The 144,179-nt window shown below is 43.4% G+C and overlaps 1 long non-coding RNA gene across 17 annotated transcripts; it reads right to left on the bottom strand.

Annotated features, from left to right (window-relative positions):
* Positions 1-30,743: 30,743 nt before the first annotated feature.
* LOC110556597 (uncharacterized) lies at positions 30,744-134,344 on the bottom strand. 17 transcript variants are annotated; one of them, XR_009590869.1, is made up of 12 exons: positions 134,021-134,344; positions 133,238-133,344; positions 121,595-121,883; positions 113,636-113,742; positions 111,034-111,214; positions 88,330-88,550; positions 73,245-73,405; positions 56,588-56,649; positions 56,143-56,358; positions 44,430-44,608; positions 34,016-34,230; positions 30,744-31,549 (listed from the first exon to the last, which is right to left on the bottom strand). It is a non-coding gene; the product is annotated as an uncharacterized LOC110556597 (long non-coding RNA). The 17 variants fall into 17 exon arrangements; XR_009590859.1 differs by having other exon boundaries at positions 133,288-133,344; XR_009590862.1 differs by lacking the exon at positions 133,238-133,344 and adding an exon at positions 85,216-85,310.
* Positions 134,345-144,179: the final 9,835 nt, after the last annotated feature.

Genomic DNA, 144,179 nt, shown 5'->3' with positions numbered 1-144,179 from the left:
ATTGCTTTTGGTAAGATGGCCATTTTTACTATAGTAATCCTGCCAAGCCATGAGCATGGGAGATCTTTCCATCTTCTGATATCTTCTTCTAATTCTTTCTTCGGAGACTGGAATTTTTTTCATACAAGTCTTTGACTTGCTTTGTTAAGTTCACACCAAGGTACTTTATGTCCTTTGTGGCTATTGTGAAGGGTGTTGATTCCCTAATTCCTTTCTTGTCCCTTTTGTCTTTTGTATACAGGAGGGCTAATGATGTTTTTTTTTTTTTTTTTTTTTTTAGTTAATTTTGTATCCAGCCACTTTGCTGAAGGTGTTAATCAGCTGTAGGAGTTCCCTGGTAGAATTTTTGGGGTCACTCAGGTATACTATAATATCATCTGCAAATAATGGTACTTTGACTTCTTCCTTTCCAATTTGTATCTCCTTGATCTCCTTCAATTGTCTTATTGCTCTAGCCAGGACTTCAAGAGCAATGTTGAAGAGATACAGAGAGAGTGGGCATCCTTGCCTTGTCCCTATTTCAGTGGGAATGATTTAAGTTTCTCTCCACTGAGTTTGATGTTGGCTATAGGCTTGCTGTATATTGCCTTTACTATGTTCAGGTATGTGCCTTGTATCCCTGATCTCTCCAAGACTTTAAACATGTATGGATGTTGGATTTTGTCAAATGCTTTTATAGCATCTAAGGAGATGATCATGTGGTTTTTCTCCTTCAGTTTCTTTATGTGGTGGATCACATTGCTGGATTACTGTATATTGAACCACCCCTGCATGCCTAGGATGAAGCCTACTTGGTCGTAGTGGATGATGTCTTTCATGTGTTCTTGGATTCAGTTTGGAAGTATTTTGTTGAGTATGTTTGCAATGATGTTCATGAGGGAGATTAGCCTGAAATTCTCTTTCTTTGTTGGGTCTTTGTGAGGTTTAGGTACCAAGGTGACTGTGGCTTCATAGAATGAGTTTGGTAGTGTTCCTTCTGTTTCTATCTTGTGGAATAGTTTGAAGAGTATTGGTGTTAGCTCTTCTTTGAAGGTCTGGTAGAATTCTGTGCTGAAACCATCTGGCCCTGGGCTTTTTTTGCATGGGAGATTTTTGATGACAGCTTCTATTTCCTTAGGGGATACAGGACTATTTAATTGATTTACCTGGTCTGGATTCAGATTTCGCATGTGGAATCGATCAAGAAAATTGTCCGTTTCATTTAGATTTTCAAATTTTGTGGCATATAGGCTTTTAAAGTAAGACCTAATTATTGTTTGGATTTCTTCAGTGTCTGTGGTTATATCCCCCTTTTCATTTCTGATTTTGTTGATTTGGATAGTGTCTCTCTGCCTTTTAGTTAGTTTGGCTAAGGATTTGTCTATCTTGTTGACTTTCTCAAAGAACCAGCTCTTGGTTTCATTGATTCTTTGAATTGTTTTATTTGTTTCTAATTGATTGATTTCAGCCCTGAGTTTGATTAGTTCCAGCTGTTTACTCCTCTTTGGTGTATCTGCTTCCATTTTTTCTAGGGCTTTTAAGTGAGCCATTAACTTGCTTGCATGAGATGTTTTGAATTTCTTGTTGAAGGCACTTAGTGCTATGAACTTTCCTCTTAGCACTGCTTTCATTGTGTCCCATAAGTTTGGGTATGTTGTGCCTTCATTTTCATTGACTTCTAGAAAGACTTTAATTTCTTTCTTTATTTCTTCTCTGACTCAGCTGTCATTTATTATCAAGTCATTCAGTTTCTATGCGTGTGTAGGCCTTTTGCTATTTTTGTCATTGAGGTCCAGCTTTAGTCCATGGTGATCAGATAGGAGGATACAAGGGATTATTTCAATCTTCTAGTATCTGTTGAGGCTTGCTTTTTGACCAACCATATGGTCTATTTTGGAGAATGTTCCATGAGGTGCTGAGAATGTAAATTCTTTTGTGTTTGAGTGAAAGGTTCTGTAGATGTCTGTGAGGTCCATTTGATTCATGACCTCTGTCAGAGTTATTGTTTCTTTGTTTAATTTCTGTTTTGTTGACCTGTCCTTTGTTGAGAGTGGGGTGTTGAAGTCTCCCATTATTAATGTGTTGGGGTCTATGTGTGGTTTAAGTTTTATTAAAGTTTCTTTTACAAATGTGGGTGCCCTTGCATTTGGGGCATAGATGTTCAGGATTGTGATATCTTCCTGATGGATTTTTTTCCCTTGATGAGTATGAAGTGTCCTTCTCTATCTCTTTTTATTAATTTTGGTCGAAAATCTATTTTATTAGATATCAGAATGGCTACTCCTGCTTGCTCCTTCACTCCATTTGATTGGAAAATCATCTTCCAGCCCTTTATTCTTAGGTAATGTCTATCTTTGTGATTTAGGTGTGTTTCTTGTATGCAACAGGTTGTTGGGTCTTGTTTAGACATTCTGTTAGTCTGTGTCTTTTTATTGGAGAATTGAGTCCATTGATGTTGAGAGAGATTAATGACCAGTGGCTGTAAGATCCTTTGATATTGATGTTGGCTACGGTAGCGTGTTTGTGTATTTGGCTGTTTTTTGTTTTGCTGTAGTGAGGTTATTTATTTTCTGTGTTTTCTTGAAAGTAGTTAGTTTTCTTGGGTTGTATTTTTCCTTCTATTATCTTCTGTAACACTGGATTTGTGTGTAGGTATGGTTGAAATTTTTTTTTTTTTTTTTTTTTTTTGTCGTTGAATATCTTGTTTTCTTCGTCTATAAGGACTGAAAGTTTTGTTGGGTACAGTAGCTTAGGCTGATATCTGTTTTCTCTTAGGGTCTGCATTATATCTGTCCAGGCTCTTCTGGCTTTCATAGTTTCTGTTGAGAAGTCAGGTGTGATTCTGATGTGTTTGTCATTATATGTTAAGGCCTTTTTCCCTTGCAGCTTTTAGTATTTTTTCTTTGTTCTGTATTCTTACTGTTTTGATTATTATGTGATGGGAGGATTTTCTTTTCTGGTCTAATTTATTAGGTGTTCTGTAGGCCTCTTGTATTCTTATAGGCCTCCCCTTTATGTTGGGGAAATTTTCTTCAATGATTTTGTTGAAAATATTTTCTGGGCCTTGGAGGAGGGAATCTTCTTTTTCCTCTATTTCTATTATTCTTAGGTTTAGTCTTTTTATGGTTGTCTTGGATTTCTTGGTTTGTGTCAAGTATTTTTTAGATTTATTATTTTCTTTGATGGATACATCGATTTCTTCTACTGTGTCTTCCACACCTGAGATTCTTTCTTCCATCTCTTGTAGTCTGTTGGTTATGCTTACCTCTGTATTTCCTGTTTTTTTTTCCTAGGTTCTCCCTCTCCATGATTTCCTCCATTTGTGTTTTCTTTAATTTTTCCAACTCTATCTTCAGATCTTGAACTGTTTTGTTTATTTCCTTCACCTGTCTGACTGTATTTTCCTGTTTTTCCTTCAATTCCTTAGCCTGTTTCTTTGAACATTCCTCTGTTTCTTTTATTTCTTTCAGTGATTTAATCATTTCCTCTCTGAAAGCCACAAACTGTTTGGCTGCTTCTTCCTGTATTTCTTTACGGATGGCCATAATTTGTTTTATTATATCTTCCCCTAATTCTTTACACATTTTATTTGCTTCCTCCATTAACCTCTTCATAAGCATAGATGTAAGGTCATCTTCTTGAATTTCACTTATGTTAGGGTGTTCAGGGCTACTTGCCCCTGGATAACTGGGTTCTGGGGATGTCATATTGCTTTGCCTTTTGTTGGTTGTGCTTTTTTGCTGGCCTCTACCCATCTCTGTCTCAGGTGTTGTCTGTTAATTTCTGGAGCCTGCTGGGTCCTGGGGTTGGGAGAATCCACTTGGTGGGGTTCTGAAGTTCTCTGCTTTTTGGTTATGGTCAACTGAATGGTGGTGCTTCTCAGTATTTGTCACAGTTCACTTCAGGCATATGGACCTGTGTGGTAACTGTCCTGTTCAGGAAGGCTCTCCTCTCATCATGAGAGGTCCTGGTGATGGCTGCCCTGCTGCTGGGTTTCTTGCTCTAAATTTAGTGAGCAGCAGCTATTGCTCTTAAGGTGTAATTGTTGGGGGCAGCCCTCTTGAAGAACCAGGGATTCCCACAGTTTTGTCAGTTTAGCTAGGGATAACTGGTTGAACCTTGGAGCAGTAATTGAGGGCTGCTGTAATGGAGCTCCGGCTTTTGTAGGTCTGAGGATGCAGCTGTGTGCCCCAGTGCCCTAGTGGTACTCAACAATGGCAGGTAAGCATGGCACTCATGCCTGCAGTAGAAGGCTAGAGCCTAGAGTCTACATGAATCCTGAATCCAGAAAGTCTTCTGGAGCTGGGTGTCCCAGCTGTGGGTTTTCCTCCTGACAGGGACACCCAGTCTTTGCTTTGGGGACAGCCATTCTGTCTGAGATAGCGAGTAGAACCCGCAGGCACAGATTTGCATGGCTCCACCTTTCTGGCAATTGGGTGCCTGGGTGTCTGCCGGAACTGGGTAACTTTTCCCGAGACCTTTTTGGGGTGGTGGTATCGGCTGAGTGCTCTGAGATCAGACCAGCCGTTCCCCTCCCTGTGGGTTTGCACCCGACAGAGAAATTCAGAAAATCAGGGGTAGCGAGTCAGGTGCGCAGGCAGGATTCTGTGCAGGCGCCTGGGTCCCCGGCTCTGCTCTAGGCTGGCTCCTGGGCGCCTGAGGAACCCGAGTCTTTTCCAGGGGATGTCTGGGTGACCTAAGGTCGGTCCCAATCATTTCCTGCACCATGGGGTTATCTCTCGACTGGAAATCCCAGTCTCTGATGTTGTGGGGCCCACAGTTCAGTCTGGGACAGTGATCAGAGCATGCCAGCATGTGGCCCTGGGCTGGCAGCCAAGCGCCTGATGGAACCGGGATCTCTTCTGCGTGGTTTAGCCAGGTGAGTTAAAGCTGATTGAATCCCCCACCATGGGGTATCCTCTCACCTGGGAAACACAATCACTTGTGTTTTAGGGCCACAAGTTCTGACTGCTGGTCACTGTGCCGATTCTGCTGTGCTGCTGGTCAGAATAAGTCATCCCAGTGCCACCATCTTCTTAGTCCGAGAGCATACAGAATTTAAGTCAGCTAAAACAGAGATCCAGACAGAACCAAGAAGTCCTGGGAGTTAACCATAATAATTCTTTTATCTCAATAAGTTTAACCTTGTTCTTTTAAAGACTGGGCAGCACTGACTCGGACTGTCCAGGGAGCCCAAGTGTGTTTCTGCACAGTGACTGATACTAGTCTGCCTTCCAGAGAGGCATAATTGAACCAACTCGTACAAAGCTGTCAGCAAAAAGCAAGATGAGCCAAAAGCTGTACATTAGAAGTTAGACATTTGAACTGGCTTTGCAAAGGTTTTTAAATTGAGCAATAATGGCTGTTCAATGTTTAGCATGCTCACATATTTTTTCATTTAAATATATTATTAAAATTTATAATAGTTATATGGTATTCAAATCTTCTAGAGAAATAACTAGTTCTATTCTAATAAGGTTAAATGTCTTTTAATGTCTCCCTCGTTGTGAATGAAATGTTTCTGTTTCCCCAAAATTCACAGGTTGCACTCTGACACAGGCTTTTGAGGTGAGTGGTTACATTTAGATGTTGCCATGACATGTTGTCACATGATGGGATTAGTGTCCTTATAAGATTAGCATGGTAACATGCATATACATGTATGTATACCACATATGCATGCTCACTTAAGCACACGAAAACACACACACACGTACACACACACACACACACACACACACACACACACACACACATATACATACAAAGAATAACAAGTTTAATGAAAACAGACTTAGGTATTCAGAGAGCAGCATTGGCTGTCCCTTACTCTCTTTGATCATCTATGTTGGGAAAAGTGGCCCTTTGCAAGCCAGAACTGGACCCTCATCACATTACAACAGAAGAACAAGTCCCAGGCTCCAGAGACCAGAAGGGTACGGGGGAAAAAAAAAATCAAAGGGAGATTTATCCTCTAAGCCAGAAGGAAATGAACTTTCCATCCTGAATCCAAGACTCTGGTGGCTCTAGGCCAGTAGCCATTTCCTAACTGAAGAGTCTTTGATATTAGCGAAGTTCTTTGCTGTGAGATAAAATGAAACAATGTAGAATGTGCATGTACCCTGTGAAGTATGAAGCCCTGTACAGATTTGTTAGTTATTAGCATGAATGTATAAGGTGTCTCCTCACTGAGATCAGATCGGGGTCTGTCATCTTTCATCTTGCTGTACCACAGATACGAAAAAGGCAATGGTCCCAGGCAGAAGAGAAAAGATAACCATCAATATTGAGAATGCCAGCTTGTGCTCTGAAATAAGAAGCAAGGGAAGCATCTTCAGAGGACCAGTAATTTACACAAAGTTCTCATTGACTGTGGGCTAGAAATCTAAATGCTTTATTTTGTTTCTCATTAAATTAGTTATGCAGTATTTACATAAACATATGTGGAAGGTGTACATGTGTTTCCCCAGGTACATATCAAAGGTGTGTTTTCACACATACACACACACACACACACACACACGAAGGACAGAGGTGCCTTCTTCAATTATCCTCTACTCTATGTACTGAGGCTGGGTCACTCAGCTGAACTAAGAGCATGGTGGTGGTTTTTGCTTATCCAGTACCCTCTTTGTTCCAGGATCCTGTCTCTCACTTCTGAGCCCTGGATTGTGGGTGGGCCACTCAGTCAACCAGGATTGTTGGTATCGAAAGCTCAGTCTTCATGCTTACACAGCAATACTTTACCCATGTTCCAATCTCCACATTCCCCAACTTTATCAATATTTTCTAAAGAATCATATTCGGCAAGTGCTTTTGCTCTAAGGCCCCTGGGAAGAACAGAAACATTATGACAGACAGGCATTCCATAGGTTGCTCTGATCTCATGGAGGCCAGGAAGCAGAGAAAACCAGAAATGGACCTAAGGCAAGACTCAGCCCCCGAGGAAATACCCCTAGAGACCAATTTCCCCCAACTATGCTCCATTTGAGAGGATACTTCAGATGCAAAGCCAACTGGGCCTTTTCAACTTGGAGCAGTAGTTAAGTTCCTGAGAGCAACTGGTCACAGCACCCATCCGTGACCATATAAGGAGCCACATGCAACATTATTCATGTGCATAGCAGCTGCCAGGACCATACCCAATAGAGCCAGTGGCACAGCTGCCCATCCTCTGCTCCCTGAATATTAAAAATATGTGAGTGGCCCGGAGATAGCATGCAGACTCCTCTCCCAGGAGGTAGTGGAGAGGAGAGGAAGGGAAGAGTGGTTCTGAGACGGTAACCTTGATGTGAACTTGAGTTGTCACAGCAGAGACTGTTACTATCAATTTGGTGAGTTTACATTGGCCAGAAGTCTCCAGAGAAGGATGAGTTTAAAAGGAGAGCATAAAGGAAGTTGCAGTTATTTTGTGTTTCAGAGACTTAATGCATGAATTTCAACCCAGTTGCCCTCCTTTTAAAGGTCACCTCTCTCCCAAGCTCTGAGAAACACTGTAACCTCTTTCTTTGCCAAGGCAGTTCAAGCTGCATCTCACAGACACTCCCCCATGCTTTGCAGCACGCATCAACCCAACTGGCTTCAGATCTTTGCCCCCCTTGCTTTAACCTCTGTGTTGGCATTGTTGCTGCCCCCTCAGGTCTTACCAGGCCTCAACCCCACCTTATCTCCAGCTAGGCCACCATGAATGCACCCAGTCTCCTCAAAACTCAAAACCACCTCTCTCTCTTTCTCTCTCTCTCTCTCTCTCCCTCCTTCCGTCCCTCCATTCCTCCCTCCACTAAGAATATAACTGCTGTTCATTGGTTCCACATTTAACCAGATTCTGTACTGTTAAACACTGAGAACTTGAGCCTTGTCCATGCTGTATAAAAGTGCGTATGTATGTGTGTGTGAGCCTGTGTGTGTGAGTGTGTTTGTATGGTTTTAGAGGTATTCATGTGCACATTCGTGCACACACACAGACACTTCTTGAGTTCCTCACTGGGCATTAAAACTGGGCCTGCATTTTAAGGTTTATTTCAATTATGTGTGTCTCTCTGTGGGGGGGGGGGGATGTGCACATGTGTCCAAATATTGCAGATGTCACATTCCTCTACAGATGGAGTTATAGTTGCTTGTGAGTTGCCATGTGTGTGCTAGGAACTGAACCCAGGTCCTCTGCAAGAACAGTAGGTGCTCTTACCCACTAAGCCACCTCTCCAGTCTCCCAAACTGAGCCTTCAAAAAAAAATAAGAAGACTTAAATATTACATATTTTCAGTCATATATATTATATTTATATTATAAGTAGATCTATACATATAGGTGTATGTATGCATACATGTGTGACATGAAAATAGAGGGCTGTAATGAAAGAAAAAGTATGGAAGGAGACAGTGGAGGGATATAAGAGAGGGTAAAGGGAGGAAAAAAAATACCACATCAGCAAAATCTAGATTGTGTGTGTGTATTAAGCAGGCTCTAGGTAGCAGCCAGTTAGCAAATGGATTCAGAATTTCTCACTGCCTGAATCTTATTTTCTTCAATTTCACAAGATTTGGGTACAAATGAAATCATAGTCATTTTTGTTCCCATGTAAAACAATTGATTTCATTACAATATTTCTATCCTCCACTGCTCACTCACTCTAAATTTATTTTACAGGGAAAAAAATCCTAAATATTCCTGAGATAGCCCAGGGCAGTCTGTATTAACTGACTAACATGTCTGGTCTGTTTCTTGGCTAGACTATTACTTCCTCCACACAGCACAGAGCCTACCAAATCCAGTGCCCATCTTCTTTGTGCACACAGTGAGTTCTTCCTTCATGGAAAGAGTTTACATGCTTCAGTTATCTGCTTTTCTTGCTTGCATCTCATTGTGGAAGCCTTACCGTAGGATCCAGGTAGCAGTCCAATGAACCACGCGTGAAACACATGAAGGCTTCTTCTTACTCCAGCAGAGCCTTTGCCTTTCAGTGCGGATTGATCAGAGTGAACACATTTACAACCACTGACTGGTCACTATAGTTCACTTGCAAGACCACAATGAGCAAAATCTTCAGCTGTGGCCCATGTGGAGCATCCTCTTCCCTCAGCTTACTGAAATGTTTGACTACCATTGATGCAAAGAAAAAAAAAAGAGCCCAAACTTGACGTTGAAAAATAAACACCAAAAATTGTTTCAATTAAAACCCAATAGGATACAATCTCAAACCCAATAGGATAGCTACTTAACTTTAAGAAACCTCATGTCTAAAATTTATAAGAGAAAAGTCAGTGTTGACATAAATGTGAAGAAAATAAAGACATAGTCCATCATTGTTAGCAATACAGAAATATTAGAGCCATTGTAGAAAACACTACGGCAGTTCCTCAAAATGTTAAAAACATAAGTACAGTGTGGTTCAGGGTGTGCATTGAAAGGGTTGAAAACATAGGGTATGGCAAGTATTCACACACTCACAGAAGCTGCAACCAGGCAAAAGAGATGTGTAACCCACATGCTAATGAATCAACAAAATGTGGTATGCAGATACTATGCAATATTCTTCAGCAACCTTGCCTGGCCATGAGTCTCTGATGCTCACTAAGCTTCCCTGGCCAAGGTTGAAGGTGTTCCTAGTCTATGGGTATAAGTTTAGGAGGCAGTTTTACATGACCATGTAGCAGTATAGAAGCAGTAGCTTCACCTTAGGGTCTTTGACCTCCCCAGCTATGGGCCTTCAACCAGGCTTGCAGCACCAGGCCTCAGATCCAATCAGAGAACACTTGGTTGCCCCGATAACAGGCATGTCTCTGTGGCCTGTGGACAACCTGACCATTGCCTGTGCGAGTGGACACAAGCTGCCTGGCAGGTTGATACTGTAGTGTTCAAGGTCTGTAGTTAGGTAAGACCATTGATAACTCTTCTTCATTAGTTGCCCTCATAGCACCTTCCTACACCATGAAAACTAACCAGGAGGGAGCTGGCTTCCAGTTCAGTTCTAGCTTGATTGTTCTGCTTCTTACTTGCAAAGCATTTGGCATTTTCAATAGTAAGGACTTGCCATCTAGTTCTGATGAGCAATGAAGAGCAATGGCAATGACCTGTCCTGTTTTGAAAGCCTGTGGGCAGTCCTGGAACACGACTCAGAGGAAGGTAATCCATAACTGACACTGGAATTTTCATTGAATGATCCACAGCTTCTGGGATCAGCATGATTTGTCCCTATTGTATATCTCCATTCAAATTCTTTTTTAAATTACATTTTTATTTAGCTCATAAAATGTCAGGTTTCAATTATGACTTTGTTATTCACCATTAGTTTTGGTTTATCCCTCCCCAATCCTCTCCTCTCTCCCATCCCCTTTTGAGCCTTGTTATTTCCTGTATTCCATCTCTCTACTTTTGATTCTTACATGCTCTACTATGCTCACTTCCCTAAGGACTTTTCTCCCAGTGCCACTTGTCCTTTCCTAATTTCCAAGACTCTACAGACAATCTAAGCTTAAACACATAAATTCAAAACTATGATTCAAAGCTATAATCTACATCTGAGAAGGAACATGCACGGGTCATTTGACTCTCTGGCCTGTGTGACCTCACTTGATAAAATATTTTATAGTTGCATCAATTTTCCTGCAAATTTTAGAATTTCATTTTTATTTAGACCTGAATAAATGTCTGTTGTGTATATCCACCTTTTCACTACCCATTCGCCAGCTAATGGACTACCAGGCTGATTCTATACTTTGTCTTATGAAAAAGGTTAGGAAAAAAAGATTCAATCAGAATAGTTATTATCGAGGAGAAACAAACAAACAAACAAACAAACAACTAGAGCTTGGGAAGCACAGGGAGAAAGAGGAACACAGAGTGTGGGAATGTAAATTAGTGCCGACACTGGGGAGATCAGTATGGAGGTTCCTTTAAAAGCTAAGGTAGAGCTAGCATATGATGCAGTTGAAGGGATCAAAGGGAGCATACTAGGGGCATCTGCACATCCTGGTTCTCCCAGAACTGTGCCCTGGGAGGTCCTGCTGGAAACTGACCATCTCTTTGGCCACTTTACTTTTGTGTTTTCTTCTTTGTTTACACTAAAAGGATACTCATTTTTAAATGTTAAAAGTATGCAACTTGCTTTGTAAAACAAAATTTGTATAGGATTACTTAAATAAATGTTACACTAATAGTTACTGTGTAATTTAGAGGATAAGGACAGGCAAATTTCCAGTACAGTTCAAACCCAGTTTACCTTCAGGTGCCTTTTGCCCTGGCATGGTGGGGCTCTGAGAGTGTGTGGAAAGCAGGAAATTCTAAAATGGTCATAATAGCAAAGGCCTCCTATTCTGGGAATTGAAAGCCCCCCAGGAACCCTGTCTATCTATGATGTATCTCTCTTGATGAAGCTCTTCTTTGGACTCAGAGCCTCACTCCTCCCCTTCAAGTGAGTATGCCATCACAATCTGAATACAGCTCTTCTAAAGGATGTCAGCTCCCTGTCTCCTAACCTGAAGGCTCTTTACACTTAACACATGTAAAGAGACTCAGTGCCTAAACAGGGCTGCATAGATATTAGAGATTAAGATTATTTCTATAATACTACATTTATTCAGCAAATGTTTGTTGCCTTCCTAATATGTTTGGGATACTGAGATGAAAAGAAAAAAAAAAGGTAAAGAAAATAGAGAAAAAGGCCATGGTAGTAACGAACCAAGAGGAGGGCTGCTCAGGCTTCTACCGCTGCCCCCAGCCCTGAGGTCACAGCTGTAGCAGTGCTGCCCTGTGTGGCCAGTGAAGGCATCTGCAAGAAGCGGCACCTGTGCTGGGATCTGAGGAAGGACAAAGATGTGCAAGATGTGAGAAGGGACAAGGAAGAGTGTTCTTATCTGCTGGGACTGACTGTGTAGTGACTCATAACAGGACTTTTTGGTTACTTTATTGGGTTCTCTTATCTACCTTCCTGCTCCACCTCAACTCCTTCCATACCCACTGAACTCTAGGTAGGAGACAAAAAAGGATAGAGAGGAAAGAGGGTGTAGATATCTGTAGACTACTTCTTGCTCATTAGGGCACTGAGTTCCTTGGGGGCAAATATCTTTGTAGACAAGCTATCCAATTTCTTCTACTTTTCTCTTTGCACACGACTACTTGACAAGCCGCAGCAGCAGCAAAAACAATCGCTCCAAAGGGATTCTTTGGAACACCTTTGGCTCCTCTTGGGGCTCTGGCATTTATAATAGTCCCCAGGATTCCAAGTGAACTATCTGCGGCTGACAAAGTCACTCCCCTCCTAGAGCACAGGACAAATCATAGTCAGCTGCTGTGGACAATCTGAAGTAGCTCCATATCCCACACCTGGATTAAAACAAAAATATATTCCCATAACAGTTCTGTGTTTTTAAAGAAATCAAAATTCTCACTACATTTCCCCCTAGTAAGCCATTAATTGTACTGTGTTTAGTGAGAATTTATAAACAAAGACATCTTAAATAAACAAAAATGCTTTTTGAATCAGTGGGCAAGTTTTTTTTTTCTTTCTATAACCCACTGACTCTAGGCTGCTCTTGTCTGAAATAGCTCATACGTTTTGCTGTGGGGGGGTCTCAATCTGTGCTCCAAAACAATTTCCCAATGGCAAGAAATTGCCTTGGATGTCCTTCTTAGATCTGCACTCATTGGTCCAATGACATCTCTTACCACAACACCTACAAACCCTGGGAAGCCGAGGCATTCTTTCTGAAAACCCATTGCCACCAGAAAGCTTGATCATTTCTCCGGCAGAAAGTAGCATGTTTCTCACAATTATTATATCAGACATTTTTGAGATTTGAGGCTTTTAAGTGGCTTGGTCACAATTTCTTTGTAAATGGCCAAATTCACTGCAATTAAAACACCTGGCATTTTGATATCTTAGACCTCTAGCTATAGCTTCTCTTGTGAGGTTGGCATGATGCTCATGAGAGCTAATATCAGCCATGTCCCTTACCTACTCATCCACTGGCACTGCCTGAACTATTAATGGCCTAATGACTTTTTTGCATACAATATTCACATTCCCAAATGCCAAACTCTCTATCAACACCTGTCTTGCACCAGAATCTGATACAGCTTTGTTTTCAGTTGAAACTGATCTTTGTAAGAAATCTGTGAAGGTTCCCCCAGAACCTGCAATCTTTATGAATGAGGTGGATCTTTTCCCAGGCCCCTCAACTCTGTCCCAACCTTTTGAATTCACCAAGCAACATTTTTCTATAACTGCATCATCAACTCAAATCTGTTCTTATAGCTCAGAATTCTGCCCTGCATTAATCAATTGATCTTGAACAATATTCATTCCCCTTGCTCTGTTTCAATGTTCAATATTTATGGTTTCCTCCCTCCAGCACAGTAACCATTGTAACTGCTGACCTGCCTATAGTACAGCTGATACCAAACCTTTACAGTCTTGGGAAATAACTATATTTTGAGTTATTGTTTTACATAGGGGAAATGCATTCTGTAGGAAATATTAGCCTCTTTAAAATGCCTCAGATTGATCATTTCTATAAGACACCATGTTCTCATAATCATGATCAAAACCATTAGCAGACATGTGCTGCACAATTACTGGAAGAACAGACAGTGATTTTGTAATCCCAGTCCATCTCTCTTCTCGTTGGCTCAAGATTAACCCTTTCTCTCCAAACAGACTGTTTCAGCTTTCCTCTCCTTTCCTGGGCTGCACACCTGGCTACCCACCCTACCCAGGGCCTGCAGGAACTTGAATCTGAAAGTGAGGGTGCCAGGTGGAGCCAAAATTGGGCATGCCAGTGGGGCCACAGCCTACCTTCTAGCCTGGTTTACTTCCCTCTTTCATCCTGCAGAAAGCTCCCAGTTTCTTGCTCAGTCACCAAGCCTGAGTCCTTTATCCCTCCCTTTTTTGTTGCTCTTTGCTTTCCAAGTGTTTCCACTTCTACCTGCAACCTCTCTAATTGCACAAGCAATTCTGTACCCTTTCAGAAGTGAATGACACGTTGGCTTTCCCATTTCATCCTTTTCTTGTGTTGTTTCTCAGACCACTGCATATCCACTTGCAAGTTTTTGAACTGCTCCACCATTCTCCTAACCTTTTTTGAGACACACTATAAGAAAAAGAAGAGGAGGAAAAGGAAAAGGAGGAGAAAATAGAAAATCCATTCTGGGAGCAAAGTAGGGGAAAAGCCAGCATTGTCAGATGCAATAAACTTTTTTTTTTGCTGACATCCTGAAACAGAATATCCATTCCTCTGTACCCCAGTGTCTCCTTTATAGCATTATAAACCAAGATTTCTATTCTGCCTAGCCACATGTCTGGGAACAACTTGTAACCAGACTTTTGGGTTACTTTATTGGGTTCTTTTATTTACCTCCCAACTCCACCCCAGTTCCTTTGGTGTCCACTCAGCACTAGGTAGGAGAGAAAGAAGGATAGAGGGGAAAGGGGACATAGATCTCTTAGACTACTTCCTGCTGATTAGGGGCATCGAATTCCTTGTTGCAAGCCCAGTCTTCATCATCAGGATATCTTCAATCCGAAACCCAACTAGAACAAAAGCACCAGCAGGAATTACCAGCAGGTAGCAGCAAGGGGACAGCCACTGCCACAGGCCTCCCAGGGCTCTCTCATTTATACTCTCTCCAGAGCCCTTAGAATTCCAAACATAAACTATCTGAAGCTGGCAAAATCTATGCCCCTCCTAGAGCATGAGACAAATCATAGTCAGCTGCTCTGGACAGTCTGAAACAGCTCCACATCCCATACTTGGACCAAAACAAAAACATGTTCCCATCACATAACTGGGTTTTTTAAGAAACCATAATTCTCACTACAAAGGCTCAAAATCACAAGTTGCACTATTGTGAAAATGGGGGTGTAGGCAGGGCTCGATAATCACAGCACAGCTGAGTATCTTTGGACAGTACCCCCCAGGATATGCACTGTCCCTGTCCCCCATTCTCTACTCTTTACTGAACTTCATGTGGGAGACTTGCATCAGAGAGACTGTTAGTAGTAAATGGTGTCCTCGTGACTCCTTCCTATAACATCTGCTGTCACTCATCTACTGAGTTCATCTCTGAAAAGGTGAGGCTGCTCCGTTGAAGGGCCTGGCATTCTTCACTGTGCTGTTAGCCTGCAACAACTGTGGGACCCTTGAGTCTAGCTTGCCAACCACCCACATGTCCTCCCTGCGCTTTGCACTTCCTTTACCTCTCTCATCATGTTACTTGGGAAGACTGTCCTAATTTTCTTTCTGTTGCTATAATAATAACTGTGGGGAAAAACAGCTCAGGGAGGAAAGGAGTTATTTCATCTTCCAGATTAGAGTCCATCACTTAGGAAAGCCAGAAGCAGGAACTCAAGGCAGAAATTTGAAGGCAGGAACTAAATCAGGCTATGGAGGATCGCTGCTTACTGGCTTGTTCCCACAGCTTGCTCACCTTGGTTTCTTATACAACCCAGGCCCACCTTCCCATAAATTTGCCTAAAGGCCCATATGATAGAGGCAATTCCACAGCAAAAATTCCCTCTAGCTCATGAAGGACAGATGTGCTGCAAATTTGCTCATGTTCATATAAAAGATAGTGGTGGTGAATTGTGCTAGGTCATTGAGACTTGGGAGCTATTTATTACTGCAGCATTCCTTGGCCTATGCTGACCAATACATATGCTTGCTTACAAACTCAGAAACATAAGAGCATGTATTAAGTGTGTGTATGTGTGTTGGGGTAATGTGTGTTTGCATGCACACATGTTCATGTGTGTGTATGTTGTAGGTGTTTGTGCATGCATATGTCTGTGTTTGTGTAGGGGGTGCCTGTGTATATGTGCAGATGTGCTACGGAAGAAAGAAAGAAAGAAAGAAAGAAGACTGACATTAATGAGGATCTGATTTAACATAAGATACTGGTTCTTTAAATATTTAACTTTAGGCAGTTTTGGACTTTTAGGTATAAATTGTACCAGTGGGTATATAAATACATACACTATAAATAAGTATCCGTGCACACTATAAAGCATATTTACTTATGTTTGTTTCCCTCTGATATGTAAATAAATTATTGGCCAGATATGGTAGTGCACACCCACCAATAAATAAATTATTCTCATTTGAAATTATCTTCTGCAATCCACAGATAATATGAAAGAAAAACCTTAGTTACTGAGTCAATGAAATCCCCAAGGGAAGCTGCCTGAAGATGGACTCCAGTTACCTACTCAGTCATGGTGGTGTCCTCTTGGTGCCCAGGGGCACGGGCAAGGCCAGGGCCAGCCTTGCTTTTATTTTCCTGAGTTTTCTTGATTGCAGTCTGGTTCTTTATGTTCTTCCAACATAGAGTGATTTTTAAAGGAGAATTTAATTTACTATAAGTCTGCAATCCTTTGGAATGCTAGAGAACAGCATTACTGCAGCAGCTCTAATGAAAAACACACGTTCCGCGTGCCAGTTTGTGGTCAGGGCCAGCATTCCAGTCGTACTCTCTTGTGACTGCTAGTTCTCCATTACACTCTTTCTCTCAGCCCTACTCTACTCTGGTTAAAGATGTCAGGGGCTTCGGGCTCACACAGCATGCTAAATAGTCCAGTGCAGAGAGCATGTTCCTGCAGGTCAAGTGCAGAGGCTTTCAACTCATAAAGCATACCACCATCACTACCCCAACCCCACATCACAACTCCCATCACCCCCAGTTCCAACCCTATGACCATCTCTCCCAGCCTTACCACCCCCCAACCTTACCTCCACATTTCCCAACCCCATCCCACCTCCTTCAACCCCACCCACCTCCCCTTATCACCCTCCCAGCCCCACCACCACTACCACCAACAAAAAATGGGAAGCTCCAAGGATTTTCTATACTGTCCCATTATACAGAAAGACACTTATTTTTAAACACTGTACATGTGCATATCAATATATTCAAGACAAAGAGCCCAGCATCTCCCAGAACAAACCCCATGCTCTGGGCTAAGCCTGACTCACAGCATCTCCCAGAACAAACCCCATGCTCTGGGCTAAGCCTGACTCACAGCATCTCCCAGAACAAACCCCATGCTCTGGGCTAAGCCTGACTCACAGCATCTCCCAGAACAAACCCCATGCTCTGGGCTAAGCCTGACTCACAGCATCTCCCAGAACAAACCCCATGCTCTGGGCTAAGGCTGACTCACTCACATGTTTTATCACCAGGCTGGAGTTTCTAGTAACAAAAGCAATCATTTGCGACTCCACAGAAAACCAAGGTTTCACACCGGAAGGGGACTCTGCAATGAAATCCAATGTGGAGATTTGCTGTGTATTAGCTTATTTTATCTATATATTCTTGTTTTGCAGTTATATGGAGTTGTGGTTTAAAAGGAAAGCTCACACTGGACTGGTCAGGCTTTGTAGAAAAGTAGCATTTGGCATGAAATTTAATTTCATCCATCCAAAGCAAAATCCAAATTGAACTGTTAGATTCTTCAACTTACATAAAGCTTCTCCCTGTCCTCACGCGATAACAGAATTTCATGGTCACTATTATTCTTTCCTAAGTACTCCTATTCTTAGATAGAATGCCTGCTGTTTTGTTTGGAATTGGTTAAATATTAATCCGGAGAACCCTAAGATGAAACTAAAACTGATATACAAAGCTTAGTTAAATTGTATTCATGCATATTTACTGAGTGTATACTATGTTCCCATGACTACTGCCAGTAACGTGCAGGTAGAAGACAGGGGCAGAATATCTTCAAAATCCAAAATCCACTTCGGGAGAAGTAGTTCAGGCACATCTCTGTCACCTGGAGGGAGAAGAGTTGCCGACGGATGTCAAGCTGAAGATGCAGGCTCAGCAGAGTCTGGGTGTCATTAAGACTGGCGAGTCAGCTTCTAAGAAAACGATGGACACCACCAAACTACTCAGAAAAGCTACCAGGAGGTGGTGTGAGCCTTCATCTAAAGTTGATAAACCAGAGAAGAAGTTAAGGGTTTATGGGGCCTGCCTTCTGGAATGGGAAGCATTTATTGAGCACAATGACTCAGTGTATAAACTCTGTATTGTCCAACTATAATTTTCTATTATTGTAAACTCATAACTCATAAAAATTATATACAGGATATATATTTTATATACATTTCAAAGGTTTACCCAGTTCAGGAGGAGGAGTCAGTGGTGTTGGAAGCTAACTCAGCAGTGCAGTCCCTCTTCCTGGTAGAACAGGCTCTTTGCTACGCTCTTGCACAGAGTCATTTTCGATTCAACTATCTACCGTGGTAAAGCTGAAATAATTTCACAGGGTTGAGGTACTAAGCAACAGTCACCTACAGTCCCTCAAGCATACACCTCCCCTGAACATCAGTTATTCTCTGCTGAGGCCCATTTCTCAATTCTCCTGTATGACCTTGCAAATACACAATACCCTGTCATGTGTCTTTTTCTTTTGCACAGACTTTAGGAAGAAGGGAGTTCTGATCTTCACTGCTTTCCACTGTCCTGGCAACAGGCTTAGCTTCTTGGTTCATTGTTTTTCTTTTTTTTTGTGTGTGCTGAAGAATGACACTCCCAGGCTGTCTGACTTCCACAGGTACACACACACACACACACACACACACACACACACACACATTCAGCAACAGTAGCAGGTCATCTGGTACAAGGAGAGGAAACAATACTCTGACATTTTTGGTACCAAGCAGGAGAGCCATGCAGACAGGAGAAGCTGCTTATACCGGAGTCTCCCTCAGGTCTCACAGTGGAGGCCAGGACATGCACACTGAGTCTGGTTGCCTTCTCCTTCAGCAGAAGAAACTCTAGGCACAAATAATACAGACTGTTGGGACCAAGTCTACTCTAAAGTAGAATAACTCAACATGGGAGTATTTTCCAGCAGAGATGTATACCGGGAAGAAGGATTAAACCATGGGAGAAATTCAGGTAGGATGATGGGAGTAGGCAAAGGCTTGATATGTACCCAAAGCAGCCCTGACTTGAGAAAGCACTTTATTTAGGAAGTGATCCCAGGAAGAACCAAGAGAGGAAAAAACAGTGGCCCTGGGGGGGGGGGGGAGGGGCAGAGAGAAAAGTCAACACAGGCACATTCATTAACTAAACCTGCCATGGACAACTGAGGGCCCTTCCAGGGAGGACGCTGGAGGTCTGCGCCTGAGGGGTGGGTTGCTGGGATATCCACCCACCATGCCCATGCTGGTGGCTGAAACATCCCTAGATTTTAGTTCCCTGGGACTTAAGGTCTACTTGTGCTCATGAGCTGAGAAATCCTTCAGGAAAGGCTTGTCAGCATCCTGCAGTGAGAGCAGCTCACCCCAGCGTGAGTTTGTCTGGATTTACTGCTTGTGAGACTAGCTCTGGCCAGGGCTTCAGAAAGGTCCTGATGGCTGATTCTGTCTCAGTTTCGGTTTTCCAAAGGGAACACTAAAGTTTTAAAAAGTAAAGGCCTTGAATAGGGCTATCGGTGGGTTCCAGGGTGGGTGAGCAGCTATTGTCTTTAGTTTTGTACCAGCTAGTGAGCCCACCAGGCTGCAGTGGATGGTTCTAAACGTATGGCCAAACAGTGGTTAAACCCAGTGGCCATAAACCCAAACAAAAAAGACACTAATGTGGGAGATGGGACCTTGAGGAGGGTGGGAGAAAGGTAAGAGAGGGTAAGGAGGAAGAGTAACTGGAATGCACTATATACTTACATGGATTGCATAAGAGCAAAGTTAATTAATAAAAAACTATGAGTAAGCTCCAAATACAAAAAGGCCTCCACAGACTCTAGTTTAATTACTAGTAGCCATGTTTTGCCCTCTTGCTGTGCAGCTGGGGGTAAGGAAGGCAGGGTTTTATGCACCCCCTTACAATCTGCTGCCTCCTGTTCTCAGTGTGCCAAACTTAAGGACAGATCTATGAGCTTTGGCATGAAGGAACACAGGTTAGTTGGCAGACTTCTGGGCACTCATCTGCAAACATGAAAGATGATTAACTTTACTGACTTTGGAATCATCTAGAAGACACAGCCCTTGCTCTGTGTACTAAGGTTTTCCAGAGTGGGAAACCCACCCTGAATGTGGGTGGTACCTATGATGACCTGGGGCCTGGACAGGGGAGAAGCAGGAAGTCAGCAGAGCGCCAGCATCCATCTTCTGCTTCCTGCCTGAGGCCAGCGGCCTCATGCCGCTGCATCCGCTGGTAGAGCACCGCTCAAGCGTCACCTTCCCTGTCACTCGCAAACTGTGAGTCAAAACAAACTCTGTCTTCCTTGGATTGTTCTCATTGGGTGTGATGTCGTAACAACGAGAAAAGGAAACTGACACAGATACTGTCTCAGAATTGAACCCGGGATACTGCTAACCACGGGTTTGAGCTCACCCGACAGTCAAGAGCATGCATTGAACCCAGGAGACTCATGTGGCATTCTTTTCCCACCAGGAGGGTCCTGAAGACTTTAATCTTCCATCATCCTCTCTCCTTCTCCCCTCTACTTCCTCCCTGTCTTCGTTTCTGTCTTTCTGGTTTCCCTCCAAAATTCTGGCTAATTGAATAGTCACTAAACGTATCTCTGTGCTTAGGGAACCTGCTTGGAGTTGCTCCTACATGGATTCTGTGAAGCAGAGGGAAAAAGTTCCTGGTTGTGGTCAGGAGGTTTGAGGGTGAACCCTGGAGTGCTAATGAGCTACTGCTTTACTCAACAGAAATACACAGAGTACAGTCACAGGAAGTTACAAGATGGGGTCGGCTTTCCGGGAACTGGAGTCAGATCCAAACATTCTGTGGTTCAGCCATTCCAACTTCTATTTACGCATTAGCGTGTGGTTCTATCTCTGGTCCAGCCTGGAGCCACTGTGACTTGCACAAGAAATCCACAGCAAGCTACCAATTATTGCCTTCGCAAAACCCAAAGCGCAGGCAGGCGCTGAATTCCAAAGACGGCTTTTCTGCTCTCAAGGAATGGGAGAAAAGTGCTCCCTAACCTAGAGAATTCCTTCCAGAGTGGTCAGGCCCCAGCTCCTCCCTGAACTGACTTTGTCCTCCAGCCATGCTGCAGAACTGTGAAGGCTGAAGCTACAGAACAGGCAGGCTCATGGGGGAGTCACTCGAAATGGCTCTGATGTTTAAATGCTTACACACTGCCTGTGTGGGTGATTTCCACTCTGTAGCCCATACTGTTTCAGCAAAGCTTGGAAGCTGAGTCTTTCAGGTCCATGAAATGGGAAAGGTAGTGTTTTCAGTTCGCAGCACTTCTCACACTCTCAGGACCATGAACGTCCCCCACAGCTTTAGCTTACGTGGGTAGTACCTGCCAATGCTGTGTTAGAATTAAATCTAAGAATTATTTCTCATTTTCTGACCTATGACATGTTACCATGAAATCAGACTTTACCGAGCAATAAGTAAATTTGCCCAAGACAAAACTTTTGAAAAGGGTAGCATTGCTCTTCAGTTTTGCAAATCACCTGTTTAGCATTATAAAGTGCTTAGCTTCTCATCTCTGGTTCCGTGCTCCCTCTGGAGGGGTGCGGTCATTTCTTCCCTGCCACTGCGAGAGCAGCAGTACAAGTGTCCCTCCATGCCCTCAAGCTCCCAAACCTGCCATCTCTGAGCTGTTTTCTGCAGCAGCACTGGCTTCAACTGGAGACTAGATGTGGTGCTAGCAGCTTAAGAGACTCAACCTGTGGTCTAAGGATGATAAATAATTATGCTAATTAACAGGTTGGAGGGAAAATGTGAAGTGATTCCCACAGAATGCTCTGGAAAGCTGGAAACACTTAACAGCAAAAACTACCGTATGGTGAAGTGCCCCATAATTTACTTAAGAAAGCCACATCTAGCTAGCTGGCGCAAAGCAGGGCTCACTAGTCTTTTGAGGGCAGCCAGTGGTGGGAAGGGTCTCGGCAAAGGCCTTCATGGCAGAAATGTGGTTGCTTTACTTGCACAGGATTTATGTTGGCATCAAACCAGGGTGAAACATACAAGGAATTGTTTAGTTTCCCTCCCTCTTCTGTTCCTAGTGTGGTTCAAAAATCCCTTACTCATGTTCTGTACCCAAAGATGGGAAACAGTCAATGGAACAGTCAGGTGAGGATTATGAAATGCTCATTTTCTCCAAAGCCACCAAATCATACAGCAAACATGATGGTGAGGGATAGACATGTGTGTTCAAATTACAAATGTGCAATTGTTTGTACAAATGTGTTATCAGAACAGAAACTGATCCAACCCATGACTGGCTTGAGTATTTCCCTTGTACAAAGCCCAGACATGGTGTTACAACTTTTACCTAGGTGAGCCCCCCATTACCAGGAGAAAAGAGACTGGCACCACATCCAAATGTCAGTGTGACAAGTGTCATCAGAAAGAAAGTGATGTGTGAGCATAGGGTCAGAGAAGGGAGCATCTTATAGGTTTGGAGCAGTAAGTGCTCTCCTGTCAACATTGGCATTTCCTTTGAGGCATAAAAAAGGGAATAGGTTCCAATATATTGAAGTAAGTGATGCATGACATTGGGTGGCTTATATAAGTACCTCCACAGACAGAGGCAAGGAAGCAAGGTCAGAGAGTGGACCCCTCAATTCAAATATGCAATGTAGGTAAAGACTGTCAAGAGTTAGTCAGAAGAAGGCTGATCCTGAAAATACTCACTGGGGTGGCTGCCTGGCTGTATCATTAGTGTGTGTGTGATAACTTAGAACCAAACGTGTGAGAACCACAATGATGATCAGAAAGGCACCATCATGATCGCCCAGAAGGTCCTTCCAGGGGATTGCCTGTTACCCACTAGATATGATTAGGGGCTGATTAGATACGAGGGACAAGATAGGGGGAGAAAAGGAAGAGATTTTCATGGTTCCATCATCAGAGATTAAAAGGATGTGTTTAATATTCTATGACCACTAGACAGGTATACCAGTAGGTAGCTAAACATTAAAGTCTAGAGGGAAGTCTACAATTCAAAGTTGAGAAAAGAAAGAACATCAGTACACACACACAGAAGTGGCCTTTTCCCAGGACCTCTACAGGAGGAGCTTAGAGATGCAGGTTAGATCGTGGTAGCTCCTACCACACCTGCACTAAAGCATCCCAGGGGCTCCCAGGAGTTCTAAGGTTACATATCAAGTCCTGGTGTGGCCTATAAGGCACTGCAAGCTCCATGTGCTTGGGTCTCCTCTGACCTCTTACACACTGCTCCCCTCCCGTGCATTGGCCAATGTGGCTCCTCTTTCCACCTGTTGGGCCTGTTAAGCTCCTTCTTTCCCTGCCACACTCACTCTATGAGAATCTCTCCTAATATCTAGTGTGCACACACACACAGCCATGCCAGCTCAGTGGCTTCTCTTAAGGGCATCCCTACATCTTCTCCAGTTGGAAATCAAACGTTCCCATCATATCTCTTCTCCGTCTTGGGTTTTCCCTGTTCAGACTCACCACATTTGTAGCTGGGATTCCTGATGATATCTCCCTATGGAAGTTGTAGGTCCCAAAGGATGTCCTAGCATGTCTTTCTGTCACCACTATAGAGGCATGGGACCTGGGGAAATGGAGCCAATAAATGAGTCAGATTCAGGTCTCATGCAATAACCAACTTTATTCAGAGCCTCAGACAATTTATACTCTGAGTGCTAAAATGGTCTCATGAGTGGAGTTCTCATGAATTCAAGCTGTATACAATCACAGAGACAAGCCACACATAGCAAGAACATGCTTCTTCCATAAAGACACACACAGGATTGCTTAAAAATTTAGTTGTATCATATCAGCAAGCACTAATGAGTAACCTGACGCAAGCTCATACCTATCACTACACCTGGAAGGAGCATGAAAACACATTCTAAGAATAATTCTGTGTTTTCAAGAGATGGAGATCACAACACTATTGTCTTGATTTCATGGAGCTTTCTTATAGACACTCAGAAATCTTACACAGCTCCATTCCTGGGCCATGTTCCGACCATTTCCTATGTGTAACAGGGCTCTCATAATAGCTACTGAGTGGATGCTATACTATCCAGGCACAGTGGCTAACAACTACAATCCCAGCTAAGGCAGGAGGATTACCTTGAGCTTGGGCTACATGGAGAGTTCCAACCTGGGCTCTGGGTAAGAGAATCCTAGTAATTAAACAAATAAGTATAAAAGGATTGTTATAGCAGTGATCTCACACATGTCATCCTAGCATAGCAATAAACAAGGCAACCTCAACACTGAACACCTGCCTTGTCACCAAAGTTCACAGCAATCATGTGTGACTGGCCTCTATCCAATTGGTTACAGTCTGTCCTTGGAAACAGAATGAAGGCCATACAAGCCAAGACGGCAGACAGCTTCCACATGAGACAGAAAAAGCCACAGGAAGATGAAGATGGGGACATTGCACTGACTTGAGACATCTTGGAAATCAAACGTTCCCTCTTCAGAGCCATACAGAACAGTAAGGAGATACAACAGGAGACTGTGGTGCATGAGTGTGTGTGTGTGTGTGTGTGTGTGTGTTCATGTATACTGGACACATAAAAACTTTGCAAATGTAATGACTGCATTAAAGTATAACTAGCTTATAATAAATCTGCTTATATAAAAAATGGCCACATTGATTTTGCTTAGGAAAGATACATATGGAACTGAGAAAGGAATCTAAAACATCTGTATTCATAATGAGAAAAAATAATATATAAAATATTTCTGATTGGACAGAAAAATAAAGATACATTCTTTAAAACTGAAAAAAAAAAACTTTGCAAATGAGAGGAGGAATTCTGAGATGATTAGGTAAAAGGATATAGGTTGCCCAGGAAAAGGCTACAAAAGAGTAGTCGGAAACTAAGACCATTAACAACTTAGGGTAGAATCTTTTCCAAAATAAATGAAAATACAAACAGAATCACGTTTCAAAACCAAGGGAGGTGGAACACCATTGCAACAGCATTTATGAAAATATAAATTAAAATATGAGAGGTAATATTTCTTCCAGGAATTAAAGTTAGAATTGTAGGTGTTATCTTCACTTACCAAACTGGGAATTTTAAAATTTGTATTATTTTATTTTACATGTATGAGTGTTTGTGTTGCATGTGTGATTGAAGACAACTTTCACGTTCTAGTAGGTAGTCCCAGAGAACAGTGTTCTAAAATCCCAAGGGCCAGGGAGTCACACTTACGCCTAGCCAGTACCTGACAAGTCAGTTGCAGACCTGTCTTATTAGTTTTATGGGAAAATGACCCCATTCCAAATGGTATTCATTGACCGAAATTCTGAAGTAAAGGGAAAGTCACCGTAATGGAAAGACTGAGGAGTTAAAGGTTAGCTAATGACAACTAGGAACCCAGTTGAGACAGAAAGAACACAGAAGAGGAATAAAAATATTTACATTTATTTATTCATTCATCCATTTATTTATTTATCTATCTATCTATCTATCTATCTATCTATCTATCTATCTATCTATCTATTTATTTATTTAAGGGGGCAGGGATGCAGCTCAGTTATAGAAGATTTGCTTAACACATGTGAAGCCCTAGGTTCAATCTCTAACAACGGCATCAAGAAAAACCACAAAGCCACAAACTATTGGTTCAAGTTGCACAAAATATAAACTGTGCTATATCAACTATACTTGTAAGAGAGCTGCTAGAAGGAACAGAATAAAGTCCATGAATAACTTCAGAATCCATGGAGGTGCATGCCTTTAATAGCAGCAAAGGCAGATGGACCTCTGTGAGGTTCAGGTCAGCCTCATCTACATGTGAGAAAGCAAAGCAAAATAAAAGAAAGCCCATTGGCGATGTTAAAATCCACCTTCCAGGAACTCTGTGTGAGGCCGTTTCTAACTTCATTAAAATCTGTGCTGATACTGGGAAGTACAGAAATTAACACTCATGAGAGACTATATCTAGTGGGCGTGGCCTGTCCAGTTTTGTAGCTAAAATGTTAGCCCAGGTATTCCTCAATGGCCCTTTTAGGCTTTGTTCTTTGTTTTGTTGCTTCTTAACCTTGTTTTACCAAAGTTAGCATTTTTAGTGATTTGGACATATTATTTTAACAGCCTTGAATATTTTTTTTAATGTAGGAATAAAGCAGATAGTTCATCAGGAAATATCAGGAAGTGATTGCCTGTCAGCTGATGGCCATCCCTCTCTCATCCCCATCTCTGACTAGGAGACTTTGCAGAGCTGAGCAAGCCAGCCTGTTTCATAAAACCAGAGTCAGATCCCTGACACAGCAGTTCCTGGATCTTTAGCACGATCATCCAGCCTCATGTGCTTGTCTCTGTGGGCCTCCCCTTGTTGCTGTGTGCAGCCAGCTCCCACAGCACTTCTAAAAGCTACACCTCAGGGTGGGGGGACTTGAGTGGAAAGCCAAGTAATTGTTTCTGCAGAATTAAAGTCACTCAGGTAAGGCTGTTGAGCCAACTCAAACTGAAACTGATGTGAAGGAGGCTTAAGTCAAGACCTTTTGTAGAAGAAACAGTTTGACAAACCCATTACACCCAATGCAGTGAGTAAGCAGAGCCCTAAGTCAGAGCATAACTGACTACAATGTTTAGTTAAAAGAATGAGGTGTTTGTTCCTGTAAAATCCTTTCTTCAAGATTGACAGCAACCACAGTGATCTGTTATAGACTTAAAATTAAGACTTTTTTTTTTTTCTTTTTGTATGTAGTCAACACTTCCTCTAAAATCCATGTGGTTAGTTAGGGCACTTATTTCTTAAAAAAAAAAAAGAATAAAGATTTAAATATTTTCTTAAGTTAGCAAAATAAACAAGCTTTGTGGATTCTGACAAGCAGTCTCCTCCAGGGCCCATCACTGTGTCCCTGGGTTAGGCTGACTCCTTCTGCTCTTAGCTGCCAGGCCCCGAAGCTTCCCTGGAAATGGAAGCCCTGTGGTTAGCCCCAGTGTTTTAGCATGAGAGGTACCCAGCTAGGAGGGTCAAATGGGAGAGGGAGATGGAGACAGGAGAACTGCAGAGGCAGAGGCAGAGGCAGAGGCAGAGGCAGATACTGTGGCTTGCTTGGAGATACATGATCATCCCATGCCTTGGACATTCTCCCACCAAAAGTGGAGAGAAGGAAGAGGAAGAGGAAGAGGAAGAGGAGGAAGAAGTATTGGTGAAGTCCTCATGGGTTTTAAAGAAACCTGAGTAGTTTGTGTGTGTGTGTGTGTGTGTGTGTGTGTTGAGGGGGTCCACTCTTTTTGTAAGTTTACTAAAATTCATTAAACTTTACATTTAAAATATTTGCGTTTTCTGACAGGTGAAGTATATTACAATATAACTGGTTTTTAAAAACAAGGCACTTTAAACCACAGATTACAGACTGTCGGAATTAGAATTCAGATCCATAGAAACTATGAGTGGGTGAAGGCTGGGATGTGTCCCTGATCACCAGGTGGGCAGGGAGGCCTGCCTTCAGTTCTCTGAGGACTGCTGAAATGTGTTTGACAAGGCTGGGGAAGAGTGAGTCACAGAGATGGAGTCGCATGGGACTGCAGCTCTGGTAACCGCTGACCTCCAAAAGACCCGCCTTGCTGCCCTCACCTCCAGCAGCTGTAAAACTAACTGCTCCCCCAGTGTGTCTGGCACAGGGGAAGGCTAGGGAACTTCTTGTCTGGTGCGTGGAACCTAGTGAGGCCAGATTCTCCAGGGGCCTTGGAATGCCTGGACTCAGCAGGCAGCTAGCGGCTGAGGCTCCAGTGGCAGCCTCAGCGGGAGGGCCAGCTGTGTCCCAGACTGCTCTGTTCAGTCTCTTCCTTCATTGTGGGCACTGAGGAAATGCTCCCTGTCTGTGCCAACACAGGCCCTAAAGTTAGACACATTTTAAAAATCAGGAATATCCAATTAAATTATGAGAAATTTACATTGCTAATAAAATAGTGTGGAATTTATTTCTCTGAACAGGGCTCCAAGTTCATCTGAAGTAAAACACAAAAACTCATTAGTAGGTTTAAGAAGGAATACAATCAACTGTTTCTCCATTATATAGTTTTTCTAAAACTAATGACCTCAAATTCTTTAACTTATATTTAAGAAATGAAGAAAGAGGACTGGCTGCGTAGCTCAGTCGGCAGAGTGCTTTCCTGGAATGCACAACACCCTGGGTTCTATCTCAGCACTGACCCTGGTGCTGCAGGCTAGAAATCCTAGTACGGGAGATGTAGAGACTGCAGTCAGAAGTTCAAGGTCACCCTCAGCTACACTGAGATTTCAAGGCTAGTTTAGTATGACACCCTGCCTCAAATAAAATAGATAAAGATGGCAAGATGGATGCTAGACAGATGATTGATTGTAGATAAATAATACAAATTATCTAAATATTGTTTGGGCACCTATTGTTGTCAAAGTCAGAAAGCAGTGGTTTGACTCATGGTTTATGTTGGGAAGGGTTTTAACGATTGTGTATCCAGAGGGCCTCGCCGGCCTCCTTAGAGGCGCATAGCTGTAAGCCAGGGAAATAGCATCATGTCCTGCCTCCTTAAAAAGGTGTGGCTCTAAGCCAGGGAAACAGCATCAGGTCTCACACAGACCTGAATTTGAACCTGAAATCTGTAAAATAGTGAGAAAAAGCAAGACTGACAATCTTTGGACAGGTTTTAACTGCACAATATTTTTTTCAATTCCGCTTTTTTTTTCAAGTCCTTGTAAAATGGACCCCAAACCAAACTCCTACTCTTAGCTGGCTACAGTCCCAGTCTGTGCCTGGTATGACCAACACAGCTCTCTCAGAAAGGGAATACTCTAGACAAATATATCTCCATTGTTCTCTCCTTTTCTTGTTCTCCTGGTGACTCAGGATGGCCCTCTTATCAGAGGCTTGTCCATGATATCTCCTCAGTTTGAGCCAATAGGAAGGGCCATGACCAGCAGGGAGCAGTGTGGGGCATTAATCTCTCTCTTCTTGTTGGATAGTCTAGAGATGCAGATACCTTCAGAGATGAGATGTCCAACAGGAAGGGAGAGAGGAGCAAATCCCCTCTCCTCCCAGTGACTGCCTCCCCATTACCACCTCCACAGCTCTCCCTTTCTCTTGCTCATGTCCTTAACCTTGGGTGTCACTCTGTAGACAGCACCTTATCATTACCTCTTTACTTGAACCATCTAGGGAACCCTTTATTTTCTGCTTCAGCAACAATATGTTGACAAAATTCTAATTGTTCTACCAGTAGAGCTATGCCACCAGGAGTAGCAAAGATTGGACAAAAGCCCCCTCACACTTCTTTCCATATAATAACAGCATAGTGAGTTACTTTTACCGCCTTGATGGTATGCTCTCATTTAGAAAGCAATGGTTTCAGGAACCTTCTGGCAAAGCCATTTTTGTGGTTCAGGAATAACGTCATTCACAGTTTCCCAATTAGTAATGTTCAGTTTTGACACTACGTTAAGTGCTGACAAAAGTCATCTCTCTGCACGTTCTAAGAACTTCAGTGTTGCACACCATCCTCTTGGTCCTGACAGAGATTTCAGTCCTCATTTTGTGACTCCAGAACACTAAAGTGAAGCACTACACATCACACGCTTCAGGCCTGTGGCTGAGCTGTGCCCATTGTCTCATCGTGGTTGTCTTCCTGCCCTAGTGCCTTCCAGAAACTTCCTAAGTTACCAGAAGATATATCTGTAGCATAGTTTGGAATCACCAGGCTTCCTTGGAGAGCTGGGGGTGCTACAGAACTAGATGAAGGGCCAGAAAGGTGGCTCAGCGAGGGACAGCAGCATAGATGATCCAGTTACTCACACAGTGTGCCCTCTGTGGGCTGTGCCTCAAGTGGACTGTTGTCTACCTTTTCTCCACACAGGTGAAGGGACCTCCTACTTAAACTTATGATAGCAAGGCCTCAAGTCTTAACATGTGATAATTCTGTTATAAACCTCTGTGATTTTCCTTGTGATCAAATTTGGGGTGGCTCTCCATGATTTTTTTTTTTTTTTTAATAAATGAATGGACAGATTTTGTTATCTACTCATTTAATCCCAGGAAGGTGAAAGACTGTTCTCTGTGGGTCTTTCTGATCTGTGGAAAACTCTCTCAGGAAATATGGTGAGTGTTCAAGGCTCAAAATCCCCTGGCAGGCTTGCCTTGGGCCTTATCAGAAAATGCATTGCTGAAGTAGAAAAGTGGCAGCTCCCAACTGTCAAGCCAGGCCTTCACAGTGGTGAAAACATCTAAATTCCCAAAGACCTTGTCCACCTAGAATCTAGAAACAAACGAAAAGAGCCACATTGTTTCCCTAAACCCCTGCTCTATGTCTCAGGGGTTCTCCATCTCCTGAAGTGGCATGGCAACCACAGGGACATTCCTCTTCATCCCTCTATGTCCCTCTGTCTGACAGGAACAGAACTGTCACTGAGGGCACATAGCTGTGGTCATTAGCAGTTGCACCAGCAGCCACATTCTCAGGATCTGGCCTTGATAGGCGATATCAGGTGACAAATCAGGTGAAGATGCACCTGCCACTGTGCTGCTCCCCGGGCCAAAGGCAGGGGCCAGGCAGGGGCTGTACCCTTGCCTTCCTCCCCTAGGACAGTGCTGAGGACGGGAAGGCAAGAGAGGTCAGGCAATCACAAGAATCCTCAGAGCTTCCGTGTATAGTGTCAGCAATGGCTCAGTAACGTTTCAGGCCCACAGGGCTGCCTTTTGTTTACTGTGAGGTGGGGACCCTGTGTGCATGTGTACAACTGCCTTCAGGTAGGGAAGGGAGCTGGAGGGGGAAAAAGGGAAAAGCGAAAAGCAGATCCTTTGATGTGTATAGACTATACCTCAAAGTTGTTTTAAAATCACTAAACAGTATAGCATACAAAATAAAGCTGGCATATAAATTTTTATTAAAAATTATTTTTCACACAATATATTGTGATCACTGTTTCCCTTCCCTCATCTCCTTCTAGATCCTTCCCACCTCCCCAACCCACTTCATGCCTTCTCTTTCTCTCTCACTTTAGAGAAGAGGCAAAAAAAAAGCCAGAGAAACACACACATACACACAAACAGACACACAGACATACACACACCACACACACACACACACCATAAAAACACAAAACTAGAAACAATAATGTACAAACAAACTACCAGTAATGTAAAAGATGCCCAAACAAAGCAATATGAAATTTTAAAAATCTTCAAAAATTCTATTGAGTTTGCTTTGTGTTGGCAGTCTACTGCTGGGAATGGGGTCTGCCTTTCAGTGTGGTTTGCACACCTAGTGTGATTCCATAGGAACAACTAACTTTTGTGGGAAGTTGTCAGTTGGAGCTTACATCTGTGTTAGGGGTGAGAGAGCATATCACTTCCCCCTCTGAGTTCTGGGTCCCCATCCTGGTTAAATCCTGTGTATGCTGCCATGGTCTGTGAGTTCATGTGTGAAGTATTCCTGCTGTATCCAGAAGACACTCTTTTCTTGGTGTTCTTCATCCCTTCTGGCTCTTACAATCTTTATGCCTCCTTCTGCATATAGTTTTCTGATCCTCGAGTGGAGTTTAATTGATGGGGCATCCTATTGAGTACTGAGTGTTCCAAGTTCTCTCGCTCTGTATATGTTGTCCAGTTGTGGGTCTCTATTTCTTCCCATCTGCTGCAAGAGGAAGCTCTCTGATGACGGCTTAGTGAGGCGCAGATCTATGGGTACAGCAGAAAGTAATTAAGAGTCATTTTACTGCTTGGTTTCTTTAGCAGAACAATAGTATCTGGTTTTCCCTTAGGTCCATGGCCTATGCAGTCACAGGTTCTTGGCTACCTGAGTAGTATCAGGCATGCATTCTGTCCCATGAATTAGACCTTAGATCCAATCAAATAGTGGTTGGTTACTCTCTCAACATTTGTGCCACTATGACAGCACAGTGTATCATGCAGGCTGGTTATCACTGTATATTGTAGAGTTCATATTTCCTCTGGTAGTGTGGTGCAGAGGACCTTACAGAACCATGAATAGTAGTCTGCAGGGATGAAGGAAAGCACCAGCTTAACTTCTCTGGGCTTCCACTATTGGGGTAATGATGGAAATGGTTGCAATCTATCTCGGGGGTTTTATGTAGTAATTTTCTTAAGGTCAACAGTCTAGTGACAGAAATATCTAGAGACAGCTTGCTAATTAGCAACATTCATAACAATAAGGAAATTCAGGGTTTTTTTTAAACTATTGTGTAAAATACTCCAGGGAACAGTTTGTACCTACCTTCCACACACATGTGGCTGTGTCGATTTAGAGTCAACAACAAGAAATGATACTGTTGACTCATAAGCCATGCATACTTGATAAGTACCCTGAATAATAAGGAAGTGGAGAGGTCAAGCCAAACCATTAATTTAACTTATAGTTTCTCCCACATGACCTCATCAACATTTACATTATTAATTTTTAAATATTTCCCACTTTAATAAAACATAAAAGTTTATTTTAATTTGCATTTGGTTGATTTTGAACCCAATCATTTTAAGTTCTATTTACTGTCCCTTCCATTTGTGCTCCTGTAGAGTCCCAATCCATGGGCTGGGTTACCACATTCTCACCAGGCTATGGTCAGTCTGTTGGTACTCTCCATATATTCTATTCTTTTTCTACTACATGTTAAAAACTACTTTCCCTGTCTAATGACAGTTACTTATGTGATATATTGGATCTTCTACTAAAAAAAGACTTTCTTTTGTCTACATTAAAGTTTCTGTATGCACATATTCAGATAATATGTGCATTTATATAATTACTGTAGTTCAGGAGTGCTTTTAATGCAATCTTTTTTTTTTTCCTTTTATTTGGCTCAGTCTCTCTGTCTCTTACTCTCTGTCTTTCTTTTCTTTCTCTTTCACCCTTGCTTCCTCTCCTCTCCTCTGGCTTCTGACCTGTATTGCTTCTCATGCCCTAATCCTACAGTAATTATGGAAAATAAAATACATAAACAATTGAAAAAAAAATGGGAGTGAACATGATGGTTCCATGGGTTAAGGCACTCACTCACAAGCCTGCGGATCTGAGTTTGATTCCTGGATCCACACAGTGAAAGGAAAAAACTGACTCAAAAGTTATTCTACAACACACACACACACACACAAATAATAAACAATTGCAAATTTTATATAAAGTTACAGCAAATACTACAGTTGTAACCTAAAAGAAAACTTTTATAAATATGTTACTACCAAGCAACATTAGTTCTTTATGCATACTGAAGATGATCATCACATAATGTTTAGTCAATTCAGCAGGAAAGTGTTTTAAACCTGTAGGCAGCTAATAACAGAGCCTCATAGCACACAAAACACGTTACCAGGTTAGAAGATAGAACTGTTTTCTCTAGAACTGTTTGTTCCTTCCTGGTACCACAATGTTAATTACCAGAGCAACAGCACAAGTTCAGGTTCTAGGTTCAGGAGAAGAAAGCCAAGTGACTAGAAATATATGTCACAATAGAATAATTTGCCCATTTTTCTTGAGAGACAGTTGTTCTAAAGGATCAGAGATAATCAATTTGTTTTAAGAATAAGCACCACAATACAATATCTGGACTGAAACCAGAGAGTGGGGGAGAGAAATCAGCATTTGAATGAACAAAGGTAAGGTATATACATTTCAAAAGAACATTATACCAACATTTCCCCCTTTAAGTCCAATAAAAGGCTCCTTTTCTTTCAATACAATAATAATTATGAAATTATGAAAACTGTTTTGTAAAATCTACATGTGCAATGTCCAGTCCATGTGTATTTAGCAACTTAGGAGAAAGTATCTGATCATCCTATCTATCTTGACAAGTTTTAAGTTCTATACCTAAATTAACTTTTATCCTTATTGGTATTACCTAGAAGAAAGCATTTCTTAACTTCTAAACAATTTAAGCATAAATGTGGCACTATGACTATTTGGTCTTCAATCCCATCAGAGACTTGAGAAGGAATAAAATTAGTTATTAGAGTAAATAGGAAGTGCATGTTAGCAGCTTCCAAAAAATAAAAATTTGACAGAGACAGTTTGCTGCCTGAACAGTCACCCATAACTCTTTATAACACTGAAGCATCATCTTCAGCCTTCTGGCTGTGAATATTTGACAGACATATATGTGAAGCAGGAACTATTTAGGACTTGCTTACCCTGTCTTGGCAGAGTTCGGCAGTCGACTTGTCCTGCATTTAAGTTTGCCCATTTTTGGCATAATTTTTCTGTCGTGAAGCAAGGGTAATTTCTTTACCCGAGTGGCTTGTTTGCCACACTTGAAGCCGTCTCCATATGGAGGTTCTTGGATACTCATTATCTTCTTTGAGGTAGCCGGGGTACTGCCAGATGACTTGTCTCATTGTCAAGGAATCTTTAAAATAATAAAGACACTTTTAAGTGCCATATTCTATTTGTCTCTGAAGTTTTTGAAGACTACCTATCTTTGTATTGTAGCCAAACTTTAAACTCCCTTTTACCTTTAGCATTTAAGCATACCCTAGGCATCTTGTACCCTGGGCTTTACCTTGATAGTGGCTATATTTTGGCTTGCCCTCCCCCCTTTTTTATGCAGAGTGGACAGTTATGCCTTTATAGCTGAACTTTATATAAATTCTCTTTTACCCTTAGCGTTAAGTATATCCTAGGCATCTTGTACCTGGGTTTTTACATTTTTTTTTTGGCTTGTCCTCTTTTTGATATGGGATGGATGGTTTTGTCCTTTGAACATATGAATGTAATTTTTGAGTTTTTAGGACTAAACTAGGTTGGCATGTACTTTGCCATCTTTAAGCCGCTTGTGTCTTTTTTACATTAGCATGACCAACATTTTTCCCCTGTGAAAATGTCTCACATTTAAAAGGATAAGGCAGTTTCCAAAGCAGTGTGACATTATCTCTCTTAACATGAACCTAAAATATACGTGAATCCAACCTTTAGAGCAGTAAGGACATCTATTATTTAAAAAAAAAAAAAAAGGAATTTACATGGTAACCTTAAGAAAAATTTTGTTATTTTGAATCTTAGACTATCTCTGCAAATTGCTAAACAGCAGGAGTTGCCATCCTGGCTTTTATTATGTAAATAAGCTTGATCCAAAACTCAGAGATCTGCCTGTTTCTTTTTACTTTATGTTAGGAAGGAAGGCATGTGCCTTCACTGACTTGTTCAAATATATACATACACACACACACATATATATATATATATGTATGTATATATCTGTTATGTTAAGTCTCAGGTCTGCCCACAGTGTGCTGTCTTTTGCTCCTGGGCTGGTTTAAGAGTCTCTCTTAAAGACACAGTAATTGACCTGGAAGTTTTTAGGTTTTAAGTTTGGGTTTTACACTGGGAGCTTATTCACCCCACCAAATTATGATAAAGTACGATTTAAAGGGTGAGGATACTTAAGATTAGTTGGGCGCCATTTGTTGTAGGCAGTAATTATTATTTACTATTGATATATCTTCTGGTAATGCCCCTGTTAATCCTAAACAGCTGTATAACCAAATCACCACACAGAGACTATGATTACCCAGAACACAATGCTGGGCAATAGTTACTCCATCCTAAACCTCCAAGCCCTCATAGTTTCCTAACATTTAGATTTCCCCACATTATACTTGCTTTTAGTGAAATCTTAGGTCCAAACCATCTCTCCAAGTCGTTCCAAGATCTCTCTCCCACCCTCCAGCTCTCTCTTCTAGCTCTCTCCCGCCTTTTTTCCTCCCACTCTTTCCTGTCCTCCGGCTCCTTCCCTCTTTCCTGTCCTCTGGCTTCTCCCATCTCCCGCCTACTTCCTTTCCCTGCTCTGTTTGGAAGTTTACACAAAGATGAGACCACAATACAATATCTGGACTGAAACCAAAGAATGGGGGAGAGAAATCAGCATTTGAATGAACAAAGGTAAGTTATATTTATTTCTAAAGAACATTATACCAACAGGGAAGAATGGACATTAAGGTAGATTTAGAATGGTGAAACCTGAAGGAAGCAAAGAAACAAACTGTCAAGGAAATTTTCTGATTTTTTTTTCTGGGTTTGGCAAAGTGTATTTTGTGTTTTAATTACAAAGTGTGGCATTTCAACACTTGCTTGGGAAATCATTCATAATGGAGACCTTTCTGACCACAGCCAGCAAACCTTCTTTCACCTCCAGGAGGGTTGGCACATTAAAGCAAAGCCATCTGCCAGAGGGCTGTGGTCCTCATGAAATACAGCAGCCTGGAAAAAAACTGAGTTCATGCTCTGCTTCAGCCACCACAGCTGCTGAGGGCTGAAACGCATCTCCAGGCTGGTTGGAAAGTGGCTGAGTTCATGGTACAGAATCCAGCCTGTGTGAGAAACCTTCATTTGTAGCCAACAGTACGTGGCTTGTGGGAGGACAAGAAGTTCAGTTTTTTATTTCTTTCCTTCCCACATCACAGGCACAAAAACTTATAACTGAACATTTAGTCAGCCGGTCTTCAGCCTTTTTTGTTTCTGAAACATGATGTTGGGAAAAGTGACTGTTAAAGGTCATTACACCAAGATATCACCAAGGGAAGAAGAGGCCTGGGCTCTGAAAACTAGAAGACAAGGTTATTTGCCAGTGTTGCTACTATGGAACAGTTATATACCAAAGAAAAATTTTCAAAATCAATGTTTTATACTCATGAATGCCTGTACTTACAAACTGTAAGTCATTATAACTTTTATGATGTTATCACTCTTCATTATCATTAACTGAAATTTTATAAGCCATGTATATGTGTGTATATATATATATATATATATATATGTATATGTGCAAACCATTTAAAAACAGTCACATGTATTTTTTGACATACATGCAAATGCCCATTCTGGAAAGTTCCAATCTTCTTTAAAAGTTCATTTGTTCATTTTCATTCAGACATCAAATGATGTTTTCTGGTGAGAGTCTCAACATAAATACCACAAAGAAAAGAGATTGACTTGGAAAAGGAAAATGTGCACCCTGGGGGTAAGAGACATAATGATGATGATGATGATAATGATAATGAAGATGGTAGATGTTAGGCTGACATCTCTTGGCTCCTGAACCCACATGCCCTCTGTATTCAGGAGAACCTGCCCTGGCCAAGTGCAGAATGATCCCGTGCTCCAAATGTGAGAGGCTGAATTTTCTTGGACTTTTCTTTTGAGTTTTGATCATCATTTCCACCTCCTCCTTCTCTTCTTCCTATGCTTTCTTCTCCTTTTTCTTTTCCTCCTCTTCTTCCTCCTTGTCTTCCTTCCCTTATCTTCTTCTGTTTCCTCCTCTTCCTTTCTCTTTCTGCCTCTCCCTTCAGTAGTTATGCAGCCCAGGGCCTTGAGCACACTTAGCAGGTGTTTGCCTCAGCCCTATTCTCTTCTCTCCATTGCTGGGTTCCTGCTTCTAGTCAGAGGTAATTGTAAAATCCTTGGTTATTGGCTACTTACCTACATCTGATTTCTGATCTAGATTTAGAAATGACATCTCTGTTTTATTTGGAAGCATATTCTTCAGATTAATGATTATAAAATAAAAATATAGATTAAACTTGAAAACATTAAAGATGATCTATGTCTTGAACTAACAAGTATTCAGCCAAGGCATATTTTTTTTTTACATAAAACTAAACAACATATTCATGTTAGTATCTACATTTGGTTTTGTCTTTAAAGTAATGATATATATATATATATATATATATATATACACAGAATCATTTTAGAACACATTTCTTTAGGATTTATTATCTGTAAACATGTTATTTCTACACCCATTTTACAGCCTGGTTTCACAAATAAACTCTAGGAAGTAGGCTGGAGAAGTGGGTGGTTTCATAGTTAACAGTGAGAACTGCTCTTTAGAGGACCAATTGGTTCCCAAAGCCCACATCTGCCTATAGCTCCAGCTCTGAAATCCAGCACCCTCTTCTGGACTCTGTAGGCTCCTGCACTCATGTGCACATAGACAGACAGACAAACACACACACACACACACACACACACACTTTAAAATAATAAAAACAAATTCTTTTAAATTTTCTAGGGTGTAAAAGGGTCACAGGAAAAGTTTAAGAGACTCTGCTTTGTGTTTATTGCATGGTTTAACTTGTTAAGGAGAGAAGAGAACAATGACTCTGAGAAAACATAAATTTCACTGGTTTTCCAAAGATAGCACAAACCCAAGGACAGTTTTAGAGAAATTTGATTCCCTAATGTGGGAACTGAGAACCCACATCTATTGCACAATATGTAAAAAACGACAAGGACTTGAGACTAAGCTGTTGAGTAAAGGAAAAGGATTCATTTGGAAAAGCTGCGGAGCCACAGTAGCTGGGGGCTGTTGCCCACTCAGAAGCTAGATAACCTTGGTAATCTTGGAATCCTAAGGTTACCTAGAAATCTGTGCGGGAGAGCTCAGCAGGCCCCAAGCCTTGGTTGTTCCTTGTGCTTCTCTCTCCATGTCTTGTCACATCCTTCTCTTTCCTTGGGATCATCTTTCTTCTTTCAAAGTCTGTCCCTCTGTACCAGCTCAGCTCATATTCTCCCTCCAGTCCTTAACTGGCATCAGAACCAACTTCTCTGGGATTCCAGCATCTACTGAAGACCAACAGAGACGTCCAGCCTCAAAGATAGAACAACTACTGAAGTCTCAGACCTTCTGTTCAGAGCAAGCTATGTTGGACATGCTGGACCACAGTGCCTGTCAATCAGTCTAATAATGCCTTAAATTCTGTTACACTAGAGAACCCTGACTAATGCAAGATGATAGGTGGAATCTAAACCAAGAATTGTCTAAACTTAAACATGACAAAATTGCCTCAGAGTGTAGTTCAGCTGTGCAAAGTCTGCCCAGTTTGTTTGAGAGCCTGAGTCTGACATCTCATCTCAGAACAATGCTGTGAAAGGGTTCTAAGTACATCCAGCCACCCATTCCTATGGGAGAGTCCAGCTTCAGCACCAGACACTGGAGTGTCAGTTGTACTGTCTCAGTTTGAAAACTTTAGTAATTTCTTCATCCCTGAAGTCCCTACATGATCCCTGTCAACAATGAATCCTAGCTTTATGTATGTTAGTGTTACTTTACTGCCCTTTTTCTGCTTCTGTGGGGAAGGGAGCCAGTTGTCATGGTGACAAGACCCATTCAGCATGGTCTTTGATCATCTGGGGCACCTGTCATGGGTGGAGCAAGGCCCACCGTCGGTGCCAAAAAGCTCACTTCCTCTGTCCAGGAGGACTTCGTCATATGAGGAGGAAAGTGACCATGGCCACATGGTTTGGGTTGGAGTTGGGCTGAACATAGCAGCTTCGGTGACTTGAACTTGAGATATTTATCTACTGTGGATTCTGATTTCTGGCTGAGACGTCTGTGATCTAGTGAGGTGTTAATTACATAAATCCTTTAATATGGAGGAAAATGCTTTTAATTTATTTTAACTAATACTGTCTTACCAGAAATTACTCTGATTTTGGGAAATAGATGAGCAAAAGTTTGATTTGATAAATAGCTTTTTCTTAGGATGCTCAAACCTGAAGCATTCAACAACAGAAATCTCTCTGCTGGATTCTTTACATTAATAGATATTTTTGAGGACTCGAGTAGAATCTTGGTGAGTGTGCCAAGCATACACAGAACTCAGAGCTCAACCCCTATCACTGCCCAGCCCAAAGCTAGCATGGTGGCACATGCCTGTAATTTCAGGGAGAGAAAGAAGGATGTTCAAAATGTGAAGCCAACCTGGGAGGAGACAGAAGACAAACAAACAAACAACACCAAAAGAACCAAAACCACAGAAAAAGCTCATTTGAACATGACAAGCAACATGACTAAGGTCCAGTTGCCTGCAACATAGGACATCACAGGACTGACTGCAAGTGCACCAAGGAATGACACCATGACAAATCAGGTGACTCAGAAAGAGCAAATCATAACAGACTCCAAAAAGGATGAGGTCAAGATGGAGAAGCCTCGTTGCTATCATGGAGGACATTTACTGCTCAGTCTGAGACCCTTGATGGAAGAAGATGAGATAAGCCAAGACCCAGGGAATGTGGGGTGAGCTTTGCCCTCAGCTCAGCCTCTGCCCCAGCAGCCAGAGGCTGGCAGAAGGCTCCTCTCAACTACAGTAAAATGTGCCCTGAAAAGTAAAATTATATATTCATATGCATGTATAAGTAAATTCATGTTGTTTTTCATTGTAAGGAAAGGGTGTACACTATAAATTCATTTTCAAGTTCTCAGAACTGGCAAGAACATTTTACCCATGATACTTTAAAACCTAATACAGTTTTTCCTTTTTAATCAACCTGACATTACAAGTGACTATGAAACAATTTTTTAAAAAGCAGTACGGTTTATATGATACACACTCCCCCGAGGTTAAGTTTCTCTTGCACTTTTTGTCACTCACATTTATAGCCCACTGATTCTATCACAGGACTTGTCTCAACGGAGTCACTTTACTTTCCTTCAGATAAAAGCCTGGAAAGATGCCTAAACAGTTGGGCCAGGTCGTGGCTATCACATTTTATTTTTGTTACAGAGATGCCAATTCCATGTCTCTGCTGTGGCTTCTGATTTTCATCCCAGAGACCCAGTGTCTGAAGATGTTGGCTGCTGTGCGATAGTATCACACAGACATCAACTCCATCACCCCTGGCTTGCCAGAAGAAAAATGCACGTGTGTTTATGCCCACAAATGCTCAAGTTTGCAAACTGGTTTATAATTCTAGCAAATAAAGCTTCCAAAAGTTTCCCACAAGTCTAGTGTCTTATATTTGTTGGAGTGAGAGCAGCGGCAGCCTCCCACACTCTGAGAGGGGCTGCAGGAAAAAAAAATAAAACTGATTTTGTTTGTGTGTATTTATTAGGAGAGTTGGTTAAGAAAATTCCTCAGGCTGATTTCTGGGTAAGCAGGCTCACTTGTGAGAAGTCTACTATGAAGTTTTGGGGTGTCACTTTCTTCATTGCTAGGACAAAGTATTTGCTTATTCTCTAAGTAACTTCATATGCCAAGAGAAAAAGTCCCAGAGAAAGCAGGGGTGATGGATTTCAGAAACTTTCTACTAGGTGGAAGAAGCCAGATTTAAAACACACACACACACACACACACACACACACACACACATACACACACAGGCCAAGATTCCTGTTCCATAAAATGTCCAGAACATTGTGTCTGCTTAGATCTGTGCAGAGACCAGGAGTTTACTAAAACTTGGCCCAGGGCTGTCTCTGGGGGATGAAGACAGTTCAGAACTGAATTGTAGTGGTCAAAGAGCTCTGTATATTTAGTAAGCATAGCTGAACTTGAAACAAATGAGCCTTACAACAAAGCCATTCCACATATAATTATAGCAGATACTGTGTTCAGAAAAAAAAAAATCAGCGAAGTGGCCTGTAAGTGCCCACATACATGCAACAAAATAAATAAAGAAAAGAATTTGCTTAGTTTTATATTTCAGTAAGAGCTGTGAGTGAGCACACTGTCACACCAGATTCTAACTGGACAATAGTCTCTTTCAAAACCTGCAGGCTTCATATTGCTCAGGTTTGCAAATAAGGTCCAAGGAAATTTATTGTAATTGCCCATCTTAAACACTGTTTAAGAACGACATGCTTTCAATCACTTAATGCAATCATTTAAATTTTTACTCCAGACTTAAATTTAGAAGGATCTCAACACTGTACAAAAGCCTTACAGTGGTGCCACACACCTGGGGCAGGGGCATTGAGACTCTGTCTCTAAAAGATTTAAAGGGGTAGGGGAGGCGTCATCAGGAGAAGGAGGAAGAAAAGAAGAGAAGAGAATAACACATGCCATTAACTAGTTTCTTAACTAGTTAAGAATTGACTATTCTTACATTTATCTCACTGCCTTTTTCTTCATTTATTTATGTCGTATGTGTCTGTCTACTTGTTTTATGGACACCATGTGTGTGCAGTACCCCCAGGGTCCAGTAGAGGCTATCAGACCCCCTGGAACTGGAGTTACAGATGGTTGTGAGCTGTTATGTGTTGCTGGGAATTGAACCTGAGTCCTCTGCAAGAGCAGGCAGTGCTCTAAACTGCTGAGCCATCTCTCCAGCTCCCTGCCCCATTTTTAAATTCTCCTTTCCCCATAGGTATTTTTAAACCCTTTTCCTATATTGCATATGTTGTATGAATTGGGAAAATAAAATAATTAAGTTCCATGTAAAAATCCCTATGCCCTTACTCCTTAAAGAAAATCACTAACAATGTTTTAAAAAATATTTTCCATAATTTTTAGGAAAAATGAATGAAATATATTAACATGCTTTGCAAACAACAGGGTGTATATAGGTACTACCAAAGGTAAAATCAAGCAAGATAGAAACCAGTCAGTTCAGGCCTTCTCATCACCATCTTGAGCTCGGTTTCTCGCTTATTCTGCTATGACTGATTTGGGAGGTATCAACTGTGAAGGCTGCTGTGGTCAACAGTTCATCTGAAGAAAGACATAACAACAATGAACACATGATTTACTGTATGGTTCACATGAACTCAGAGATGAAGCAACCTGTGTGTCCACAGACCCACATAGCAAAAATGAGCTGACACTGCTTGGTACATTTAGTACATTTATCTTTTTTTTTTTTTTCTGGCTGTCCATTTCTCAGACATTGGCTGCCCACCAGTGACCTTGTGTGTTTGGAATCACAACAGACAGTGTGGCTGACGACATATACCAGACCTGCACTGAAACCCTGCTGACAGGGAATGGAGGAAAGCAAAGATACATTGATAAAGCATAGCTGTGAGCATCTCAAAGGGACCCCCACCCCAGCCTTCTCCAACTTGACAGATCATGTGTGGATACACACAGGTTTGGAGTCTGCAAAGTAGAGCTGTGAACACAAACAGCCTGGGAAGGAAGCTGAGGCCATTCTTCCTAAAGAGAAAATTTCCTCAAGTCCCACCCATACCAGTGTATGAGCACTTCTCTTACGTAATGTCTAAGCCATAGCTACAGTGCCAACCACCTGTTCAGTATTGGCATTGGCCGTGCTCCCTCGTGCACACCCAGCTCATACCATATTGGGTGGCTAACTTCCGTCATTGCTTTCCTTATTGCTGCTGCAATGTAGCTGACCAGAGCAATCTGGGGAAGGAGGGCCATCTCAGTCAGGGTTTCTATTGCTGCAGTGAAACACCATGGCCAAAAACGCAAACTGGGGAGGAAAGGGTTTATTTGGCTTACACTTCCAGCTCTTAGTCCATCGTAGAAGGAAGGCAGGACAGGAACTCAAATGGGGAAGGAACCTGGAGGCAGGAGCTCATGCAGAGATCATGGAGGGGTGCTGCTTACTGACTGGCTCCTCATGGTTTGTTCAGTCTGCTTTCTTATAGAACCCTGGACCACCAGCCTGGGGATGGCACCACCCACCATAGGCTGGGCCCTCCCACACTGATCACTAATTGAGAAAATGCCTTACAGCTGGATCTCAAGGAGGCATTTCCTCAAGTGAGGCTCCGTCCTCTCTGATGACTCTAGGCTTGTGTCAAGCTGACACAAAACCAGCCAGTACAAGGGCTACAATTATATTACTTGACAGTTTGAAGATAACATTCATCACAACAGCAGAACAGGAGGCATGAGGAGTGAGGTAGCTGGTCCCATTGTGTAACTGGGGTGTGGGTTGGGTCCCTGATGCCTCTGGCATCTATGGCACAAGCACGTGAATGCACACAGTGATTCTAAGTCTTGTCAATCTGGCAACCAAGGTTTACAGCCACAGCAACCTTCTGAGCTAGATCAGTACTTGGCACAATCAAGGAAAGTCATGAAAATCTGATTTTCTGAGATCTAACTAGAACCAAACACAGCCTCTGCCCACACCCCTTCAGTGGTGCCAATGTCCATCAGGGAACTGCCCATGGATGACAGCAGCATTGTGGCACCAGTGCTGAGCTCACCTCTTCTTCTTCCTTCACCAAAACCTCTATGTTACATGGAAGTACTTTATGTCCACGGGGTTTCAGTTGAGTTTGAAAATTACTGGCAATACAGGACACCTGCCAATTTCCTGTTAACTCTGCTTAGTCTAGATGACTTAGTGTAGCAGCTAAGAACAAAGACTAAGGACAAATGCAAGGTTCAGATCTAGCTCCTGGGGCTAGGACAAGCCTATGACTTCCCTTCTTTAAAAGAAGGGCCTGGGGCTGGAGAGACGGCTCAGCAGGGCCCAAGCATGCACTGCTGTGGTGAAGGACCCATGTTCAGTTTCCAGCAGCCAGACTGAGCAGCTCACAGCCACTTGTGACTCCAGGACCAGTCGACTCTGACACCTCTGGCCCCCTTAAGCACTGCCACACCTACCTATGCACACACCCACACAGACACATAATTCTCAATTAAATAATTTTTTTTTCAATGCAGTTTATTCAGGAACCTTGAATAATCATCTGACCCTGGGGAAAGCAAGCCCACAGCTTAAATAGCCTCTGGGTAGCCAGCCCCAGCATGCCACGTGGGCAATGCAGATAGGTCCACATATATGGAAGCAAGCCAGATCCTCAGCCTTAGCCAAATGTGGAGTTGTTCGTGACAGAGCACTCACCATCGGGAAGGTGGAAGGCGGAAACCAGCTCCATCTTTAAGGCGCGGCATTACGCAACTCTCTACAGTTCCCCCTTTTTGTTTTAGACGTATCAGGCAAGAGCAGCCATGAATCATCTGAAGGAATGGGCGGGCATGGGAGCATTAGCAGGCCTTCTGGTGTTGGTCTCCTTGGTTTGCCTGTGGTATATATGCAAGATTAGAGTCTCACAACAGCGTAATGCAGCCATGACCATTCAGGCCTTTACAGCCATTGAAGCAGGACAGTCTCCCCAAGCATGGTTGGCTACCATAAAAAGCCAAAATGTTACGCTCAGGATGCGAGGCTAAGCACTGCATTCAGGGTCAGCCGCTTTGGACCCAGAGAAGAGCATGTCTGATTGCATGCGGGTTGATGCCCCAGGTCCCGCCTCTGAGAAAAAGGTATCGGACGGGTTTGATGCTCTTTGGGTGGATGACACCTAAATGAACATCGGTACAAAGTCCCAATTTATTTCTAATATCAGAGATCAGACCACTACTCTTGCCTGATGCGTCTAAATAAATATTTTAAAATAGAAGAAATAAAAATCTAAAGTAGCTGCCTTGGGAGAAAGATATGGATTTATAACCATTTACTATCTGGCCTGGCATGATAGTACACACCTTTAATCCCACCACTAGGAGGCAGAGGCAAAGGGATGTCTACGAGTTCAAATTAGCCTGATCTGTAAGTGCTAGGGCCTCCATGGCTCCATGGTGAGTCCCTAGAAACCACTTCCACCATTGTTATTACAGTATATAATTTTTTAAAATCTTCCTCAGTTCCCTAGCTGAAATATTGTTGGGAAGAGCATTAAGCAGAGCTGTAAAGGGAATACAAAGGACCGAGGTGAGGTCTGTAGGTATGTAGGATGGAATAAGCAGGGCTAGATGGAATGGAATAAGTGAGTTGGGGGGTGGGGGGGTAAGGTAAATATGCCTTGCTAGAGTGGGTGGGACTGGATGGAGTGGGTGGGATGAGGTGAGGTAGGGGTGGGCTGGGGTGGCGAATGTGCAGGGTGGGATGGGATTTAAGGAGACGAGGTGGAAGTGGAGACATGGGTGGACATGCTCTTCCATGCCCACTCACGTTTTCAGTGTTTTTAGTTCACCTGGAATGTTGTTTGAAAATTGCCGGTCTGAGCCAGCGCAGTGGCCCACATGTGGAATCCCAGCGCTCAGGAGGCAGAGGCGGGCAGATCTCTGCGAGTTTGAGATCAGCCTGGTCTACAAAGCCAGTCACCAGTCTGACCATATAATTCCCTTAGTTTATAAAAGAAAAGGTCTCCTATCACCCTTGACTGAGGCTCAAGTTATGGATCTAGCCACAAACCTTGCAGAGACACGGCCTTGTCACTTTCCTACTGCCCCTTGCCTCCTCGCAGCCCTCTCGGCTTCACCTGCACTGGCTCTGTGCGCTTGGCCACAGAGTAACTTCTGATCTTGCTCCTCTCAGCTAAGATGACCTCCTCCACCCACTCTCATCTCTCAGCTTCCCCTCAACAGCGCTCCAGGTTACCTGCCTTCAGCAGACCGCACGAAGTATCTGCCTCACTACACAGGGGACTTTAGCTTTCAAACTGCCATCACTGCTATGATCCCAGAATTTATAAAGCACCTGAAAGGAGAAGCTGGAACCAAACTACATTTGATGGCTTAGGACAGAATTTTTTCATTAATTAATTTATTTAATCACTTTACAGCCTGGTTGTAGCTCATCCCTTCTCTCCTCCCAGTCCCACCCTCACCCCTCCAACCTCCACCAGCTGCCTCAGAGAAAGGGAGCCTCCACCCATAGGAACCAATTCGCCCTGGCACATCAAGTCACAGCAGGACTAAGTCTATGCCAGACATTTAATTGTTCTGTACGATCGCCACAGCTCATTTAAGAAGTCCCTTCCTATCTCTAAGGAAACATACATTCTTTCTCCTCCTCTAATAACTTTGATGGTTTGCATTGCACCTGTAAATCCCTGGCTGATGTGCCACTTATCTTTGACATAATACAAGATTAGGATTCACCTTCATTTTTTTTCTATATGCACATATTTTCCAAGACCAATTACCGAATAGTTCAGTTTTCCATGGTTGTCCAATGCTATCTCTGTCAAAAAATAAAATAAACTATTTATAGCTGTTGCAAAGGATCTGAGTTTGGGTCTTAGCACTCAAACTGGACAACTCGCCTTCAGCAACTCTCCTCTGGATTTAAGGATACCACAGTGATAAGCACATCCCCACACACAGACACACATACATACATGGTTACAAATAAAATGTCTTAAAAAAATAAAAATTCCATGTTTCTATGATTCTGCTTCTGGTTTACCTATTTCACTTGTCTTATTATTTTCAAATAACTCATTGTCTTGACTTCTATCACTCCACAGTGTCTCTACATCTCAGAAAGCCCAAAGTGTGTATTTTCATAAAGATTATATTGGCTGTTTCTAGCATTGTCTTGCATATACAATTAAAAAATAAACTGACATTAGTGAATAGACATTAAAATCTATCCAACATAGCACATATTATAGATGCCTGTAAACATTATGTTTATCCGTAACTATGTCCCTCAGGTGCCTTAGTATTAACCTCAAGTATCCCAGAATGTGGCCTTATTTGGAAATGGACCGCAGACATAATTATAATCATATCATTGAAGCATAGCAGACTCTAATCCAATCTAACTACTGCCTAAAAATATGAAGGTGAAGGCAAAGAAACGCATGGGAATCTGGAGGCAGAGATTGGAGCCGACCTGCCATGGCCAAAAACTAAGTTGACAGACCAGAAATCCCCTATAGGAGAAGACAAGATGATATTTAAAAGTAGAATTTCTGGAGGACCCTGGCTCTATGGCCACTTCAGGAGCCCGGCAACCAGAACTGTGGGGAGGAACTTCTGTGTACGGTGCTTGTTTCTAGCAGCTCTTGGGGAGGAAAACAACCCTGCACTGGGCAGTACTTCTTGATCGGATGTAATAATGATGTCTAGTTTTCTCTGTAAACGAGGCCCATGTTTTGTAGTGCACTTATTTTGACATGACTCTCACTGTGCTGCTGCTGCTTTATAGAAAAGAAATGATTTGTGTGTTAATCATGTATCAATAAAATTTGCTTAAATCTCTTTATTCTAATTATTTGTTATTTAGGGGGTCCCTCTAAGTAACAAGAAATCCCAATATGATTCTTTTTATGCAAATGTTGGTTTATTTCTTTCATGTTCACTTTCATACAGGCTCAAATGTGCAGAACCACTGAAGGACACAGGAAAGGGCATGTCTGCCCCTCTGTGTCATTGTAAAGGAAACAGTAGTGGGCATGGACACTGACAGGTATTTATAGGTAATATTCCTCTTCTCTTCATAAATAAATGCTGAGTATCAGCAAATACTTCTTCAGATACCAAAATTACAAGTCCTGGTCTGTAGACATGGCTCAGCAGTTAAGGACACCTGCAGCTCTTCCAGAGGACAGAGCTCAGTTCCCAGCACCCATGTTAGGCAGTCCACACTCCCCATAACTCAAGCTCCAGAAGACCTGATGGTCTCTTCTGGCCTCTACAAGCACGGCAATCAGCAATCACAGGCGGGAAGGTGTGTGTGCGTGTGCGCACAATCAAATTAAGTTTTTTGTAAAATGACAAATCCTTCTTCAATCTGTCTATACACATTCTTATAAATTTATTTCCTCTCCTTGACAATTTTTATTTTTAAAATAAACCAAGATTGCTCCTTGGAGGAGTTATTTCCTAGTATTTTGTGTAGGATTTCTGTCTGTTCTTGTCAGTTTGGCCTGTGATATCTAAACTTATTGGAGTATTGCTCCCTTCGTATTATCGTTACTGTTTGAAAAATATGGTGTCTTTGTTAGACTCTGGCGTCTTCGTGAGAGCAAGACTTCATGCCATTGACTCCCCCTTTCAAATGATTTTAGAATAATCAAGATTTTCAAAGTGATTTTTGGAAATGATCTCACAAGTTTCCACATGCCGTCCTTGATTTTGCACATCGAAGACTTTCCTGAACAATTTCTTTGATCCATAATATTTCTTTGATCTGCAAGAATTTCAAACTTTTCATAGCTCCTAAACACAAAAAGCTTTCAAATTCCCAGAGAGAGAAAACAGAGTGCACAGCTGTGCAGAAAGGACTTTAACCAGCCCTCCTCAGATACTGGCTCTCAGCTCTCCTGCCTCACATGAAATTTTCACATGAAACCCTTCATAAAAATTCTCCAAGCACTCACGAAGCACCTGTGCATCATCTGTTTGCCATCTGCCTTCCCTTTTGGGCTATGAATTTAGAATCTGAGGAAGCACCCTTCTCCTGCTCCTCCCCAGACCCTGTCTAGTACTGTCCCTACAGTGCAGGTTTTAGATGTGCTTGAAGGGAGGACTGATCAGCATAGTCACATATTTCTTCCCCTGCCTCACAAATGTCAGCCTTCACATCAGGGAAAGCATCCAAACATACACATTGTGGATAGTAACCACAAATGGAATAGCAGGCACTGCTATAAATACTTAGGTATGTTTTTCTCATTTTTGTGCATTTCTCTTACTTGTTTCTGATTACAGATGAGGAAATCTGAGGCAGCCAAACTGGAGCTCACTAAGGTCACAGGGATTGGATTCAGATCCAGAGCCACTTCCTTTTGCCATGTACTGACAGTCTTTCTCAGGAGAGTAAATTAAAGCTGAATACATAAGAATGCAAAGAGGAAGATGTTCACAAAGGCAGTAAGAAGGTCATTTTCACACAGCATATTGGGGCCAGTTCTAGCTGGTTTGTAGGGATACTTATGCATGCACCCTCAGTACTGTCTAAAAACAAACCCAGGGCTGGAGAGAGTCTCTGCCTGAGAAGAGACAAAGTAACACACCATCACGTGTTCAGCACAGCGTGTTCTAGATCATTCTAGATCATAAGCCAGTGCTGTCTGCGGATCACAGTGATCAAGGATGGCCATGTCCAGAGAAATGTTTGCCTTAGAAAGTGAGCTCTGTAAGTTCAAGGCCACACACCATCCTCCCAGATGAGAAGAGCACAGGACATGAAGCATGGGAGAGGCTAGAGGCTATATCCATCAAGCTTCCAGGCAGAGAAATACTGTGGGTTAGTTTAGGATTGATGAGGAAAGCTAACAGCTGCAGAAACAGAGGCTCTTGCCCTTTGCCATCCATTCCAGCTGGTCTCCTGTACTATGAAATGATAAATTTATTGCTGGAAAGCCATTCAATTTGCTACATCAGCAACAGAAGTCTAAAGCACTCCATAACTTTATCTACAACCAAAGTTCTATCACCTGGACACGACAATCCCTGCTTATTTCTGAAGGCTGAAGTTACTTTTTTTAAGTTTTAATTACTGTGCATAAGAGATTATAGAACAAAAATGCATCTAACCTGTAAACTCCACCTGTAAGCCCCACTTGTCCAAGGACAGAAAATTCCTAGAATGATGGGAACTGTTCATGTAAGCCAACAAACCATGTGTTTTCAGTTTAGTAAACAGAATTGGTTGCCCCAATTGCACAAGATGTACTTGATCACACATAGGCAGGAGGTATTTAGGCAGGAAGAACATTAGGATGTATGCTTTCCCTCAATTGGATGAAGGCAGAAAGTATGTGACCTTATGGGTTTTGCCTTTATAAACACCTGACTAATGCAATTTGGGGCCATTCTTTGAAATCCTGGGTATGGACCTGGCCAGTGTCCATTGTCCCAGCCAGTATTTAATGAAGTTCACGTCATATTTAGCTCAAATTGTGGTAGTGGTCTTATTCTCTCCCAGTGGGATTAATATTTTCTGCGGGCCCCAGCAAGATCAGACCACCTAGCCATATTCTAAAGCTGGACCTTCAGTTTGGGATTCTGGAGCTGCAGGGCTACCTCAGGAGGCATGCACATTGAGACTCCAAGGCTCTGCGGCATGTCTTTGGTTTCATGGACTATTGGAGTGAACTTCTGTGCTGAGAAAAGCGGCAAGCATCTACAGAAGCCTGCCCTGGTAAATTTAAAAGTGATGTCAACTGAAAACAGTGATACATATCATGTGAAAATTACTTTTTCTTCACCAACTTCAATGTTCTTGATTTTTAAAAAAAAAATCAGGTAAATATTTCTTGGTGTTTGTGTATGTGTATGCACATGTGTATACACATGACTGCCTCTGTCGTCATAGCTGCGGGACCCAGATTTTGGATGTGGAAAGGTTCAAAAGAACCCAAATACTCTCCCATTCAGGGCACAAATCTAGATGTCACCTGTCTGCCTAATTCTGGTTATTTGGAAAGTTTTGTTTGTCTAACTGCTGTGTGTGTGTGTGTGTGTGTGTGTGTGTGTGTGTGTGTGTGTGTGTGTAGGTCTGTTTTCTGGCATGTATGTAAGTTTCACTGCAAACATGGAACCAAGATTAGTGTGGGTCACTGTCAGTTGCATGTAATAATGATGGTGGCCTCTGCATATTTTGTTTCTGACTTGTCTCCTTTGTATGTGTAAGCTTTTTGTGTTCTGTATTTATTGGTTTGGGTTCTGCTACCTCTGACACTGCCAGCTGCCAGCTACCACTGCTAACACTTCTTGCCATGGCTGCCTTGATGGCCAGGGCTCAGAACTTATCTCTGAGCATTCTGGTCACTGCATTCTGCTTTTCAGGGATTCAAATGTCTTTTGAGTGTGGACAATATTAAAGTTGTTTTATGCTGTTCTGCTTTATTGAAAAGCTGGCCCTAGAGTTAGGTTATGGATCTCTCTCCTCTAGATTCAAGCATACTTATGTAAGTTTCCTCTGTGTCCTGTGTCAGGAAAGCTACTTGATCCTGTGACAGGAAAAAGAGAGCAAAGCAAATCAGCCACAGACAGACAGACAGACACTCATGTGCACACACACACACACACTCACACACATGACTATTAGTTTTGTCTAAAACTTTTGTTAAGATATAAACCTTATCTTAAGATTTGTAAGGCTGTAAGGTGAATTATGTGAACTTTCTGTATCCCAAGACTTGTAAGTTTAGTGGATATGGCTAAAAACCTGTAATATCTATGATAACAAAGTTAGCTTAAAACTCACAACATAGGATGTTGATAGCTAAAAAATCTATGCATAAGTCATCTTAAAGGAATCATGTGGCATGACACCATCTTGAGATGTAAGTAACATGTGGCTTGCCACCATCTTAGCTTCTGTCCCCCATCAGGATGGATGTCATATGACTTAACTGCCCTACTGATTAAAGGTGACCGACCACATGGTATTAACCAACCAACGGGACGACAACAGGTTTCCAGGACATTTTAGATTAGGATGGATTTTTGTATAATTCTTGTTCTGAAAACAAAGTCAGGAAAGCAAGGTTTATGAAAGATAAGATTTAAAAACAATACTTGATTAATAAGGTACCAAAGATGTACCTCCACATGTTCATATAGAATGCACCTTATACTGGCAGCTGGCCTTTTTAATGTAAGGGTCACCCTGGTGAGACTGGTTATAAAGGCATGAAGGGGTCATGAAAAGCAGCTGAAACTTGGCACTGTGTGGCTGGAGAAAAAAAAAAAAAAAAGAGCCCTGTTACAATGGTGACCCTAGCAGCTTTGGTGCCATGTTGTGAGAGCCACCAAAAACACCAGCTGCAACAAAATGGAGCTGGCTGGGGTCTAGAAGACAGGCTGTGTGTGCCCCTGTGGGCAAGGCCAAAGAGGTGACCTGAGCCCCTTGGAGAGGAAGCTCAGAGGGCTGTTGTGAATCCCAGATAGTGAGCATTGAACTGTTGGCACTGTTTAAGTTTGGTTTTACCTAGTCCAAATTGTGGTTGTGCCCTGTTTCTTCCTTCTTAAAATTAAAAAAAAATGGTACTTTATTTTTGATATTGCAGGATCCCACAGTTAAGAGATTTTAAATTTCTTTAAAAGAAAGTTTTGAAGTTTTACAGAAAAATTTAAATTAAAAAAAAAAAACAAATCTTTTTTTAAGGAACAGCTTTTAAAAGCATTTAAGCTTATAATGCTATGGGACATTTTAAGTTTATGAAGTGTTTTATATTGTGTCTTAATTAGTATGCAATCTTAAAAAAATAAATAAAAAGCTAAAGAGTTAGAGCTACATCTATGAGCACCAAACATTATATACAAGAAACTGGGATATTCTTATCTCATGATGCAACAAGACAGTGACCTAAGAAGTCAGCAAAGAGCCCTAGAATGTTTCATCTTCCCAAAGGTCCATTCCACCTAACAGGGACTACTAAAGAATAAATACCTACGCTCTGTCTTTGCTAACTTTGTTAAGCTTTAGCTATTTCGATACACTGACTCATACAAGGAACTGTGATATTCTGTAATGGTGCACTATGAAAGAACCAAAACATTAAAAGTTATGATTTAAAGTTTTATTTTGATACTAAGAGAACTTTGATTCAAATATAGTTATCGTTTTAGGACTCAAACCTAACAAAAATAAAGCTGCAAATCCTAATCTTATAAAAGATACGGTACGGACTTGTTATAAACTGTTGAGGATGGTTTAGACTTGTAAGTTAATGATCAGGCGCCTCATAAACGTGTTCAGAACTATACTTGTAGCCACGCTAAGTTAAAATGTAATTAATTACAGGAATAATCTTTATTTAGACTTCTATATGTGTTTTCAAAGTTAAGTCTGAAGCAAGTAACTGAATGCAAGAAAGATTTGTTTAAAACCAGGTATACTTAATATATTGCAGCCCTCAAACTCTTTAGAGATCTGCTAAATATGGCATTTAAAATGTTTAATAAAAAAAAAAACTTTCCATTATAGAGAGAACTGCCCCCTCCTAGCAGGAAGCCTAAGGTTTCCAAAGACGACAGATGGGGTACAGTGACTCCATCTAGAGCATGGTAACACTAACCACCTGTCTCCAGGGCTCTGCCAGAGGCGTGGACACTTTTGGGTTGATTGCCCTACCCTACCTGGTCAGAGTAAGATCAGTTTTTCCTACTTCCTTCACAAGAAAATGTCTCAGACCTGGGCCTGGCAGCTAACGGCCTACGCTGTTGCTTGTGGCACCTGAGGATCACATTCTGTCCTGTGTGATTAGCCCAAGCGGCCACGGGAGCCTAGGGCAACCGTCTAGATAGTGGATGAGTCTCTGTCACTTGATTGATACATAGGCCATCTGGGTTATACTTCCTGCTATGATTTATCCTTCTCAGATCTCTGATGGCAACTGGGCTAACAGCACCTTTGTCAGTTTAACAGCAGCAGGCAACTAGGTCCTTCCCCAAGGCGCAGCTAGTTCATTTGCTAGTTCATTTCATAGGTAAAACTCAGGCCCTGCTTGTCCTACAGCCACTAGGTCTCCTGCTGAGGAAGGCAGACAGGTTTGCCTGGATCACATGCTTCATATTAAAGGATAAGGAGGGTGTGACTTTATTCAAAAGAATTGGCTTTGCAATGACTGTTCTTGATAATAACTACTAGTGTCTCTGGAAAATGATTAGATGGAAAGATAGGTTTTATATAAAAAAAATTTAAGTTTAGGTAAGATTTTTAAGTTTTATGTAAGGTGTGATTTAAAAAGTTTTACATTTATGTAAGTTCTGGGGGTCTAAGAAAGTGTTCTAAAGTGCATAAAAGCCTGAGGATGTGAGCATTTAGATTTCTGACACTCTAAGACAGCATTTTAAAGTATGTAAGTGCGAGTTGGAAACATAAAAGGAAGTGATTTAAGTTAATAAAACATGATTCTGATTCTTTCCCCCCTCGATGCTACTGTTACACTAAGATTTCAAAAGTTCAGAATTTTAACATTGTTCAATGGGGCTCTGATAGGCCAGTAAAGCTCTGACGATTAGTATCAGTCCCAAGCTCAAGATTTTAAATTTCCTTTGGTTGTCTTCTAAGAATAGGCTTAAAGGTACTTCTCATCTTTGTCTAATTTATACATCCAGTTCTCTGGACAGGGGAAAAATATTCATGCTTTTTAACCCCAAATCAGAACTTTTGCTAGGACTCAAAGGTGTGAATCTATTCCATGTGTTTTACAGATACCTGTTAGCTGCTTTTTTCACAATGTGGATTTCAGTACAGATTACAAGCAGTGGTAATGCTAATACATCTAAAACTTTTATCTCTTTTGTAAAATAAAAATCCAGGTAAGCTTCAGGGAGTCAAGGAAATCATAAGACTTGGATCCATCTCCCACTGGCCAAACAGACTTCAGATAAGCACAACCTAAGTTTCCCTACCTGTCTATTTCTGAGCATGGGCTCTTTCTTCTGCTCTTGGGACTCCTCCCCTCTTCCAATTACTAGGACTGTGGACCTGAAAGCTTCAAATGTAAGAATTTCCTTTAAGTTCCTAAACTTTAACTCGGAAGATATCTCCTTGGTTGACACCATTCAGGAAACAGCTGCTGACTACAACCTGCTCCAAATGACTGTAAGCCCTGGACTTCTCAAAAGCTGGTCTGGACCAGTCCAGCAGATGTGATTGTTCCATGTTCAGGAGGGACAGCTAACCAGATGCTTCTGATGAATGCTTCATGACCCACGACTAGCATTCCAGCCTTCCTGGGCCCTGACAAGGGCATCTTAATTTCAGCAGAAAGTAGTTACAGAAGAGATTATATCACCCCTTATCCTCAATAGGCTGGACTGTTAAGTCAAAAGGAAACTCCCTGGCATAGGGGACAAAATGGCTACCTATAGACCTTCAAATAACAATTAAGCACAAACTTTTTCATAATCAGAAAATACAAATTTGTAGGTCACACCAACACATCTTAGGCCTCCTTTTTTTCTGCAATACTTTTTGAGTACAACTAATGAGTACAAAGTGGTTTTGTATAGAAACAACAATTTTCTCTTAAAGCCATCCAGTAATCTCCTTGTTTTCTATAAAGCAGATCAAGCATCCCGTAATATTGTAGAACTACTTCAAAAAATTGTGGTAGTGGTCTTATTCTAGCCTGGCTGGATTAACAATTCAAACAGGGGCCAAATGCATATGGTGGAAGCTCACAAACAGCTAGGCCAAAGCCCAGCTTGATTGGCATGGAGTATCAAGTCAGCAACAAGACCTAAAGTACCACAAAGGCCAGCAGCATGCCAGCAGATGATAAGTTTCTAATACTCTTTTCTTATGTGTGTGTGATAGAGAGGGAGAAAGAGAGAGAAGACAAAACCCTTATTGAAACTGCCTAGTTCATTTAACATTTAAACCATTTGTGTGATAGACATTGTTAGAAAACCTTTGTCCTGTGTCCTCTTCAACTATCTAGACCCTGCAGCCTTATCTTGATATCTATGGACTTCTAGGGAAACCTTAGCTCCAAGGTCCTTGCAATCCTGGCCAAACCAGTTAATCTTGCCTTACCTTCATTCCATCTTCGATCAAATGGGAATGATAAATATGAGCAAGCCATAGATGCAAGATAAAATATCAGGGGCATATCCAAGAAGCCCCTTGTAAGCTGTTACTTTCATTAATCATCTTTATCATACTACTCAAATCAAAAAAGTTCTATTAATCTGAATAGCCATCCCTTTCTTCCTCAGAGTTCTCTGTCTGAAATTCAGTCAACCTTATCATTACCAAAAATACCAAAAAAAAAAAAAAGCCTTCAAGTAATTTTATATGCCCTGAGCATGTACAGAGTTTTCCCTTGCTATTCCCTATGCAACACCGTGCAATTACTTACATGGAGTGTGATCTTTGAAAGCATATGAAGGATGGGAGGAGCTATATGCAAGTGTCACTCCATTTCTGTGAAAGACTTGGGTATGTGCAGATGTTGATTCTCTTGGAGCCTTCCCCAGGAATGCCAAGGGACCACTCTGCTTCTCCATGGCAGATGCCCGCACCAGGAGCATCAACTTCAGGGAATTAGTTCAAGCTCACTTTTCCCTTTGTTTTCCTGTGAAACAAAGGGATGTTTCCTTGGGTGTTATTTACTCAAATATATTTGTTGAGAACATAGATACTCTAAGATACTCCCAGTAAGTAGATGAAGAGAAGAAAATGTTCGATACATAAAGGAGAGAAGGAAGGACCTTTCCACTAGCACCTGTCTAGAGACAATCACAGATGCCATTGGACCAATGAGGGTAGTGCTCTCTCTCCCTCCCCAGCCTGGTACTGCCTACCTGAAGAGTCTCTGGCTTTAAGCCTTCTTCTGTTTCCTTGTTTGGCTTCCACCTAGTAAGTTCTGACAGAGGAGCAGTCATTAGAACATATCTTCTTTGTATTCAGACAGACAGGGGTTACAAAAGATGTCCCGGAGAACATTCCAGATGCCTGGGGAAAGTAGCTTTACCTTTTTATTCCAGTCAAGGATACACTTTATTACATAGAACAGAGCCATCTCTCACCTCCAAGTGCAGAACGAAAAAACAAAAGGTTTTGTACATGCACTGACAGTCTTGACCATGTTCAAAAGGTGCTTCTCTACTCTGATCCACTTTGGGGACAGACTAGCTCTGCCTCTGTCTTTGTCTCCATGCAGTGACAATCTGCTTTCATCTCAAATATTCATTCTCTGCTGTTTTGAACACTTGAAGCATGACCTTGCTTCTACATTGTGGCTTTTGGGGACTATATACCTCCAGTCTCAGATATGGGTCATCAGGGCATATAGTCCACAGCTCCAGCGAATGGGTGAGAGCAGGTACCTGACCCACTTTTGCTGGCCAGAATACATCCCAGGACTGAGTAGCTAAGTCCAGAAGGAAGCAGTCTGCTTTTTGTCATTTTATATGTGCTAGGAAATAGTGACCCTGTTTTACCCCCTACTGGGATGGGTACAAGAATGTACCTAAAAGAATAAGCAAACTCAGGGGCAGAGAGATCCGAGACACAGAAAAAGTTAACCTTGTTGATTACACTGGAGTTCCTGAATACACCTGGAGTTTCAGAGATAATGGATGCATTCCCTTCATCCAAGGAGCTTAGGGCCTGTGTGTACTATAAGTCCTTCCTTCCATACCACAATGGGGCAGAATTAATGCTTCACACAGAGAAGTGGAACCTGGCAGGGCTACAAACTTCTTTTTTTCCATTTGGGGAAAGAGAAGAAAGAGACTTGGGATGGTGAGGTTGTACAGGCAGGATGGCTAAGATGGCACAATTCAAGAAGTGCCAGCTTTGGCCAGGTGTGATGGTTTGAATAGGAATACCCCTCTTTGACTCATGTGTTTGAATGCTTGGCCCACAGGGAGGGGTACTATTTGGAGGTATGGCCTTGTTGGAGGAAGTGTGTCACTGTGGGGAGGGCCTTGAGGTCTCAGATGCTCAAGTTAGGCCTAGTGTGGCTCACTTGCTGCCTGCGGCTCCAGATGCAGAACTCTCAGCTTCTCCTCCAGCACCATGTCTGCCGGCACACCGCCATGCTTTCCGCTGATGATAATGGACTAAACCTCTGAACTGTAAGCCAGTCCCAATTAAATATTTCTCTTTATACGAGTTGCCTTGGTCATGGTGTCTCTTCACGTGTCTCTTCACAGCAATAAAACCCTAATTAAACACCAAGGAACAAGGGTATGGGAAGCCAGTGGGATACTTAACCAAGGGCTGTTAGTGAACAGAATTCAAGAAACAGGTGGGGTCCAGGCAGGAGGCAGAGTGAGTTAGACCAACAGCCCTCTTAAGGGCACCTTCAGAAAGGCCCACAGCAGGCTGTGTTCACTCCGTAAGTCCTCTGTGCCCCGCTTCTACTCTGAACAGTACCCAGAACTTTGGGGTCCTTTAGTCAAAAGCTTCAGGAAATTACTCATTCACTTGTCCATAGCAAAGTGAACAAAAACAATGTGGTTCTTGCAGAATCAAAACACAGTGTTTTCTGTTCTTTTGTTTTTGTTTTGTTTTGTGTTTTTGTTTTGTTTTGTTTTTTTCTGGAATTAGTTACAGCCAGCCCCTCTTATCCCTATTTTCCTCTAACTGCATGGTGGGGGAGGAGCCACAAAAGTCCCTGTTATAAATCCTTGGGCCCATCCCCAAAAGCCCCGCTCAGATACGAATCGTTTTTCATTTGGTCTCAAGTCATTTTTAAAGGCCTGTTTTTCATTAGGAAGGTAACTTGAGAGTCCCTGGGGGGATGGGGGAGTGAACGCTGGGCAGAGTGCTGGCTTTCCCTTCTGACTCAAGCTTACTCTTTCCCTGGGTCTCCTTCCTCTAAGGACGGCCAAGTCTTGCAACTTATTGAGACAAAAGAAAGAAAGTGGGGAAAAGGGAGGGAAGAAAGAAAGAAATCACACATAAAAAAATCTTAGATTCCATAACATTTTTTATCAAACGTTTTGGTGTGTGTCTGCTTGTACATTTTCATAAAACAGTCACATTAGAAAGGCATTAGCTGTTTGGCCACATGAGTGTCTGTCACGGGTTGAATGTGTCCCAGGTGTGGCTCCTTTGGCATTCCTTTTACACATGGTTCTCATCACACCATCCCCAAGGGCTTGGAAGCATGCTCTTGTACCTCCCCCACACGGCCACAGCCGACAGCCGGCGCATGCCAACTAGAAGGGCACTGTTAGAAGATCAGTGCTGGAGATGCAGCCTGCACAGGCCTGGGACCTACCAGTCATCCTACCCCACTGGGTCGTGCAGGTCACCTACAAAAGCCCTGCCATGGACCTACTGATTACTGGGCCCAGAGATGCTGGAGCTCAAGAGAGTCAAGCCCCAGGGAGCCTATGTCATAACTTCGGGTGCCCGCATCATTGTCTGTTTGCAAGTCCACACATGGACCCACTACTGTGATGAGATTATTTGGACTTTGAACATTTTTTCATTTGGTAATCTTTTTTTTTTAAGGCTATTTATAGTAAGCAGAGAGCTGAGGTTAAAGAGATAACTCCATGCTTAAGAGTGCTTGCTGTCTTCTGAAGGATGTGAGTTTGGTTGCCAGCACCAATATCAGATGTCTCACAGTTTCAGTTCCAGGGGACCCAGCACCCTCTTCTGGCATCTAGGTACTGTGTGCACCTGCACAAACCCCCACACACATATGCACACACACACAATTAAAAATAAAAAGACATCTTCATGGTTCCATCTCATACTGCACTAGTGAAGGGAAGATACACAGCTTGGAGATTGAGCAAGCAGGCAACCACAAGAAAGAGCCCTAATGAAGGACACTTAATGGTGACTTGGGGAAGATTCTCTTCTTGCTGATACTTTTGGCTTCTCCATTTGGAAAACTAAGGATTAAACCAGATGATTCCTTGGTAACCTCCACCACTGAAATATGGAGGTTCTTCTTATTGAATATGAGTCCTTAAGAAAAAAAGACTACAACCTTAAATGCAGGCTGACTACATATGCCTTATCCAAAAATGTGCAGGGACAGAACATACCTAATCCAAAATATCTAAAATCCAAACTGTTTCAAACTATACAGATACTGGAAGGTCATGTTGGTGTTCGGGGTTTGGAGCTGTTTCATTTTAGATCTTCATATCAGGGCTGTTCAGCTTTAGCATCCTAGTTATTACAAAGAGAAGCTAAAATCTCCCTTTAGTCATTGATCATTGATAAAGGCATGTCGCCATTAGAGTAGGGGTGTGTGTTCTAATGGTACAGCACAAGGAAAACAGATTGAAATTGATTTCTTCTTGGCCTTTCCAGAGAATCAATCATGTTCTCACAAAACACAAGGTTGTGGTAGCTGGTGACATCATTTCCCTTCTTAACTTTGGACTTAGAGGTCAGGCCTAGAAGGAGCAGCAGTCACAGGACTGAGGAGAAATGATGTTTGTTTGCATTTGTGATCAGAGGCCCAACTGTCCCATGTCTCTTCCCATCTACCAAGAATTTCAAAAGAGGCTTCTGATAAAGCCACCAACTTCCAGGGGAACCTTAGTGACCCCACAACCTTCAGTCTCCTCTCTAGCTGAGATATCTCCAAAGAAAAGAAAATAGGTTAGGATGTGGAGCCAGCATGGTCATCCGGTTATGGGAGCTCATAGATAAGCCCATCATTTTAATTTTTACCAAACCAGTATGAATATATTTGCAGTATGCAATGTGATGTTTTGGCATGTGTATACATAGTGGTATGATTAAATCAAGATAATTAACATATCACTGTCCTATACTTATGTGAGAACATTAAAATTAATCCACCGATTTCCATGTATATTATACACTATTATCAGCAGTTTTCATTGTGTTGTACAATAGACCCTTGGGACTTATTCCTAATGGAAACATTATACCCTTTAATCAGTGTACCCCTATACCCCATGCACCACACTCATTCTCAACCCAGCTGTAGTAACGACCTTGCTTCTCTGGGCTTGACATTTTTCGTCAATTCACACGAATCACAGCAGGCGGTACCTGTCCACACCTACTGTATTAGTTCTCTGTTGTTGTGATAAAACACCGTGGCCAAGGCAACTGGCAGAAGAAAGAGTTTATTTTCGCTTATGGTTCTAGAGGGCTAAGAGTCTGTCACCACAGGGACAGATGGAAACAAGTGGCAGGCATGGCAGCAGGAGCAGGAAGCTGAGGGCAGACAGCAAGCGCAAAGTACAGAGCAAACAGGAATGCCCTAAGTCTTCAAACTCTCCATGCCCATAGGGGCATACTTCTAGCAAGGCCACACAGCCTAAACTTTCCTACACAGGGCCACCAAATGGAGTCCGAGTGTTCAAACATCAGAACTGACCGGAGATATTCTCACTCAACCACATCTTAGTTCACTAGGCTCAAACATGTTGGAACAAATGGTAAGATTCCCTCCTTTGAGGCTGAGTACTCCATCGTATGAATGCTCCACTTTTTCTTCATCACCTATGAACACTTGGGCTGGTTCCTGTTTTGGCTATTGTGGGCCGTGCTGCTGTGAACTCAGTCTTCAGATATCCTCAGCACCTCAATTTCATTTCTGCTGATACCTGAGTTCACTCCACACCTCTGAGGTAGGTGCAGAAGGCCAGGTGAGATGACAAGGACCTAGAAGACATCAGGTTATATGCTGCAGTAGAGTTAGAAAGAAGCAGCTCTTCAGCCTAGGATGCCTTGGGGACAGGAGGAGATGGGATTTGAGGACTGGGTATGATGCTGGAGTCCTCAGTGTAGTTAAGAACAAGATTGCTGACTTTAGAACCTACCTACTCTCCACGAGGAGATGGCACAGGCCCTCCATCAAGGCTTCTGGGGCGTGACACTTGGAGTTACTAAAAAAGACTGAGCAGAGAGAACTCTGGCCCTGCTATGTACATGCCTCCAAGCCTCTCATTCCATGCCTGTTAGGCACTCAGCTTGTTTGCTGGACAGGTCATTCCCACTTGGGAACCTAGGCTCCTTTTTGGTCCCCTTACGAGGTGTATCACAGTATAGAGCTGAGGGCAGGCTGAAGAATCCTTGTCATATCTTAGTCTTGAGCCTTGCCTCCAACATCCAGCCTCTGTTAATCATATATAATGAGACCTATGTTGTCCAGGCAGGGTGGAGTATTCTCACATTGTGCAAACTCCAGAAATACTATCTTCGTTTTTGTCAGTTTCCAAACACATTTGACATTACCAATGGAGGCATGAGACTACTTCGTACACTGTTTCCATCAGGTACATCCTGACGAGAGTGTAACAAGGTGCTGGTAAATGCTTCACACTCTGAGGAAGCCCCTGGCCCACCATCAGATCCAAAGCAACCATCAGGATGTACAGCTTCCCCCCGCCCCACACACACATCAGGAAGTCTGACTTCTGATTCCAAATGCTAACAGCACACTAGCTCTGCCTCTGAGTGTTTAGAGACAGCCTCTCTTCTTCAAGCAGCCCAGACAGGTCAAGAGTTAAAGAACTTTCCAGGCAGATTCATGTTTTGAGACTTCACATTCACAGGAAGAAGTGAAGAAAAAGGGAGAAGAAGAGGAAGAAGAATATCAAAATAAGTTTAAAACTTAGAGTGAGGCACCAGAGATATGGCTCAAGTGTTAAAAACACTGGACCTTGGTCCAGTTCCCAGCACCTGCATGGTATCTGGCAGCCATCCGTAATTTTAGCCCAAGTGGATCTGGCGACCTGCCCTGGCCTCCTCCAGCACATTGTCTTAGTCTCCAGACAGGGAAATTAAGAAAGGCTACTCGTAAGGTGATAGCTTGGAAATGGAATACAAGTTTTAAATTGAGCAATAATCCACAACAGCTATTCTCTTTCAATCACATAGACTAATTACTTTGATACAAATTGGAGAGTTCTGTGGGAGGATGTTTGTGGCAATGAGGCCTAGTTAGAGTGACCCCCCTGGCTTCATCTGAGGCAGAGTTCAGTTCTTTTGTGCTCAGCTCTTTACGCGCAAACCTATAAGCCTGTAGACACGCAGGCATACCTTAACCCCGGTGATGCAAATCTCTAACAGAAATGATGATGCACAGTCAGTGTTAGCATCATTCCCCTTCCTCTCAGGATGGCCAAGACTCCAAGGAAGACTGAAAGTTTGGAGATCTTAAATGGAGAGGAAATCATGACATAAAGAAAAAGCCCAGGAAATGAGGTGCATTCCAGCTGCTAAGGGCACGAAGGAGACTTGGCCATGTTTTCTTTCTTCTTAATTTATTCTTGTGATACTAAGGATAGGATCTGGGGCCTCAGCAGGCTAAGCAAGCCCTCTTCCACTGAGCTACATCCTTACTTTTCTCCCTTCTCTTTCACATTCTTCTGGACCATTTGCTGAAGGCAGCCTCTAAAGACCAAAGTCAAGAAGCTGAACTCAAAGCAAAGCTGATCAGTGTGGCCTCCCTTCCGCCCAGCTTCATTCCAACACACTTGCACGCCACAGTAAAGGATGAAGGACGCCCCTTGTTACTGTTTTTATTTTTGTGTTTGTTTGGTCCCAGCTCAGTGGGAGGATGATACAGACTTCTCAGCTTGCCAACAGCACTCGGCGGATGAAATCTCTAATAGGTAAGTCTTTAGCTGAGTTGAGACCCCCGTCCACCTACTACCAAAGTTGAAGAATTCTTGCTGTTCTTTTTCCCAGCCTCCAAGCAGCAGAACATGTCCACATGGCTTATACGTGGTCACTCAGCAGAGCCCACCAAGCACTTCAGGTCACAGGAGGATGATACCCAGGCCAAAGTTCCGTTCTAGCTACTTACAGGGGCTTCAGAAAGACACACGGACAGATGGACGATGGGAGGGTCACAGTCACAGAGGCCATCGCTGCAGTGGGACGGTGTGTCCTCTGGCGTCTTGCTCTTTACCTTTCCTGTAGATTTGCACTGTCTTTGTATAAATCTTCCTAGTTTTACTGCAGTTTGCGTCTATTGTCACAGCGAAGAACGCACAATTGAAGGCACGCTTTTTTAGGCATCAAGTGGTGTTTTGCTTTAACTGGGAAAATATGAGCTGAAGCCACGTGTCCCTTCAGAGCAGCAGCTCTAAAAACCACCTTGTAGTCATTCTGCTATCCGAGTTCTGACAGCCCAGAGGTCGGCTAAGATACTATGTAAAGATTAGAGAGAGAAAAAAACCCACCAGTGCTATGGGCTGTACAGTCTCGGTTCCAGCTGCCTAATTCAGTTCTTGGAGACAAAGGGCCCTCCTGAATCATCATGCATACCTGTCAATAAAACTTTATTGACAAAAACAGGTGCCCAGACCATTTGTCCTGTTGTTTCTCACAGCTCAGAAAAAGGTAGCTCTGCCTTTAGGAGATAATGAGAGAAACACCATAACTTAAAAATTAGCATGTATCCTGAGAGACATAAAATACTGTTACTTTAATTTTTTTTAAATTCATTTTATGCTAATGAGTATTTTGCTTGCTGAATGTCTATGTACTATGTGTGTGCAGTGACTATGGGGGCCAGAGGAGGGCATCAGGTACCCTGAAACTGGAGTTAAAGTTGTAAGTCCCCTTGGGTGCTGAGAATCTAACAGTGGTCCTCTGTAAAAGCAGGCAATGCTCTTAACTGCTGAGCCATCTCTATAGCTCTAAAACCTTGTCTTTCCAAGACATTAAACTTTAGAGTCGTTTGTAATTCATCCTATACAGACTGATACACAGTACTTACAGATGATCTCCATCTGTAAGTACACCATAGTTGCTTTGGTATGATTCAGTAAAACTGGATAAACAAAATGAGATTAAAGACTCTTTATATCTCCATGCCAAAGAAAAACAACAAATTTCATCTGTAACACGGTGTTAAATCAAAAACTGGTAGCTAAAACTCCACCCCAGAGCACCAGCGCCCCTAGGACTGAAGACGATTAGAATGGAAGCCTAGGAGAGAAGTGGTCTCTAAGCTTTTCTCCTCACTTTGGAGTTGAGGCTCTGGATTGCTCAGCTCACTGTCTGGGTCCCAAGCTTTTTATGTGAAAACCAAAATGACCAGGGAGCCAAAAGTCTTCTTCCCCAGTTTGAGAGTACTGACACTCACAGGAGGTTCCAGAATGACATTGGGGGACTGAAAAGTTGCCTTTGAAATCAATCCTGTCCGTGGCCCTGGCATATGGAGCAAGGACATGGCTCTTAGGGAAGCAGCTGGCCAGAGCCAGCAGAACAAAGCTGGGGGCTGAAACATGCCTGTTACACCCTCACTGCTCTGCACCCCTACCGAAGCCCTCAGTCGCTCTTGGCCTTGGGAGTAGATTCCTTCATGTTCCTTTGCTGTTTCCAAAGTATACACTCATCTCAGATTCAGATGAAATATACAAAAGTGAGCCCAAAAGCAGAAAATGGGGGCCTGGAGTTTTTTCTTTACTCCTGTGCCCACAGGGCATGGAAGCCTCTGAGACAGCCACACAGCAACCTGGCCCAGCCCAGGGCCTGGTGCAAGCGGGATCTGTGGATATAAAATTCCAACTTAATCCCCTAGCCAGAGGCTTAATCCCTGAACTCTGAATCAGGTCTTGGCAGAAAGCAGTCTTCCCACCCTCTTGTAAATTTCCATTCTTCCAGCCCCTGGAACCAACCAGCTCCAAAGGAATGCTCCAGGGCTCCCTGGCTGGAGCCACGCAGCCGGGCCTGAGGAGCTAGGGTAGGACAGTCAGGACCCAAAGGTCAGGGCACCTAAATTTCAGTGGCTCTGAGACTCTGCCCTGGTCACCTCCACGGGGCTCAAGTACTTCTTCCACCCTTCTTCCATCCTTTTAACTATGGCTCAGGTTGACAAGTGACAGGCCCATGGGCAGAGGGGTCGCTGGACACTACAGGCCCCTTGACAGAAGTCCCATGTCCAGTTTTGCAAATGCCATTCTGTTGTGTCACAGCCAGGCTGGATCATTTCTGAATTGCCCCTAGGATCTTTTGTATCCTAACAGGCAGGTGGAGTTGCTGCCATGGGAACCGTGAGGCCCACCAAGCTCAAGATGCTAACAAACTGGCCCTTCACAGGAAGCTGGGAAAGCCCGGGGTCACACCTTCTCTACCCAGTGCAACCGGAACACACCACAGCTCTAGAAATACTGTCAGCCTGTTCCTCCAGATAGCCGAGGGGAACAAGACCCTAAAGATGGAGGGAGAGATGCCTGTGTATGGTGTGCGGGGTATCAGTGTGAGCATGGGTATGTATGTGTGGGTGTGGACACTTTTGGTCTGTGGTGTGTATGAGTGTGCTTGTGTGTGTGCACGCCGTGTAGAGTATGCGTCTGTGTGTCTGTATGTACACGGAAGCTTATACGCTGTGGAAAAGAGAAAACTGAAAAGCATAGGACACTTAGCAGATTTAAACAAAAACATTTGAAGGAAACACTCCAGAAATACAGTAGGGTACAGCAGAACTCGGAGCACCAGGAAATAAAAGAAGATGCTACCGTTGCTGTCACTACTGTTTCTCTTAGCATTGCTGAGTGTTTCCATACACAGCACCCATCCCTTTTCTCTCAGAGTCACAGTAGGTATAAGGATATGAAGCTCTGTTGAAGGGGCACAGCTGGAGGTGACGTCCATGGAGGCCCCATGCCAGGAAGTAGAGTCATTCCTTCTCTCATAGTCCAGTGCTCCCTCATGGTGCCATGTAGACCTATCTCAGTTTTTTGCCCTGAAAGTGGGTGTGGCTGTTGATACAGGGCAACCATAGACAGAGGCTGTGCACAGAGGGGATAGAGGCCAAGAGGGGCCATGTGGTCTATCACATCACCCCAAGCATCAATTAGCTCCAAACAGTGTGTCCTCCATCTTCCTTCCTTCCAAGGGAAGCAACATTCGAGATGTAAAGAAATAATTAAAACACAGCAAACACTGGCTGTGGGCAGACTGGTATAGACTCAGCTTGTATGCAGTCGGTATGACCCTAGAACTCTGTGAGGCTGACATCACTTTCTGTTTTTGTGAATAAGGACACTCAGACTCAGAGAGGTCAAGGAGCTTGGTTGAGACACACAGCTGAGAAAATGGGAAACCCAGTGCAGATCAGCACTCAGCACAGCCACAGAGAGACAGCAGCACCACCTGAGGCACTGTCTGGCACAGCATCCTAGAGGGAAAGAGAATGAACCTGAATCCTTACAGACAGAGGCTCCTGGCCCATTTGCTCCACCCAATTGCTCCTCTTTACTCTTGTCACACAATCTGTCTACAGTGGCTGTGGAATTTTAATTATTACCATAAACCATGTGGGCCATGCTGCAACAAAGGGGTTTGTATTGACTACGTTTGTGAAAAGGGGAAGTACCAGGGATGTGAAAGTCAAAGGTCAAAATCAAACGATAGGAGAGAAAGTTCTAAAAGAAGTCATACGGTATCATTTCCATACATTTACATTATGCACATGAGTGTATATATGTGTGTGCGTATACATGTATGTGCGAATGTGCGTGCATGCGTGCTTGTGTGCTTGTGTGTGTATGTATGTGTACACGTGTGTAAAGGCCAGTGAATCCTGAGTTCACTGACTTGGCTAGACTGTCTGGCCAGCAAACCCCTGACTCCACCTCTCTTGCAGGATTGCAGGCCTATGCTGCCTCTCCTGGCTTTTTTCAACATGGCTGTTGAGAATCGCAGCTCAGGTCCTCAGGCTTGCAAAGCGAGCACTTTACCCCAGCTAGCTTCCTCACCCAGTGATTCTCATATGTTTTCTTTAAGATTTATTTTCATTACTTTCAGTTTATTATTTTCTGCAGAGGCCAGAGGTGACGGATCTCTAGAGATGGAGTTACGGACAGTTGTGAGCTGCCTGACATGGGTACTAGAAACTGGACTTGGGACCTCTACAAGAGCAGAAAGTGCTCTTAACTGCTAAGCCATCTCTCCAGGCCCACTTCTCATAGCTTACAAAACCGGTTGTGACAAAGGAAAAAAAAAGGCAATTCTGAAAACTATATTTCAGGACTCACTTGATTTAGAGTCTAAGGAATATAGCAGCTCTCTTACAGGAGAATTGAAGACTCCAGAATAAAACTTCCAGTTTTATGTCTTTTAGATCATATGTTTTCTCACCCGTGGTCCTCATTATTAGATGTCATGTTTCTCCTAAGGCAAAGGCCCCCTCACTTCTTACATCTGGGGAGGACAGCAGGGCAAGCCTAGCCTGCAGATGGCCACCCTGGCCCCAGATATGAGGGCCACAAACATGAGGACAGAGACAGAAAGAAAAGGGCAGCCTGTGCCCTCTGCTGTTCTGCAAACTGGCTCAGCGTGGCGTGGCTGCACAGTTCCTGGCACCAGTTGGCAAGAAGGAAGATCTCAGACAAATAAAAGAGACTGAAACTAGGAACTCTGCCGTTTCTTTCTTAGCGGCATATTGCTAGGCACAGTGTACAATGGACACCCGGCTAGTGACCACGCATGACCCTCCTCACCACGAGCTTGCCCCTTGACAACACCGACCTGCTGTGTCCATTATCTCTGGTCTCTGTGACTCAGGGGGTCAGAACCCTGTTCTTGGATGAGACCCAGGATAGGAAGGAAGAGGAAACAAAAATGTTTTTTTTGTTTTGTTTTGTTTTGTTTTTTGCGATGAAGTGGCCTGGTTACATCTCTAAGCCACCCCATAATTGCTCCCTAAGATGGAGCAAGAATGCAAGCCACAGAAGCTCCCCAGTCCTCTCTGCTCCAGCTCCTCTCTGGCTAGTGTGACAAGCTGGGTTCTGTACTCCCTGCTATGGGCTGATCCTGGCTCATCAGCTGTGAGCTGCCTAACTTCAGAGTCTGCAGTCTAGGGGTTCTGATGCATAGACCGGGTGACTGGGGAAAGGTACCAGGATTGAAGCTGCTAATGTCCAAGCTTATCCACGTTTCTCAGAGCCTTTCCTGCCAAGCTGCTCCACTGTACTCACTGCAGTCTCCTGGCCACTCTTCTATTTCTCACACAGGATAAGAACTGTGCCCTCTGGAAGATCTGAGGACCTCTGAAATTGCTAACTCCCTACTAGCCATGTCCCCTGTTGGCCCTTGTAAAGCTGAACTCTTCAGAGCCCTCCTTTGTCCATCAGAGCCCCGACCCAAAGCATCTCCATCTCACCATCCTTAGAGTTTTCAACAAAGTAACTGACAGTTTCTGAGTCACTTGGTTCATCATTTGAAAACTCATTCATGCTCAGCATCTCTGACCTGGAAGTGACCATGTTATCTTACTTTGCAGGGACTTTCCCGGTATTAGCATAAATCCCCCATTCCAGCACAGTCCAGAATAAAGCATCATAGCATAACAGTCCTATAAGCTGGGAAGTAGCTGCTTTGTTCACTCCCATATCATTGCAAAAGTAAAAACGGGAGCCTAAAATTTTTGTGGAAGAAAGGAAGAGAGAGGGAAAATAGGGAAGAAGGAAGAGAAACAGGAAAAAATATGGAGAAAAGGAAGAATTATGGGAAAAAGGAAAAGGGGAAGAGAGGAAGGAATAACAGGATAAAGAGAGGGAGGAAATTTTATTTTTATTTTAGATTGCATTTATTTAATTGGTAAATAAATTAATATACTTTTCTGTTCAAAGAAGTACATTCACCAGTCACAAGAGACTTATAATACCTTTCATTTCTAAGCAACAGAAGCACAGAGAACAAAAGTGGACATTTCCAAAGGAATGTTGGAGCCAGAAATAGTTTTACAAGATGACTAGGGCCACCTTCTCAGGGGGAGATATAGGCTCTTGAGCACTGGTTGAGGCCAAGTCAGTCTAGTCTGTAGCAGGGGTAAGAGCCCAGCTGTAAGGTATACCCACCTTGACGTGGGAACCGTAAACAATGCCCAATCTTGTTCTTTAGGAACATCTGATCTTAGCAGGACTCTCAGAAGGTCTAAGCTTGACATGAGTAAATGAACTTTTATTAAAGATGCTTCCATTTTTAAAAGGACAAAACACCATCCCACCCAACTTCCTAACCATTCAAATTTCCCAAATGAATGACTTATTTTCCATTCCTTTTAGATAAATTCAGCTTTACCAGTTATTAAGAGTTGTTTGTTCCATATATGAGACCCAAGTAAAAGTAGCATGGATGGATTAAAATCCTCTACAAGCAAAAATCCTGGGTGGTCACAAGCAAGAAAGGTCTCAAGGGAAGTTCGGTGGTTGCGGAGAAAGACCAGAGACCACATGGAATGGTTTGTTCTCATCGGGGGCTTTTTGTCTGGGCCCCCGCTTGGCTGCCCCTCCGGTGGTAGACCTCACTCACACAGGAATTTCCAGTGATGATGCAAAGAAATTCAACCACATTCTGCTCACGTCAGCGGCAGAAAGCTATCTAGTGAAAAAAAATATTAACCTGCTGGAAAGGACAGCTCTTGCTGCCCTTCAAGGTATCTTTAATATATATTTAGACAATATTTCAAATCTTCAGAGGACTTCAGACACCTTCATGTTTGAACTCAGCACAACTCAGAAAACTATTCTTCTGTGTGTTATATTGCAATTTATAAAGAATATTTTGAGTGTGCTTTAGGGCTGAAGCAAAATGTGAATAAAAGCTCAAGGCAAAAAATGAAAGAAAATATTTGTAACTCTTGTATCTGAGAAGATACCTTCATCCATAATGTCCAAAGAACTGATAAGAACAACAGCAACAAAAGCCAAGCAAAAGACTAGATGTTTCCCTTAGTGTACACAAATGACCACAAGCCCATCAAAAGATGCTCATGTCACTAATTACTAGAGGGGTGAAGATTCCTCATGAAATACACCTGGACCATTTGGGTGACAAAGAGGTCAATTCTGGTGAGGATGTGGAGTAGGCACGTAAAATGTGCAGTCGCCACTGAAAATGGTATGGCCCTTTCTCAAGTGATTAAAATGTTAATTTGTATATTTGCATACACAATATAGTAATTCTTCTCCGGATATTTACCTAAAAGAACTAAAAATGTTTCCTCAAAATGAGACTGCATATCGTCGTCACAGAAGCATTACAGCTTCAGGAGAGAGGCCATCCAACCTCCACCAGCAACGAATGAGCACATTCAAAAACACTGTGAATACATACAATGGAATATTATGCAGCTTTAAAAATGGAGGAACTCATGACACATGATACAATGTGAACGGACTTCAAGGGCATTAAGCTAAATAAGCCAGTCAAAAAATAATACATTAAGAAAAAAATAAAATAAAAGCCCACCTCATCGGATGCATCAAAGTAAGGAATTTGTCCGACCCTAGGGTTTCTGATGCTGGGTCCCTCCTCTAGCAACATCTGTAAGTGATTGACATCTGCCACAGCTTATTGTTTGTTGTTATGATAAAACACTGACCAAAAGCAACTTGTGGAGAGAAGAGGTTCACTTCCATATCCCAATCATGGTCCATCATGGAGGGAGGGCAGGGCAGAACTCAAGCAGAAACCCAGAGGGAGGAACTGAGGTAAAACCATGGAGGAACACTGCTCACCTGCTTGCGCCCCATGGCTTGCTCAGCCTGCTTTCTTACACAGCCCAGAACCTGCCCCCAGGAGTGGCACCACCCACAGTGAGTGGCATCTTCCCACATCAGTCATTAATCAGGAAAGTGCCCAAAGACTTGTCCACAGGCCAATCTGATGAAGGCATCTTCTCAGTTGAGGCGCTCTGTTCTCAGCGACTCTAACTTGTGTCAAGGTGACAAAGAGAGTTCACTCTGTAGGTAGTTAATAATCACAGTCATAATATTGACATCAGCTGATTTTCTCAACTTTACCAGGCTGTGTGGGGAGCTGGAAGTCTGCCTCAGCTGCCTATCATATAGCGTACATATGTGTAATCCTCACAGCAGTTGACATCCCACATGTACAGTTTGTGTCTTACATTGTACTGTCAAGCGCTGATTTGGGAAGACAATAGAATTTTAAAAGGAGACCCTCAGACCAATGTATACTCTTCATTTTATTCTTTTTAAGACTATACACCCAATGCAAATTATACAGTGGAGCTAGCTGAGGGGTGTAATTTGTTACACAAATATACAAACACTATTGGGTTCCATCTGTGGCTACTGTAGTTATAATGAAAATCTAAAAACAACTGTAATGCTTCTAACCATAAAATTATAAGGCAAGAAAGTGGATTTAGATAACTGTGCGAGCTGTAATTGTGTGTTTGTAAACTCGCAGACAAGGCTTTCACACTAATTTAGCCCTGGCTCATTGCACACCCAAAGCATAGCTTTCCCCCTGCCCTTTCTTCTGCCACATGGGTCTGAGACCCCAGGCGTTAGGAAATTCCATCCTCACAAGAGAGTGTGTGCTGGGCGTGGCGAGCGGGAAAAGGGGAGCCGCAGTCTGTGTGGCAGGCAGCTGGAGACACAGGCTCTGCTGGAGACAGAAGCTCCGCGGCATCTGCAGGAGCAGAGCTGTAAGGGCCAGAGGGGCTCTGCGCTCATCCTTCACGGGTTCGGAGATGTGTCATTTCTCAAGATCACACAGAAGGTTATAACTCAAGCTCCCAGCTGCCGGGGCCAAATGCTCCTCCTGCCCTTCACCTCCGCCAGCTCATGGGGACTCATGTAGGATAAGCAGCCACATCTGGTCAGGGACGCCAGTTACGTCCCCTCCTCTGCCCACCCTGTTCTGCCCTCCATTGCTGTGGCCAAGCAGAGGCAGTAGGAAGAATTTGTCTTACTCCTCCTTTCCAGGGGTTTGTCAGGTACATCATGAGTGGCCAGAACACCATGGAGTCAGGAGTGTGTGGGAGGAGAGTAAGCAGACAGCAAGGACCAGACCAGGAGTCAGATGTAATCTGGGAAAGCACACGCATTCTTCCCCTATGCGCCATCTCCTGAAATTTCCAGATCCTCTCAAAATTGAGCCACTAGCCAAGGACGAAACTTCAACACTTTAAACCTGTGGGGAACATTTCATATTCTGACCTCAGCGCACTCAGCCCTGGAAACTGAGGACCTGTGGGGACAGGCATTCTCCTACCTGGGAAAAGCTGAAGTCTGAAGAGATGAGGAGCAAGACAGAAGAGGATGCTTTAGAAAGAGCACCAGCTGGAAGAATATGCCAAGCAAGGGATGAGAAGGAAGTGAGCCAATAGTGGTGGCTAAGAAACTTCTAGAGAAGACACAGAAGAATGCAAATGTGATCACAATCCACTGAATACATGTAAAAGAACAAAACTACCAAGCTGCGCACTTTTTATTACTGTTTTGAGAAAATATGGGTGTATTTGGTTCTTTGCACATTGTACGTCAGGCATGTAAGTCACGGGCGAACCGCCCACCTGATTATACATTTTAAATGGGTAAATTGCATGGTGCAATTACGTTTCAATAAAGAAAGCTCTTACCAAAATGGAAATGAAAAGCAATTTTTAAACAATAAGTCGAGATCTTGTGCTTTTTTCTGGCACTCATTTTCTTAAGCCCTGGGGACCACACAAAGGGTACTCATGGGACTGAGTGACCCAGGCTCTTCACACTCCTTTTTTTCTTGTCTTACCTGTTCTCTGGGCTAGGCTGAGAAGGGCTGATTCCAGGAAGGCCACCACAGCCACTGACTGGCATGGTCTGGTGCATCTGCCTCCCATTCCCCAAACTTGATTTGCATGTCCACAAATGCTTGGTGTCCCTCATCCACACTCACAGATACAGGTCCTGAAACTGGAGGACAAGAACACACACTGAAAAGTCAAACTGTTAAATGGCTTCTGTAGGCTAATTTCAATTCTGAAAAGCCACCTGCCACAGTTAAGGAAGCATGCTCTAAAGATTGGGGCTTCACTGTCCTAGCAAGCCAATAGGATAGAAGTGTTTGGGGTAACTTTTCTGTTCCCTTGAACCAAGCCATACAGATCACTGTGGACACATCTTATTTTCAACAGGGAGTGAAAGAGCTGTTTTCTAAGAGTTTTCTCCTAATACGTACCCATATTTCCAGGATCCAGAATAGGACTGCAGAACAATAAAAAAGACAAATGTGTATAAAACCTCTTAGAATGATGAAGGCAGATGTTGAGAAGTATGTAAAATAGAAGTAACAGCTGCTGTCGGTGGGGAGATACATTTTAACACACAAACAGGTGGCTCCAAGCATTCTGAGAAAACAATGGTGTGGGTTCTGTGAGCAGGCACAGCGATGCAGCACCGCGTGGCTCAGGTATGGACTCAAGCTGTTCCTTTCAGATTTGAGACCTCAGGTCTCTCTGACAGCCCTGGAGTGAAGTTCCTTTTCTCTAATTGCAGACCAGGTTTAAGATGTTGAACACCAAGGCTGCTGAAAGGGAAAAGCAAATGATTTCCATGCAAGAGAAACAAAAGCAGCATGGAGCCTGAACAAGTCAAGCCCTACAAAACATTAAGAAGCTGAGATTAGTAAACCTCACAGAATCACTGAGGGATGAGTTGACCACAGAAGAATTCAGGCAGCAGTCTGAGGCACCTATGAAATCGAAGGGAAGAAAAAAGAAATAAAAACCTTGAGGTTTCCTGTGTGTGTGTGTACACACACAAAAGAAAGGCCATCAGACACATCTATCAGGCCCTGGTAGTTTAGGGACAGCAGCTAAGAATAAAATGTCACCTTTTCTCTTGCTGCCAGGATAAATGGATGAGTAAAGAAACTATGTCAAAATTCAGGGTAAGATCTTAATGGGAGTACAGTCCACCAGCAATAGTGGCTCAACAGCTTGGCTGCCAGCACGAGCTTGTTGGCTGGTGGTGGCATTAGGTTGTGCAAATCGTAGGTTTCCATGCACCAGTTGAAGATAACTAATGATTGACCACAACTCATGCCTCAACAGGTCAGTGCACGTAGGTCAAAGGTGAGCAATGTTTCTCAAAAAAAGACAAGACCAAGTGGCCCCCCCAGGGCCAAGATAGTAACAATGGTACAATCTAAGTGGAGCCACAGAAACTTCCATAGCTTCGGCTATAAACCCCTACCTAACCCCTCAGAAGTCAGAACCAGGCTACATGCAGGTTGTTTAATATGCATAGCACAAATATAGAGTTAAAGTAACTGAGGAAAAACTACCAAAGAATGGGTCAATAGAGCATTTTAATGGCAAATAGTAGACCATTAAGGTTCCCTGTCTTTGCTACAGGTTTCCAGTGCTGTTCATACTGATATCTAAGTGTCCCCTTTCTCCTTCCTTCTCCCTTCTTCTATTTCTCGCTTCCTGCCTCCCTCCCTCCATCTGTTCCTCCCTCCCTCCCTTTCTTCATTGCTCTTGAGGCTGCCTTACTCTTTATGCCATTGTCTTTATTTCTAGCACCTTTTTGAGGCAATTACATAAAAATGTAAAGGTTGGCCACCATTCATTTTTATTGAATATTTTTATTTATTCTTTGACAATTTCATATATGCATATAAAGGGTTTTGATCATATTCATATCTACTTCTTTAGTCTGCATGCAGGGCTCATGGAGGCCAGAATAGGGCACTGGATGCTGTAGAACTGGAGTTAGATTGTGCTCTACTCTGTGATGCTAGGAACTAAACATGGCTACTAAACATGCTAGGAACTAAACTAAACTAAACATAGTAGCCAGTGCTCTTCACTCATGAGCCATCTCTGCAGAACCCACCTACCCACCCCCCCTTTTAAAACTGCCCTCTGAGTTTCCTTGGAATTGCTTTCATGAGTTTGTGTGTGTGTGTAGGGGGGGTCATTTACTAGAACATGGGCAACCTAACTAGTGGTTATACCCCTGAAGAGAGATGATTCCCTCTCCCCCAGCAGCCACTGACTTCCGGTAACTCCTCAGCTAAAGGTGAGTCCTCATGAGTCCCTCCATTACCCAGGTTAGAAGGGTAACAGGCTAAGTTCTATGCAGGTAACAGATCCTCTGTGAATTCATGAGTGCAAGATCATGCTGTGTCTAGAAGTCGCCCTCTCAGAGCCCTCCTGTCTCCTAGCTCTTCTGTTCTTTCTGAGGTATTCCTTTTAGAAAAATTGCATTTGCTTCTTGTCAGACATTTTCCTCTGGGCCCCTTAGAATTGTGAAATACAATGTGTTCTCAACAACTGAGATGCTGACTATGTCTCTCTTCCATGAAATGAGTAACAAATTTGCATATTTGCCATAAAGGCATTCTGCTAATCCAACTTCCATTCACATGTGTGCCTTGACTGTAAGGGCAACATGGGGCCGTGTTTGAAGTTTCTATCAGATGGCTACTTCTCAAGCTCTAACTACAGTGATCATAAAATTTAATCTCCATGCAAAGAGCTTGGAAAGTAAGAGGCTGTTGTCCTTGTTGACTTTTCTGTTATGGTAAAGTACCACAGGCTGAGAAATCTGAAAATTGTGAAGCTTATCTGGTTCATGGCTGGGCAGAGGTCACAGGCCACATCTGGCAAGGCATCTTTCTCTTTCTTCAGTTGACAACAGGAACCACATGGTGGGAGGGACATGGAGAAGGCAGAAGCTGCATTATAACAACCCCACTCCCACAGGCAACATTGACCCACTTAGGAAGCCGGGACTTGATCTCCACATTTTCTTAAACCTACCTCTGGATACTTTCAGGTTGAGAAGTAAATTACATGAACTTTTGGGGACATTCATGTTCCAACCACAGCATGGGACTATGAATAACTATTTATGAGTGACAGGAGTGTGAAGAGACTGTCACCTATAACCATTTTATGGCACAGTCTACTTGCTTATTTCTCCACCAAAAGTGATGTGGAAAGGATATTAGACTCCAGAGGGCTTCTCTACCCCAGCTAGTTCCCAAATAATCAAGACAGAGACCTTTTAGAATCATAAAAGCTTTAAGGCACAGTAGCTGGGCAGGTATCAACCCTCTAGGCTATTTTGCTATTTGCCACCTACACACCCAAAGTTACTTGCCATAATTGTTCATGCCTAGGCTGCTTCTGTTCCATCAGGCCAGCTGACATGGCCACGTTCTCATGGCCATACTGCCCCATAGTGACTTCCTTCTCTCTAGCTTCTTATCCTCCTGCTACATCTGTTTCCTCTCTCTTCTCCTGGCCTCATGGTCCCTCTCTGACCCCAAACCTCGGAACCTAAGCACCACTTGCTTCTCTTCTGCCCAGTTACAGGCTTCTAGTTATTTTATTAACCCAGGTTATACAACAAAGACTATTGTATGTGAGGATGTACTTGTCTCTACTGCAACCAGATCTCAGGGGCCAGTATTTAGCATTAGAATACTCAGCACCAGACCAACCCTCAACACAGAGGAGTCTTTTAGTCTTGTAGGAAAAAACCTATATTGAATATATTTTTTCACCCTATATATACTATTCCAAATGCAAACTATAATCTCAGCACTCAGAAGACAGAGGCAGGGGAATTCCTGTGATTTCAAGGTCAGATTACTCTATGTAGTGAGTTAAAGGCAACCAAAATTACATGGTGAGACCCTGTCTCATATTTACTACTACTATTACTCTATGTCTTACACTCAGAGAATCTTCAATTAAAGAATCTCCCACTGTATCTTCAGTTGCAAAATCATGGTGATAAAGATATGTTTGGTAACACACACCTGTAACTGCACCACTTGGGAGAGAAAGGCAGGAAAATCATGAGTTTGGAGACAGACTGGCCTACATAGAAAGTTCAAGACCAGCCTAACTTACATAGCAAAATCTTGTCTCAAAGCATGATAGGTAGGGATGTAATTCATTGGTAGAACAATTGCTTAGCATGCACAGGGCCCTCTGTTTGATTCCTAGCACCACAAGAAGAAAAGATAGGGGAGGACAGGAAAGTAAGGGAGGGGAGATAAAAGGAGAGAGATAGAGGGGAGGGTAGGGGAGAGGAGAAGAAATTAGAGGAGAAGAGGGTAGATGGGAGAGGAGGGGAAAGGGAGGAGAGGAGAAGACAGGAGGGGAGAGGGGAGGGGAGAGGAGAGGAGAGAAGAAGTTAGAAAAGGGGAGAGGGAAGAGGGAGGATAATCAACCATGTGCAGGCCTAGAACCCCATCAGAAGAGTGCTACAGCGCAGAGGAAAGGCATGTGTGATCTCTGTTCCAATGAGCAAGAAAGGCTCAGGGTAAAAGACCATTTTTTAAGCCAAGAGTTTAGTGGATTATTTCATCCCAAGAATAAAGTCTGAGTTGGGTCTACAAAACATTCTAAATATTTGAAAGGCTTCATTCAGTAAGTTCAATCAGTGAATCATCATCCTTCATCAATCCAATGTAATTACCACCTGGGACCACAACTTCAAGTGCTTGCTTATGTGGGGAAGTGAGTTCAGAGACAGCAGGTTAAAACAAAGTTTATATGATAGGAACAATATTTACACAATATCCTTAAGAAGAGATAAAAGGTCCAAAAGCCAATGGATCCTTGAACTGATCTTGTCTAAGACTGTCACTGAGTGCCTTGGAGTCACATGGATTTTGCTACATATTATATGTCCTGAAATAAAGTTCCCAGTCTGACTTGCTTCCAACAAAGGGAAGATGCATCTCGTGTATTAATATATTCAAGATATGTTATCCCAGCACATAGCCTCTCAAGACCCACAAAGGTTGTTGCTGTTCATTGAACAGAAAGCCAGAGGCAAGGGATGGAGAGATTTTGATGTCTGATAGGACGTCACTGTCCCAAGACAGTGAAGATGAGACCTGGAAGGTTCTCTGATGAGCATGGCTATGGGACGAGAGGATATCCATTTTGACCAAGGACAGCTTCGGAAGGGCGTGCTGCTGTGCTCTTTAACCTAAAGCAGTGATCAACAGGACTGCAGACTTGGAACTGACAGGTGTCAGCACTGCTTCCTTTCATGGCTTGTGACAAGGTCAGGAAGGGAAAGCCTCTCCAGCACCAGGTTTAGTTACCACGCTGTATACTCTGATTTCCTTGTGTGTCCTCTCAACAGCTCAAATGCAGGGGTAAAATCAGCCAGAACAACACAGTATCATCTTCCTTTGGCCTCAAATGGCCAAATTAAGAACCTTTGAAAGTCATTTCATAGTCCCAACCCTGGGAAGATTTTTCTTTCATTGTTCATGCCTTGCGGTCTGTTTGAACTTAAAATCAGTTTAAGCTCCAGGGGAATGCATTTCTCCTCAGTCGTTTCTCCATGGCTTCCAGGATGTGAAAACCACCATGGCTCCCCAACATGGCTGCTTTCTTTCCTCTCATAAACAAACTCAGCAGCAATCATGGCACTGTGGTCACCGCGGGACTTGGTATTGCTCAAGCATCCCTTTGGTCGTTTATTCTGTAGAGTCTGATTATAACATTCCATCCCAGATCTGGTGAGCAAGCACTCACTCATCTGATGGCCTTCTGCCTGCAAGCTTTTTCTTTACCCTCCTTAAGTATATGACACACGATGACCCTAGGGCTAGACAGTAACTGCCCTCAGGCCTGGGACCTTCCATAATGTAAAAGTGAGTTATTTGAAAACATGACAGTGTCTAAGATTATATGCAGGGAGGCCTTCCTGAATATCTTTAGTGGACCTAAATTGCAGCCATGTGCACCCTTAAAAGAGGGAAGCAAAGATTAATATGACACAAATGAGATACCAACAGGACCAAGGATGCAGAGTATAGTGTGCAAGCAAAAACCGGAAAATACTGGGTGCTAGAAGCAAAGAATTCATTCACTTCTAACTTCTTCAGGAAGGACCAATGTCCTTCCAACATCCTGACTTTAAATTTCTGTTTTCCAAAACTGTAAGAGAATAAAGTTATGGTGCTTTAAGATGCTTTGGTTGTTGTGGCAGCCAACAACAACTCATCCACTTGATCACACCTCTTAGTATGCCAGCTTGCTGCAGTCACTGCTACAGAACCAGGTTCATGCATCTCAGCATGGGAATCTCTGTGACATTCCTGAAAAAAGTCTGACCTGAGGAATCTTAGACGTTCTTGTGCCACCTTGACCTCTTCAAATCACACAAGAGGAAATGCAAAACCCACAGTGGACATTCAAACATGAATTCCTGTGTTCCAGGACAGACTTTCAGTGCTAAGCTCCACACTTCTCATCTAGGAAGCACACCACACAGGGTGTGTCCTCCCAGCACTTAATGAGGCCTTCGTCTGTTTTAACTGGGCGTAACTTAGTTCACTTTTCTGGACATCAATTTCTGCAAATGGAGTTCATGAACCACCTGCATCACTCAGAAGGGAAGGGGAAGACAGGAAGTCCTTCCACCGTGGTCTGCCTCAAAAGTTTTCCAGGAGATTTCTTTATACCCAGATAATTCCTTCCTAAGTTTTCAGTATCTTGTCATCATAATGACACAGACACATCTAGTTTCTCTCTCAGAATTGAATTATAAAACGAGCGGGGTTGGGGGAGCTGGATCGACAAGCAGCGGGAGATGGTTCAGTTGCTAAGGGCATCTGATGCTCTTGCAGAGGACCCGAGTTAAGCTCCCACCACCACACATCTCAACAGCAACCTGTAACCACAATTCTTGAGGATCTGACCCCTCTTCTGGCACCTGAGGGTACTGTACACACTCACACACACAAAAAAAATAAAATAAAATAAATCTTTAAAAATATAAAAATAAAAAGAGCTGGTGGGTCAAAGAATCTCCTAAGAACCTTTAATTATAATCTGAACAGCAGGTCTGCCTCAGTTTAGCCACACCATTTTCTTCTAGAAGGATTTTCAACTCCAGGAAACTGCATTCTAGGTTAAAATGTAATCAACAAAATTCAGTTATAAAAAATATTTTTATGCCTGTGTGTAGGGGGTCCAGGTCTATCCTATGCATGCTCTTTGGTTGGTGGTTCAGTCTCCCTGTGCCCTCACGGGCCCATGTTGGTTTACTCTGTAGGCCTTCTTGTGATGTTCTTACCTACTCCAGCTTCCTCTATCCTTCCTCTCTTCTACAAAACTCCCCAAGCTCAGCCTTTTGTTTGGCTATGGATCTCTGCACCTGTTTCTGCTTGATATGATTCTCCTAATAATGGGAGTAGGGGCTCTCTCTGACTCTGTTGCTTGCCTTTGGATCAATTTTCCCTAGCTGGGCTGCCTTATCTGACCTCAGTGGGAGAGGATGTGCTTGTCTTCCTGCGACTTGAGGTACCAGAGTGGATTAGTACCCCTTGGGGGCCTAACCCAAGAAGGAGAAGGAGAAGGAGGATAGGAGGAGAGAGTGTGATGGTCAGACTGGGAGAAGGAGGGGTCTGGGATCAGGCTGCAAAGTAATTAAATAAATAAGTAATCTATATTTTTATAAATTTAAATTAGAAATGTCATTATATTTTCAAAATTTAAGTAAACGAAGGAGAATCCTTTTCATATATATATGTATACATATATATTTTTTTCAATTGGGACTTTGTATTCATGCAACTCTATAAATGGAAAAATATTATTTGACAGTCTTAAATATGCTTCATAGCTTCAGGCATTTAAAAAATATCATTAATATAAGCCAGGTTGAAAAAAATGGCAGTTTCTAGAGTCTAAACTAAATTGGTTGCTGTCCAAGGCTTTTTGCATTAGGAGATGCCAGGAAATAAAATGGACCATTAATCATTTTTTTCTGCAGGTATTTGGAGTCTCTACAAACTGAGGAATGAAAGTGGTTAGGGACCAATGTGCAAGGACTCAGCACAAGTGCAAGAGCCAAGTACAGGGGGCAGGGAGGGGCTTGGAGTTCTGGAAACCTAGCCAGTCCTCTCTGGCCTGTGGATCATTGTCTGTAAAATAGAGTCAAACTAAAGCTTGTTCAAGTCCAGATGCTCAAGAAAGACACGAAGACCAAGAACAGGGGACAGAAGAACATTTACAGTTATCATGTCTGAGGACTAGATTGTGAAAGGCTCACTGGCAATGCACTTGGGTCTAGGTCAGACACAGCTTTAAGAGGCCTCCCCTGATGCCCAGTAGAATCCTAATATAAAAGCCCCATCGTTGCACTCACCACTATGGGAACTGGACCTTTCTCTCTCTATGTATGTTCCTGCTTAGAGTCTGTCTTCACTCACACTGAGGTCTCAGATGGCAGGAATATCTCTCTGCTATAGAGAGAATGCCAAGGCCTATGTTACATAAGAGACAGTAAGTGTTTGAATGAATCCATTCCAGTCTTCTGAGAAAAATCTGCTGTCTGCACTGGAACAGGAGGAATCCTTTTAAATGCAATGCCCATCAGGCCATTGCTCAGTGTAGTGCATGCCCTTGGCTCTGGGGATATAGAGGAGATCTCTCAGTCTAGCCTGCCATTCCTCCATTCTCCATCGCAGGCTCAGAACCACATCTCCCCCTACCTCCTGTGGCCTCTGCACACACCATCTCTCTCACAGCCCTTCCCTGGAAGGAACTTTGTGTGAACACTTGCACAACATACACTCCAGAACGTAGCCTTCCTCTCCTTTCATCTCCTCTCTCAGGATACAGAAGCCCACTTTTCGTTCTGAGTGTTAACACCTGTCGCTTCCGCTTTCTTGTCTGGTCTGAGGAAGCAGGGATCAGCCAGCTTTGCCTTTCCCTGAACCCTCAAACCTTTAAATGCTAACTTAGCTTCATATTTAAAAATGCAAGTCTCTAAAATACCTTAAGAAATTGTTTTTCAACCCTGCTATCATGGGTAATGAGGGAAGAGTTCCTTTAAAACTGACCTCATCTAACTATAAAACCATGCTCCTTTCAGACAATGAATCATATCAGAAACTGGCAAGGAAGTCTTCCCTGAGATGTAATCCTTCTGCACAAGGGAAGCTCCCTGCTGCCCTGTCTCTTTATACTCCCTCATTCCAACCAGAATGTTTTAATTTGGAGAAAATAATGAACCTCAAGAGAAAAAGAGGAAGGGGAAAGGAGCCACAGGGGCAGGGGAATTTAAGTTCATGTCTGGTTACCATTTAGGGCCTGAAAGGAAACAGCAAGAGCCAAAGATGATCTGGCTATTGCAAATGTTCTTTGTTCAGTTTTTTTTTTTTTTTTTTTTTTAAGAAAATTCCACAAAACAGTGTTCTGGGCTTGGAGCAGTAATGTTTTCTGTGTTATTAAGAATTTAAAGCCAGTGTTTCTTCAACCTTCTATAAACTCACAGTAAAACTTTTGTTATTAGAAGGGAAAAGATGAGCTCAGGGTTGAGAGATTTCATGATGAAAGTGTTATTATGAAGCGAGGGAGACCACAATACTTATCCTCAGTAAGTTAAACAATATGGTGGACTGGGACTTCATGAAACCGAAAAGCTTCTGTAAAGCAAAGGACACTGTTATCAGAACAAAATGACAGCCTTCAGTCTGGGAAAGAATCTTCACCAACCCTATGTCTGACAGAGAGCTAATATCCAGAATATATAAAGAACTTAAGAAGTTAAACAGTAGCAAACCAAGTAATCCAATTTTTAAAAATGGAGTACAGGGCTAAACAGAGAATTCTCAATAGAGGCATATCAAATGGCAGAGAAACACTTAAAGAAACGTTCATCATCCTTAGTCATCAGGGAGATGCAAATCAAAATGACCCTGAGATTTCACCTTACACCCGTCAGAATGGCTAAGATCAAAAACCCAGGTGACAACTTATGCTGGAGAGGATGTTGAAAAACAAGAACCCTCCACCATTGCTGGTGGGAATGTAAACTTATACAACCACTTTGGAAATCATTCTGGAGCTCTGTCAGAAAATTGGGAACGAAGGATATTTCCTCAGCTATGTTCATATCAACTTTATTCATAATAGCCAAATCTGGAAACAGCCTACATGTCCCTCAACTGAGGAATGAATACAGAAATTGTGGTACATTTACACAATGGAATACTACTCAGCAATTAAGAACAAGGAAAGCATGAAATTCGCAGGAAAATAGATGGAACTAGAAAAGATCATCCTGAGTGAGTTAACCCAGAAGTAGAAAACATGCACATGGTATATACTCACTTATAAGATATAGTAGACATGTAATACAGGTAAACATACTAAAATCCATAGTCCTAAAGAAGCTAAACAACAAGGAGAACCTTAGGGAAGATGCTTAATCCTCATTCAGAAGAGCAAACAGGATAGACATCAGAAGTAGGAGAAGACAGGGAATAGGACAGGAGCCTACCACAGAGGGCCTCTGAAAGACTCTACCTAGCAGGGTATTGAAGCAGATACTGAGACTCATAGCCAAACTTTGGGCAGAGTGCAGGAAATATGATGAAAGAAGGAGGATATAAAAAGACCTGGAGGGGATAGGAGCTCCACAAGGAGAACAAGAGAACCAAAAAACCTGGGCCGAGAGGGGCCTGCAGAGACTGATGCTCCAACCAAGGACCATGCATGGAGAGGACCTCAATCCCCTGCTCAGAAGTAGCCCATAGGCCACTCAGTGTCAATACTGGTTCCCTAGTAAGGGGAGCAGGGGCTGTCTCTGACATGAACTCAGTGGCCTGACTCTTTGATTCCCTCCCCCTGGGGGGTGCAGCCTAGCCAGGCCACAGAGAAGATGATGCAGTCTGCCTTGATGAGACCTGATAGGCTAGGGTCAGAGAGTCAGGGAGGAGGACCTTCCCTATTAGTGGGCTAGGGAAGGGACATAGGGGTAGAAGAGGGAGGGTGGGTGGAACTGGGAGGAGGCGAGGGAGGGGCTGCAGTAGGGATACAAAGTGAATAAATTGTAATAAATAATAAATAAATTAAAATTAAAAAAGAATGTGGTAGGCGTCTCATCACTACAGGAGGGATGGAGGAGGTGTCTCAGTGTTGACCATGATGGATGAAGGAGGACATCTCAGTGTTGAGCAGAAAGGAGGGAGGAGGCATCTCATCTCTACCAGGATGGATGGAGGAGGCATCTCAGTATTGAGCAGGAAGGAGAGTTAACGCAAACAGGCTTTTCAAGCACAACACATACATGTTACGGGAAAGAAAGTACAGAGGTGCAGGTCAGTCATATGGACCATGGGAAGAGTCAAAAGACATAGCTCATCCAACAGAACATACAGAGGCATGGAGACTAAAGAGGATGCCTGAGATAAGAGAAAAATGTAAACACACCCTTCACCAGCCTGTGTTCCAGCACAGGAAAAAACGTCTATAAACCATACAGGAATGTGATGCTGTGGGAGCTGGGGCGGGGGGCGGGCCACTTCTGATCTTATCCTTACTTGTGTTGTGAAACCAGAAAATGAAAAAATGAAGGGGAATGAGTCTGCTTTCTCCCCTCTGTGCACCTCCTATCACCTCCTCAGAGGAAGATACCAAGCCTGCAGTTCTCATGCCAGCCCAATCTGGGGCAACTGGCCCAGCCCCTCTGGTCTCTGATTTCTCATGTAGAGAGGGAATGATTCTAGCCCCATCTTAGCTCCAGGAGGCCCTGAGCATCTGGGCCACATGCATGTGGAAAGGCACAGAGTGCCGGACCCCACCCCCACTGTTCCCAAGCCCAGCTGTGCTGCATTACCACGAGGGCTCAGCTTCTTCCAAGCTCAATTTTCTCCTTATGAAAATGCCAGAAGCAGCGGGAAATCACCTCTCCGGTGGAGCGCCGCTCAGAGGTTCGTGCAGACTTACATGGCTGGGTGTCCAGCACAGTCCAAAGGCGTGCCATGGAAAGCTGTGCCATCACCCAGTCCCATGCTCCTGACGGGCATCTACGAACAGCGAGCCTGGAGGAGAATGATATAAAGCCCTCACAGCCTGAACATGTTCAGGAAATATGGGCTGCTATGATACCTTCTCTTTGTGGTGGCCAATCCTGACCCCAGAGACTTGATGCAAAAAGGAGTAAAGTGAGCAACTGACCTCCGTAGGAGGCAAAGTATCTATACCCGCCAGCCTCTCTGCTCAGTCTCATTTCTAAATTGTCTACATGTCACAGCCCACACGTACTACGGATTGAGCAATTTCAAAGCTGGTGGCATTTTGAGAGTCTGCACAGCTCACCAAGTTCCTAGAGGAGAACTGAGGAAAGACCTACTGCAGAGGCATAAGAGCAGTGTGTGCCTTCCTGTAGCTAATAGCCCTTCAGCTTTGAATGTTTTTAAGCACTTGGTCTCACATCTGTAGAACATATGAAACCAGTGGTGGGGTTCAAGTCACAAGGAAGCGAGCCCCGTTTCACTTCAGGTTTTAGGGTCTCAATGCACCATTCTGTTTCCTGGAAAAAGAAACAGCCTTTTCCAGGTGGATTTGGCTCTGGCTGCCAAACACAGCCTGTGTCTTCCAGATTCGTCGCTGGCCCTCACGTCTGGTTTTAGATGGAAATCGCCAACCTCACCAGGGCTCTAAGATTTCGGCGTGGTTTCTTAAGTGAAACCCTGAAATGAACTTCAGACTCACACCTCACAGTTACTTCAGTTGAACTAAATGGACCAAGCACCATCCTCCTCGCACTCTTCTGTAATGCACTAAGCATAATTCAGAGGGTCAAAGCACTGAGCCCACAGCACTGACTGGGTATACTGTATATGCTGGGGTCATAATCTGTTAAGTAAAGAAACAGAAGAGTGGAGCTAGAGAGATGACTCGGTAGTTGAGAGCGATGGCTGCTCTTCCAGAGGACTCAAGTTTGATTCCAAAGTCCACATGACAGCTTATAACTATCCATAACTCCAATTCCAAAGGGTATAATGCCTTCCTCCAGCCTGCATGGACACCAGGCACACAAACAGTGCACAGATGTACAGATATGCACAATATCCACCACAAAAAAATAAAAATTTAATTTTCATAAAAGACAAGGAAGAGCACGCAAATGCAAGAAATTGTACTATGTGGTATTGGATGCTTGGCTGTGTCTCTCTTTGGTAAGCTGGTTTGTAAACTTTCCTGTTTCAATCCAAGGCCTTGCTCATTTTAGAATTCCAAAACTCAATGCTGGGAAAGAATATAATGGATTCAGAATTACACTGCAACCCAGATTTGCCAGCCATCAGAACCCCTGTGCTTTGTAACAGGGGCCCTTTCCCTGGTGCATAGTCTATCACTTTTTACCTTGCCGATAAGAACCAAAACAAAGTGATTTTTCCTCTCAGATGAAACTGAACTTTAAAGAATGCTTCTTGTTAAGCTCAGCCTCATTGATACCCTAAAGAAACCATATAAAAGTAGGATATGTCCTATGTGCAATGTCTACTCAATTTTACCCAACTTATGTTCTGGCAGAGAGGAGACTTCTTTCTGAACATTCACACTCTAAGTCAAGCAGTCTGTGTGTGGAGGGTTTTATTAACTGGGAAGTGAGGATGGTACAACGTGGTAAACAAGACAAACTGCCGGGCTTAAATCAACTGAGCGAGGAGACAGAGGTGACTGGTATGACGTTTCTATAATGTCATCAGGATGTAGAGTCCTGTCCTTAGCATCCAGCTTTCAAACTTAAAAGGTTTACATTGTAGCCACTGAAACAGTCACAATGACTTTACAGGCAAACAGAAGATAAAGCACCCAAAACAAAAGGGAGTGTGCCAGTCAAAATAAGTGTTCAACACTCTTTCACCAAAGGCCCTACCTGGTCATTTTGCTAAAGTCTCCTTGACTGAAACTGCCATATAAGACCTGCCCATAGGAGGAACCATGGAGTGTGGATACCTGAGAGAGCAACAAGGCCAAGGAGAAAATGTGGTGAAACGGAAGAAGCATTGAATGTAGAATTACTATAGAATATAAAACGAGTGTAGAATATAGAACATTATAGAATATAGAATGAGATGGGATACATAATGAGTATAGAATGTAGAATGATTGTAAAATATAGAATGAGGTAGAATATAGAATGAGATAAAATATAGCATGAATGTAGAATATAGAATGACAATAGGACACAGTGAGTATAGAATATAGATTAAGTATAGAATATAGAATGAATGTAGACTATAAAATGAGATAGACTATAGAATGAGTGAGTTTAGAATATAAGATGAGGTAGAATAAGAACAAGTACAAAATAAAGAATGAGATAGAATACAGAGTAAGTATAGAATATAAAATGAGAACTGCCAAGCCTGACAGATGCCTTAAAGGATTTGGAACTGTATATTTATGACTGAAGCTATCTGTGTGTGTTTGCTGTTTTATGTCTTTTTGATTTTTAAATTTTTTATTTTATGTGCACGAGTGTACGCCTGAATGTGTAACACGTGTATGCAGTGTCTGCAGAGCCAGAAGAGGATGTTAGATCCCCTGAAACTGGAGTTACAGATTATCGTGACCTGCCATGTGGATGCCAGAAACCAAACCCAGGACATCTGGAACAACAGCTAATGCTCTTAACTATGTGTCCTTCTCTCTAGTACCTTCATTTGGGAGCAGCAGGGATACATGATAGTACCTGGCAAATCTTTGTCTGCTCTTCTAATTACAGGGAAAACACAGATGTCTAGAAGTATGGAGAGAAATGCACACAGAGAAGATTGTGGCAACCAAAACAGTTGACAGGTAGAGGAGCACTGTTCCTGCTGACGGCATCCTCTATGCTGATGTGCTTCAAAGCCTTGGAAATGCAGAATGTACAGGTCATTAGTTGTAAACACACAATTAGGAATCCCCCTGAAATCCTCATATTGCTTTTGTGTTCTTGATTGTTCTTACATGCTGTGTAAGCAATCATAACCAGAAAGGGGTGGAAGAGACTGGAAAAACTTCTTGCAAACTTAAACCAGACAGAGGGAATTGATTTTAACTCACCTCTTGTGAATATCCACACACAATAGTGTTAGTAACAGCCACAGCTAGTGCCTCACTTCGTCCTCGTGCGTATCTAAATCTAATAGCATCTCTGGACTCCTGGTAAAACTTCAGTCTTTCTTCTGGACTCCTGATAAAACTTCAGTCTTGACTTATTTCTAGGCCATCTTCTGACTTTGAGCTCTCCTGCATGTCCCTTGGTTCAGGGAGTTTTGCTCGACCTGAGAAGATTTAAAAGCACCCTTACGCCTTTGTGTGCAATGCAGCTCTGCGCATGGCAGAAGCTGAAGTGTGCTAGAGATGCCCCTGTTAGCAATAAAGGGGTGCTATTTGGAGTCCGTTTGCTGCATACTCCCAGTTCACAGGCAGCTGGAAGAGCCGATGTAGTGTAGATGGAGACGGAGCTGTGAGCTGTTCAGCTGGGTGTTTAGTGAATAGAGGGTTACCTTCCACCTCCCTTTAAAATTAGATGAACAAGGTCACAGATCACACTGGTGCAACTCATGTGGCACACAGAAAATAGAAACTTTCGTGGAGAGAAAGATCTAGAACAGATTGAATCCAGAGAGCCAGACTCGCACAGCTTGTGTTCTAAGCCATGGGAAGATAAATCAGCTTATCCCCTTCTGGAAGGAGATCATAGCATCCTTAAAAACAGGGATTCTACTTTATTTCCTGGGGTTGGGAGCTGTGTCCTCTCTGAAAGGGAGAGGGCATCTTCCCATTTAAATTCCACAGATGCCTGGCTCTGTTCTCCCCCCTGGATGCTAATCTACTGTCCTGGGAGGATCATTTTTATTTATTATGTGCCAAACCCAACACCCAGCACATAATTCAAGATAACCCCCTCATAAATTCTGGGATGGGATTTATATAATCCAGATGGGTAGACGTTTTGATCTTTAGAACAGCACAGGTTTTTATAATTCACACAGTGCCCCGCAATGCACGCAGCGCTGTTCCTGGGGCTTGCTGTGGAGCCCCTGCGTGCTGGCAGATTAGAGCAGACAGTGAATGACTGGGAAGCTGGAGGAATTTGTTCTAAGACCTTTCATGAACGTTTCTGGATGTGTGTCATTTATTCGTTAAGGTATGGGAGGACCTGGAGAGATGGCTCAGTGGTTAAAAGCCTGTACTACTTGCTCTTCCAGAGGATCCGAGTTCTGCCCCCGGCACCTATTTCAGGCAGTTCACAACTACTTGTAACTCCAGCTCCAGGGCCAGGGGTGAGGGCTAGCGGTGGGGTGCATCTTCTGACCTCTGTGGGTGCCTGCACACACATGCACACACCCACACAGACACAAAATAAAGAATGTAGACATAAAACAAAGAATGTCTGTGCCACGATTATCTTAGCACATCATGCTGGCAGGACAAATTGTAGGCTTTGTGGCTGGGTTGATGTAATATACGAGAGGATAAATTAATTTTAAAAAAAGAGTTATAAAATCCTTTAAAAAAATAATGTCCTCTCTGACTCTTTTCACGTGCAGTTTGGAAAGTTCTGTCTGTAGGATGCCTGGAAGTAAACAGAATGTGTGCCGCCCATCTTCTGCAGCCTTATCTGAGGAGAACTGGAGTACATGTCTGTCCAGGAGAGCTGACCCGTTGACACACTGCTTTAAAACATGAGGCACACTGAGGCTCCTGACAAGTTAGAAGTGCTCACAATTACAGGCTTTCAAGGAGTGTTTTTAGTGGTTTTAGTAGTCTGGGTAAATGAGATTAGTTGCTGGGGTAAACAGGTATAAATCTCAGGGGCTAACTTAGCACAATAAACATTTCTTTACAGCCCTCAGCCTCAGTCCAGCTGCATCAGAGCAGGGTTTACTCCTTGCTTGGGATCCGTCTGTGCGCTTTGCTCCCTCTGGGTCTGGGTCTCCTGAATACTTCAGACTCACCCAGAGTGTGGGAAAGGGAAGCAAGGACTGGGAGCTGGGATGCTTGGTGTGGTTTGGTTTTTGAAGGAAACCAAAATAAATAAAGTTCAATGTGACAGACATGTCAGTTATCCTGATTTGATAATTATATGTATGTTTGTTTTAATATGACACGTCACCCCACAAACACATGTGATTTTTAGATTTAATTACAATTTTTTTTCTTTTAGTATACAAAATACTGAAGAAAAAGAAAGAGACTGGTGCTCTGAAGCAAGCCTGTAATCTCAACACTCAGGGAGGCAGAGGCAGGAGGATCTTTGTGAGTACGAGTCCAGCCCAGTCTATTGAGTAAGTCCAGGAGGTTAAGGCTACACAGAGAAACCCTGTCTTTGAAAAAAAGGAAGGAAGGAAGAAAGAAAGGAAAGAAGGAAGGAGGGAGGGAGGGAGGGAGGGAGGGAGGGAGGGAGGGAAGGAAGAAAGGAAGGAAGGAAGGAAGAAGCAAACAAAGAAACAAAGAAGAGAAAGGAAGAGGAAAAGAAAGAAAAGAAAAAAAAGATACTGATAATCCTACGCTCCACATGAGCAAGGCCTAGAACTAACAGATATCCCACTTCTACCTGGAGCTCAGGCACATGTACCCTGAGGAGATGAGGAACAGAGTGGGCAGCACCCAGGATGCACAGGCCTGGGTCTCAGCAATTGTATACAATCTTTGGCCACAGGTGTTAAACACATCCAGAATCCCAGGAGACCAGGGATTACATCATTCAATGCTTACAAAAGTCCACAACAAGTTAATCTACAGTGACAGGAATACGTCTGCAGCTGCTTAGAGCTGGAAGGAGTTGGGAGAGAGGCAGTGACTACGTACTGCACAGTAGAAATGTGATGTAGAGACAGTTGTACATCTCTCATAGGGATAAACTAAGATACTGAATTCTGTAGTCAGTGGGTTATATGGCATACATAAATAAACATTTACTTTGAATAACACTATTGTTTATTTATTTGTTATAATGTTTTCATTTTGTATCCCATCTGTAGCCCCCTCCCTTGTCTCCTCCCAATCCTACCCTCCCTTTTCTCCTCCTATGCCCCTCTCCAAGTCCACTGATAGGGGAGGTCCTCCTCCCCTTCTATCTGACCCTAGCCTATCAGGCCTCATCAGGACTTGCTACATTGTCTTCCTCTGTAGCCTGGAAAGACTGCACCCCCCCTCCAGGGGGAGGAGATCAAAGAGCAGGCCACTGAGTTCATGTCAGGGACAGCCCCTCTACCCTTACTAGAGAACCCACATGGAGACTGAGTAGCCTATGAGCTGCTTCTGAGCAGGGGGTCTAGGTCCTCTCCATGCATGGTCCTTGGTTGATTCATCAGTCTCTGTAGGGACCCTGAGACCAGATTTTTGGCTCTGTTGTTCTCTTTGTGAAGCTCCTGTCCCCTCCAGGTCTTTCCGTCTGCCTCTTATTCCATAAGGTTTCCTGCACCCTGCCCAAAGTTTGGCTAAGAGTCTCAGTATCTCCTTCAATATCCTGATAGGTAGAGTCTTTCAGAGGCCCCTTATGGAAGGCTCTTGTCCTGTTCCTCGTCTTCTTCTACTTCTGATGTCTATCTGGTTTGCCCTTCTGACTGAGGTTTCAGCCTCTTCCCTAGGGTCCTCCTTATTGTTTAGCTTCTTTAGGAATAACATTATTTAAAGGCAGGATGAATTTCAAAGATATGGCATGTCTTCTTGCAGTAGTTTTCCTTCAGTGCGTTTGGGCTAACTTGACTCTATGATACTGCAACATCATAACACTACTTGAGTCCAAGAGAAATTAATGCATGAGCTTACTTACCACAAACCTCTGTATGTAAATCACCACTTTATTCACAGTAAGGAAAAAATGGCAACAGATCAAGTCTCTTTCTAGGAAAATGGGTAAATTGTGGTATATCCATGTGAAATGGAATAATATTGAACAATTAAAACAAAACAAAAAAAAAAAAACACTAGACTAGAGAGATGCTCAGTGGTTAAGATCAAGTACTGTTCTTTCAGAGAACCCACACTCAGTTCCCAGCACCCACATCAGGCAGTATACAATTGCCTATAACTCCAGCTTTAGAGGATCCTGTGGCCTCTTCTGGCCTCTACAGTCATCTGAGTTCATATGCACATACCACTCTCCAATACACACACACACACACACACACACTTAACTTTCATTGTAAAACAATAGGCTATAAATATACACAACATGACATGAACTTCAAAATATTCTGGATAAGCCAAAGTATAAGCGGAGAACACCCACACATGCTTTATCTTGAGTTAAGGTCTTAAACACCAATGACTAATTTACAAGGACAGAGAGCAGGTCAGCCACAGCCTCCAGTTGGGAGATTTGGGGTAGTAGCTCACTTGAAGAAGGTATGATGTCTGAAGTCAGAATTGTCTTTTGTATAAATCAGGACATATACATGTTAAAAGTCACTTGCTAACCACTCAGAATTTGTACATGTGGTAGAATACAATAAAATGGTATTGATGAAAAAAAAAGAGAGAAAGAAAAGAAATGGTGATAAAGGTAGAGTAGACATTGTTCCCTCCTTTTGCCTTGGAGATAAGAAGCTGGGGTGCACATGTCATCACCATCTGCCTCCCATTCTGTGCCATGATGCCAAGTCCCTGAGACACAGGATGCTGGGAAATTAGCTCTAGTCTGTGTCCCCTAAAGACAAACCCACCAACAACTATGCCTAGCATCCATTGAATAGATCAAATTATTCCATATTAGATGGAAAACATAAAAGTCAAGTGATTAACCTTTAACCCAGACATGCCTTAGATGGCAGCCTCCTGAGGATGCACAGGGCTTATGAGAACAGAAAATAGACCACATGCTGAGCATCACAGGGAAGAAGATCCAAAAGAGATGCAGACGCAAATGAAGCTATGAAAGAAAAATGTGGAATCTATATATTTTTAAGCTCCAAAATCAGGCAAAACTTGGGGGATGGGGAATGAGAGTCCCAGAATGCAAGGGCCATCAAGGCAATGAAAACAGGCATGTGAAGCAATATATGAAGACTAGGAGGAAGATGGCAAGCCTGTCTGGAAATTAACTTAGAGCTGAAGACTGGAAGATGGGAGTGTAAGACACCGGGGTTTCCATCTTATACATAAACAACGACAAACCAAGGCCAGATGAAAGAGAGCTCAGTTAAATTACTCCAGTGGATTTTATTTCCTCCACTCAGTTCCCAGCACCTACATGGCAGCTCACAACCACCTCAGGAAACCGACACCTTTTCCTAGTCTCCGTGGACACTGCACAAACACACAGAGGACAGACACTCAGTGTTTCTGACCACCGCCTTCTCTGGGACTCATCTTGACCTGCCCGTCCTTCCCCAGTCCCTCCAAGCAGCAGAACACAGGTGTTGCTTCTCTCCAGAGGCCATCGGTCCCCATCACTCTGTGAATACGCTCTCATCTCTGGCCTGACCTTCCATGATGTCAGTCTGCAAATCCTATCCTCATTCCAGCTGCTTTCACCTAAGCAGCTGCAGGCCGGGGACTTGGGTGGGTCCCTGGGCCAGCACTGACTTCAAGTACTCCTGGCCCACTACAGCTTTGGGTTTTCTCCTCCACGTTTCCCTGACACGTCAACTTTGTGCTAAACCATAATATTCCCAGAGTTTGCCCATGTTTCTAGAAGCCCTTTGGTGGTGGGACCTGCTCTTTTATCACAGGAATCTTTTCAGCAGCTTTTCCTATCACTTCAAGGACAAGAGGCAAAATAGAGGCATGTTCCAGTGGTCTCTCAGGCCAACTCTCCCATCTAAGTTACATGGTTAAAATCAGTGTACTCAGAAAAATAAAATGTTCTTTTGCTTTTGTGAAAGAGGCCCTGGCCAGCACCACACAGTCAGTCAAGGCTGAACCAGATAATGTGGGCTGGCTGGGGTACTGGCTTCATTTCACTGAGGCCCTTTGGGGACAGAACTAAAGAAAAGCCTGTCTAGAAAAGAAAGTCATCACAGATATTGCAGCTATCCCCCTGTGAACCAGTGTCCATTATAGAAAAAAGTACCCCACAGCTGCCAGGACGAGGAGGGAAGTAAGCCAGCCTCCACAGAAAAACTGCAGGAAAATACATCGCTGGCCCGCATCAAGAACGTCACTTTCTGATGATCAGTCCCTGGAAGAAACATTAAATTGGAGAGGGCTTGATCATTTACTGGATTTCACTGCCCCAAAACAGATCTGCTAAACAGATTTCCTGCATGTGTTTTTGCAGGCCTAATGGAATTTTTTTAGTTGAAACCCTTGTCCATTTTCAGTCCTTTCCTTGTAAAACGTCATGTCTATCAGAGCCCAGTGAACAGAGAGGGACATGAAAACTCCAGATATTTTGACAGCTGAGATGGAGAAAGCAGCAAAGCCCTCCTTCCATATAGTGATGGCCTGTGTTTTGCAACGTGGCTTCTAATTGGACCTAATTGAACAGAGAGCCGAGTAGGTTGAAGGCCTTTCAAATCTGCTTTTTAAATGCATGGTTCAGGACATCAAGCCCCAAACTCCCACCATTTTAGCAGCAAGAAATAAAGTCTTTCTACTTCCCAGTGGAATGGAGGGTCACCCCTCTGAAAGGCAGCTCCCTTCTCTTTGCAGAGACGGGCTGCTGTCAGGGTTTCTCCAGATCTGACAACCTTTGAGGGGCTGAGATATGATTGGCAAGATGGACATGGATCCAGGAATGCTGTGGAAATATGCAATGAGGTAAGACTCAAGCTCCATGTGTAGCCTCTCGCTTTATTTCCCATACAGAAGAGCCATAGGCTGGACAGAAATATGAAACAGGAAACAGGAATTAAAATCCAGATTTTCCCAAATCTGAAATGTGTGAGTGTTGGCAAGATGTCAAAAAGGTTCCCTTATCTGGGAACATTTGAAGTTGTAGATTTCAGCTGGTAAAATCTATGAAATACCTCAATATCTGAAAACTCTAAAGTCTAAAACAGTTCAACTGAAAGGTTCTCAACTAACATGCTACAATCAGCTTTGACTTGCATGTGTTCTGATATTGTTTACTTATTAGCCATGTGATGTTGGAAAAGACAGCTCATTTCTCTGAGGGTCAGTAAAATAAACTGTAGAGGTGACTTAGCAGTTAAGAACATGCACTGCTCTTGCAGAGAATCCAAGTTCCATTCCCAGTACCCAAATCAGGCATTTCACAACTTCCTGTAACTATGGCTCTGGGAGATCATACTCCCTCTTCTGGCTTCCACAGGTACTTGCACTCATGTGCACATACCCACACATGCATACACATAATTAAAAAGCAATAAATATAAATATTTTTTAAAAGTAGAGACAGCAGTGACATTGTTGAATGAAACACAAATAAAAGCCTCAGCACTTAATAAGTGAAAATAAATTGCACCCTCAGTAAGAAAGCACTAAATGCTGACAAAGTGACCTCTCCCAAGGATTTGCCCACATTTTCCTTTTTCCCGTTTATTTATTTACTTTACATCCTGATGACAGCCACCCCTCTCTCCTTTCCTCCAGTCCCACCCTCATACCCCTTTCTCCTACTTCTCAGAGAAGAGGAGACCCCCCCCACCTGACCATGGGTACCAATAGCAGGACTAAAGGTGTCCTCTCTCACTGAGACCACACAAGGCAGCCCAGCTAAGGAAAGGGGTCCAAAGACCTTCAACAGAGTCAGAGAGAGCTCTGACTCGAACTGTTAGGGGACCCACATGAAGACCAAGCTGCACATCTGCTACATGTGTTAGGAGCCTTGGTCCAGGCCATGCATGGTCTTTGGTTGGTGGTTTAGTCTCTGTGAGCCGCCATGGATTTGCTCACATTTCCTTGCCATAGCAGTCAGGGATGAGCATGCGCATCAAGCCTTGCACACAGTAGGTGCTCAGTGACTACTCTTAGCTTGATTCAGTCTCACTGTCCACTAACAAAGCTCCTACTTCCACCTCAAGTCGACACAGATCTCAGTTAGCTCACAAAGACCAAGCTCACCCAAAGCTAATCGAGATGCAGGGGATTAGTGCAGAAGGGGTCAGCCCAGAGCATTAATGCAAGAGTGTTGTGGTAAAGAGCAGAATCTCAGGCTCTTCAGCAAGGCCTCAGCTCTAGGAAACTGCCTGGAGCTCACTCATTTAGATGTCAAGTTTCTCCCAGAAGGCCCAAGGGTTCCTAAGATCATCCCAGGGACTATACTTAAACTTCACTCACCCCAATGGGTGGTGAAGCACCTGGGTCATCCTACCAGACTCCAGCCTCCTGACTTTCAGTGTCACATTTTGGTCAAACTTGGGAACAAATAGAACAGCCTGGGGAATGAACGATGTTCATGTATTTTGATTGACACTAGCAGAGATATGGCACAATAAAGGTCATAGTCATTCCATTGCCTAGCATGTCAATCCCATCAGTGTACACCATCGCTTAGGGATGAGGAGAAGCCCAGGTGACCCACCTCTGGGTTTTTGTTTTGTTTACCTCATCAGGTCAGCTGAGTTTCAGGTGTGTGAAAGCTAGAGCACTTGATTCTCACTGACCTCTGATTATGGAAGGCTGGGCAAGCCATGGGCCGTCTGTGGAGCCTTTTCTCTTTGCATGAAGCTCATGCCCCATTACACAAGTGTAGGCTGTGACTTGTGTGGAAATGAAGTGGAACATGACTCCTCATGTTTCCACTAACTCCCCATTAATGTGCTAAGAAATGTCCAAACATTCAGGCCAGGTGAGGCCTGCCTTGCCTGCCTTGCCTCCTGAGGTCTGCCCTTCCTGCTGAGGCCTGCCCTGCTTGCTGAGGCCTACCCTGCCTGCTGAGGCCTGCCCTGCCTGGTGGCAACAAAGCTGCAGGAGGTTCTCCAAGGGCTGCTTACACTCCAGGGATAGGGGTTAGCTCACAGGGGTTAGAAGTCACAAAGCAGGGATCACTCTAACTATTTTAGTTTATTTCCCATTGCTATAACAGAGTACTTGAGACTAGGCAATCAATAAAGAATAGGCATTTATTTTTATCATGGTTCTGGAGACCAGAAGATTCAAAGATACAATGCTGATGTTTGTTAGACTCTGCTAAGTGCATGGAAGGTGTCACACAGAAAGATGGAGCAAGCATGTCAGCTCAGGCAGGTAGCGCTCCTCCTGCCATGGTGGGACTCCATCCCCTGGGCCTCATCTAATTCTAACTACTTCCCAAAGGCTCCCATTCCCAGTACCATTTTATGTGTGTGTTTGAATGTGTTTCAAATGTATTTTGCTCAATACGTGTGTATGTGTTGTATGTGTGCTGTATATATCTGTGTGTATGTGTGATCTGAATATGTGTTCTGTGTGTATGTGTGCTCTCTGGGGAAGGGGACTATGTGCGTGTGTGGTGTATATATGTGTGTGTGTGTGTGTGTGTGTGTGTGTGTGTGTGTAGGTATGATCTCTATATGTGTACTTTGTATGTATGTGTGTTTGCTGTGTGTGTGTGTATTCTGTGTAGGTGGAGAGGGATAGGCTGGTTGTTCAATGACCTTCTGAGACCCTCTTGTCTCCATGCTCCCAGTACTAGGATTACAGATGCCTCCAAACCTGGCTTCTATGAGGATGCTAGAGACCTGAACTCAGGGTCCTAGAATTTCCATGATAAGCCCTTTTCAAACTGGGCCATTGCTCTGGCTCCCCAAACATTATTAATGTATAACTCTGGGGACTGACTTTTCAACACATAAATTTGTATGTGTGCCAGGGGGATATATTCAAACCCTATCACTAACTTACAAAGAAGAAACAACACAGGGCTCATTGATACAGTATGGATCCATGATGGCTCCCAAAATCCCTTGTGTTCAAAAGACATGTGCCTCAGCTTGCTGCTAGGGTACCAGCAGAACCTTTCAAATATGGGGCCTACAGGAGATTTTTGGTCATAGGGGAACACCTCCGACTAGGACTGTGGGGTGTTGATCTCTTCGTCTCTGGTATTTGCTTCCCAGCCACCATGAAGTAAGTGCATTGTTCTATCACAACTGAAGCCTTTGAAATTATGCCAAATCTTTTCTCTTTATAAATACATTACCTTGAATATTTGTTACAGCAATAAACAGCCAACACAGTCATGTTCCTCTTTCTTCCTGAATTAAAAGGGTAGCTTAGCAGTGGCCAGACAGCCATCAGTTTAAGGACCCTTGGCAACTTTCACTTCATATTGCCTCAGAATAAGGGAAGGTGGTAAAATAGAGCAGTGTGTGGGGCTAAACTTAGACTTAGACTTCAAAAGCCATCAGGATAGATATAAATGTCCTTATTTTTATGAGAACTGCTGGCATAGAGCAGCTGAGCTCTCAGTAACTATTTTGCTTTCCCCTTCTCTTTTATTCTCTTGCCAATCTTTGAGATAAATATGGGAATATCAGGAGAAGGGAGAACGTGGTGCCTGGGCTATGAACTCGCTGTGGGGGCTCAGGCAAAGAAAAGTCTGCTTCCCTGTTCTCTTATCATGAAATCAAGGAGCAAAGGCGGTTCGTGCAAAGCCTGGTGGTGTGAACCAGGACAGGCCTGCAGGAGAGGTCCCCTGTGTGTTACATATGTAAGAGATTTTTGATGGCAGAAATGAACGAGTTATAGTTCAGATATCCATGCCTTTCTATAAGTCTGGACAGATTTTTCATAATCTGCCAATATTTGCATTTTTCCCTAGTCATTTTTACATTTTTGTTTTTCAGCTGTGACTATAACTACCTTAATTTTGACCTTCATTTTCTTTTTTAAAAACTGGAAGTAGTTATATCAAGAAGATCTGCTGTCCCAAGGAGGGCCCTGTACTAACCTGGATGGCTTCTCTCACCCCAAGATTTCCTTGGGAGGGAGCTTGTGATTAATGGGGCCCAGCCCAGTAATTCGCAGAATGCTAGCCAACTCCCCTCAGCTCAAGCCGTAAATCTAATGAGGTCAAGGACTTAGGGTAGCCAAAAAGCCACTCTTTAAACGATCTAGGAGTGCCAAGGCAAGATCTCTTGGAATATTATGTACTAGATTGTGGGCTGTTTCTTGTTGCCATCAGTCAACCAGAGAGTCATAACCCAAGAGCGGTTTCTGAGAAAGGACTGGGTGCATGCCTCAGAATGCCTGCTTCCCCATCCCTAGAGATAGTTACTTGTGAAGTTAATATTCCTTGAACCCAAAGGCTGCAGACCCTTCAGACACAGTGAGGAAACAAGACACAAAAGGTTCAAGGTTCAAATTCTACCTCTGTTACTTACTAGCCATGTGACCCCTCTCCAGGTCAGAACACTCGTGAGAGTGAGAAAAGGCTTGGTGGGTACACTACCGTGTAGACACAAACACTTGAGAAAATACGTTGTTTTTTACCTAAGGGTTTGACTGTTACGCAAGTTTCCCAGCAATTATTTTTAATCTCAGAATTCCTTTACACTTTTCAACACTATTATCCTCAACTCTTTTGTTCATTAATAGCAATGGCCGCACATAGGTGTGTGCACTGTTTGTGTGTGCCTGGTACCCATGAAGGCCAGAAGAGAGCATCAGATCATCTAAAACTGGAGTTTCCGAGATCATGAGCTGCTGTGTGGGTGCTAGAAAGCAAATCCTGGTCCTCTGCCAGAGCAGCCATCATTCCACCCCTTCATGGTATCATTTTTATTAATTAAGATAACGTAAAAGCAGGGGATGAACTGTGAGCCCTCTATATTAGCATTCTTTCAAAACAAATTGTTTTTCATTATCAAATTTTCAGCTTTCTCACTTGAGGAAATAGACAAGATGTTTCCCAACTGCAGATGAGTGTAACAGATTCAGAATAATTGAAATTGTTACAAAAGAAAAGATCATAAATCCGAGGGATCACAGTTCTAAATTTCAGAACTTTCTATTCAATTACAGTAATCGAGACTGGGTGGTACTTGAGAAGGAAGAGGTGCTTGGTAGTTAGAGCACTGGCTTCTCACACAGGATTGGGATCTGGGTCCCAACACCCACACAACAGCTCACAACCATCTGTAATTCTAGTTCCAGGGGATCCAATACCCTCTTCTGGCCTCAGCAGGCACTGTACCCACATGGTACACAAAATACATGCAGGCAAACACTCACACATATAAAATTAAAATGAATAAATCTTAAAAAAAAAGAGAGTATGTGGTAGTGACATGACATAAAGACAGATACACTGGTGGATAGAATGGACTGAGAGTCTGTGCATGAACAAGGGTTTCAACACCAAGCATGCAGAAGAACAGCCTTTCACTTTCACAGCATACGCATAAGTTAACTGAAAATAAGTCAAAGACCCAAAATACGATTTAGGACTACAAAACCATCCAGGAAAAAAAAAAAAAAAAAAAACATCCAGGCATGGTGGAGCAAACCTTTAATCCCAGCACACAGGAAGCAAAGCCAGACAGATCTCTGTGAGCTTAAGGCTAGTTTGATCTGAAAGCAATCTCCAGGACAAGCCAGGGCTACGCAGAAAAAAACCTGTATCAAAAACAAACAGACAAACAAACAAAAACAAAAACAAAACAATAATAATAACCGCAACAAAGACTACAAAACCTTTAGCAGAGTAAATAGTGGCAACTTCAGTTTCTTGGATTTGATACTGAAAGTACAAGTGCTGGACTTGACTGAAATGAAGAGTGTTTGTGTTTTAAAGGATTCCACTGAGAACCCACAAGCAAGAGAGAATATTTGTGAGTCATATATAAAGAACTTATTCTGAAATATATAAGGAGCTTGCATAACTCAACAATATAAACAATATAAAGACAAATAGCCAGGGGTTTTTGTTGTTGTTTGTATGGTCATTTGCTCATTTGTTTAGACAGTCTCACTGTGTAGATTTCCTTGGCTTGGAATTCACTGTGTAGACAGGGACGGCGTTGAAAGTAACCGAGATTGACTTGCTTCTGCCTCCTGAGTGCTGGGATTAAAGGTAAGTGCTGCCATACATGGTAAGCCAGTTTTAAAATGAGTAAAGGAGCTGAATGAATATTTCTCTAAGAAAGACACACAGGTGGCTTAAAAGCCCACAAAAAAAAAAAAAAGATGCTCAATACACCTAATCATAAGAGATGTAAACCAAACCACAAAGGCAGCACTTCAAGCTCATGCAACAGCAAAAACAAGAAGGACAAGGGCCTATAAGAATGTCCAGAAATTAAGAATGCTTGCTTACTATCTTCAGGGACTGTTCATTCATGCAACAATTTTGGGAAACAATCAATCAGGCAGTTCTTCAAAATTACCATACGAATGATTACAGAGCACTGCCACTCCTCTGGGTGTGTTAAAAACACATGTACATACAAGCAGTTGTACAAATCCCAGAATGTCTGAATATCCAGCAACTAATAAATGAGTCAATGTACTGTCCCATGAAGTTGAACTGTCCCAGCAAAAGGAACAAAGTGCTGATTCGTACAACAGAGATCTGGCCACAAATGGCCAAGCATTATATGATTCTGTAGGAGCTGACTGCAGAAATAGATTAGTAGCTGACAAGGCCTGAAAGACGAGAGGTTTAAAGGGTTCATCTCAAAGGGATTAAATATTCAGAATTGGACAGCAATGATGGCTGCCCAACCTATGAACAAACCACAAAAACTGAACTGTGCGTTCTAAGCAGGGTTAGAAGTGTTACCATGTGTGAGCTCTATCTCCTTGGAGCTGTTGCTTTACACAACCAGATGGTGTTCTTAAATTGGATCTCATGAAAGTGCATTCCCCTTGCTTTTCTGACCTTCCGATCTACTCCAAGCAATGAACTTGGAAGCCAAAGAAGTTATTAACTTTATAAAGCTGAAGTAATCTGCATTGCTGAAGCTGAAGGAAACTCAGCATAAGCTCTGGGCAGAACATATAAATCAAAGCCAGAAAGGATATGTAGATAGAACCAGTCATGACAAAAGACATCAGCTTCTCACTGGATGTGTTTTCAGAGACGATATGTTCCACAAGTGAGGAAACCGGCCGGTTTTTAATGCATAGGATTTGAGCATTTTGAGCAGATTGTGAGTGTGGGTCCCCTTGTGCTTGCTTTCCTGGTTTGTTATGGTCTCCCCATCCAGACACTCACCTGAACCAGCTAGGATTGTGTGTAAGCGCTAGACAAGTTGGTGGGGGCAGCTGAAATCGCTGGAACCTTTCCTAGTACAGACAATGGCTGCCAGCCCAGCAGCTCCACAGGCCTCCGGACACCCGAGAAGAGTTTGAACCTGCCTAATTCCTGGATTCCTCGGTTACCAGCTGGCCTTGCATTGGCTCCCCACTGAACAACAGTGCCCAGCGCAGCACTCTGGGAACCAGACTGTCCTGAGTGTTATTGTAGTCACAGCTCCAGACAAACAGGGCAGCCTCCCTCAAGCAACAAGGAGTCAAGGGACGAGAAGACCTGTGGAGACACATAAGTCCAGCACTTTGATGCTGTCTCACAGCCGAGGCTCTCAGATCCTCCCCTGCCTTCCTGTAGTTTTCTTAGCCCATGAAGCATTTCTCAGATTCCTCTAACAGGTTTTCCTGGAGCCACGTCCCCTCAAAGGAGCTGGTCTCAGGAGCAGCCATGAGGTACTGCGAAGGCACGTGGGCCAGTAAGAACATGGATTTCTTCTTTGTTCTTGTCCTCGAGTTGTGACATATTCTATAGATAACCCTAGTACTTTAGGAATTACTGACCAAAGTGATTCGAGAAATAAAAAAGGTGGTGTGAGTCCCGAGCCCCAGCCAAGCTTCCATACAGCCCTGACTTCCATTCCTCTGGGGGAAACACATGTTGTTCTACCTAGGAATCTTGATAGGCTGCCAAAATGAGAGCCTTTCAAAATGCAAATATTTTACTGTCCACAAAAAGGTCATTCAGTAAACTAAAGCCAGAGAAAGGAAATGGGGGGAAAAATCATGAGGCTTAATGAAAATTAAAGTGATGAAAAAATAAATAAATAATTCCTCCCAAAGCTACTTTGCTGGATTATATGCAAATAATCAGAAACACATTGCACAGATGCAGCCACCCTTGAACTACACTTTAGATTCCTAAGTTAATCGAAAGATGCTCAGCAAAAGTTAAACCAAAAACAGCAAACATGTCTGGGGTTCTTCCAGACCTCAAAATGGCTTTAAAAATGCTTAAGATTTCATTCTTCCCAAAATATCTAGATGCCTGTAGGATAATTTCCCCTGCCAATGGTGACTAAGCTAGGAGGCATCAGAAGCCCTCCCCATATTTCAATCTGGATTCTATTACTGGGAAACTTCCCACCAGCTGTATTTAAGCCAAGCTTTTGCTTACAAGTTCAGTGCATTTATTTCTTTTTTTCAAAGAGAGAAGTGTTTCTACGAAGTGGTACTAAATATAAGTCCATTTAAAAAGTGGGCTAAGTGTCTCTTCCAGGAAAATGACACCGGAAGGGGGGGAAAAACAGCTTTTGTCAGTATTCGTTGTACCAGCACTTCTGAATTCCTCTGGGCTCCACCCTGGCGAGTTTATGCCTGAACATGAGTCCCACCTGTCAGCTGCTGCAATGCCTTCTCCTATAGCAAGCTATTTCATAAGTGATGGATAAATCATGGAGGACCTGAGGGTATAGCCAATGAATTCTTAAATTAGCATGTGGTTTGTCTCTGTGTGTTAAAGTCAAAGACAATCAGGCACCAGGCCACTGACAGAGCTCAGTGCTGCTCTATGCTGTCCTCATTTTCTATACCCAGAGAAGGACTAAAGTCCTGCAGAAGACAGAACAGGACAGAGATGTAGTGACACCATCTGTGTTGCAAGCCTCCTCCTGAGCAGCATCTTGAGCACTGATAATCTGGCATCTAGACCTTTAAGTGGGCTGAGGGTTTGCGCATGCTCCAACCTACAAGCGTAGTATCTGAATATGCCTTACGCACCACACCTGTGAGTGAGTGAGCTCCTCCATGCAAAGATAAACTGTCCTCACCACATCTTTGCGAAACTTACGGCCCACTGAAACCGTAAGCATCACGTGGTAGTTAACATTAGCTCTTGAGTGTTGATGTGATGTGGTAGGTAGCAGAAAACACTAGAAGATGCCAGCAAGATGGCGAAGCAGTTAAAGGCTTGTGCCGCCAAGCCTGACTACTAAGCTTGATCCCCAGGACCCATGTCGTGGACATAACTACTTTTCAGGAGTTGTCCTCTGATATACACATACACAGCATGGTATGTGCGTGTGCATGTTCTAGCTCTCGTCACAATCTCCTCATAGTTATCTTTGCTTTCAGATGCCCCATTTTTTCTACCTTCCCCACAACTCCTTTGCTGCTACACACTTGTGCCTATATATTCTTTCTCTGATGGAAAGGCTTCCTTTCCCACCTAAAGAATATACACAAAGCCTTACATTCAGGGAAAGGCTATCTGATCATCCCCACCCTCCTGTGGACTTCTGCACACTCTATGGGACTACCAGCCCTGCAGAAATGCCACCCTTTCTCCCACGGGAGATCTCGCTTCTGGCAGTCAGAGTGTGTGCACCTCGGTTTTCTTTGGGGTCTGATCTAGAAGCCTGTGGAAGGACTCGGCATCCCCACAGGTGTTAGACAGTAAGTACCTTCCTGTGCTTGCACTTACGTCCCCTGCCTGCCTTCCCTGTGGTCTGAGGTGCCCCACAGAAAACTATCAGTCTCATATACATGCACCCACATGTGTGTAGTTCTCATCAGTCAACACAGATGCATCCAAATAGCTCCTGGACCTTAATACATGAAATGGTCCCTAGAGGTGAGCGCCACTCTGCAGGACAGCCTCTCTAGGAGGGCTCAGAAAGCAAGCATCTGCTCTGCTGTAACTCACATTTCCACAACTGTCGAAGAAGCAGGGACAGGGACAGAAGCATCTGCCATGGATGAACAGACTCAACTCTGGGCAATGGCATATGTTTCATTGAGTTTCACAGGTCAAAGCAAGCCACGGCCACACCTAACTTCAAGGGGCCAAGGACACTGGTGTGGAGTGGCTGCATGAGCCACACAGTCAACAGCGACAAGCAGATCGGGGCTGAGATTCAAAGCAGACACAACTTGAGGTTAGCATTCCCTTAATCTGTAATCTTTCACTAATACAAGGAAACACCAAAAAAGTGATTACCATGGGTTTCTAGGCTTTAACCACCACTTAATTCTGACAATAACAGCAAGCCGTGTTCCTGTAACCACAATGAAAACCACAACCAGCATTTATAAAGTGCTTTGCAATTTGCATGACATTTTCATTTATGTCTTCACTCTATGAAACACAAAAACCTCCAAAAAAGAGTTTTTGAAATATCCACCTCCTTGAGCTTTGCAATATGTGATTAAATAAGATGGTGGGACCTGTCCAGGATTGGGAGCTGTGAGCTCTGTAACAAAGAGAACTAGTTGAAAGAACGGTCAGTGTAGGCCTGGTATCACAGAGAACTTCATGGGAGGATAGCATGAGCTCACACAATAGGGTGAGCTGGGCATCCCTCAAGGACTGTGTGTGGACATGGCTCACCTTCAGCCTGTTCTTCTTCTTCTCACTCTGGCTGTGTCTTTGTTTCTATAACAAAATACTTAAGACTAGGTTTTAGACATGCATAGATATGTATATATGTATTTATGTATGCATGTATTATATGTGGCTTTATATTATATATGAAGACATGTTTCTTGCAGCTCTGGAGAATGGGAAGTCAAAGAAGGGGTAGGCATCACATCTGCTTCTTGGGGTCTTATTGCTGGGCCTGTATAGAGCAGATGACATTGCTTAACAAGACAGAATCAGCATTCCAGGCACAGCTCACTTTTATAATACATCCACTCCCTTGATAACCTATTAATGGAGCAGTCTCCTGATATAATCAGCTCTCAAAGTGGGGCATAGGGAATCCAGTGTCCAACACATAAAATCCAATGGCCAAGACATCTCAGAGCATAGCAGCAGACTCTGGGCTTGGTATTATATTTTATCTCATAAAATAAAAGTTGAAAAGTGTTGGCTTGCCTACAAGGTGAATATAAACTCAAAATGTAGTTGGTTTGGCCAACATTTTAATAGATGAGTTGCCACTGGCATGTTAGAATTGAAAATAACAGAAAAATTATGGATTTCTAATACTGCTTTCAAAGCTGGCAAACCCAGCTGTCCAGGTCCCCACCCTGCAGAGCACCTAGGTCCATAGCTCCACATATGCTGTTCTTCAGGAGATAGCTCCCTGCTATCTCTGTCACTTCTAGTGACTTCACCCTGGCTCCATTTTACTGATATTTATTTAACCACGGGCTTTTGCACTCACAGGAACTGAGCCAGGATGACAATAGGAACATACCACAAACAGTTGGGAGTAGAGAGACAGCTCAGTCAGTAAAGTGCTTTTGCATAAGCATGAGGACCCTAGTTCAGACCACGATACCTGTGGGAAAAGCCATGTATGATAGCTGGAACCTGTTATCCAGCACTGGAGAGTGAGCCACAAGTTGATCCCTGGAATTCACTGGCTGGCCGGCCTAGTGAGAGAGGTGGGCTCCATATTGAGTGAGAATAACTGAGGAAAATACTGACACGGTATTCTCTGGCTTCCACGGTCATATGAATACACGTATCAAGACATGCATGTGCATGTAGGCTTGATGTACACACACAGCATGGGTATGTGTGTGCAGGCAAACACACTCAGATACACACACACATGCATATACACATGGGTTTTCCCCTGATAATTTTCTTTTCATTAGGACTTCAGCCAGTTGTAACTACAGCCTCTCTCAGGCTGTAGCCCTCTGCATACTCCCACAAGGCATTACCCCTCACTCCTGACTTCAGACCAAACATCGCCACCAGTGAGCTGACTGCCTTCAACACTCCACAGGGACTGAGAGAATGACCAAAGCCCCTCCCTCCTCTCCTGCTCTCTCCCTAGCAACTGACACGCAATGTCCTAACTGAAGCACTCTCTACTTTCATCCTTGCCATGTCTACTGTTTAAAATCTGACCCACCAACTGGACAAGTCCCACGAAGCCAAGGCCCCATGCCTACTTTATTCCTGATGGAACTCAGCAGTTTCTTAAAACCCTGGCATTCAGTAGGTGCCCAATCAATGTCACTGAATGAATGAGTGTCTCCAGTTTGACTAGCATGAGAACTCAGGTGATTTTGTCTTTAAGCCACTGTCTGTTTCGCTGTTATGTAAACTCTGCAGTTCAGAGATTGCCTTTATCACAATAATGATATATGAATATCCTAGCCAGCTATCATTAACATAATGCTTTCATGGAGCTGGAGAGTTGGCTCCAGTTAAGAGCTGCTACTGCAGATGATATGGCTGCTTACAACTATCCATAATTCCAGTTCCAGAGGATCTGACACCCTCTTTGGGCCTCTATTGGCACCAAGCATGCACTTGGTGCATATCCATATAAAAAAGACTCATACATATGAAATAAAAAATAAACAAGACTCTGAAGAAACAGAAAAATGTTTTCACATATGCTATATCCCTGGGGTGTCAAAATGAGCTCCTGTGGCAGGTGAGGGTGGTCCAAATAAGGATACCAGATACATTATGTCTTCACCCCTACGACCTGTAAGGTGTCACCTTCCTTGGCAAAGACTGTGGGTGTGCAGAATGGAGGGATCAGGAAGTAGAGAGATGGTCCCTAAACGCAGTCGGAGTCCTTATAAATAAGAGGGAGGAAGTAAGTGACTCGGTACACACAGATAAGGGGAAGACTGTGACACAGAGGCCGAGGTGGGGGCACAGCCACACACTAAGCGGCTCCCAGAAGCAAGGAGAGGTTCTGTCCTAGAGCCTGTAGGGGGAAGGCGGCTCTCAGTTCAGGCCAGAAAAGAATGGTCCTCTGAGAGAATATTCCAGAGAAAATTTTTTTCTTTGGAAATTTGAATCCGTATTTGTGGCCCTCTACCCCAGAAGCCATGTCAGAGACCAGTATGCCTCAAGCAAGGTCTCCTTTCACTAGATGTGGGGAAGATGAGCTTCCCTTAAAGCGTGAAGACACACGATAGGGAGCTAAGACTGGAAACAGGGGCAGCCAATGCCTAAGCCCTGAGTCTGTCCCTCCACCCAAGCACATCCAGGAAGAAATGGCAACAAAATGTTCCTCAGAAGACCCTGGGAAGTGACTCCCCACCACTAACAACGAGAAAGATAAACCAGGAAACTTCACTGTGGCAAATTATGGCTGAACAAGAAAGGTTGGGAAAGACACCGGAGACTGTCTTCTCCTGAGGAGACTCGGGGAATCTCCTCCACATGCCAGGCCTCAGTTTCCCTTGAGTAAAGGAAGGGGGTAGATCCACTGGTCTCAAAGATTCTTCTGAGGTCTTCAGGAGGGTCTAAGGACATGCTTAGAGATCATTGATCCCCTGGTCCCCTTGGATCTCCTTCCACTTCTACTTTGATTACTACATTTCTTTTAAACAAAAGGCCACCCTGCTGATGAGGTTTTAAAACCACTAAGCCCACTGTCCCTAAGGCCACACCATAGTAACCTAGAATCCCGAGGTTCTGAACCCAGGACACCATTGAGATTCTCAGTGCCTGTGCAGGGTTGAGATTCTCAGCAACTGGGTGAGAGGGGTCTCCCTAGAATCAGAGGCCCCTTTGCAGGAGTGAATCTTGGTGTCTGTGTCCTGCTGGGGAGTTCCTCTGTTCACAGGCCCTAAGTCACAGTAGCTTCTCACACAAGGGGCCTGAGCCAGCCCATGTCACCGCGCACTTAAGGACATCACAAGCAGTTCTGGAAACACTGAAGCCTGGTTCCTCAGAATTCTTCCTACACAGACCCATGAACAACTGCTCCAGCAAACATGAGCTAAAACTACAATGTGCACGGGCCCTGACAGGCCGCCTTTAAAGACCAGGCGTCTTTGGTAGAATACGCTTGAGTTTCCCTGTGGGTCGCACACTTTCATGCTCTGTTGGCTATTCTCCCCCATTCACTCTGGCACTTGGGAGAAAATTTATACTTAAAAGAAACCAATGCTTTGTGAAAGGGAACTGGGCCCTCTGTAATTTTATTTGCTCCAAGGCCAGATAATAAAAAGGCAGATGGACAGGTGTGCCTGCTAATGTTGCTGGATAATTGGCTAAGAAATCCCCTCTACTCAATCCATGCAGCTTAACTGCACAGAGAGAACAAATTTGCTCGCCTTTTCAGGCTCTCTATTAAAAATAAATTTAAGAGAAACTTGTTATATAACCTGTCCCAACTGGGCCATGATTAACCATTCGTTATTATTATAATAATGAGTCCATTGTTTTTACCTTAATAATTATATTAAAGTTACTGAAATTTTTGAGAGCTATTGTCATAATGAAACTGATGGCCAGGAAAGGAGAGAAACTTTGCCGAGATCACAGAAGACAAACATCCATGCTGGCACAACACTCATACATGAAATGGAATGAGTAAGTCTAAAAAGGATTGCTTTAAAGAATGCTCACAAGAGTCACAGAATTTATACTGCATGCTCTTCAGAGAAACAATTGACAGAATGCGAACACACAGAAAAAGACTTGTAAGGGACTAGCTCACACGATGGTGGATGTTTGTTGAGGACAAAATGAATAGAGAGGCCGCCAAACTCAAGGGAGAGCAGCTGGAGGCCAAAGGCCACCTGGAATTTCCTCTTCCTTGGCAGTGACAGGCTTGGGGCCAGTCTTTGCTTTATTAAAACTTTTCAGGATAGCTCAGCAGTTAAGAACTTGTAATACTCTTACAGAAGACCAGAGTTCAGTTCCCGGAGCCCACATCAAGCAGCTCATAACCTCCTCTAACTCCAGCTCCAGGCCCTTGTGCGCACATGCACAAACTTAGCCACAGACACACACGTTATACAAAATTAGAATTAACAGGAGGGTTACTGTAACCTGGAAGCCTGCATGACACTCACCAGCCTGCCTTTGTTGGGCACCTTATCTATAAAATGAGTGTGTGGTCTCAATAAGATAAAATGAATGAAAGCATACAGCCCACAGCCCAAGAATGACACCATGTCGACATGAGCAAGGCACATGCTTTAAGGCACAAGTCAGCAGAGCCTGCAGCCCAGCTGAAATCATGTCTAAGGTATCTATCTGCATGAGTCTTTTTAGAAATGAAAGCTCCATAATTCTCTTATTGGCTTTATTTGGCATAGGATTGTGTATGTGGTTTTGGGGTATATATAAATACATTGTGGAACAGTACAGTCAGACTAACAGTTGTGTCATCTCACATGGGTGTCACTGTGCAGTGACAGTGCTTAATGTGATGCCAGTTTCCCTGAGAAGCAAGAGTTCTGGATCATAAGCCAAGTATGACAGCACCCATCCATAAAGTCAGCATTTAGGAGGTAGTGGCAGGAGGGTCATCCCCAGTCACACAGCAAGCAAAGGCTAGCCTGAGCACCTGAGACTTTATCTGAAAAACAAACAAGCAAATGATTGGATTGGTGGAGGCTTCTCAGTGTCTCCAGGTATCAATCTTCCAAAGGGAAAAGCATTTGGTGACATGTTCTATCCTCGAATTACAGACTAGGTATTTGTGTGACAGCTATCCATATGAAACCATATGTATATCTCATGTGGCACATGCCTCCCATCAATAACTCAAGGGACAGAATTTATTCTGGCACATGGTCTCAAACCTTTCTCTGTGGAAGGGTATGAAAGAGCAAAACAGCTCATAGAACAACTGTGAAGGAAGAGAGAGGAAAAGGATAGGGAGGAGAAAGGGAAAAGGAGAAAGAGGGGGAGATAAAGGAGGAGAGGAGGGAAAGAGAGAGGGAGGAGGGAGAATCTACCTGTGCTTTCCAGGACACTCTCCTTTTCCCTTTGTTCCACTCCAGTCTGCAAGACAGCACTGCTTGGGTTTGGGGCTGGTCTCCTTCTTTAGTTAATTCTCTATGTAAACACCAGAGGCGCACTTTGCTAATTGCCTAGGTACATCTCAGTCCTATTCAGTCGATAACCAAGATTCACCAGCTACATAGAGAGAATGCATCATATGAAGTCGACAGGCATCTATCATACACATATTAGCTGTCCAGACTCACCCCACAGATACATTTGGGAACTCTCATGCACCCAGAGTACAAATTTATAGCATGCTCCTTATAACTACATGTGAGTTCTCTCAACCCCTCTTCCCAGCCTTGGGATACACAGCTTGAATGCCCACCAAGGATAATCATAGCCATAAGGGTGAAGAGGGCAGGGAAGAATAGGAAGGGGAAGAAACTTCGGGGCTACCCCAGTCCTAAAAAGAGGAAAACACAGATGAGTCTCTCAACATAAGCCCCAAGTTTCTATCCTCTCCTCTTCCTAAGCCAGAGTGCACCTTGTAGTGTCTTCGCTAAAAGGCCCTTTACCAAGCTGAGGTTTTGTTTGTTTGTTTTTTGGTTTTGGTTTTGCAGGTGTGTGTGTGTGTTTGTGTGTGTGTGTGTGTGTGTGTGTGTGTGTGTGTGTGTGTGTGTGTTGGGCTACCCATTCATGTGGCACATGTGTTTGGGTATGCATGCTACAATGTGTACATGTGGAATCTAACTCCCAGCATCATTCTTCAGGATACATTCATTTTGCTGTTTGTTTGCTTGTTTTTTGTTTATATACTTTTAGTCAGTTCTCTCATTGGCCTGGAGCTTACAATCTACACTACGCTTTCTGGTCAATGAGATGCTGGGATCCACCTGCCTCTACCTCCCAAGACCCCACCAACTCACAGCATTTTTTATGTGGGTTCTGGGACTCAAGCTCAGGTCCTTGCAAGGCAAGCCCTTTACAGGCTGGGCTATCTCCCCAGCACAGATACATAGGGATTTAAGCATAGAAAAGAACTGTTATTTGTTGTCCTTACAGACAGCCCCTTACTTTCACCCCCTGACCTCGTGGAGGTCATGACCTCCACAGCCCCACTCACAGTGGCCCAGTCTGTCTGGTGTGTACTGACTGATCCTGCTCACAGCAGTTTTATCACCACTCCCAGGCCTTAAGCCTCTGGAACTTACTGGCAAGTGTGGTTCTTCATTGTGATTTTTGGCACTGTGTACCGCCCCTTTGCCTTCTGGGGACCCCACCATCCATGTCTGGCCTGCAGTCTACTGATCTCTTCCCCGCCCAGACTGTACCTCCACCTGGGTGCACTGCTGAGCTAAGACCAACTTGGGGAAAGGCAGGCTGCTCTCCTCATGCCGGTCAGCCTTGGCCCTAGTTCCAGACAGTCTGTTTTTCTGAACTGAAAGGAAGCGTGGGAGAAGGTTCTGGAAGGCGGCTCCGTAAATAGCAGATAAGTGAAACACACTTCGGCCGATGAAGCCAGAACCAGTCATGAAGTGTCTTGATTAATTTGTTTTCTGAACAGATCGCAAACACTGGCTTTCCTCTGAAGTAATATTTGATGAGTTTCAAAACAATCTTTTACAGTAACAGGCAAAACTGACTCACAGGGCAATAAAACTGGGCTCTCTCACTTCCCTTGGCATAGGAAATCATCTCCATAAGTCAATTTTTCTAAACCACCTCTCTTTCGATGCTGGTTTCAGCCAAGAAAATAATCAGGACATGAACCCTGTGGTGGGTGCTGAGCAGAGCTCATGAGCCTACATCCCTGGGCTGTGTGGGCGGAGCAGACACTTAGCACACTTAGATGTCCTTCCTCAGAACCCAAGAGAAGGTCTTCTAAGCAGAGGGTGCCACTGCCTTGGGATTCCAAATGACACACCTCTCAGTTTTTCGTCTGTGATAGTTTCTGTTTTGGTGACAAGTGAAACCACATTAATGTGGGAAACACTGGTGTGAGCCTGTCTGCTCTGTGATATCTCAGTGGAACCATTTCAACCAGGTAACAGATTTGATCCATCAAATTTGATGTCATCCAAAACCAAGAAAATATGGCAGGTGGCTAGAGGTTGGGAGTACTGGCTGCTTTTCTAGAGGAACTGATTCTGATTCTCAGAGCCCATAGGTGGTTCGTAACTGTTCATAACTCCAGTTTCAGGAAATCCAACACCTTCTTTCAGGTCTCCATGGGCGTTGCATACACATGGTACACAAACATGTATGCAGACAAATCACCCACACACCTAAAATATAGGGCTTGAAAACAGCTGCAAGAGGAAGGATAAAAAAAACAAATCGTGTAGACAGCCCAAGACATGCTCTGAGGTGTAACTGTAAGGCCTTTCCCACTGAGGAGAGTTTCCCTCATCACTTCAGCAGGCCCAGACTGCTCCTACATCCTTGATGCTACATCCCACAGGACTGCTGTTATACTGCCCTGGGCTGAAATCATGCCACACTGATTCACCTTCATCTTCTCTCTGTGGACATCTGCTAGGTCAGTTCAACCTCAGGGAAGGCTGCCTTGCCAACTCTGATGTCTTTCTCTGAAACTCAAAGGAAACTCACCTCTTATCACTGACCATGGTGTCCACTGCCTAAACTGCCCAGCTACACTGTCTCCTTGTGTTGCTTTCTCCTTCAGTTACTCATTCATCCAGTGCCAGCTCGGGGACCTGTGGGCCAGATGATTGGAAGCATAAGCTTATATTGTGCCCAGTACATAATTGTGCCCATTTTGTCTTTATTGCATCTTTGCTATGGAAATGGCTCCACGCAGTGGTACGGTTGAGGGATGACATGCCACTCTCCTATTTCAGCTATCCTGCTTGAGGCAGGCAGACAGGAGTTGCTAATTATTTGGTAGCAATACATTAATTGATTTGTATGAAAATTTATTAACACTAATGTTTACTCCACCAATACAAACTCCATTAGAATCTTCTATAAATATCAGAATATCTATCATAACAGGGAAGAGTCAATATTGATTTATAGCAGTGGTTCTCAAACTATGGGTTGAAAACCCCTCTGGCAAACCTCTATCTCCAAAAATATTTATATTACAATTCATATAAGTAGCCAAATGACAGATATGAAGTAGAAACTAAAATAATTTAATGGTTGAGGGTCACCACAACACGAGGAGCTGTATTAAGCTGTTGAAGCATTAGGAAGATTGAGAACCACTGAGTTCTCAAAATAAAAGCCAAAGCCAGATTTCTACCTAATTGAACTGATGTGTATTCACCTCCTTGAAGTGTGGTGGGGGCATTATACAAGGGTGTTCATGTGTGTATGGTCAGCATGCATTCAGGTATAAAGCTCAGAGGCCTATGTCAGTGCCTTTCTCAAGTGCTCTTTGATTTTTTAATTATTTTTTTAATTTATTTTTTGACAATTTCATACATCTGTACAATACGTTCTGGTCACACTCATTCCTTCACTCTTTCTTATTCTCCTCCTATTCCACCAAGCCCCAAACCCACTTTCATGTCTTCTTGTTTTTGCTTTGTGATTCTCCAGGTATAATCAGAGCCATGAACATGGGCTTGAGTGTGAAGGATCCACTGGTTCGTGGATAACTCTTAAGTGGCTACATCAGTGAAGACAGGGATTTCCTCTTTCCCCAGCAGCCCTCCAGTGCTATTTACTCCCTGGGTGAGGAGGGGTCTCATAAGCCTCTTCCCCATCCATGACTGAATATTTTGGGGCTCTGACTTGTGTAGACAACTGTAGAGATTGTGAGTTCATGAGTGTCCCAGTTACTCCATGCCTATATGATAGCATCTCATGTCCTTCCTCCCTACCAGCCATCCCTTCATTCTTTCTCCTCCCTCTTCCATAATGCCATCCAAACCTTGGAGATGATGTGATTGTCTTGTGTAAGGCTGAACATACATAGTTACTGGTTCCCAACATGGTCACCAACCATGAGTTTGTATTAATCAATGTTCCCTGCGAGGACAAACTTCTTTGAACAAAACTGAGGATAACACTAATCTATAGGCCAAACATAAATACTTAATATGCAGTTTGATAATATGTCCACTTAGTAAAATAAGCATAGTAGGCATACCCCTAGAGCCAATGGCTTTCCTAGCTATGGAATTTTTACTAAATCCATAGTCCTGGGCTTGAGCTCATTCCTACAAAGTGGGCCTCATATCTAACTTATAAACTCAGTTGGTTACCCCAAAACAGCTGTTTCACTACTGCCTAAGTGGCACCTTTGATATTAGATCTTTCTCTCTCACCCTACACAAAACTCTTCATTTGGCTGACAGGGTCTTAGCTGTGTAGAACCTTTTTAGTTTCATGAAATCCATTTGTAAATTATTTGTCTTATTTCCTGTGCTACCAGAGCTTATCTGGGCCCACAGGTGGAACTGTATTCCCTACTTTTTCCTTTCACAGTTTCAAAAGATCAGGGTTTATGCTAAAGTCCTTGACCTACTTGGATTTTGAGTGTTCTGCAGGGTAAGAAATAATGACCTACTTTCATTATTCTTCATGTTAATATCCAGTCTTCTAGGCATATTTGTTGCTGATGCCAGGAAGAAGCTGCAGTGGGCAGGTTCACTTCCTGGAGACGGTCCACCATTTTGCTCAGTGGCAATGGGTGTACCTTGGAGAGGCAGCCTCAGGGGCTTCATCTCAGGATTGGTTCTTGTTGCTGCTGTGCTTTCTCCTGTTTGTCATTGCTGTCATCCTCATGTATCTGGTGTGGTGTGATTGGGTGTGGAGAGATCCTCACTGCCTATTGTCTGGTGTGATTGTTTTCTGGGTGACAGCCCACTCACTGGGCAATTTTCCTGCTCATCAATATGAAGATGAGCATTCATGAAATAATATAGGTGAGATGAATTGATGATTTTTACAGAGTTACTGGTTTGATTTAAACAGTTTTAGAAAATTAGGTTAACACACATAGACCCCCACACATTAATAGTGGGAGACTTCAACACCCCACTCTCAACAAAGGACAGGTCAACAAAACAGAAATTAAACAAAGAAACAATAACTCTGACAGAGGTCATGAATCAAATGGACCTCACAGACATTTACAGAACCTTTCACCCAAACTCAAAAGAATTTACTTTCTTCTCAGCACTTCATGGAACCTTCTCCAAAATAGACCATATAGTTGGTCACAAAGCAAGCCTAAACAGATACAAGAAGATTGAAATAATCCCTTGTATCCTATCTGATTACCATGGACTAAAACTGGACCTCAATGACAAAAATAGCAAAAGGCCTACACACACATGGAAACTGAACAACTTGCTTCTAAATGACAGCTGGGTCAGAGAAGAGATAAAGAAAGAAACTAAAGACTTGCTAGAATTCAATGAAAATGAAGGCACAACATACCCAAACTTATGGGACACAATGAAAGCAGTGCTAAGAGGAAAGTTCATAGCACTAAGTACCTTCAAAAAGAAATTTGAGCAGTCTGCCCAGTATGACTCATGGCTAATGCCCTGGTGGTAGCTCCAACAGCCGTCAATGAGATGGTAGTAACAATGGTGGCTGTAGTTCCAAGATCTCTTTTCTGTCTGAAGAGAGTCATAGCGTGAGGGGCATCAATGGGCACAGGCACCCAGTGAGGCATGCGAGTAACCAGGGCATACCTACATTTACTAGCATTCCAGCATTGGGCAAAAAAGCAAGTATCATTACCACAATTACTTGGCTCTATCTGGCTAATAATGAATAAAAATGGGGGATATAGACAAACAGGTGTGGGCTTATAGGAAATATTATGAGAAGCCTTAACCCCTCGTTGAACATCTGTACAAAGTCCCAATTTATTTCTAATATCAGAGATCAGACCTCTACTCTTGCCTGATGCGTCTAAAACAAAAAGGGGGAACTGTAGAGAGCTGCGGAATGCTATGCCTTAAAGATGGAGCTGGTTTCCGCCTTCCACCTTCCCGATGGTGAGTGCTCTCTGTCACGAACAACTCCACATTTGGCTAAGGCCGAGGATCTGGCTTGCTTCCATGTATGTGGACCTATCTGCATTGCCCCCGTGGCACGCCTGGGTTGGCTACCCAGAGGCTATTTAAGCTGTGGGCTGGCTTTCCCCGGGGTCCGAGGATTGTTCAACGTTCCTGAATAAACTGCATTGAAAAAAAAAAAAAAGAAAAAAGAAATTTGAAACATCTCATGCAAGCAACTTAATGGCTCACTTAAAAGCCCTAGAAAAAAAAAGAAGCAGACACACCAAAGAGGAATAGACAGCTGGAAATAATCAAACTCAGGGCTGAAATCAATCAATTAGAAACAAATAAAACAATTCAAAGAATCAATGAAACCAAGAGCTGGTTCTTTGAGAAAATCAACAAGATAGACAAACCCTTAGTCAAACTAACTAAAAGGCAGAGAGAAACTATCCAAATCAACAAAATCAGAAACAAAAAGGGGGACATAACCACAGACACTGAAGAAATCCAAACAATAATTAGATCTTACTTCCAAAGTCTTTATGCCATAAAATTTGAAAATCTAAATAAAATGGACAATTTTCTTGACCGATTCTACATGCCAAAGCTGAATCAAGACCAGGTAAACCAATTAAATAGTCCTATATCTTCTAAGGAAATAGAAGCTGTCATCAAAAGTCTACCATGCAAAAAAAAGCCCAGGGCCAGATGGTTTCAGCACAGAATTCTACCAGACCTTCAAAGAAGAGCTAACACCAATACTCTTCAAACTATTCTACAAGATAGAAACAGAAGGAACACTACCAAACTCATTCTATGAAGCCACAGTCACCTAGGAACCTAAACCTCACAAAGACCCAACAAAGAAAGAGAATTTCAGGCCAATCTCCTTCATGAACACTGATGCAAAAATACTCAACAAAATACTTGCAAACCAAATCCAAGAACACATGAAAGACATCATCCACTATGATCAAGTAGGCTTCATCCCAGGCATGCAGGGGTGGTTCAGTATATGGAAATCCATCAATGTGATCCACCATATAAACAAACTGAAGGAGAAAAACCATATTATCATCTCCTTAGATGCTGAAAAGGCATTTGACAAAATTCAACATCCATTCATGTTTAAAGTATTAGAGAGATCAGGGATACAAGGAACATACCTGAACATAGTAAAGGCAATATACAGCAAGCCTATAGCCAACATCAAACTCAGTGGAGAGAAACTTAAATCATTCCCACTGAAATCAGGGACAAGGCAAGGCTATTCACTCTCTCCATATCTCTTCAACATTGTTCTTGAACTCCTAGCCAGAGCAATAAGACAATTGAAGGAGATCAAGGGGATACAAATTGGAAAGGAAGAAGTCAAAGTATCACTGTTTGCAGATGATATGATAGTATACCTGAGTGACCCCAAAAACTCTACCAAGGAACTCCTACAGCTGATTAACACCTTCAGCAAAGTGGCTGGATACAAAATTAACTAAAAAAAATCAGTAGCCTTCTTGTATACAAAGGACAAAAGGGCTGAGAAAGAAATTAGGGAAACAACACCCTTCACAATAGCCACAAAGGACATAAAGTACCTTGGTGTGAACCTAACCAAGCAAGTCAAAGACTTGTATGAAAAAAATTTCCAGTCTCTGAAGAAATAATTAGAAGAATATATCAGAAGATGGAAAGATCTCCCATGCTCATGGCTTGGCAGGATTAATATAGTAAAAATGGCCATGTTACCAAAAGCAATCTACAGATTCACTGCAATTCCCATCAAATTACCAACACAATTCTTTACAGACCTGGAAAGAAAATTCTCACCTTCATATGGAACAACAAGAAACCCAGAATTGCTAAAACAATTCTCTACAGTAAAAGATCTTCAGGAGGTATCTCCATCCCTGATCTCAAGCTGTACTATAGAGCAACAATTCTAAAAACTGCATGGTACTGGCATAGAAACAGACTGGTGGATCAAGATATGGAACAGAAGACCCTGACATAAATCCACACACTTATGGACACCTGATTTTTGACAAAGATGCCAAATCCATTCAATGGAAAAAAGACAGCATCTTCAACAAATGGTGTTGGTCTAACTGAAAGTCTACATATAGAAAAATGCAAATAGATCCATACTTATCACCCTGCACAAAACTAAAGTCCAAGTGGATCAAAGACCTCAACATAAAACCAGACACACTAAACCTCTTAGAAGAAAAAGTGGGGAATACCCTTGAACTCATTGGCACAGGAAACAACTTCCTGAACAGAACACCAACAGCACAGGCTCTAAGAGCAACAATCAATAAATGGGACCTCATGAAACTGAAAAGCTTCTATAAAGCAAAGGACACTGTCCTCAGAACAAAACAACAGCCTACAGATTGGGAAAAGATCTTCACCAACCCTATATCTGACAGAGGGCTAATATCCAGTATATATAAAGAACTAAAGAAGTTAAACAGCAAAAAAAAAAAAAAAAAAAAAACAAGTAATCCAATTAAAAAATGGGGTATAGAGCTAAACAGAGAATTCTCTGCAGAGGAATATGGAATGGCAGAGAAACACTTAAAGAAATGCTCAACCTCATTAGCCATCAGGGAAATGCAAATCAAAACGACCCTAAGATTTCACCTTACACCCATAAGAATGGCTAAGATCAAAAACTCAATAGACAATACATGCTGGAGAGGTTGTGGAAAAAGGGGAACCCTCCTCCACTGCTGGTGGGAATGTAAACTTGTACAGGCACTCTGGAAAGCAATCTGGCACTTTCTTAGACAACTAGGAAGAGTGTTTCTTCAAGATCCAGCTATACCACTCCTAGGCATATATCCAAAAGTTTCTTAAGTGCACAATAAGGACATTTGCTCAACCATGTTTGTAGCAGCCTTATTTGTAATAGCCAGAAGCTGGAAGCAGCCCAGATGCCCCTCAGTGGAGGAATGGATGCACACATTGTGTAGATATTCCATTTGTATATCTACACAACGGAATATTACTCAGCAATAAAAAACAAGGAAATCATGAAATTTGCAGGTAAATGGTGGGACCATCCTGAGGGAGCTATTCCAGAAGCAGAAAAATGCACACGGTATATACTCACTCATATAGACATATAATATAGGATAAACCTACTAAAATCTGTACACCTAAAGAAACTAATTAAGAGGGAGGACTCTTGCTAAAATGCTCAATTCCTATCCAGAAAGGCAAAGAGGCTGGACATCAGAAGGAGAAAAGAGGGAACAAGTCAGGAGCCTGACACAGAGTACCTCTGAAAAGCTCTGCCCTGCAGACTATCAATGTAGATGCTGAGACTTATGGGCAACCTTTGGGCAGAGTACAGGGAATCTTAGGAAAAAGTGGGAAACAGTAAGATCTGGAGAGGACAGGAACTCCACAAGGAGAGCAACAGAACCAAAAATTTGAGCACAGGGGTCTTTCCTGAGACTGCTATTCCAACCAAGGACTATGCATGGAGATAACCTAAGACCCCTGCACAGATGTAGCCCTTGGCAGTTCAGTATCCAAGTGGGTTCCATTGTAATAGGAACAGGGACTGTCTCTGACATGAACTGATTGGCCTGCTCTTTAGTTATCTCCCCCTGAGGGGGAAGCAGCATTACCAAGCCAAAGAAGAAGATAATGCAGCCACTAATTGACTAGGATCAGAAGGAAAGAAAAAAAGTCCTCCCCTATCAGTGGACTTGGGGAGGAGCATGCTTGCAGAGGGTGGAGGAAGGGAGGGATTGGGACAGGAAGAGGGAGGGAACCACGGGGGGTGGAGATACAAAGTGAATAAAGTGTAATTAATAAAGAAAAAAAAAGAAAGTTAGGTTAAGATGTTTTTGTCAGTAATTCTGATACAAAAAATCTTGAGGAACAATTTAAAGTTCAGAAAAGTATACTCTTAATAGCTGAGCTAGGAACTTTTCGAGGTTGGCAAGCAAGAACAGTACTCCAAATAGCACTGGCTGACATGACACTCTCACTGAAGCTCATCCTCAAGGTGATTAATTTCTTATATCCATTTTTGCCCTCAAGATTTAATAAAAATTGTTAATGAGTAAATGCACACCTTGAGGATTTAAAGTAGAAATGGCTGGTTGTTTTTTATAAACACAAATGTGAGTTTTTCAAGATTTTTATAAGATTACTTTTTAAGATAACTGATTCTTTCTTTGTGACCATAAACTGCAGCCTTGCCAGTCAAGAAAAACTGGCTGAAATAAAAAATTACCTTCCTTTCACTTTGTTAATCTGTAACAAGTTGCTTAGTTACAAATGTTTGTAGGTTCTTGGGAATAATTTGTTTTTAACTCATAATATCTAAAATATGATCATGTAAGGGTATTGGGGAACATGTGGGTTTTTTTCTACATATACTGTTGTGCTCTTTTTAAAACTATTTTAATTGGTTTCTTTCCAACTACGTTGAGTGCCCCCTGTTGTGCAAGTTTTAAAACTATTTTATTAATTCCTCTTTCTCCTTGCTCCATCCCAATCTCTTCCAACACCCAACACTAGGTAGGAGAGAAAGAAGGTTAGTGGGGAGAGAAGGAATAGTTACCTTTCGCTACTTCCTTCTGGTTAGGGTCACTGGATTCCTTGCAGCAAGTCCAATCTTCATTTCAGGATGCCTCCAACTTCTTGTCAAACTGCAACAGTATCGACCGGGAGCAGCAGGGGGCAGCAGCAGCATCCTTCTTTCCATTGCCCCCTTTCTCTCCCTCTGGGCTCTGGCATTTATTCTCTGGAGATTTAAACTATCTGCAGCTGGCAAAGAGCTCCTCTCAGAGCCTGCACAAGGCAAATAGTTTGCTGCTGTGGACTATCTGAATCTGCCCCATATCTTACACCTGGGATTGAAAAAAAAATATGTTTACATGACATGACTAAGTTTTTAAAGACAACAAAATTTCCACAACAGTATTCTCTTTGTAATCTTTCACATAAAAAGAAATGCAATCACATTATGGTTGTTTTGTTTTGGGTTTTTTTTTTTTTCTTTTTCAGAAAGATTTTACTGGCCTATATAAGCTGTGGGAGGAAAAAACAATAAATTGTTGGAGTCACTCCATCCATCCGATATGTACATGTGTATATGTGTATGTTTGTAAAATGATTGGAGCTGTTGAAGCTTTGCCCCATCCGCCCAATGTGTGAATGTGTGTATGTGTGTGTGTATGTGTGTGTGTGTGTGTGTGTGTGATTTGTTTAAGCTTGTTGGAATGTGCTCGTTGAAGCTTGTCATGCTTCATCCATCACAAGTGTGCATGCATGTATGTGTGCATGATTCCCCTCCCCTTTCTTTCTTTCTCATTAGCCCCCAAAGAGTTTAAAAAGTTCAAACAGTTTAAAGTCTCTCACCAGTCACAAGCAGTGCTGGCCCCCAGTCACCAGGAACCATCAGCTATGGCCCCTGCAGTCTCTACCCCCACCAGTCAGTCTACCCTGACCTGTCCAAGCTGCTCCTTGGCAGGTGCTGTTTTTTTCTTCAATGTATATTTCAGACAGCTATAGTTGCATAGACTTCTGTCTGGTGCCTCTGTTCTAGTCCATTGGTCCATACGCTCATTTTTGTATGTCACTATCATACTGTTTTCTTTCTCTTTCGTTTTTTTTTTTTTTTTTTTTTTTTTTTTTTTGAGACAGGCTCTCACTATATATCTCTGTCTATTCTGGAACTCACTGTGTAGACCAGGCTGGCCTGCAATTCACAGAGATCCACCTGCCTTTGCCACCTGAATGTTGGGATTAAAGGTGCATGCCACTATGCCTGGGTACCATACTGCTTTCTTTTGCCACGTCTATGTATTATGGCTTGAAATCAAAACTGTGATCTGCTCCCACAGGATTCTTTGTGCTCAGAACCTGTCACTTTGTCTACAGGCCTTCCCACACTCTTTCTGCCCACACTTGTGAATCTTCAGAGATGCTTCGCTGCAGCAGGACAGTGAGCCTTGCAGCCTCTGCTTAAGAGCTAGGCAGGATGAGGAACAGCCAGCAGAGGGAGGGCTGTGCAAGCTCAGGATGCCGAGGGAAGTAGTGGCTCAAATAGGGCAGGCGTGGGATGGAGAAGACAGCACCCATTTACCTGCTGCAGAGCTGCAAGGTCCAGTGTTTTGTCCTGAGGGCGCTCATTTTCTGCTCTTCATGGCCATGACCCCCTAGACAGTGAGCACTGCCTACAGTGTTCCATTTCCTCTCCCTGGCCAAGTTATAAGTTTCCCAAACGGGAGGAGCCTGGGGAAGTCCCAGGAGCTGGCTGCATCTGGTTGTCATGGCAATTAAGGGAAAAGCAGGTCAGGCCAAGAAGCTATGAATTGTGCATAAAGGTTTCTGAGTCTCTGAAACCTAGAGATTCAACTCCCTGGTGTATCTTGGAAAAGAAAACCCTCACAGGTTACAAGAAAACCTGTAATGGAATTTTATTGCTGCATTGCTATATAGGAGCAAAGAAGAAGCAAGAGAAAGGATGATGAGAGCCATGAACAATGCCCATAAGAGTCTGCTCAAACTGTGGAGGGCCCAACAAAAGCTTCCAGAAGAAAAGCTATCTTCAAACACTACATTCAGGATGCTGCATGACAAATGTAGCCTCAGAGAAAAGGTCAAATAACGTCTGGATGTGAGGCTCAGCATGATTTAAAACAGTGGCTTGGACCAACCTTAGCATCTTAGGGGAGGTGTGCTGTAACCCTGACTCGCAGCCCAAATATACAGGTGCCTGCCTCACAGGAGCATCTGCCCTGTGCAGAGGATTGTACCTTATGGTTTATAGGACCTGTGTAGTCGTGTAAAAGCTGTGGGCTATGTTGACAGGTCAGGGTGGTAAAAACAATTGAAAAGGATAGGGCATCTCTAGGTTTCTGGCTTGTCTTGGGAGGACTGAGGCTGGAATGATCACACAGCTGTGAACATGGAGTATTTTTGTGTAAAATGAAGGATAACTGGAAGTCCAGCAAAGAACCACTCTCAGGACAGCACTAGAACCTGATAGAACTTAATAAATGAAACTGGCAGCATACACCTGGCTGCATTTCAGAGTAACTAGGGAAAACCATCTGTGTGGGATCCGTTACTACCCTTAGTTTGTTCATCTCAGACATTGTGTTCTCAAAACTGTGGGGGAGGGCAGGTGGCATGGTGAATCTTGAAAGTCAACTTGATGGGATTTAGGGTCACCATGGAGACAGATCTCATTCTCTACATTAGGCTAACTGAGCTGGAAAGACCAATCCTCCTTGTGGATGGGACCAGCTCATAGCTGGGGTCCCAGGCAGTGAAAAGGAGAAAGTGCATTGAGCACAGGCACACATTTCTATAGGCTTCCTGAGTGTGAATGTGATGTGGTCATCACCTCCATCACTTCCCCACTACAGTGAGAAATACCTGGGAACTGTGGAGTGTTAAAATAAATTCTTCCTTACATTCCTTTTGTTGGGTATTTTTTCACAACAGTGAAACAAGTAACTGACACAGCACAAAGCTTGCCTTTACAATTTACAGGGCTCCATCCCCAAGGAACCATACCAGAAAGCAGTACCCAGGGATCCTACCTGTTACTGGACCTGTTAACTTCTAATCAAAACCCTTAATACTTAGTTAAGAAAAAGCTAGGTACACTTTCTTTATGGGAGCAAAGCCTGGGCACAAGCATGCCATTCCCAGGCTGAGTAGAACGCATTTCTCTTCTTCTACAATCATCTGTCCCCACAAATACCCCAACAGTATGGTGTAAAGGTGAGGCTAGCCTTTGGAAGACTGACTACTTCCATAAAAGGTGTTCTTTCTTTAACACCTCCTGTTAGAATGGAGATGCCATTCTGTGAGGAAGAGCAACCTGCACACAAAATGGCCGTTTAGAAACCACAGCCACCAAGTTAGTTAGTCTCACCAAGCCAGGGCAGCTGACAGCCAGTACCCCACATGGTCATGGCCAGCCCTGGGAAAAGACCGCCATGGTGCTCATTCCCATCCACATGATTGCAGCCTAGCCAAAATGATGTGGAGTGGATGCCCCAGGCTTCTCAGCTTCTAGAACTGAGGAAGACAACAAAATGGCTATTCTTTTGCATTTCCAAGTTTGATGGTGTTTTGTCGCTAACATAAGATGGTAAAAACTGACTGAAATACAACACTGGGCAGGTCTCTGGCGGTTGTGTGCATTTGATCTCAAAGAGCGTGATTTAAGCTTGCTTGCACTAATTGTCTAATACTCTCTTGGATATAATTGCAAATTACCCGAGTCATGCTTTCAGAGGATAAGAGAGAGAAGAAATGTTCTTGATTTGATTTACCTCCAATTTATCCACATTAATCTTATTCACACACAGCCTGTATTTTAACGCTTCCTCAGATGGGGAGAGGGTAAAAAACACAAAGCTCAAGGTCAAGTTGGTCAACAAGAACTTAGCCAATACTGAGTCAGTTTTGTTGAGCTGTGACTTCCTGCAGGCAGGGATGCTTTTCCTGTGCTGAGACCAAAAGACCAAGAAGTCCCATTGTTTTCACAATGAAACATAAATGCAGGCCAGGCTCCAAGGCTGGTGACAGCCTCCATATCCTAAGGATCACTTCCTTAAGTCCCACACAGCTGACTGTCCCCAGGATCACTTACATAAGTCTTCTAGGCTGTTTGCAGAGATAGCTTGAATGCTGAAGGGCCCTGTGCTTCTAATGTTCTAAGTGTTCCATGCTTACCACCCTCCTGGTACCTCCTGTCACTGTCTTGACCTTGGATTGTTCCTTCACATTCCCAACCTTTATGGCTTTTGAGCTTCTGTCCAACCCTGATGGACACTCTCAAAAAATGCCATAGTCCCATTGTATGGGTCCCTGAGAACACCATCTCTTCCCTATAGCCCTGAGCCCATCCTGCACTGATGTCACCCTTCAGGGAGCTACAGCCCCAGGACACAAGGAAATGTACTCCTCTCACCTTCATCCTAGTTCCTGCTGCTTTGTCCTGTATACTTGCGCTTCTTCAGAGCCCATCAATATCTGAAATTTTGTGTTTAGTCATCTGCATCTTCCTGCACATCACAGCTCCTAGACCACTGAGATAAAGCAGTACCTTGTGTGTTGTTTTAAACTTCCATCACCATGTCAGATTGTAGATGTTCTGTAAGTATACAGCTAAGTCATTGCTACTTCTTTCTGCAGAGTTTTTCTTGTGCTGGCCATCAAAGGACAGCCAGTCAGAAATCCAGTGGTAAGAATGCTCCTGCCCTCACTTGTCTACAGTCATTCCATCCATGAGACATCAACAGAAGCAACCTTGGTACCTGATGATATAACCTGTAATCACAAGAATGCTCCATGAAGAAACAGAAGATTGCTGTGTTGATGGAACCTGAAACATCATCCTAATCTATGAAACACTGTTTAAACAGTGCCAGCATGGGCCTAAGAGGAGCTATAGATGATCTCCTCTGTCCAATGAAAGGCAAGAATTGCAGGTGGCAGCTAAACTCCTCCTGGAATTCCCACCTATTTGGAAATACATCACATACCTGCATGCACACCTGCACTCACTGAGAAGAAGAATAGAATTTTCCACCAGTCTTAGATAGGCTAAAACCTGTGGAAAGTCTGTTGCTTTGATTTTTGGGTTTTTGTTGCTGTTGTTGTTGTTGTTTGTTTGTTTTGTTTTTTTACCATGCTAACTACTGGCCCCACAAAATACACGTAAGACAGAAGTTGCTTAGTTAGTTTGGGGGACAAGAAACAAGTAAGCTAAGACAAGTAAGCTAAGAAAGGTAGAGAAAGGCCTGGGAAGGGACAGAGCCTGTTAGGGCTGATATTGCTTGTTAGCACTTGAGGAGGGCAGGGAAAGGCAAATCTATAGTGGTAAGTGGCCTATTGTAAGACGCCTTGGAAATGTGAACTTGACTGTAGCCCTTGGAGAGCTTATAGCAGGATGTCTTAGGGTTTTATTGATGTGAAGAGACAGTATGACCAATGTAGCTCTCTCTTTTTTTTTTTAAGGTTTATTTATTTATTACATGTGCTTTATCTGCATCTACAATTGCATGCCAGAAGAGGGCATCAGATGATTGTGGGCCACTATGTGGTTGCTGGGAATGGAACTCAGGACCTCTAGAAGAACAGCCAGTGCTCTTAACCGCTAAACCATCTCTCCAGCTCCAAAGCAACTCTTATAAAAAAAAAAAAAAAACATCTAATAGGAGCTGACTTACAGTTTCAGAGGTTTAGTCATGATCATCACAGTGGGAAGCATGGTAGCATGCAGGCAGACATGGTGCTGGTGGAGATGAGAATTCTACATCTTGATCTGAAGGCAACCAGGAAGAGACTGTCTCCTGCTTCTGTCTTCCACACTGGCCATAGCTTGAACATAGAAGACCTCAAGGCCACAGTGATGCACTTCCCCCAGCAAGGCCACACCCCCTAATAGTGCCACTTCCTGTGGTACAAGTATTCAAACACATGAGTCTATGGAGGCCAAACCTATTCAAACCACCAGGATTATACAACAAAGGCCATTTTGAATAGAAAGTGATAGGTATTCTCTTCCAACAAAAATGAGCCAATTCAAGCCAAATTAAAAGTATAAAGGCAGGTTTATTGGGGGCAGCTCTCTCAGGTGGGTTTGCCAGTCCCATGGAATGGGGCCAGGGAAGTTGCCATACAAACAGGGGGACAGAGAAGGGTGCAGGGGAGGAAGGAAGAAAGCGTATGTGCAAGGAGGGGGCAGAGAGAGAGACAAGAAAGAAAATAAAAATGTCTGGATTATATAGCAAAGAGCCTCTGGGGAAGAGGAAGCCCAGCTCCTGGACTGGAAAGTTCTAGTAGGGAGTGAGGGATGCTGGAAGAACCTGGAAGCCAGGTCTGCTTTGGTATGTTAAATTAAGCACCTCAGCTGCTTGTGCCAAGTCTGCAACCCAACAGAAAGGTCAACATTGCTTCTCTGAAGGGCTGATTGGCAGGAGAGCTATCTACACAAGGGTTCAACATTTTGCTGTGGGAAACTAGGTCCCAATCAAAGTGTACCAGCTTCCCCAGATTTTTCCTTTTTTAAATTTTCGTTTATGTGTAGGAGTCATGGGTATGGTGTATGTGCAAATGGGCACACCCATGCATTTGTGACACATATGGAGGTCAGAGGTTGATGCTGAATGCCTTCTATCATACTGCTTACTATTTTACTATTTTTTAAGACAGGGTCTCACTGTGGATCTGGAGCTTCCTCCTCAACTAGATTGGTGTCCAGCAATTCCCTGGGATCCTCCTGTCTCTGCCTCCCTATCACTGGGGTTACCGAAATGCACTGCCATCCCCAGCTGTTTACACAGGCTCAGAGAATTCAAACTTGGGTCCTGTGCTTGTGCAGCCATCACTTTAATCTTTGAGTCATCCTCCTACTCCACATTTTACTGTTTCAGGAGATTGTTAGTGTAAAACCAAACATCAGCCAGCATTAATTTGGCAGAGTCAGGGAAAGCCATCAGGAGGACATAAAAGAGATTACAAACTTGGCTTCCCAAGTTTATGTCCAGACAATGAGTTGCCTGCATTCCTAAGACTAACAATAATAGAATAATAGAATAAAGATGGAATCTTCATTATCACTGTATCTCAATATCTAATTTATTGAAAAATGTTGGTGTTCTTTTCAATTTGCATTTCAAAGTACACGTTCTCCTCCACTGTGCCAAAAGCCTTCATTTGTTTGTAAGAGGATTTAAATAATTAGATCAGAAAAGCATGAAAAGAAAGTCGATTTTCAGCTTTAACTAGAAGAAAATGCATTTGTGAGTTCCCTAGAAACAGGATAGTTTTGACACTTAGACACTTCTGTGAGTGTCTAAGCCAGGCTTGGCAAGCCTAACTCTACATTCCTGTTACACAAAGAATGGAGATGCTTCAGGGAGCTCTGGTATGCACAAAGGAGAAAAGCCTCCTCTGACTTTTCCCTCTGAGAGGACATGGGAAGGAAAATGCGATTGTTGGTTTTAACTATCAATGTGATACAGTCTAGAGCCACATGGGAAGAGTCTCAAGAAAGAGTTATCGAGATTATTCCTCCTGATTTTGCCTTCGGAGGTTATCTTTTGTGTGTGGTGACTGATGAGAGAAAGGAGGCATCACCATTTCCTGGGCTTGGGTCCTGAACTGTTTAAGAGCAGAGAAAGCAAGCTAAGCAGAAAACATGTGTTGGTGCATCTTCTCTGCTCCTGATTGTGCATGCATCTAGCTGCTTCAGGCTCCTGCCTCAGTTCCTCTGCCGTGATGGACTGTGATCTGCTCTGTGGCTGAAAACAAACCCTTTCTCCCCTAAGTTGCTTTTATGAAGGATAGTATATGACAGCAGCAGAATGAAACTAAAGCAGATGGTGAAGACAGACTGAAGAAGCCCACTGCCAGTGTCTTAGATATCTGGCTGCCTTCCACGGCATCCTCATTGGATGTGGGGGTAGCACTGCCAGGCATGTTTGGGAAATCAGATCTTTAGGTCCTAGAGATGACAAAGCATGCATTCAGAGATAGTGAGAAAACCTTTCCATGCGCAGCTGTAGAGGAGCCAGGAATTTCTCTTCCTCCACGAAAGGATTCAGTGTATCCGAGAAGGCCTGTGGATGAAGTGTATGCATGACTCAGCAGACCATAGGGTCCATTGCAGGCATGAGCCTCATAAGGAAACTCAGAGAATACCATAGCCCACTTGCAACTAAAGAAGTGGAGAGAGGGCAAGGGACCCCGGAGCTCCCCCCTCCCTATGCCAAGGTTGTGTCCATTCTCTCATTTAGCTGGAAGCCCTTTGGGAATGGATGAGACTCAAGAAGCAAGCTGAGATGCTGTGTGCTTTGTTACCCTTCCTGAGAAGACGGAAATGTCCATTTTCCCCAGATAATGCACTGAAGCCAATGAAACAAGCTCAGCGTGAAGAAACAATGAGCTTAGGGAGGTGCCTAGGAAAGCACAGATGATGGAAGGTCATTTATAAGAGCTCGGGTGATTCAAAACTTCATCAACAAAATGTTCCACCCAAGCTTGAATGACAATTCACACAAGAGCAGCCTCATGGGAGTCCCGCCTCCTCCAACCCATCTTCCATCTCCTATCTATGTTAGCTTATCCACACAGCTGGGGAACCAACAGAAGTAGTAGTTAGACTCTCAGGTAGGGACCCAGGGAGGCCCGTAGTTCTTTTTATTAATGAATGTTAATAGCCCCGACTCTAACACATAGAACCAATGAGATGGTTAGTTATTGTCAACATGACTAGGTTTAAAATCATCCAGGAGGTTGAGTATACCTCTGGGAGGAAGTAGGATATGTGTGGGAATTCACTGTTCTCTGGTTCCTGATTGACCAAGATGTGAACAAGCAGCTCTATGTTCCCCAATCACCATAGACAAGAGATGGTCCTGCCACCACATCTTCCCGGCCAAGATGAACTAAACATTCAGACCCCAAGACAAAATAAACCCTTCGTCCCACTGTCCACAACACCCTGTGTTTCACTGTTATCTTCTGGTTTACTCTGTCACCATGACTGCAGAGCTGGGGGTCCTGTGCATGTTCATGGCCTCTCTAATTAAGAGGGCTGAGGTTCATGTCATCCCTAGGGGAAACAGCCTCATCATGATACAAAGGCAGCTGGACACAGTTACGTCTGGCTTCTTTCTCTTCTGTAACACTTGGAAGTGTCATAAGAACATTCAGTGACTTGAAACTGTAAAATCTTCATACTGTAGAGTGCACTCATGGGACAGACGTTTTAAGATTCCCAGTGGATGTGCAAAGCCTTGAATGCTTACATTCCAGGTTTTCCCTACATATAGACATGTACAAAGCTTAAACAGAGTAGTTACAACACACACTCATGAAATTACATGACTACGACTTCACTTTCTTGAAAGAGATAAGATAATATCAGGATGGTGATGAACTGCCGAAACTGAGGAAGACAGACCTGCAAAAGGCAGTTTCTTTTTTTTTACTTCCTCTGTGTTTAATTCTTGTGGCTCATGAGAAAAACAGCCATCCTCTTTGTTTTATTAAACTGAACGCATCTTCTGTCTGTAACATAATGTGGAGTGACTAACCTGGCTAATTAACCTACATGGTGCCTTGTGTCACTTTATATTTGTGGAGAAAACATGTAACACCAAGTTCCTTAGCATTTTCGAGAACACAATTCAGGGTTGGGCACAGCTCCATGGTTGAGCATTTACTTAGCGTGATCACAGTTCTAGGCTCAACTCCCAGAAGTGCAAATAGAAGTCACATTATCTAGGTAAGCAGTCAAAGCCCATGAAAGGAGAGCTCCTCCTGGTCACAAGGAGTAGAGACCTAACATTCCAGTTGGCCTGTGTCAACTACCTAGCCAAGAGACCACCCTGCAGGAAGGCAACATCATCTCTAGGAACCTGCGTTCACCATAAGCCATGCTGAAAAGATAGGTGGGGACCTTTCCAGAATCCCACACTCCAAGCTGCCACGCAGCTTTGTAAGTCTATCTGCTTTCTGAATTATTCAAAAAAGCATTAGCTTCCCCTTTCTATCTCATGCGTATGGATGTTCTCCCACCACTTTGGGCTTCTTCAGCATTATGGTCTTTCTTAGTTTTTTTCTAAAGCTTCCTTCACTACCATGTGTTTGCTTGTCCACCACATGTCTGACCTCCTTCCTAACTTAAACAGTGTGGGATTTTCCTTTCTCTCCTCAAGTCTCTACCTCTCTAAAGATGCTGAGATTACAGCTTGCCTGCTTGAAGGGGATGTTCTCTTAAACTCTAGTAAAACTGTCTCCAATCTTCTGTTTGCATCCATTATTGTTTTTTAAAATTATTTTATTTTGAGAGTATGAGTGTTTTGGCTGGATCAATGTACATGCTTCACTTTCTCAGCACGACCAACAGAGGCTAGAACAAGGTGTCAGATCCCTTGGAATTGGAGTTAGAGACACTTGTGAGCCATCATGTATGTGCTGGGAATCTAACCCAGTGCTCTTAGCCACTGAGCAACTGCTTTGGCTCCCCCTTAAATTATTTTATTAAGGAGACTAAAAGCCCCAAAAGGGGACCCATATTTTCCTCTGTACCTCTCTGTGGCAACCACAGAGAGACTCCCCAAATGCTAGTAACAATAGTTGGATACACCATACTCCTTTCCATAGTCTTCAAGTTACCATGTACAGGGAGTTTATATATTAATCATTGTAAGAATTCCACATTCACCACTGGCTTTCTGAACTCTGGGATATTTTCTGAATGCACACTGAGAGAAACCGAGTCATAATTAGACTTTGATTTTATAATAAGGAATCAAGTTTCCCTGGTACCTGCCCAGTGGAAACCTCCAGTTTCCAATATAGTTTTTGTCCATAAGATGGAGCCAAAGAGCTACCAAATGCTGCAGCCCTCTGGAAGCTCCTGGCTCTTCTGGGGCTAAATCCCTCCATTTTCTGAGATACATGACGGAGGTGAGGTGGGTGGTAGGCACCTGGACATGGCTCACACGAGCCCTGTCTTTGGTGTTTCTACCACCCAGGGCCGACTGGAAGCGGACACAGAAAGTGTTTCACCTGGAAGGATTTCTGCCAATTCTAAACACAGAGTGAAAGCAAAGGAAGAACAACTACCAGCGCTATTTATGAAGGAGTAAAGCCTCAGATGTCACAGGAGTCCAGATTGCCAGAGCTCTTGATGGTGGATTTTAATCAAAATGCAGCCAGCTGCCTGTGTTTAACTGTCGAGCTCTTCATCTCAGTCAATCACTGCACTTCTGAGCTGGCACTGTGACAACAGCAACCGAAACACAAAACTCTTCCTGACTCATTTGGCTGGGGTGGGATGGGCTGGTGGGGTGGGGTGGGGTGTGAATCAGTTCTAGGTCTGGTCAGTCTTGGTATGAAGGACTTTGCTGGCTCTGTCTATGCCTGGAAATTTCTCTTTACCTTCAGGATGCACCCGTAGTGCAGTCAGAAACCTACAAAACCCCAGTCCCCCCCTCCTGCCACCAAAAAGCAGTGTGGCATCTTCATGAGGTAACACTTTTGTTGGGGCCTACTGTGGGCTTGGCCCCAGAGAAGCCGCCTTACTAGCTCCCTCTGCTCCCTGATCAGCACCCAGGGTTGAGTTCTACACTTTAGAGAAGTTTCTGTTCTCTTAGATTACCTAACACTCCAAGCACTCCAGCCAATCCTAGCTCCCCCACCCCCACCCCAAGCATGGCTATACCTCAGTGTGGTTTCTTGACCGGAAGGTAAGCACCCCATTTCTAGAGTTACCTCAGGCATGGGGGTGGTGCACAGTGCAACCTTCCACGTCAACACGACCTTAGAGATCTGCCAATACAAAGACTGCGTCAGTTTTTCACCACCAGGATTAGCTGGGAGGTTCTGTCCCTCTCCAGTCTTCTGCATATGGATGGCAGCTAATATTCGAGCAAGTGTAAGCAAACCCGCAGGTTGATTAAATGACATCTTCCCCAGCTTGATTTACATAACTGAGTGAAAGCGGAACTGAACGGAGAGCCACAGGCTCTTTGGAATTAGGCGTAATTGCACCGCGCTTGTAAATGCTGCTGCTATAGAATGCCCAGTTGGCTGAGGCTAACTGTAATTTCAAAATATTACCAGATATGAGAAGGCAAGTCAATTGAAGCCTTAGGTAAACAAGAAGAAAAATTATAAATGGGAGAAAAAATAAAAAGCTGGGTTAATGACCTGAACATCTCACAGAAGTTCGCCATGTCTTGTGTTCCAGTCTAGCCCACAGAGCTTGGTCATTTAGCTCATGCTCCCCTTGTCTCATGGCAGAAGTCGAGTCTCTTTAAGGCACCCTCATCACTGTGCAGATACCCCGATCTCATTCTTTATGACCGCACACAATCCTGCACCTGCAACCCTGCTCACCATGCCTTTGTCAACCCAGCGCACAGAGCAACATCAGCCCCCTCTGTCAAGCAGCGGCCCTGTGCAAAGCAGGCAGCAGCACAAGCCTCAATTTTCTTCATTGTACCTTTCCACGCTGTTCCCATCACCTGGGGCGTCAGAGAGAAGAAAGAAGCCAAGCACAGGGTCGCTGCAGGCCACTTCTTGCCCCCGGCTCACTGCTTCCCGGCAGTTTCTCCAGAACAGGAACAAAATTAGACCTAAATGAAGCACCCTGGCTGGAGTGAGACCAGCCACCAGTGGGTGAGGTCTACAAGCAGGGAGGTCACACTGGCCTTGGCAGGGTTCAAGAGGGGGTTGCAGTTTGGTAGATGTGCATGTTTAAAGTCTTCCAGCCTAAGAGCCCCAAGTGGGCAGCCTTCTCTTCTACAGTTTCTCTGCCACAGGAGAAAAGAGTCTTCCTTAGGGCAATGTCCTAGAGTTGCTCAAATTAATATTTATAGGTTACCTATCAAAAATTAAAGTTAAACCAGGTCTAGAGACGCAGACCTCAGGGCAGGAAAGCAAGAGGATCCAGACATCAAAGTTATGGAGCTGGTGAGATGGCTCAGCAGCCAAGAGCTCAGGCTGTTCTTCCAGAGGACCCTAACATGGCTGGCAGCACCCACATCGGTGTATCACTTTTAACTCCAGGGGATCTACTGCCTATGGCTTCTGAGGGCAGCTGTGCTCATCTGCAAACACACATAAAATAAAATGAATCTTTTCAAAGTAATTCAGGGTTAATTTTATATTTAAAAATCAGAACTTAAAAATAATAAACAACAGAACTGAACAAAGGTTAAGAGTGCTTGTTCGAAAAATGGTGCTGGTCTAACTGTATGTACATATAGAAAAATGCAAATAGATCCATTTTTATCACCCTGCACAAAACTAAAACCCAAGTGGATCAAAGATCTCAACATAAAAACAGACACACTAAATGGGTTAGAAGAAAAAGTGGGAAAGAGCCTTGAACTCTTTGGCACAGGAGACAACTTCCTGAACAGAACACCAACAGCACAGGCTCTAAGAGCAACAATCAATAAATGGGACCTCATGAAAGTGAAAAGCTTCTATAAAGCAAAGGACACTGTTGTCAGAACAAAACGACAGCCTACAGACTGGAAAAGGATCTTCACCAACCCTATATCTGACAGAGGTCTAATATCCATAAAGAACTAAGGAACTTAAAAAGCAACAAATCAAGTAATCCAATTAAAAAACGGTGTACAGAGATAAACAGAGAATTCTCTGTAGAGGAATATCCTCTGTAGAGGAATATGGCAGAGAAACACTTAAAGAAATGCACAACATCCTTAGTCATCAGGGAAATGCAAATCAAAACCCTGAGATTTCATTCACCTTGCACCCATCACAATGGCTAAGATAAAAAACTCAAGTGACAATGCATGCTGGAGAGGGTGTGGAGAAAGGGAAACCCTCCTCCATTGCTGGTGGGAATATAAACTTATACAACCACTCTGGAAATTAATCTGGCACTTTCTCAATTAGGAATAGTGCTTCCTCAAGACCCAGCTATACCACTCCTAGGCATATAGCCAAAATATGCTCAAGTACACAACAAGGATGTTGGTTCAACCATGTTCATAACAGCTTTATCCATAATAGTCAGGACCTAGAAGCATCCCAGATGTCCCTCAATGGAGGAATGGATATAGAAATTGTGGTACATTTACACAATAGAATACTACTCAGCAATTAAAAAAAAAGGAAATTGTGAATTTTGCAGGCAAAGGCAAATGATGGGATATAGAAAAGATCGTCTGAGTGAGGTATCCCAGAAGCAGAAAGACACACATGGTATATATTCATTTATAAGTGGCTATTAGACATATAATATAGGATAAACATACTAAAAATCTGTACACCTAAAGAAGCTAAGCAAGAAGGAGGACCCTGGATAAGATGATCAATCCTTACTTAAAAAAACAAACGGGATGGACATTGGAAGAAGGAAAAAACAGGAAACAGGACAGGAGCCTATCACAGAGGGCCTCTGAAAGACTCTACCCAGCAGTGTATCAAAGCAGATGCTCAGACTCATAACCAATTTTGGGCAGAGTTCAGGGAATCTTATGAAAGAAGGGGAAGATAATAAGACCTGGAGAGGATAAAAGCTCCACAAGGAGAGCAACAGAACCAAAAAATCTGGGCACAAGGGTCTTTTCTGAGACTGACACTCCAGCCAAGGACCATTCATGAATATAACCTAGAACCCCTACTCAGATGTAGCCCATGGGAGCTCAGTGTCCAAGTGGGTTCCCTAGTAAGGGGAACAGGGGCTGTCTCTGACATGAACTCAGCTGTCGGCTCTTTGACCACCTCCCCCCTGAGCGGGGAACAGCCTTGCCAGGCTACAGAGGAGGATAATAATGCAGCCAGTCCTGATGAGACGTGATAAGCTAGGGTCAGATGGGAGGGGAGGAGGACCTTCCCTATCAGTGGACTTGGAGAGGGGAATAGGAGGAGATGAGGGAGGGTGGGATTGGGGGGAGTGAGGAAGGGAGCTACAGCTGGGATACAAAATGAATGAACTGTAATTAATATAAAAAATAAAAATTTAATTAAAAAAGAATGCTTGTTCTTGCAGAGGACACAAGTTCAATTCCCATCACCCACAGGATAGTTCCCAACCATAACCACCCATAACTCCTGTTTCAACACTCTCATCTAGCCTCCTTGGACACTGACATGAGGTACACAGACATACCTGAATGCAAAATATGCATATACATAAAATAGTCTAAACAGAAGAACAATTTAAATAATAATAAATTTAAATAATAATTTAAACAATTTAAATAATAATAAATAAAAGTGAGTTTGTCCTACTTTACATCTCTGTTGCTGTGATAACACACTGACCAAAAGCAGCTTGGGGTAGAGTATTTCATCTTACAGCTTACACTTCATCATCCAGAGAAATCAGGGCAGGAGCTGATAAGGAGGCCAATGAGGAATGCTACTTACTGACTTGCTCTCAACGGCTTGCTCGGCCTGCTCTATTATACAACACAGTACCACGTGAGTGGCACCACCCACAATGGGCAGGGCCTTCCTTCATCATTCGACAATCAAGATAATTCCCTACAGATATAGCCACAGGCCAATTTGATGATAGCAATGCTTAATTGGCATTCCCTCTTCCTGATAATGTCTAGGTTTGTGTTAATTTGCAAAACCAAGCAGCACAGAGTTCAAAAGCATCCCATAGCTACATTTTGAGTTTGGGGCCAGCCTGAGCTACATGAGGTCCTGTCAATGTGGCTAAGGACTTCTGTGGCCCAACAACAGCCAGGCCTGCTGATCTGACAGTTAACTTGTCTCCCTCAAGGAGACAGGCAGACTTGCTCCCTGCTTCTCAAGGCAGCTGCCATAATCAGCCCAAGTGCTCACTGCTGGAAAGAAGCCTACAAAACCCAACTACAGAATGAATCCACTCTTAATTGCAATGCTGGTCCCCCTCCTCACCTGCAGGGGCTGGAGACCTAGAAATTGTTTTTGTCTGCAAGGTGGGAAAATACTGGTTTATGCAAGATCAGTTGCATGAACTTTGACCTGACGCTGCCTCGCCACACATTTTGTTTGGTCTAAAATTTCCTCTACACCTAACAAATTGCAACCTAAGTTTATTTGTATTGTAACCCACAATTAGGGTGACAGTCCATGTCTGTGTCTCCCTGTGTTTTCTGTATGCCATGTCCTCCCCTCAGACCAGATGGCAGCATCAGCATTGGCAACTGTCACTAGTTCTAGCAGTCAGCTGTGAATGCAAAACTAATTCTAAGGTCTTCCAGCATGCCTGTGAGTGTGTGTGTATGTTGGGGGTGAGGTGGGGAAGGGGGTTGTTACTGTGTTATCAACAGCTGGTCCACATTCCTTAAGCCTTGCTTTGTCTCAATACGTCTTCCAAAGTGTAAGCCCACCTTCCATCTTCTTTCAGGGAACTCCTAAAAAGGTTTCTTTTCTCAAACTTGTCCCCTGCACTTGCTTGAGAAGAACCTGTGTTCTGCTTTCTTTAAAAACCACATTTCAACCTTAAGTTGATGCTGGGGTGAAGGCCTGTGCTGGAGGGTCCTTGGTGTAGGCTAAGGCGTGGGAGCTCTCAGAGGGTCTGTTGACCAGCTTCCTCAGAACCTTCTTTTTCCTGGGAATTTCAAAGCATTACCACCCACCGTCCTTTGAAGCTCAGTTTGGGACTGTGTCCCTAAGAAATCCCTTCAGCATTCTTTCTTAGTCTTAACACACTGAAGACCTTACACTTCCGAGTCTGTAGCCAAAAGAGGCTGTCCCACCTTTAGGAGTCTGCATGAGCATCAAGAGACACTGAGTTCAGTCTCTGCTTTGAGGATGGGTTTGTCACAGGACCTCGACATCTTCTATGGACTATACCCTGGTGCTGGCATGCCTTGTAGGAAGTTCACTTCTCACTCCTCTGCCACACAAACTAATTTTGCAGATGGTCACAGAGAACACAGACCCCTGGACAGATTTTATGAGTCCTGGAGATAAGGGGTTGGAGAAGGAAACTGTGTTTGAGATCCGTAACTTGAGAGTTGGTGTGTTTGATACCCAGCTTGGGATTTGCTGGCAGGCTGGTTATATGTCTGGAACAGAAATAAAAATGAATGAAAACTAAGGAAAGGAGCTGGGGAGACAGCTTAGCCGTTAAGAGTCCTTGATGCTCCCCCAAAAGACTTTAGTTGGGCCCTCAGCACCCATATCCAAAGGCACACAAAACCTGTAAGTCCAGCTTTGGAGCAGCTGCATGCACACACACACACACATACACACACACAAATTAATAATAATTAATTTTTAGCAAGCTAAAGAAGATGTAGAGATTTTTGGTAACAGTTTGATGGAGTTTGTAACATTAAAGAAAAAAAAAAAAGCCTCTAAGATGACCCAAGGCTTCTAGTCAGGGATTTGGCAGTGGCCAGCACTCATTGGATGGAAAGGTAAGTTTGTGTGATGTCAAAGGCCATGTGTACCCTCATGGCAACCAAGGTGCAAATGAAAAAAGCGATGCAGATGAAAGGGGATGCTGGGACTTGGGATGCTTCCAAACTCCCCAGGAGAGAGCACATAAGCACATAAGGAGTGTAGCTACAGTAAGTAATCTGAGAAGGTCCCAAGCAAGGCACAGGTGTGAGAGAAGAGTTGTCTCTCTGTCTCCATGGAGTTGATTCTGAGACCTAGGAGAATAAAACCAGAGGATACAGCCATCATTTGTGTTAAAGGGTGCAGTGCTACCTTAAACAGTTTCTGGTCCTGAGCCCGGCAAACCAGTTTGGGGCAGCTTAGGATGGTTCACACAGTGCGCATGGTAATCTTTATGCAGGCTTAAGACAGAATGGCAGGACTTAGAGAGGTGTCTGACTTGATATAGTGCCTCTCTCAAAAACACAAGTACATGACTTCAGATCCCTGGCACCAGCGTCAGAGACAGGCACAAGTCTGCAACTCCAGAGCTGGTGTGTGGTCCTGATGGAGCTGCCAATGAGCAGCTGCCTTCCTGGTAGACAGAAGGGAAGACATCCACAGATTTACAGGCTGCTTCTAGGTGAATGGGGTGCTCTGGAATTGTCTTCTATCTGCTGCTTCTCAGTGGCATTCAAAGCAGTCATTAGTCCAGAGTGGCATGTTATAAGTGACACTGGTCCTGCTGTGTGGTTATCAATGAGGTTTAATTGCTCCATTGTGCTTGAAGGGTTATTATTGTACAGGGTGATACTATTTGGAAATCATGGAAACCCTACAAGTGTGAGTTAGGGGAACGTCTCTAGTCCTTAGGGTCATGACCTTCAGAAGGAGTTCTTGAGCGAAGGACTTTTTTAAAAACTTGAGTTTGACCCCACTCCACCCCTCTCTGCTTCTGGTTTGAAGCATATAATCACTTGTTGGCTGTAGCCTCCGTGCACATCCACCATGAGGTGAGAGAGCCCAAGAGAAGCCACAGAGCTCTGTCCATCAAACTGCAAGATAAACAGACATTTTCTTTTTAAACATTAACAGCCTCGGGTGTTTCATGATAATGACAAAAAGCTAACACATTGCCCTGTGCTGTGGAAGATATGGTCCCTGCAGCCTAGGCCAGCCTCCCCAACTCCCCCAGACACATACACACTGAGTGAGAGAGAGAGAGAGACAGAGAGACAGAGAGACAGAGAGACAGAGAGACAGAGACACAGAGACACAGAGAGAGAGAGAGAGAGAGAGAGAGAGAGAGAGAGAGAGAAGGAGGAGGAGGAGGAGGAGGAAGAGGAGGAGGAGGAGGAGGAAAGAAAAAAGAAGAAAAATACCCGGACAGCTGAGAAGCGCCCATAACTCACTCCAGCAGCCCCAGCAGCCAGTGCTCTCAGACTAGGGATGCAGGGGGACATTGTGCTTCTTCTTCACTTACCACCCAGGTGCTTTCAATCCTGGGATTTCAGTTTTAACAAGAGAAACCCTGGGTTCAATTCTAGAAAGTCACCAGCTTGGCTGTCATCCTTGGGTTGCATGTTTGGCCAGTAACTTGGGCTGTATTTGGCAAGCATGGCTCAACCTTTCCTGGAATCTTGTCTTTCTCTAGAAGCCAGCAGGATTCCTGGCCAGCTCACAGTATGCACTGGGCAGGGCAAATGAAAACTGCCCAAGTTTGTCAACAATCCCATGCTGGGTGATCTGGGACAGAGGAAGCTGCTGGCTCAGCAGGATGGGTGACCAAGAGCAAGGAAACCTCCCTTATTGCAAACCTGAGCCCTGAGAGGGCTGAGGTGAACGAGACTCGACAGGCACCCAGGTCATGTCTGGACTTGCACAGATGGAATTTTAAGCACATAAAACACTGGAGTGCTGGTGCCAGGAAGTGAGCTTTCACAGCCGAGTTCTGTGAGTCCTGAAAAAACAACAAGAGTACAGGAGCCTGTGTCTCAGCAAAACGATGCCTGCCTGTTCTGACAGCTAGGAAGATGAGGCTCCTTAGAAAGCCGCCGTGGAAGCTTCATGCTGAGACAAGTGCATGAAAAGTAGGAGCAGGGACTGATGAGGTCTGCATGTGTGTGTATGTGCATGTGTTTATGTGAGTGTGTATGTATGTGCATATGAGTGTTGAATCTGAATGTTGAAAATCAACACCAGGACCCACCATCCATACACACAAACATACACACACACAAACATATACACACACACACACACACAGAGACACAGACACACACACACACACACACACACACACACACACACACACACACACGATTTCTTTTTAAGTATGGTAAGGGGCAGCCGTATGAGCACAGAAGTGCAATGCCTCAAAAGTCCAGCAGAGGGCACCAGACCCTCTGGAGTGGGAGTTACAGGAGGTTGTGAGCTGCCATTTGGTGTTGAGAACTGAACCTGGACCCTCTGCAGAGCAGCCGGTGCTCTTAACTGCTGAGTCCTGAATCTTGTTTTTTTTCAAGCCAGTTCTCTCACTGAACCTGTAACTCACCAATTTGGCTTTCTGACTGGACACTGAGTCCCAAGACTAGCCTCTTTCAGCTGCCCCAGGCACATGCCTCTGTCAACTTTTCACGTGGATACTATCAAGATATTCATCACCATCAGTGAGAAACGTGATCGAATTGCTCAGTGGCAATGGTCTCTCGTGGATGCTTCTTGCCCTCTATATATTGTTGTGTTCATTTTTAAACTCCTTTATTTGGAGTTCCTTAAACCCTCTCCCTTCCAACCCCCCAGTGTAAAAGAGAGAAGGTTAGTAGGGAGACAGGACACAGACCCTCTGATTTCCCCCAGCTGTTTAGGATCAATGGGTTCTTTTGGGGGTTATACCAATCTCTGTCAACAGCAGATGTAGCAAGCAGTCTCCTCCAAGCCTCTGTGTTGAAATATTTCTTTTCAGATGCAGCAAGCAGTCTCCTCCAAGCCTCTATGTTTCTTTTCGTTTGTCTCCAAGCTGTCAACAGACCGTCTTTGGTCTCTTCAAACTGCCATTCATCACATGCCATCATTGCATGCCATATTTTTTCTTTCTGGGCTCTCATATTTATCTCCTCAGAGCCCTAGAGCACACCCCTCTCTGTGCCCCAGGCCCAGCTATCAAAGACCTTGCCACACACAAGACAATTATCCTCCATGGACAAACTAAAGCACAAACCAAAATCCCACATTTAGGATTAAAACAAAAATATATTTACATAACATAAATGAGTTTTTAAAGAAACCAAAATTTCCATTACAATATATACACAAGACATTAAAGGTGGTGGGCCATGAGAAGCTCGTACATGCTTGGAGTATGCTATGACCCTATCCCTTTCTCCTGTTACTTTACAAACCAATGGAAACCCAGACACTTTTTCTAGAGGAAAGAAGTGAATGAAGGCTTCTTTCTCATGCCATTTGTGTTCTGCCACATCTTGGTTGCACACAGTATGCAAGAGGATTTTTTTTTCATTTTATTTGCTGTATTTGAAAAAAACTTGAAAGCTGAGGGGGAAACTCACTGTTTCCCTCTTGCTGATAGCTCACTTTTTCCTGTGGTGGTGGCTAGATTCTTCCTGGATATTTCTCAGCATAGGCAACAGAAGGGAAAGGGCCCTCGGTAACAGGGACCACCGAAGAACAATTTCGGTTAATACTTAGTTAGTACTTTGAAAATGTCTCAGAAACAGTCTAAAAGCCTGCTTGGAGAATCCAAAGTTAATGATCATGCCAGGGTGCAGTGTTTAGTGTTGATTCTCTACTGGAGAGAATCTGTAACCAACTGTGAGCTGGGCCTGTGACCATGCCCACTGTGGCAATATTGTCCCCTGGCTAGGATCCTAGACTGTCCATCTTCTCTGCCTCCTGACTGTGGATATGATGGCACCAGCTGCTTCAGAATCTGTCTGACTTCCTGCCAGGATGGACTGCACCCTCCAACTGTTAGCCAGCACAAACCCTTGGCCTTACATTGATCCAGTCAGGGGACTGCATCACAGCAACAGCGAAGGAAACTAAAACACAGACCACTTACGATCTGCTCCACATGGTCTGTCACAGCCCAAGGAGAACCTTTGAGGAGGTCACGATGGTAACTGGCTAGTATCCTGAAGGTCCTCACTATGGACCTTTGTCAGGTGTGGTTTGACAAGGATCGATCACTGACGTTGGTATCGTGAAAAGTGGCTCCATGAAGGAGGGTGCCAGTGATGCCTGGCCTCAGTCACAGATCCTAGAGTAGAACAGAGAACAAATTAAAAGTAGTTTATAAAAGAAACCAGACTGGACACCTTTCCCCACCAAAAGGCTGCCATATAACAGAGTGCATCCCAAAGCTACTGTGCACTGTGCAAATGAGCCAAAGTCTGGGGGTGCTGGGGTATAAAAGTCTCAGTTATTTGTATAGTGTCTAGCATTAATTCACGGACGTTTCCTGCAGCTCTGGCCCACTTCTCTCCTTGGAGGTGTTTTCCCCCTTCTTAATTAGCTGTGTGCTTCTACCACTATTCGTGTGTTTTCATCCAAGTCTTTGTTTTGGAACACAGGAACCCGGACTCAGTGAGCTCCCTGAGACTCGGGTCCCCACTTATACCAACAGTGGTGCAGCGGGTCTCTCTCTCCCCTCAGCTGGACACTGTTGAGTCTCTTCTCTTTTCATTAAAAGTTATAATGATGAAGAAGGTCAAAGAAGGTCAACAAGTGTAGGTACACTTGTTGGCAAGTGCACAGCCTAAGCTAACCTCAGATCCAGAGTTGGACCCTACTTTAGCCCTGGCTAAGTTGCATTAACTCTGTCTTCCCCTCCAAATATGTCTGCTAAGATCTGCTCCGTGGACTCAGTCCAAGCAGTAAATGCAGCGCTGGCTCCTCTCCCCCACACAGATGGGAGAGGACGCATGGGTTGTTCTGTCAGACCAATGACTCTTAAATTAACCACTCACCAACTGCTGCCCTACTTTGAGTGGAACAATGCCATCCACCCACAACATCAACCCTCTGAGGGCAAGCTTGAACCGTAGCAAAAAGCTCGTGAGCCAAGAAATGGAGTCTGGTTCTTTTTTCAAACTTAAAAAGAAAAGACTAGAAAAGAAAAGAAAGAAATTACAGGCTTTCCTCCCCCTCCTGCACCTCACAGACTGTGCACAATGTAGCTCCTCTAAGCTGCTTTGCCTCCCCTTCCCTCCAGCCCAGCCCTTGCCTCTGCCTCTGCCTCTGCCCAAGTCTTTGAGATGGTTCCCATTTTCTCTAAATTG

This window comes from Meriones unguiculatus, chromosome 3 (genome assembly GCF_030254825.1).
Source record: "Meriones unguiculatus strain TT.TT164.6M chromosome 3, Bangor_MerUng_6.1, whole genome shotgun sequence".
NCBI lineage: Eukaryota > Metazoa > Chordata > Mammalia > Rodentia > Muridae > Meriones > Meriones unguiculatus.
Note: the sequence above shows the minus strand (reverse complement) of the source record. Positions and strands in the feature narration are given on the sequence as shown.